This window comes from Canis lupus, chromosome 34 (assembly GCF_003254725.2).
Source record: "Canis lupus dingo isolate Sandy chromosome 34, ASM325472v2, whole genome shotgun sequence".
Taxonomy (NCBI): domain Eukaryota; kingdom Metazoa; phylum Chordata; class Mammalia; order Carnivora; family Canidae; genus Canis; species Canis lupus.
Genome location: NC_064276.1, coordinates 7,783,187 through 7,927,365, shown reverse-complemented (window position 1 = coordinate 7,927,365; position 144,179 = coordinate 7,783,187). Strand labels below are relative to the sequence as shown.

Below are 144,179 nucleotides of genomic sequence, written 5' to 3'. Positions count from 1 at the left end.
AACTAAGTGAGGGAGGGACAGACAGACACAAAGCCCAGCCCTTGGGATTGCCTCTGCACCTGGCACGAGGACGGGAGGAACAGTGCCCTGTGCCCACACACCCTGTGCCCTGTGATCTCACACCCTGCATGATGTGTTTGCAGGTCTAGCAATCCTTCATCCATCATCCTTCAGGACTGTTTTCCCATCAGAACATTGAGCATAAAGGTGCAGAGACACAATCAGGCCCACCTGCGCCCTGTGCCCCGTCCTGGATCTCCACTGTCGGGACAGAGGGCCCCTGGACAGAGGCCGATGCCGCACCTGAGCATCCTTTTGCTGCTTGCTTCTCTTACTATCTCCTGTTCCTTCCTCTGGCCTCCCCCTTCTTCGAGTCCCTGCCTTTCAGCTGCCGTGAGGGCAGCTGCGTGCATAGTTGCTGGGGTGCCCACCCCAGCAGTGCGATGGGAGGGTCATTCTGCCCCCTGAAATGTTCTGGACACTTGCCAGGGCCCCAGAGCAGGGTGCACACTGGGCCAGAAGCTGGCTCAGGATGGAGCAAGCCGAGATCCTGCTTCTTTGCCCTGAGCTGACCCTGGAGCTGGTTTAGCTTGACCTTGGCTCTCATATCTCCTGGGGTGAAGGGGTGAGAGCCTCAGCCAGCTCTCTGCTGAATCACAGCTCAGGCCTTCTCCCACAGACGACAGACAATCTGTGACTCTTCATCCATCATTCATTTCTCCAGGAGCTTCAGAACCTTCCAGGATTATGGAGCCCACGGCCTTGCACGGAGACCTGAGGCCTGTGTGAGGACCCATGGGGGCTCCCCAGCGCTGAACTCTGAGACACTGTTCTCCAGCAAGGCGGCTGCAGGTCCCTGCTTCGTTAGGAAACAAGCTGCATCCTGTCAGGAATAGATATGCAAATGTACCGGTGAGCTCCACCCAGGGACCTTGGTCTTCTCCGGAATATTTATTCCAGGCTGCCAATCTAATGTTTCCTGATTACGGGGAAATTTAATTCTAGATCTTGTGCACATACATCTTTGTGATGGTCATGAAAAGCGAGTATCTGGGGGGTTTTATATCGGGTGAATTGTCAGCTCTCCCATGGAACACATTCGGTGCTGGGTCCCTACCTAGCCACAGGGGAGCAGTGACAACTCAGCCGAGGCTGCCCCTGAAGGATGGATGGAGCCTACATTTTCTGAAAGAAAACATGAGTCTGCATCACCCAGCCCACTGCACACCTCCTAGGAGCCATTGACACCCACGTTGTTGGGGTGAGGGCCGGTGCCACAGGAATCCCTGCTTGAGCACACCAGTCAGAATGATCTAGGGCCTCGTCCCAGACCTTCCCGAGACCCCAGAAGCACCGGTGAATTCAGACCTGGAAGAGAAGGAGGGAGCAAGGGGGAAATCAGGCAGTGTCCACGGCTGCCCTTGGCACTAGGTGCGGGTGGTGGCTGGGGGTTGGCTTTGCCTTGTCGCGGTGGCAGCGATGATGTATTCCATGCAGTTGCAGCTCAGGCCCCATCAGCATCTGGCAGCCTGGGCATCGGGGAGACCAGAGGAGCCGAATAAAGGGGACCCGAGGCCCGTGGGAGCAGCACCCGGGCTCCGGGGCTTGGAACCTGCCCGCTGAGCCGTGTTCTATGCCTCACGTGTTCGTGGAGCTTTGGGGGGTTACCTAATGGAGCTCAACCCTCTCTGGGAGGCGCAGGGTAACCATAACCCAGAGAAGAGCTTTCCAGACCATCAGAAACAGGACCCCTTGCGTGTCCTCACTCTGAGCAATGACACTGGACCTTCTATCACGTGAACCCTCTGAGCTCTGTAAACGTACCTTCTGGACAACTGGCTCTTCTGGTTGGGGCGGCCTGAGCCCTGGGCTGCCTTTGGCCCTGCAGCCTTTTAACACTGCTTTGTTGTGAAAGGGGTGGCTGACTGTGCCTGCCCAGGAGATGGCCCGTGCCCCCCGCCACCAGCCTGGGCCTTGTGCTCAGGGGGCAGAGAGGGCAGGCCCTGCCCTCCTCCACTCCCCCCCCCACTTGGGGGTGGAGGGGGGCTCAGCAGGGAGGCAGGTGTCTATGATGCCCAGGGGTGGTGCAGGGAGGGGGCAAGCCTGCACTTCCCAGAGTGCAGGGGAGGGATCTGGAATGTCCTGACTTCCAGCCACTGGGACTGACTAACGTCCCTCAGCAGCCTCTGTGTCTGTGTGTGTGCGTGCTGAGTGTGTGCAGTAGGCGTGTGTCCCTACACATGTGATGCAGCAGGGCAGCTGTGTGTGTATGAAGCCACGTGTGTGTCCGTACGTCCATGTTTATGAGCTCACAGGTAGGGTTCTGTCGTGGTGTATATACATGCATCTGTGTGTACACGTATGTGGGCCTGTGTATGCACATGTAATGTGTTTGTGCACAAGCATGTGTGTAGGGACGAGTATATTGAGACCTTGGCTTGATTCCTAGGCTGCCTGGACACATCGATCTTCCTGGGCCTCCCTTCTGTAACAGATCATAATGGATTCGGTGTTTATGTCCGGAGCAGATCTCAGCGGAAGGGGCGCCCTCATTCACATCTGTAAAAGCAGGAAGGCACTTGGGTGAGGACCAGAACTTGCTGCCCTTGCAAAGCTCTCTGCCGCGCCCACCCCTGGCTCCTACGGGCCCCATGGGTTACACCCCAGTGTGAGAAGGCCAGTGCTCAGTTCCTTCTCAGGATTGAGGAAACTCTATTAATTAATCTGACATGATCTGTTAATTTTGGGGCCAGACCTCCACTTGGGGTACATGCTTGCAAGGGAACGTGAGAGCTCATCAGGATGCCGGCTGTGAGGCCAAACTGGCACAGCTGGTGCTTGTTCTGATGTGGCTCTAACGCCTGTGGGGGAGGGTCCCTCACGCTTAGCCAGGCAGGTGTTTCAGTGGCCTCGCTGTTCCCGTCCCAGGATCCCTACCCTTCACTGAAATCTCTGCGTCATCCTTGTGCACAACCCTCTTCCTAAATTAGTCCCAGGCTGTTTCTAACGAGAGGAGACCCGAGGAGTCTGGGTGCCCTTGAGCGTCTGCGCTCGACAAGGACACGCGTGTAGGGCAGTGCTTGAGACCTGCCCGCTTCACGATGTCCTCTCTCTGAGCGAATGTGGCCCGGGTGGACCGCGTGGGGCTGTCTTCAGATCCCCTCTGTCCTCAGAGACACGTCCTCTGAGCTCTCCGCGGGGACTGCATGTGTGCCTGCCAGACTGACGGCTGCTTGCCCTACCGTGCCACCCTGAATACACAGGCTTCAAAAGAAGATACGGTGAACCAGGTCCTAAGTTGTGATGGTTATACTTTCTGTATTTTGTCTTTATTTGTGACATCTGCTCACTGTGATTTTATGAACACTGAAGATTACGTTTTTTCCTTTCTTTTCCCTTTCAAGGACTTTGAGGTCAAAGGATTCTTGACCTCTCTCTCTCTCTCTCTCTCTTTTAAGCTCATCTCCAAATGTGGGTGCCCTGACCTCTATCTTGCCTTCACTGGCAACAGTACAGACTTCTATATTCTCTTCAGTTGTATTTTCTTTCTTGGCCAGCCCTTCAGACTCATGGCTTCATCAACACCTGGTCTCTAGCTGCCATGCTCATAACAGATGGCAGGAGAGAAGGAGCCAGGAGAGATGCCTAGCAGTGGCCCGCATGCTGGAGGGCTAGTGGGACACGGTGGTGGGAGGGCCGGGAGGGAGGGGTCATGGTGCAAACCGCCCCCAATACAGGCAATTTAGCAATTCTGGGTGATCCGAAACCCTAAAGAGAGAAGTTTCAATCAAGCGATGGTGACAGGGCCATCCAGCTTTATGCCACTGGAGGAATGAGGATCAGAGGAGACAAAGATTGCCTTTACTCCCCGTCGGGGCATGTGGGCAGCACTTCTCTGGACCCAAACCTAATTTCCTAGCAATAGAGACACAGTGGAGAGCCTGTGCTGATAGCGCCACATACCCTCCCCAGAACAGCTGCCCCACAGCCGGTAGGGATGGTCGAAGGAGGACATCCTTATGGTGACATCTGGGATACCACGTTCTGGCAAGGATGGACTCCCCCCTCGTTGGATGCTCTTCGAATTAGAGACGCATGCATGGCACTGTCTCACACATGGCCGAAGCCCTGGCCCTGGGCATCAAGGGGTGACCTGGGGGAGTGAGTCCCCTCACTATGGCCATCGTTAGCTGCTCTCAGGATGTCCGTCTCCTGCCCCTGCACCCTTTCCTCTGCTGGTTTGGAGTCCTGCACCCCAAGTGTTCCTGCAACTGGAAGTCGAGATTGAGGCTGGCATTTGGGGTCCTCAGACCCCGAACCATGGTGGAGATGAGAGAATGTTTTTTGACTTAAAGGATGTGAAGACTCGAGTGTGTTTGCAAAGTGAGGTAGCCTATTTTTTATTAAGAGAGGGAATGAAATACTAAGGGGAGAGGACGATTGGATGGATGGAGTCCTCAAGGATGAAGTTGGCCTGCAAAGAGGGGAGCAAATGGGAGAAGAGAAGGGAGGATGTTCACAGGTGAAGAGGAGCCACTTCTGAGACGTGGCCGTGCGGATAGTGTTGGGAGGATGAGGACTGGGCGATGTGTGCAGCAACCCATGGGAACAGTGTTCTAGAAACTCAGCGTGGGGCATATGGGGTAGATTCAAGGTTGGTGAGCAGCACCAGGCCTGGGGGGCGCTGTGTGTGTGCATGTGCTGTGGAGGGAGCCAGAGTGACAGGATGATGCGGGACCCTGACCCACCCAGGGAGGGGACTGGGGTGCCCCACACATCTTCTCCTCAACCTGGTCCTGAGTCAAGGGCCCGCCAGCCGTGTCTCTCAGCTGCACACGACACTTACTTTGATTTCGGTGGGTTCCACTGTGCCCTGAGAAGCCGTGAAGGACACTTCTGGGGTAGCTCCCATCTCCCCAGTAACGGGCCATAGAGGTGTCCTGAGTTTTGTAGGAACGTTTGTGTTTCATGATGCTCAGGGGGCGGGGCAGGGGGGACCAGGGAGCTTTGTTTCACGGTGAAGAAAGTTGAAAATCAGAGACACTTGGGACATGTGTGTCTAAGTGGAACTCGTCTCCTAAATTAAACCCAGACACATTTTCGACTTACATTATAATTTTGTCACGCTGTATTTTTAAACTCCCATTATTCTGTTTCCCTCCACCCGCCTCTGCCACCCGCCTCTGTCATTTATATGAGCAAACCAGTCGTGTAAGAAGGGAGTGCACCTTGACACATCAGCGGATGGATCAAAGGGGAATGGAAGAGATCGCCCCACATGTCTCACCTGAACCTTAGATTCAGGCTTGTGTCTGGATTTTTCTGAACCGTGACACCTGTTCAGACCTGTTCAGACCCACCTTTGGCCATGGATCTTTCTCTGTGCCTAGCCATACGGACACATGACAAGACGGCTTTCTCACTCTTGATGACGGGATTGAAAGCTGTAGTTGGACTACTGGAAGGATCCACTGGAGATGAATCCCAGTGAGCAGTGTCCGCCTCCCGGATCACATCTTTGGGGACCCGGGGCCTCACGGGGTGCCCAGAGCCACACGGCGAGGGCATCGGGAGGATCTCCCTCCTGCCCCCATGACGGCAGAGGCCGTGAGTCTGAGTCTGTCTTACTGTTTTTGCAGAAGATTTGCAAGGCCTCCCCTCACATGGGTTCCCGGCTCCTTTTTACTAGGCCTGTGTGTCTCGGGGCCCAGCGGCTCCGTCTGTGTATGTGCTTTGCTTGCTAGTCATTTATTCAAAGTTTCACACAGTAAGGCAGGGAGCGGGGCATGTGTACTGTAATACAGTATCCAGACTGTGTGTGTGAGAGAGAGTGAGAGAGAGCACCTTGGAGCATCCCTCGAAAGCCCCGCAGTGATGAGACACCCACACATCCCTCCCCAACCGCAGGGGCAGCAGCAGGGCCCTGCACCCTCAGGGAGGTAAGAGGCAGATCCTGGTGGTCCAGGCTGTTCCGACCATCCTCTGGGTGCCCTGCTGCCCTGCCCCGTGCTCCCTCCCTCGGCGTGCAGCACACACAGGCACACACGGGCTCACACGGGCTCACACTGCCAAAACAAAGACCCACAGCCGCCACAGGAATGCACAGCATATGCTTCATGTGGGAGTTTATTTAGCAGCATATAGGACTTGGCTCTGTGCCTCCCGGGAGAGGGCTACAAAACAGCAAAGTTTTCTTTTTCTTTTTTTAAGTGGCTGGCAGAAAGGATTGAGAGACAGGGTGTATGGCCACAGACTGGAAGCAGAATGGAAAGCCCTCCTTTCTCCTGGCTTTCCAGGTGACCGTGAGGTGGGGGGTCCTGACCCGACCTCCTGGGCCTGGTGGCTCTCTCACTGCAGAGCCTGGGGTGGGGGTTTGGGCGGGTGGCTCAGGCCCCCCGGCTTCCTAGGATGCCAGCCCAATGCCTTTGGGGATCTCTACCTGTCAGACACTCGACAAGTGCTCAAAAATCCTTGAAGGAGGATAGGTCATGGAAGAAAGGGTGTTCAGAAACCAAATCAACCTTTTCCCAGCAGCAGTCTGAGCCCCAAGGGGGACACAGAGATAAGAGCACAAAAAATACCAAGTGAGGCTCCCAGCTGGACCTCAGCTCAGGGGCCCGGAGTGTCCGTGTTCCTGGTGTGCCACTCAAGGCCACCTCTGTGGGGCTGGAGGCAGAGAAGTCCACTTAACTGTCATGATGCTCAGGGAAAAGTGCTGGTTAACATCCTACAGTGCACAGAACAGCTGCCACGACAGAGTTCTCCAACCCCAAATGTCAGTACCATCAATGTTGGTCCGATGAGCAAATGAGGTGTGTGTGTCTGTGTGTGTGTGCATGTGAAGAGGATGTATTTCAAGCATAGGCATGTCTTAGAAGTTTGGGAACTTATTCCTGATTTAGGAAAGAAAACCAAGAAGATAAAACTTTTTCACATCAAAAACATAAATGTCTTTCAGTGCACGTTCAGAAAGAGCCTCGTGCATTCTGGACACACACGGAGGATGCCAAAATCTCAACCAAATATATCACCTGCTTCAAAAATAATGTGTGGTTCATTGGAAGAAGAAATCGCTTTGTGTTCCATTTCAAGACTCTTCCACTTAGCCCACCTGGTTTTAATCTAGTTTTATTTTCTTACCGAACCATATCATTATTGGAAAAGAAAAATGAAATTCAAAAACATGTGATGTGAACTATTCCCTTTCTCCCCCTGGTCCTCCTTGTCTTTCTATCATTCTGTAACTAGATTTGGTAATAATTAAGCTTTATCCAGATGGAGGGGTCGGTATCTACTAACAGAATTACCCACAGATGCTACATAAAATCCATCTGGCCAAAAGAAACACAAAGCTTAGTTGTTGCTTAGGTGAGATGTGCTCTGCCGTGGATACAAAGAAATTCCTTTTTCTGAAGAGTGCTTAGGTTCAATAAATGAAAATGCTCATTTTTACTCCATTTACTCCTTCATTCTTACTCCATTTTAGCAGGCACCACACTTAGGACAGAGGTCAGCTAAGAATGGTAGCCGGGCCTACTAGCACCCTGAGTGCAGCCCCAGAGCAATGTGAGCAATGCGGAAGCCCACGTGAACCAGCCTCTCCCTTCCTCCCTCCCTCCCTTCCCCCCCCCTTTCCTCCTTCTCTCTCTCCCGCCCTCACTCCCCCTCTCACATTTTTGTTTTTTATTTATTTTTCATGTTTACCCCTGTCACATTTTTAGGAATAACAATGGTTGCTGGGAAAAATCCAAGGAAATAGATAGCAATTTTGTGCTGTGCCTCCATCCATGTCCCCACCCAAAGAGCGTTTGGACATAATTGGGCACTGGTCTGTTCTTAGAACCTACCTTAATCTCAGCCTAATCCATGAGAGGCTAACCCTTTGCTCATTACAGAAAATATCCAAGACCCAATCAGCCTTTCTAGTGCTTTCTGGATTTATTTCAGTTTTTTGGTTTTTTTTTTTTTTTAGATTTTTATTATTTATTTGACAGAGAGGGCTCGAGCACAAGCAGGGGGAGAGGCAGGCAGAGGGAGAGGAAGAAGCAGGAAGGACCCTCCACTGAGCAGGGAGCACAATGGGGGGCTCGATCCCAGAACCCCAAGATCATGACCTGAGTTGAAAGGAGACACGTTATTGATGGAGCCACCGAGGCACCACTCTGGATTTATTCCTACTCAGTCCTTCCATCAGTACTTTTTGAATGCCCACAGTGCGCCAACTGTGCCATCCCAGCTGACCACACTCACACCTAACATGTCAATAATGCATTGAACCTCTCCATGTTCCATTTCAGGACATTACTCATTGTGTAATGTGCACATCCCTCCTACTACACACCCCATGTCTCTGGGTGCTAGTGCCTTTCAGGGACCTCCCTTAGGCTTATCCTGACAGTCTGGAAAATGTATCCCTTGTAGACAAGTCTAGTCTCTGCACTGTTTTCTTGGGCTCTTTCCACTGCTGTTGGCGTCCAGGTGAGCTCAGCCATGCTGACGATGACTCCCTGGGTGTGTGAGGGTCTGGCGGTCTTGACTGCTGCTACATATTTTACATAATCATCCCAGAATTTGATTCAAAACTTCTTGGCATTCTAAAAATAGTCTATCCCTTTGCTTATTTTTATACCCTTAACATGGCTGCCAAGTTTTTGCTTCAAGTGAAATATGAGTTAAAACTAATATACCGGAATGGTATTAATTATAGAGCCCTGAATAGTAACAAAAAGCAGCATTACGAAAATTACTAGTTAACCACATACAAATAGTGCTTACTGTCAGCTTTTTATAGCTGAAATTGGGACTAAGTTGGGCCTAATTTGTCTTGAACGGCGTCAATGTTCAGAGCTATTATCTTCTCCAGGAACCAATGTGCCAGTATGTTAATCTAAAGATTCAAAGATCGAGGACTATGAGTGCAGGTCCCCTGGATTTGGGGTCAGGCTTTTTGTCCTCCCTGGGACACACTGTCCTTATGTGTATTTGAAGGATCAAGAGGAAAATACACCTTACAATGCTTCTGGGAGGAGTAATTCATTAAAATATTCAGAGCATGTTGAGCTTTTTGCACTATAAATAACTAACTCTGCTGTTTTTTTGATTCTATCACCAAGCTATAACAATAGCTGCAATACAATTAAGTCAAGTTTAAATTTTCCCAGTGATGTAGAATTTTGACCCCCCTCCTTTTTTTTATTTTTTAAAGTTACTTTGTAAAAAGAAATTGAATCAAATCCCAAAGAGAAATGATGATTTCTTGCTAGGAACAAAGGAAAGACCAAAGGTGACATTATAATGTAATCAAAGATAATTTGAGTTGAATCAAAATTATCTCTGGAACTTAGGAAATTTCAGTTCTACAATGAAAACTTTCTGTATAACCTAAGAGGTATGTAAAATTTAATTTCCCAGTATGAGAATGAACAAACAGAGGTCCACAAGCTATTTCACAAGCTTGTTCAAATACTGTGGGCATAATTCCTTGATCTCTCTTTAGAAGACCTTGCTTGATTTGGCAAAGTGCACTTCACATCACAAAAGCTTGAGAGATTTTCATCAACTGCTAATGAAGATACCTTTTGTAATTTTTTTTTTCCCAGAGAGTAGCGGTGCATTTAAAGGGCTATTGGTTTTATTAGTCGTCCCCAAATTGCTAAGCTATTCATTTCCTGTCTAGTGGGAAAGGCCCTGTCTTAGACAATGCTTTGTGATCTCCAACGGATGAGTTAAATTAGCACACTCACCAGTGGAAATGTGTTGAGGGACAGCAACACTGCCTTGGTAATAATTGGCTTCTGGTCAAGAGCAAGGAGCTTGGGAAGCTGAACCACCTGGTTGACCAACACAGTTTTTACTTCTGTGGAATAAGAAAGGAAGGCACGAAATCATTCATTTCTTCTCCAAGGAAGAGGATTTTTTACTCATGAGGTGTTTCCCTCCCAGGATGACCAATCCATTTTGTTTCTTCTGGCACTTCCTACCTGCACACCAACATGTTTGGTCACTACTAATTTGAAGCTTAATAACAGTCTCAGAGGGTTATGAAAGGGACCTTCTTTTGCAAAGAAAATGAGTTGATAAGAAGAGACAACTATCATGTCCTCCTTGGGTGTTCTCTCTGCAGCTGCAGAGGGAATCTCTTGTGTCCTGTGTCTCAGGGACATTCTTGGCTTCAGGACATACCTCGTTAATCAAGAAAATTTGACTGGACCGGATACTGACTCTGTTCCAATCTGCAGTCTCTGATCTAGTAATTTGACTCCTATTGTTTACTGTGCCTCTGCCCACCTGTTTCAGGCATCATACCTGGGTTCTGGGTGAGTGCCTCTGACCCATTGTTCTAACCTTTGAAAGAGATGATATGTTGTGAAATGATTGATAAAGCACCTGCTTGTGTTCCTTGATAACCAGTTGTTTGCACAGTTATGCTCCTGAATGTTAGATCCTGTTTGATGTTCTCAGCCTTCTTGCCTATTTGGTGCCCTGGGTCCTGCTGTAATGACATTATCTTGGCATGAATCTCATCCAGTGGGGATCTTCCTTTCCTGATGATGGGCCTATGAGGTACATCTGTATCACTGTTTTTAGAAAGGCGGTCCCAGGGCTGCCTGAGTCAGAATCGTGTGGGATGCTTATTAGAAATTCAGACATTCTCAGCCCCCACAACAGCCTCCTTGAATCATAATCTCTAGAGATACAGTCCAAGAATTAGCATTTAAACGAGCTGTTCAGTGAATTGAGATTAGAATGCACACCAGAGTGTGAGCTATGGATTATATATAGAAAGTGGCATCTGAGGAAAGGGCACACAGACATAGGCTGTAGACCACTGACTTGCCCTGGAACCGAGAGTTCTGAGGGAGTAGGATGGGTATTCTTTTGAGATCAAAACATAATGGCAATCATAATAATGAAAACAGCAACAGATTATAAAAGGAATATTTGCCCATAAACAAGTTTGGATATTTTTATTTGATATAACTCCCAACAACCAATTTGAGTGTCTGGTTGAAGAGAGACCATAGAATGTTGATGGTCATTGAAATCCAAACTGTCCACACACTTTCAAATAGAACAATACGATTCCACAAGAAAATCAGACCACACCACTCATAACACACACCTATAGTATATACTTAGGATATAGGAATATTACAAATCTCAAGTAAACAGCCAGATTCAGGACATGAACTCTAGAGTTTATCCTGAGGCTCTGTAGGAAGTGATGAGGGGAGAGGAAGTATAGGGGAGAAAGCCCAACCAAGTGGGCAAATACAGAAAATGGCTCCCAGAGAGGAGAGGGAGCAGAAGGTGATACAAGGATGTGCAGAAACACAAGAGGGGCACAGAAACATGAGATATACCAACACCTTCTCCCAAGGAGAGGGGGTGAAGGAAGGCAGGCTTTCAACAGGAACACTCGAAGCCAGAAGACATGGAAATCCATCTGCATCTTGAAATGCTGAAACAAAAGAACTGCTAACCTCAAATCATCTACCAAGGGATCACACCCTTTAAAAATCAGGCAAAACAGGGACGCCTGGATGGCTCAGCAATTGAGCGGTTGCCTTTGGCTCAGGTCATGATCCTGGGTCTGGAGCTTGAGTCCCACATCGGGCTCCCTGTGAGGAGCCTGCTTCTCTCTCTGTCTATATCTCTGCCTCTGTGTCTCTCATGAATAAATAAGTAAAATCTTTTAAAAATGAGGCAAAATAAATATATGTTCAGTCCAACAAAACGAAGAGAAGTAATTACTGGCAGGTCTTCACTAAATGAAATTCTAAAGGTAGTTCTTCTAAGAGAAGGAAACTCATCATAGATGGAAGCCTGGCAGGACAGAAAGAAATGCAGGAGAATAGTAATGGGTGAATTATGAGAATAATGAATATATAGATGAGTACTGATGGTATAAACAATAATCATGCTATCTGGTGGGATTTAAAACAAATATGTAATGGAAATGCTGGACAACAATAACTCTGAATGTCAGGAAAGTGGATGGAGAATTGAATTCTTAGCTCTGAATTCCCTTATCAGGGAAGTAGTAAAAAAAAAAAAAAGTGATTTTTTTGTGTAAGTCAGGCATGCATATTTTGATTTGGGTTACTGCTAAAAGAGTAATAAAAGAATATATAATGAAGAAGACAATAGAGGATGGTGCCTGGGTGGCTCAGTCAGTTAAGCATCTGTCTTCGGCTCAGGTCATGATCCCAGGGTCCTGGGATCAAGCCCCACATTGGGCTCTCTCTACTCAGTGGGGAGCCTGCTTCTTCTTTTGCCCCTGCCCCTACTCATATGCTCTTTCTCTCACTCTCTCTTAAATAAATAAATAAGTCTTTAAAAAAAGAGAAAATGCTAGAGGAAAACATAATAAAGTATTTACTTAATCAAAAATAAGGCAAAAAAAGAAAGGAAAAAGGAAAATAACTTACCTACAGTCAAACTTTAGGAAACACTCTGCTGCCTTACACAGAATACTTTCGTTTTTATCTCTCCTGGAGTTTGAGCTGTCTTTGCATAGATTTTACTTCTACATAATGTTATAACCCCTACAATACACAGTAGCTACTTTAAGTAATTGGTTATCTCGTTGAGAGATAGAACTAATAAATAAAATAATCTTTATATTTAGTCATGTCATTAACATTCCTGATACTCTTCTTTTTTTTTTTTAGGTAAAGGGTTTTTTTTTAATAATAAATTTATTTTTTATTGGTGTTCAATTTGCCAACATACAGAATAACATCCAGTGCTCATCCCGTCAAGTGCCCACCTCAGTGCCCATCACCCAGTCACCCCCACCCCCCTTCCACCTCCCCTTCCACCACCCCTAGTTCGTTTCCCAGAGTTAGGAGTCTTCCATGTTCTGTCTCCCTTTCTGGTATTTCCCACTTATTTTTCCTCCTTTCCTCTTTATTCCCTTTCACTATTATTTATATTCCCCAAATGAATGAGACCATATAATGTTTGTCCTTCTCCAATTGACTTATTTCACTCAGCATAATACCCTCCAGTTCCATCCACGTTGAAGCAAATGGTGGGTATTTGTCGTTTCTAATGGCTGAGGAATATCCCATTGTATACATAGACCACATCTTCTTTATCCATTCATCTTCCGATGGACACCGAGGCTCCTTCCACAGTTTGGCTATTGTGGACATTGCTGCTATAAACCTCGGGGTGCAGGTGTCCCTGCGTTTCATTGCATCTGTATCTTTGGGGTAAATCCCCAACAGTGCAATTGCTGGGTCCTGATACTCTTCATGCCTGAGTGTAGACCTAGGTTCCCACCTGATAGCATTTTTCTTTGCTTGAAGGACATCTTTTCAACATTTCTTGTAGTGTGAGTTTTCTGGTGATGATTTCTTTCAGGTTTTGTATGTCTGAAAAAAGTCCTTATTTCTCCACAATTTTTGAAAGGTATTTTCAGGAAATAAAGAATTCTAAGTTGACAATTTTCTTTTAGTACTTTAGAGATGCTTCTCTTCTGCTTTATAGTTTACAGTTTCTGATAGGAAATCTACTGTCAGCCTTTTCTTTGTTCCTCTGTATATAAAGTGCCTTTTCCCCTCTGGCTGCTTTTAAGATTTGCTCCTTGGATCTGTCGGTTTGCAGTTTTCATCAAATTTGGAACATTTTTGGCCACTAATACTTTAAATCATTTTTCTGCTCTCCACCCCCACTTCCCACATCCTTTGGAGAGACTCCAGTTAGAGGTATATTTGGCTATTTAAGGCTGTCTCACCATATATTTGTTTAAAAATTCTCCTTTCTTGGGCAGCCCCGGTGGCTCAGGGATTTAACACCGCCTTCAGTCCAGGGCGGGATCCTGGAGACCCAGGATCGAGTCCCATGTCAGGCTCCCTGCATGGAGCTTGCTTCTCCCTCTGCCTGTGTCTCTGCCTCTCTCTCTCTCTCTCTCATGAATAAATAAATAAAATCTTTTAAAAAAAATTTCCTTTCTCCTTGGGTTTCATTTGTTAGAATTTTTTTATCTTTAGATTCTCTATTTATTTCTTCTTCAATGTCTAATCTTTTATTAATAACACTCTTTGTATTTTGAATATAATACCTAGCACTTTTAATCTCTAGAGGTTTGATTGGGCTGCCTTCCATAACTTCCTTGTCTCTCCTCAACATTCTCAATCATTCCCTTAGTTCTGGACATATGGTGCACAGTCACACAACCACTCCCACTATCTGTGTCTGCTGACTCTATTATCTGTGCCTTTCTGACTGACTGAGTTTTCCTCCTTGCAATTTGTATTTTCCTACTTCTTTGCTGGCTTGGTGGTTTTTGCTTGGATGCCAGATGTGAATTTTACCTTGGGTGCTGAATACTTTTGCATTCTTGTAAGTACTGTTGATTTGTGTTCTTGGAGACAATAAAGACAGTGTGGTTCTTTTTAGAGCTTCCTGTTAGCTGACTTCAGGAAAACCAGCACAACACTGAGTCTAGGGTCAGCTTCCCCTCCCCTGTGCTTAGCAGGACTGTTCCCATAGTTGATGAGATTTTCCCCTCTGGCTGGTACCTGGTCTGTGAGAGACCCAGGGGTGTTCTCCTCAGCCCTACAGATCCTTTGCCCTTTCTTTCTGGTAGTATTCTCACACACATGTGCTGATCATCACTCAATTTACGGAGCCCACCCTCTGCACACCTCCACGTCCTCTCCTCTGTGGTGCTTTGCCCAAGAACTCCAGTGGTCCTGACTTCCTTGAGTCCCTCTGACATCTGGGTGCTTCTCTGGGCAGAAACTGAGTGATCACAGGGTTCACCCCATTTGCATTCTGTCTCATAGATATCCCTGGCCTGGGCTGCCTCAAGGCCAGTGTTTGAAAACAATTTTTAATATATGTGACTGGCCCTCTTCCTCTGAGAGGAGTAACACACCCTGAAGAGTAAACCCAGGGTGTGTTACTCCATCCAGACTGGAAGTAGAAGCCTCACCAGAAATAAATCAGAAAATATGCCAAAAAACAAAACAAAACAAAACAAAAAACAAACTAGGGGAAGCATTTGCAGTGTATCACGGGTCAGAGGAATAGGGTTAATTTTCTTCTTATTAGAAGTGTTTTTAAGACTCATGAAGACATATTTAGCCACACACACAAAAAGAGACAAAAACATAGGTGACATTTAGAAATGGTCTTTTTGGACAAGTTGAAATCTGGATGGCCATAGGGCAAACAAAAAAATTTTCACCTCAATAACAAGTCCATACAGTTTTAAAATGAATGAAATCTCATTTTTTTAAATCTCAATTTGGCAGTGGCTATGGTGATAATCCCTTGTTGATGAACTTGTGATAAAAGAGGGAATCTTATAGAATGCTCAGGAGAGTATAACGTGGCTCCCTTTACTTTATATATATATATATTTTTTTATTTGTATGTTTTATTTAATGTATATATATGTTTTGTTATATGTATATATATTTCAAGTTTAAAAATGTGGCTTCCCATCAGTCTAATTATTCTCATTAGAATTTTTCTTAATGAAAAGAAAACGAAGTTCACATTACAAGGATGTACGTTAAAACTTTGTTTACAAATGCCAATACTAAATAAAAACCTCTTGTCCAAAAGTGGCACATTCAACAAATAAGATGTGATATATCCATAAAATGAGATAACATTAAAAAAATAAAATATATAGTAAAACTATATATGTATATATGTATACACACATTTATAAAATGGAAATTTTTCATTATATAAGAATAGGCTAAAGATTGACTATAAACAAGATTATGACATGATCTCATTTGTAAATATGCCTGAGTATGTATGTGTGTGTATATGTGTGAATGTGTATGTGTGTGTCATGTATGAGTATGTTTGTGCGTGTGATAGTGCACAGGTGTGTGTCTAAGTGGGCATGAGTGTGTGTGTGTGTGTGGGGAGTGTGAGTGTGTGTATGTGAATATGAGACTGTACATATGTTAATGTGTGTGAATTTTATTACCTTTAAACTTTGTGTACATTTTCCAAAATGTTTTTACAATGAGCATGTATAAAGTTCTTCTCAAGGAAAATATTAATATTAATAAACACAGAACACCATACTCCTAAGGAGGCCTAACCTCAGTGATCTAGTGAAAATACAACCTTGGAGAGTGTTGGTGAGTCTTGAGACCTAATTATAGGAGGAAGTGGTTGATGTAAGTCAGAGACGTAAGGTACAAACAAAGTCAAGGGAGAAACTTGGACAGAGAACAAAACTGATCAAGGAGGAAGGCTGCAGTTCCTAATCTCAGAGGGAGCAAACAACATCAACTGAGTCCTCCTCCCTGTCAGTCTAAAGGCAATCTGGAAGAGTTTATTTGGTTTTTAGAATCACATGGGTCCAATTCAAACACATTTTATGGCACTTGTGAGCCATGCGTCTTTGGGTCAGGGTGTCCAGGAAGCATGCATGAGACAGTGTGCATTGAGTACTTAGCATGGCACCTGACCTCCAGAAAGTCCTCGGTACCATCACCACTAGATAGAGCATATGATCAGAGAGGGATCACTGCAGACTCACTGTCCCCAGAGATTTGTATGGTTTGTGTCAGTGGGACCTGCTGACTTGTAAATTAGAATTTTTGTGGGTGGAGGTATGAGCATGTGCTCTACTTGGAAAACTTGGGGCTAGGAGTTCATATATGCCTCTTCCTAGAGCTTCTTGTTCTCCTTCCCCCAAAGGTGTGAGAACTCGTGATATTAGGAGCATAGAGAACAGAATTCACATGGCACATGGCCCCACACACCACACATGCAGCATGACCCAGCTTGATTCTGGACTCTCCTGTACAAGGAGGACTCCCGGACTCCTTTATGCTCCCCAGCTTCTGACCTATTTCACCTCCTTTTCCTTTCCTACTGACAGGGCTTTGTAGAAATGTCATCATTTATTTTTCTCCCGGCCCCCAAACATCTGGATAGCCCAATAGTTGATAAATCAATAGAGCAAAAGTCAATAATTGTTCCCATTGGTGGCTCCCTATTCTCTGTAAAATAGAGACTTGTCCTGGTGGAAAGGTAGGAGAGGGGACAGGGGACTCTCTTTCTCTCTCTTTTTAAGATTTATATATTGAGAGAGAGAACACATATGGGAGGGGTAGAGGGAGAAGGAGAGAATCTGAAGCTGACACTGCACTAAGCGTGGATCCCAATGTAGGACTTGATCTCATGACCCAGGGATCACAACCTGAGCCAGAACAAAGAGTCGGATGCTCAACCCACTGCACCACACAGGTGCTCCCGGGAATAAAAGACTCTTTTCACAATTGTGAGTGCATTGTTTTAACCCAAGTTCTGTGTTTGTCAGATTGCCTGCCTGCACTAACCAGATTGAATGGGGCTAAAGCCCTCTGTCTCTTTTTCTGATGCCCTTACTCTGACGCACAGTAGGGGACAAGCACAGTGCAGGGAGACCAAAGCAGACCAGCACTTTTCAGAACACAAACTCGGACTGTTGAAAGGCCCGTCTGAAGAAGGCTTATTTGGTGCATATTGGTACTGATTCTGTCCAGCAGAACTGACTGATTTCGTGCAAATAGCTTCTCCTCAAGATGCAGAAAGACAGGTGAGTACTCCCTTAGGTCCCCAGAGATTAGTGCAATGTGCATCCATTAGGGCCACAACACAGAGGGAGCACAGCATGAATCTGACCTGGGAAATGTTTGGCAGCAGTGTCCAGCTCTGCTGTTTTAGGTAGCACAGCCCTGAGCCACAAAGAGCCGTTAACAGAAACACCGTCTTGTTCATTCTTCCCATATCCTCGTGAGGAGTGTGGGTGGCAACTACTGTCATCTCCACCATTCCAGATGGGAGGCATGATGTCAGCCACCTGGTGCGTTTTATATCTCAGGTCACAATGCTTTTTTAGGGGTACAGCCTTGGCCTCATGTGCCCAAGGACAGCCCAGTGCTTCTCTGCGGCACTCAGTGCTGTTTCCCACTCTCCTGCCACCTACACCTCTGGATGAGAAGTTTCCAGCCTTATCCCTTTAAAATCAGGCACAAAGTGAGAGGCAACATGAACTCTGTTCTCAGCCACACGGGGATTGATTTTCCAAAGATTACCTATGAAGATAATCTATAGAGAGTGAGTGATTAGAGTAAAAAATGGTCAATCGAGAACCACCGCCAACTCTTCTAATATTTGACTTTGGGGAGAGCACTTGCCCCTGGAATAGCGATGAAAACATTTATGTTTATCCTCCTGCTGCAACTTCTATCGTTGGGCATCTGCTAGACAGCCTTCCTTCCCCTGTTAGTTTATCCTTGTGAGCAATAAATGTAATGTGATTATGTAAATGCCTTTATTGGACGACCAAACTTTCAGAGAAGGATACAGAAGAGGCATTGTCTATGTACTCTTCATGTTGTCATTTATTTCTCCTATTTTATAAATAAATTACACCAGATCGTGATTATTGTAAAATCATTCCAGGCAAAAGGTAAAACGAGGTGCAGAGGTCATGGGATTGTGACTCCTTGGCTCCACAGAGTAAGGGGACCACGGTCAAGTTCTTACCTGCAAACACTTCATATGCAAAAGTCCTTCAACTTAGGGCTGAGCAAGGCAGCCAGGCCATGTTAGTTATGATCTGTCCGGTCCTGGAGGAGGGCTTTCTGCAGGTAGGGGGACATGAGGGCAAAGGCTAGAGAGTTTTTTCCGTCTTGCACACAGCTAGAAGAGAAGAAGGTAGTGGTCCCCAGGTGACCCCCATGCCCTGCTCAGACAATAGCCAGTCTAAGTCCCATGTCCAAGTGCAGTCATCACTTGGGCCTGCCCAGAGGGCCTCCCTGTGGGCTCTGGGATGCCCTGTGGGAAAAGGATCCTCACTGAAAATCCCACAGCCCTAACACCTCACTCAGGGGTGGATGGGGGATAGGGCCCAGCAGCAGGGGGAGCAGAGTCTCCCCGGGACCTGTCAGTGCTACAGGGAGTGCTGCTGATGGTCAGGGGACAGGAAGGCCAGGGGCATCCTCCTGGGTGTGCACGTCCTCTGTCCTGCCCCACTGCAGGCTGCGTGACATGGTGGTGAGCAGGGCCAGGCTAAGAAAGGGCAAGGGAAGATTTGCAAGTGTTCTTTTTGTGTGGAGGACTCCTTGTGCTAGGGTGGGTGGTGAGGCCAGAGATCACCCTACATAGAAGGATCAGGAAGGCTGTGGCAGGGCTATTGACACCACCGAGTCCTGGAGGACCCTCGGGGGATGGTGCCAGGGTGATTCACGCAGACAGACAGGGCCGGGGCCTGCGTGTTTTGGTGTCAGGGCTCTTCCCTGACCAGCCGTGTGCCCCTGGGCAGGTGGCTTATTCCTGCGTGAGTCCAGGCCCGCATCTGGAACGTGGTCGCCTGCCTGTTGTGAGCGATGCAGTGATCTGTGCGGGCTCCAGACAGGGCCTGGCTTCCAGGGAGCACTCTGGGGGTGCTTGCTATCATCGCTGCAGTCGCTAGATTACCTGCTTGTCAGAGCACGTCTCCCAGCCCTGCTCTGTCCTTCCTGGGTGACCGTGGTCAGGGGACCCCCTCTGTGCCTCGTCCTCTGTAGGATGGCAGCTCGAGACTTTAGTCTGCGAGGACGTGGTCATGGAGGCCTGTTTTTCCCGCTGCCCTGTGAGCCGGACGGCAGGGACAGTGCAAGCTCTCCAGGTAGCCTCTGTCTCGGGCTTCCGTCACACACGAGCCCCCGGCTGTGGGCAGCCACCCCTTCAGGTCCAGGCATCGAAAGGGGATGAACGTGGACAGCGGTGGGGCCAGAGGGGGCACCTCAGGACGCCGGCCCGGACACCGAGAGCCTTGCCAGCAGGAGGAGCTGGGCCTCTCCAGCACACCGGAGCCTCGAAGCTTCTCTGTGTGACATCCCTGGTTCCGCTGGCTCAGAGCTCCCGACCTCTGCTGACTGTCCTGGCTCAGCCCAGGGGACCCTGAGTAATCCCGCCCGTGGCCATGTGTGCTTTCAGGTGTGGGGCGGGGTCCCGGGAGAGTCCACTGGGCTCTGGGGGCTGACGTCACCTCTGCCCCAACCTTCACGTCCACTTAGCCACCCCGGTTTCCTGGGTGCTCTCAACCTTGGGCTCAGTGTCCCCCCATCCCACTTTCTGTTTCTCTCCTCAGGACCCTGCTGTCGTAGGCAGGTGCCGCAGTGGATTAACTTCACTAACCCCGACATCGCTTCCCCTCCGGCCGGACGTTACCCCCTCCTCGATGCTTCCCACCCCGCGGCAGTGGCAGGTCCGCGCGCAGCGAGGGATCGGGGAGCAGTGACCCGCTATCTCTAAGCACAAAGTAATGTCGGCAGACCACAGACCAGAAGCCTGGAAAGAGCGGGAGGCTCGGGCAAACGGCAGCTCATGGAGCTGGCCTTGCACCCCCTGGACGGGAGCAGCAGGTGGAGATGCGACCGGCACCCCGGGGCCTGGGGCCAGGACTCTGCTCCGCGTCCTGTCCGTGACGCCCAGGTTCTGTCCGCCCACCGCGGGTGGCGCCCTCCGTGTCCCTGTGGATTGCCTGGGGCGGGGGCTCACCTGTGTGGTCACCGGCCGCGGCTCCTGCTGCCTTCCGCCCCTCAAAACTGACTCCACACCTTTTGATAGAAGTGAAGGGTTTTATTTTGACCAGACAATGCACATGGGGAACCAGAGTCTCATGACTGGGGCTCCTTTGCCAATCCCGAAGTGTGGCTCGTGGCAATGATGAGGCTTTGGGGTGGCCGGGTGGAAGGAGAACTCGCATGACACTCACTCTCCAGTGAGGGGTCCCGTGGGTTCACAGCCGGAGCTCACAGGGCCTTCCTGAGGTGTGACAGGGAAGCTGATGTCACCGTGAGCACCATGGCTTGGATCCTGCCCAGGCGAGGGTTCATAGATGATGCTGTGGTGACAAGTGATAAATGCTAATCTGTAATTCTCAGAGGTTTATTTATATCCTGTTCATTTGCTTACCGAGCCAAGGATACCATGCATCTTTTGGACAACATGGGGTATTAACTGAAGACTCTTCTGATTTTAAATTTGAGAGCCCTTCCCGCAGAAATGACCAAGTTTTGCTGCCAATACTGTACTGTGGCAATACTTACGGGTTCTAGTTGTGTTTGAGATGAAAGCTGTGGCTCTTAAAATAATATCTGCAATGTACAAATTTATTCAGTTTGGTGGAAATTTAGAAATTGCTAGAGGGTATCTTTAGAGTATTACACGGGAGCGCCACACTCGGCAAACCCTAATAGGGTACTGTTGACTTATTAAAAACGTGATGCACTCATTTCCATGCTAAGTAATTCCTTCTGTGTGTACGCTTCCGTATGTGATATGCATCAGGCAGTGTGCTAATCCTGAAAAGGCACGAGTGTATAAGGAATGGATACTGTGGCCAAGTTCCCGCATCCAGGCCAGGAGGGAGACGGTCCCACACACTCGTTCCCAGGACGCGGGAGAAGTCTGGAGGGGAAACTGACTGTATATTGCTAAGTCTAAGGGGTGGGGTGCGGCAAAAGAATCTGACTTAGCATGATAGATAACACTTATATAAAACGTATCTATGTCACATATATGGCATGTGAGGTATATTTATGATTTCTCAGCTTACTGTTTAAATTTTTAATTTTTAAAATTAGATTAAAAAGAAAAAAAAAACATGGTGTAAAAACATTACAGGGGCACCCAGGTGGCTCAATCGGTTGGGCATCTGACTCTTGGTTTCGGCTCAGGTCATGATCTCAGGGCTGTGAGATCGAGCCCCGCTTTGGACTCCGCACTTAGCAGGGAGTCTGCTTGGGATTCTCTCCCTCTTCTGCTTCTCTCCCCACCTCTCAACCATGGTCTCACTCTCTTAGGGAAAACAAAACAAAACAAAACATTACAGATATCAACAAAGTAGAATGGGAAAGTTTCCCTTCTCACCTTCCCTGAAGCTCCTCATTGCTGTTTCCCATGGTAACCAGTTTTTGCAAGACTGGTTTGCATACACATAAATGTATTTAAGCGGGTGTATGAATGTCTGTACATCTACCACACATGGGGCAGGTTTTTCATCAATGGGATCATACTGTCTAGTTGGCTTAACCTTGCCCTTCAACACAGCCTGTGCATTTCTACATATTTGTACATCGAGTATCCTCTGATTTTTTCTTTTCCAAATGGCCAGTCTTTTTTTTTTTAAGATTTTATTTATTTATTCATGACAGGCACAGACTGAGAGAGAGAGAGAGAGAGAGAGAGGCAGAGACACAGGCAGAGGGAGAAGCAGGCTCCATGCACAGAGTCTGACAGGGGACTCGATCCTGGGTCTCCAGGATCAGGCCTTGGGCTGAAGGCGGTATTAAACCGCTGGGCCACTGGGACTGCACCAAATGGCCAGTCTTTAATGCAATCAGGAGCCTATTATGATGAGTGTGTGGGTGTGTGCTCTAGGTGCAATCCACAGAATGTAAAATGAGCCATCTTATGGTGAACAATCGAGTGGCATTTAGTAATTCACTCATTGTACAACCCCCTAGTCCATCTAGTTTCAAAGCATTTTCATCATCCCAATGGAAATCCTCAAACTCACTAAGTAGTGACTCTCCATTCTCTCCTCTCCAAAGCCCATGGTTGGCATCCACCAGTTTTTTATCTCCATGGATTTACCAATTCTGTATGTCCATTTGGAGTCATACCGTGGCTGAGCTTCTGTGTCTGGCTTCTTTCACTGAGCACCATGTTGTTGAGGCTCATCCATACCATAGCAGATAGGAAGAACTTCATTCCTTTTTTTTTTTTTTATTCCTTTTTTTGGCTGGATAATATTCTACTCTATATGTACAGTTTTTGGTTCTTTGGGATCTATACCTCGGTGTGGAATGGTGACTCGTGCTGACTCTGTGTTTAACCATTTAAGGAATGGTCAAACTGTGTCTTCACAGCAGCCATACCATCCTACCTTTCCAGCAGTAAGGTACGAGAGGGTTCTATGTTCTCCACATCCTTGCTAACATTTACTATGTTTCATTTCTTTTTTTAAAATTATAGGCATCCTGGTGGGTGTGAAGTAGTATCTTACTATAATTTTAATGTGCTAGTATATTTTAATAGCCGATTACTGGTGAATTTGCAGCTTATTTCTAGACTCTTGCTATTACCGCATTGGTGTGATGGAATCTTTGTGCATTTATATTTGGGAAAATACATGAATATTGTTTTAAGATAGAATCCTAGACTGCAATTGTGGAAAGAAAATATATCTTTATGGAAACATTTATTTTTGCTGTGACAGTTTGTTTTTATTTTTTTATAATATATAAAATATTTTTCTAGTAATCTACATGAGCAAATAATGCATTCTCATGGTTCCCAAGTCCCCAAAATTAAAAAACATCAAAGAATATCTCAAATTAACCAAAAAAATATTTTAACAATGTATATTTCAAAAAAAAGTATTTGAAAGTAAAAATTTCAGCCTTTTGATAGTCTGGCTTTCAATGTGTTAAAACTATTGTCAATAATAATACAATATTTGTAAATTCTCTCTCTCCCTCTCTCACTTCCTCCCTGACTCCCGTCACTCTGTCTCTCTCAGTCTCTCTATAGCTCTGCAAACAGAGCACAATCTAGAGAATAGTATCTAGAAGTTCAACATAATATTTAAAAAAATCTCCTGTGAAATAAAAATAAACATTTAATTAACGTATAACCAAAATTGATAATGTTTTGGTAAAAAAGAAAACAACTCTAATTTTCATTTGATCACCTCTGACTAATTTGACTGAACATAATTTTATGTTTTATTTTCCCATTGTATTCTCTCCCCTGTGAGCTACTTAGTTATATTCATATTTTCTTTTAGATCATGTCTTTCTATAGACTTGGATGGAGCCTTAAATTATAGGTATTAACACTTCCTTTTCCCATCAGATGTGAACATTTTCCCTCATGTTTTTCTTAAACATGCCAAATTCCTTCTAGTCTTGGGGTTTTGCATTACTCTTTCTTCTGTCTAGAAGGTGTAGGATGATGGATTCCTATTTTACCCAATGGGCTTCAGTGTAACTACTAGTATTCGTGCTGGTGAACACTTACTATGGTCCCTAGACTGGCCAGCTTAACACCCCCCCCTTTTAACTGGAGCAGTCCCCTTGCTTTGGAAGAACCAGTAGTTCAACAGTAGATATACTAGTTGAAATGCCTATGAGGACATAGAGTTTGTCTCTCCTGTTTCCCCAGCCTGAGCACTTAGAGCAGTGCCTGGCTCATGTAGTCTCTCAACGAGTGCTTTTGAGTGGATGATGGATAAATGAGTGAACACATGTGTTAACTCCCTGCCTACATTGTGTCTTCTTTACCCACCAGCTCGTCCTTCTGGAGAGAATTGCTGGTCCCCTAAGCAGACCAGGCTTGCTCTTCTGAGCCCCATTGGCATTGAACATGCTTCTCTTACAGCATAGTATTCAGTCTGGGCATGTGCTTGTGCTTCCCTACGTGCTCTGAACATGAGGCCATGGCTGTCTTATTCATGTCTGCATCACAAGCAAATGTTATAGTATCTGCCATTGTCAACCTCTGACGTGATCCATTATAATTAGAAGACTCAAGAGCCGAGCAGGAATATAGTGAAACCAGACCATGCCTTGCTCTACGCAGGGGGCTCTGTGACCTAGATCATGGCATGGATGGCCAGCCTATAAGTTTCTGATGGCCCTGGCTGCAAAGAGGGCTAGCAAGGATTTGGGGAAGGATACCTTGTCCTCTAGTGAAAAGCTTGTGGGAAGGCCTTGGCAGGAGGTCAACTACCCTGGTGCAGCAGTAGTCATCGGGATCCATCATTCTGAGAATGCCACACTGTCCATCGCTTGGTGCATCCTCAGCCAATGCACCTTGTTTGAGCCTGTGCTGACATGGTCAAGGTAAAAGGAGAAATGCAAAGGTCTGATTGCATCATTAGGCATTTGACTTTGAGCCAGAAAGTCAAGTTAGCAAACTTAGATTTTGTCTAGTAAAACAAACTGAAGAAAAAATTCAGATAGAGACATGCTCCTTCTTATTATTACTTTCCTTTCCTGTTTCATTATCATTCTTGATAAATGTAATCAACAGCGATTTGGAATACTTTCGCTTTAAAATTTTTTTTTAAGTTTTTTTAAAATTTATTTAAGCAATCTCCACACCCAGTGTGGGGCTTAAGTTCACAACCTCAAGTTCAAGAGTCATATGTTCTTGCAACTGAGTCAACCAGGTGCTCCCTGGAATCTTTCAGCTTTTAATTTCTCCCTCTGTCAATGATCTCAAAACATTTGAGAAGAAAACACTTAAAGGAGCCCTGTTCTCCTTTCATAAGATGATGACTCCTTTATTATCAAGGGCAAATCCACCCTTAAGTTGTATTTTGGAAAGTCAAGTACTAATACCCAGAATTCTGTTTGAAATGTAAATGCTCCTCTGTCCCAGCAGGGAGAAGTGCAGCTCTACAGAAAGATCTTCTCTCTCTGATGACTGTTTAGATGTTCTAGCCAGCTAGCTGAGGGTAGCCCTGAAAGAGGATGCACAATCCCTCCTCCCTAAAGAACACCCTGCAGCTTCAGCTCTGGAAGCTTCCAGAAATCAGAGAAGGTGCCAGGTGGGAGCAGAATAGCCCTACCCAAGTGGCCAGCAGAAAAAAAGACCAAGTGAGGGCTTCAGAAGGGAGGTAGGAGGGATGCGGTACCTGGGTGATGGGCACCCAGGAGGATATGTGATGGGATGAGCACTGGGTGTTACATGTAAGCGATGAATTATTGGACTCTCCACCTGAAATTAATGATGTGCTGTATGTTGGCTGATTGAATTTATATTTTTTAAAAAAGACTGAAGCTTAACAAGAGAATAAGAGAAAATCCACAGAGGGGGCATCGATGGCTTTGTCTTATTGACCAGTCTTGGTTCTGAACAGAGAGGTGACACGCCCACCAGAGACCTCTGACATACTAGAAGGGCCTGAGACTCTTGCCAGCATCTCTGAACTGCAGTGACCCCCGGGAAGGTGGCTGCCCAGAAGCACAGGAAGGCTGGCCCACCAGCGACTGGATTACTTCCTCGAACCCCCGCTGTAAGTGTAATTTCTCTTTGTATTTTACCTTGTAACTGGTTATTATTCGTAAAAACAGAAGTACAACTGGTGTTTGCATGCTTACATTTGTATAGCAATTTTGCTGATCTGATTCTTTGCAGACAGAGAAAAATGTGTTTGGTGAATAAAGATTTTGGGTCTCCTCATATGGTAGCTACACCTTCCGATTCTCGTACTCGCTATGTTTGACGTTTACCCTATATATATAGTGTGTGTATACACGTCAACGAGTTATTCGTTATTCAGCCCTCCCTCCAAATGCTATATGGACCTTAGTTACTTCCGTTAACTACCATGGATGCCTCCATGCATGTTTTTTTTTTTATTTAAAGATTTTATTTATTCATAGAGACACACAGAGAGAGGCAGAGACACAGGCAGAGGGAGAAGCAGGCTCCATGCAGGGAACCCGATGTGGGACTCGATCCCGGGTCTCCAGGATCACACCTCGGGCTGCAGGCGGCGCTAAATCTCTGCGCCACCGGGGCTGCCTCCATGCATGGTTTTAATGCATTTTGGAGTTTTATTTTTAACTTTCCAACTCCCAAATTTGTTCTTAATATATTAACACTGATACCTTTATCTTTGCATCTTGCAGTAGCTCTTTGAAATATGACTGGAAGAGGGGAGGCCTTGCTGCTATGTGGCTCCCAGTGGAGTCCACATGAGTCCAGCTCAATATATGAGGCTCCTGGAATTTGGGACAAGGTGGGAGGTTGGCTTTGTGGCGTCTGCTCCTTTACTATGGCTGGAAATGATTTCAGGAGGAATGTGATCCTCAGCCTGGGACTCGCTGCTGCTGGCCTCTGGCCAACGAGGAATTTGAATGACCTTGACTTATTGAAACCTCAGCCTGGGTGGAGGGGGGTGTGCCGCGGGGAGGCAGCCACACAGACACACGGTCTCTGTCCTCCTGCCTGTCGGGCCGCTGATGCCTGAGAGGTGTGTCTCCTCCACTCCACAGGAGCTGACTGTCAGCAGCTGCATTCCGCTTCTGGAATGAACCCCCTGCTCCAGCCCCCATCGCTGCACTGTGTTTGTATCCCTCGGAGATTTTTACGTCATATTTGAGTCCAAAGTGTCTTTTCCAGTTTTCTCCTTCCGTGTTTCATCCACGGTCCTCTGGGTGCAGAGCCAAAGGTGAGTGTGCAGAGAGAATCGGGGTAAGAAGCCTTTCCCATCATCGCTCAAGGAAGAAAATGTAGGTTATCACATCACTGTGGCTGTTCCTAACCTGTTGCTTGAAGGAGTATAAAGGCTTTTAGAGAAAGCTCCTTTCTCGAAATAAATTTAAATTTAAAATGCCTTATTGAGGAGTTACACTCTTCTAAGGAAGAAGAAGAATGTAGCAGCTGAGGTTTATTACTATATAAAATCTGCAGCCTACCCTTGGTGTACATGAAAACTGGGAACTTTGAGGCCATTAGAAAAATGACAGGTTTATCGGGCAGCTCAAAGCTGCGGCAGGAGGGGGAGGGCGCTGGGGGAGCAGCACCCCGAATCCTGCAAACACCTGGAGACTTTTCTTTCTTTCCTCTCAAACGCTCTTTCTCCAACATGCATAGTTTGTCCTTCCACTGAGGTCAAATCTTTGTCCAAGTCAGTTTTCCCGATTCTAACACCTCTGACACTCACTCGCACCCCTGCCAGCCTTCTTTGTCCCTTCTCCATAGAGCTTACCTCCATCAGATGTTCTACATGTTTTATTGATTTTCTGTTTCATTGGCTGCTTTTCCCGCAATTTTGAGCAGGACCTGGAGAAAAAACAGGCCGCCCAGCCCACCCACCCCGTTCCCTGCTGAGGGTCCTCCTGCACCTGCACGGAATAAGCCCCCCCAACCCAATGTTGTGAGTGGTGAGTGGGCAGAGAGGTGCCGCTCTGTGAAGCCCCCTGCTTCGATCCCTGGGGTTTGGGGTCAGGGCCATGCCCCCTTCTGCTGGCATCCTCCACCTGGGAAGCAGCTTCTGCGCTGCTGCTGGGACACCATGCGCCTGGGGGGGCACTGGCCCTCCTGACTGGGAGTTGCCGCAGCTCCTAAACCACACAGTTGGATGTTCCCGGTGACAGCCCATGGTGAGTGGCTCAGGAGAACATGCTGTTCCTGTGATTCAGGAGAGGAGTGGGACTCTCTTGAGTGGTGGCCTGGGGCTTCTCCCTATACCCTGGGGCAGGAGGGCAGAGCGCAGAGCCTTCTGCTGCATAGGGACTGTCCTTACAGGTGTGGTTGAGGCAGAGGTCACCCTGCAGGGACCTGTGATTCCATCCACTCTAGCTGCTGGCTGAGTCGAGGGGTGACGCTGGCAGAGGTGGACAGCAGGGCACTGGGGTGCAGGTCAGGGGCGGGTCTGGGACACAGGATGGCACGGCGCCCCCAGGACTGGTTCTGAGCTCCTTGGTGCCCACCGTGGAGCCCCTGTGTCCCAGAGACAGAGAAACGATGAGATGTAATTATCTGCTTTATACTGGACATCGCTTTGATCAAGCTATTCTAAATCAACCACAGAAACACTGGAGGAGTTTTAATAAACCTTGTCCCAACTCCTATAATACTTGTTTCTATATTAAATCTAACAGAACCTCAGAAACACGTGGAAAAAAAGGTGAATCACTATGTATTGTTACCTTAGGAAAATGGGTGATTTTCCCAACATATGGAGAAAATCACTCAGTTTTGTCCTTTAATCTGTTAATGTCGTCAGTAATATTCATAAACTTTGTCCCATCAAACCCTGCTTCAATTCCTGCAGTAAGTGCCCTGTATACATATGGATTATCATTTTATATATACTGTCAGATTCCGTTTGCTAATATTTTATTTAAGGGATATTGAAACAGGGCTTGGGAGTGAGTTTGGCTTGTGATTTTTTTTTCCTTTTGTGTTTGCTTTTTTTTTTTTTTTTTTTAATGCACTGCTCCTGTTTTAACTTCAGTGTCGAGACACACGGTCTCCTAGAATACTTGGGAAATATATTATTTTTTCCTATGCTCTGGGAGAATTTGCATAAGATTTTAAGTTTGGTAGGAGTTTCCTGTAACACTGTGTGAGTCTGGTATTTTCTCTGCAGGAACACTTTTAACCACTACTCCAGATTACTTGGTAATCCTGGTGCTTTCAGAGTTTCCTCTAGATTCAGTTTTGCCAAGTTACGCTTTTCTGTAATTTCTCCATTTCAAGTTTCCAAATTTGTTGGTGCATAGTTATGTATGTTTTATTTCAATATGCATTAGAAGTGTAGGTTTGTCCACTTTCATTCCTAATACAGCTTATTTTTGCCTTCTCTCTTATCTTCTTCTTCTTCTTCTTTTTTCTTTTGAGTATGAAAGCCTTAGAATAATTTGGCTTTTAATGAAGAGGAACAAAATGCAAGTGGTTTAAATGCATTGAGTTGAACGGTATTATATACTTAGTTTATTAACTCATTGTTATGTGCTATTTACATCTTTTTTTCCTGAACACAGTACATTTTCTTTTTTTTTATTGGTGTTTCTCTCTTATCTTCTTAATTAGCTTTACTTATATTTGTCTATTTTATTAACCTCCCGCCAAACCAACATTTGACTCTCTTTTCTCTATTCACTATTTATTTAACTGATTTCTGTTGCCCCGTTATTGTCTCTTCACATCTGCTCTATTTGGGTCTGTTCAATGAGTGGCCTTTCTAACTTTTAAATCTGGATGCTTTACTTGTTAATACTTAGAGTCTTTTCTTTCTCTTTCTTTCTTTCTTTCTTTCTTCTTTCTTTCTTTTGTTAAAATTTTTATTTATTTATTTATTTATTCATGAGAGACACAGAAGGAGAGGCAGAGACACAGGCAGAGGGAGAAGCAGGCTCCCTTCAGGGAACCCGATGCGGGACTAGATCCCAGGACCCCAGGATCATGACCTGAGCCAAAGGCAGATGCTCAACCACTGAGCCACTCAGGCATCCCTCATGGAATATTTTCTTGGTCATTCATTTCTCCATGTTTCTAAATTCAATTTCCTCTTTGACCCACAAATCATTTAAAATCATGTTTTGTTTTGTTTCTTGTATTTTTTTTTATTGGAGTTCGATTTGCCAACATATAGTATAACACCCAGTGCTCATCCCGTCAAGTGCCTCCCTCAATGCCTATCACCCCGTCCCCCTTCCACCTCCCCTTTTTATGTACTTAGAGGCCTTTTTTCTTTATCTTGTTGACTTCTTGCTCAGTTGCATCATGCAACATGATCTGCCAGACATAAATTGTTTGAGCTCGGTGGAGAGTGGAGACTTGTTTTGTGCTCTGTGCATGGCCAATTTTTGTAAATGTTTCATGTGAGTTTGAGGTTAATGTGATTCTTTAATTGTAGGGTGCAGAATTCTGCACAGTCCATTAAAACATGCTGGTTCATTGTTACATTAGTCAGAATTTTTCAGAAAAACAGAACCAATAGGGGATATATTTATATATACAAAGGGAGAAACTCACATGGTTATAGAGATTGAGAAGTCCCTGGGTCTGTTGTCTGCAAACTGGAGATGCAGGAAAGCCAGTGGTGGAGCTTAGTCTGAGTCCTCCAGACCTGAGAACAGGGACGCTGTTGGTATGAGCCCCCAAGTCGAAAAGGCCAAGACCCAAAAGTTCTGATGTTCAAGGGCAGGAGAAGATGGACGTGCCAGATGCAGAGAATTCACCCTCCCTCTGCTTCCTGCTCTGGCAGGGCCCTCACTGCGTTGGATGCTGTGCGCGCATGGTGCTGAGGGCAGGTGTTGGCCCAGTCTGCTGCATTAGTGAGAATCTTCTCCAGAATCTTTCACAGACACACCTAGAGATAATGTACTAGCTCTCTGGGCACCCCTTCATCCAGGTAAGTTGACATAAAATTACCCATCATGATTGTGTTGTTCAACTCTTCCATACTTTTGGGGCTTTCTCCCCATTGGACCTAACGATGTTTGAAAACAATGTGGAAAGACCACATTGTATGGGGTAGATTTTTCATTTCCTCCCTGTATATATGTCTATACCTTCAAAAAGTTGTTTAGGGGCATTTTACAAGCTTCATAGAGGTTAAAATTGTTAAATGCTCTTATTGAACTGATTTTTAAAAATTATTTAGTAGTGATTCTCTCTAGGCCTAAAATACTTTTGCCTTAAAGCTTTAACAGCTGTTGCTGCAGTGAGCTCAGCCTTCTTTTGATTAGCATTTGCCTACTTACATTTTGCTGTCATTTTACTTCCACCTTTTCCCATGTCTTTAGGTTCAGATGTGTCCCTTATATATAGCATGTAGTTGAATTTAAAAATCCAGCCTAGCAGTCACCAACTGTCGTGTTGGGTTCCATCCATTTGCTTTTACTCTATTTGTTTATCTCCTTGGATATGTCTTTGTGCTGTCTTGAAATTCTAAGATATTTTGAACGAGGGGCCCTGCATCTTTATTTTGCACTGAGCTTCACTAATTCAGCTGATCCAGCTGAGGAAGAGTCTGGATGCACACAATGGCCAGTGCCAACTGGTGAATGTGAGCCAGCTCAGTTGAGCTTGCTGATGGACTTCTGGGACATTCTCTTTCCTGCTTATGATCTGATTCTCTTTCTGTTGCTTTATTTTCATTAACAGCTAAATTAACTGAATCTTTGTTGTGGACCTGGCATTGTGCAAATCAAAAGGCATTTCATCCTCACAATAACATTACAAGCAGGGTTATTATTATCTCCAACAAATGGAAGGTCAGAAGCTATGTAACTCGTAGAAAGTCAACACCTATAAATGGCAGGACTCAGGTCCAATCCAGAACTGTGACGCCTTCCTGTCCTTTCCAACCAACCGGGATTTGGCAAAATACTTATTCCGAGATGAGTTTTCCGATGATCCCATTCTTCCCTCAGCTGCCTGTTTGCTGTGAATACTTCTCCAAAAGTCCCTCCTACCTCTGGTTTTGGTTTCGGGTCTGCCAACATCCAAAACTGGTGGCTCCTGTGGCTGTGTCCAGCTGGCCAGACTCGACCCCCTTTGCCATAAGGATTTCTGGAGCCACCTTTGCCTGTGTGCTTCTACCTGCATGTCACACATGGCTCCTCCACTTACCAAATCCCTACAAGTTTCTCCAAGGTGCCCTTGCTCCCTTCCAGGAGGACCCTGGCTCCTGGCTCCTGGCTCTGCCCCAACTTCCTTGTTCTACTCAAGAATGTTTAACTGGACTGACTCATAGACCAAACCCAGATATTTTTGCCCAGATAGAAAGACCTGCTGCCCTGGAGAATGTTAGTTTATTCTCAAGATTATTCTTGCCACTGATCCCCTCCCATTGTTTCATAGTTTCATGATAAGACTCTTTCCTCAAGTCTTGCCTGGCTATATAGAGTATCCCTCACGTTGACATATATCAAAGAATGGAGCCCTATGAGTCTTTTTTGGAATTCCAGTACACGATTCCTTCTTATCTCATGCTGCTGTCTTCTTGGAGTCTGGAAGCAGGTCAAGTGTTTCAAGGCACCCTTGCCCAGTAACACAACCCCCAGAAGACAGACAGTCCACGCACACACGCACACTGCACATGAGCCATTCCTTCCTTCTACTGAACCCCAGTGTTGTCGCTCAAGATGAGTTTCCCACTGCACCCTTGCCGGGGTCTGTTGACCCATCTGGTAGGGGAACTGGCTTTACATCCGTGTGAGCAAACCAGCACAACCTTCTCCCACAGGGCCTTCCATAAGCCATGTGATGATGACACCTCTGATGTTGCTCTCTGCTGGCTACTCTCAGGTAGATCATGAACTCTGGAAACTACGCTCTCACATCCTTTGGAATCACTGTAGAACCTGGCATAGTACTGTCACTTAGTAAATACTTATAGGGGTGGATCTTAGCAGCTGCTCAGAGCCTTCCACTAGAAAATCTTAAAAAGGCTGGTGCTGGAAAAAAAAAAAAAAGAAAAATAAATAAAGCCAGTGCTGTCTCAGCAACATAAAGGAACAGTGATTCTGCATAATTATAAGCTAAGCGTCGGAGCCACTTGGCAGTATTGAAGTGTAGACAGTGTTGTTATAGTCTGTATATTATATATGGTTTAAGTCAATCTGTGATCACCGGGTAGGCATTTCATACATCGTTGTTCTTAGTCTATGTGCTTAACCATTTGTTGATATTTCATTCAGTGTATGTCAAGTACAACTGACCAGTTATTATGATCCCGTTCTAGCGTGCCACTTTCTCAGGAACGCATACTTTGAATGAGACTCAGAGCAGTGTCATAACGAAAATATGTTAATGCCCTTCTTGATATGCATTTAGCAACTCAATGTTTGAAAGCTCTTGATTTTCTCTTTGAAATGAAATTCTCCTGGTAATACATGAAGATCTAGAGTTTTCCTATTTTTATTTCTTTTTCTTCCCTCCTCCTTGTGCTCTGTCTGACTTCCTTCGTCCTTTTCCTGCGATATGACAAGTTTCAACCTCTGCTTCTAATCGAGCATGTTAATTATTCCTAATGATATGTACCACCCTGAGAATGGTAATATGCATGAGATGGGCAGTATTTAGTCTCCTTTTCTCATTTACACCTTTTAAATATTTTTTGATGGTTGTCTGTGCTCCACCTACATCCTGCCTCTGAAGTAGATAGGGTTTACTATCATGTTTGCTGGAGGGGACACATTTGTTCTCACCACGAAGATGCTATGTGTTTTAAGCATTTGGATAACAGGCACCTCTAAAAGAGAGCATCAGGTTTAAATGTAGTGGCAGGCTTAGCCCGTATGCTTGCAAGGGTTGGCCTCAGGTTACTCTCTTTGTGTTGCTTTATGACACAACTTTATTTGTCATCCTTCTTGGGGTTCCATTTTGGCTTTTTTTTTCCCTTAAAGCAGGCTCCATGCCCAGTATGCAGCTCAGTGTGGGATCTAAACTCATGACCCTGAGATCAAGGCCTGAGCTGAGATCAAGAGTCAGGATGCTTAACTGACTGAGCCACCCATGTGCCTCCTTGTCTTTGCTTTTTTAAATGTAGTTATGCTGATCTACATTTTTGAAAATACAAGTTGGAGACCAAATATGAGTTAAGAGCTACTTCATGTTGTTATCTGAGGCTTTTTTGGTGAGAACTAGAACTACAGAAAGTGTAAACAGTTTCATATAGAATAAAGAAAATAAACTTTATTCAATAAGAGGTCACGGATAATTAACATTTGATCCTTGGTTTCATGGCATATCAGTAAAGGGAAGAGAGCAAAGGGCTACTTAAGGATTTGTAGACAAGGGCAGGATAGGATGGGCACCAGGCTAGGACTCTGGACACTGAAGGTAGAGAGGCTGAGGTGGCCAAAGGACTGGAGTGGACACTGGCTGAGGCAGTAGAGACAGTGCTGACCCAGGGCTCAGGCGATGGGGGAGAGGAAGCTTCAGGAAGACGAGCTCCACTATAGACATAGCGGATGCAGCTGGGGATTCACCGCCAGGGGCCAGCGAGGCTCAGGGATGGGACAGTTCATAGAGGGGACATCCAGGCCGGGGCTTCTAAAGCTGCTGGACGGGACTCTTGCCAAAGGCCAGCTGAGGACACAGCCCCTAAGGTGTTGCTGAGGGACCTGATCAGGTGTCAAGGCTGGAGATTCTTGCTCAACAACTTAGTGGGATTCTGTCTACAGGTGGAGGAAGCAGGTGGAGGCCCAGGGATGAGCCTTCAGTGAAAAGAGAGCTCAGGGCAGCCTGTCTGAAGTTTGGTCAAGGACAGTCTTTGTTCTTGAGGTGAATGGAAGGGGGGCTGTGAGTGGGGCTCAGGGTGGTGTTCTGCATCCCCTCACCCCCAGCAGGCATCTCCTCCACCTTGACCTTGCTCTAGCTCTCCTCGTGCTCTTTAACCCCACTGAGCAAGCAAACTGTCTCCACTGCTTTTGTGGGAATTCTTGTCAGAGTGACTTTATGAGCGCCACACTGTCCACTAGAGCTTTCTGCAATCACGGTGAGGTCTTACTCTGCTCCAGTCAATCTGGCTCGTGGCTGAGAATTTGCAGTGAGCAGAGTAGTGACCTCCCCAACAATGCACCTGTCCTGATGGCTGGCGAAGCTGTGAGCTTATGTGGCCAAGAGGGTTGAGGAAGCTGATGGAGTGAAATTTGCTACTGGACTGACCTTTATCATGGAAGCTGGTCCTGGATTCTCCAGGTGGACCCAATGCAAACACAAGGGTCCTGCAGTGTGCAAGCAGGCCAGGGGCCGGGGGAAAGGGCCTCCACTGGTCACCATGGGCCCTGGAGATCCCGAGGTCACAAGCCCAGGAATGCAGATACCTCCGGAAGCTGAAGGGGCCGAGAAGGAATTCTCTCCAAGAACTTCCAGAAAGCCACACAGCCCCACTGGTGATTTTAACCCAGGGAGATCTGGGCTGGGCCTCTGACCTCCAGAACTGCACATCATACATTTGTGTTGTTTTGTCCACTAAGTTTGGGATAATTTGTTACAGCAGCAAAGGAAAACTACACTTTAAATTGTATTTAGTTTTCTTAAATATAAATGCAAGAAGCCCCAGGTGGCTAGTGGTTCTTTTGCTGTTTAGCACAGTGGGGACTGCAGTGCCCTGGTGCCGTCAAGGCACAGACCTTGTGGTCTGGGAGTGATCTTTCCCAGGTCCAGAAGTCCGCCCCATAGTGTTCTTGCCACCTTACTATATGGTATCTCTTTTCCAGCTCCTCCTGCCCTTTGACAGGATGGAGAGGACTGCAGGCTGGCTCAATGTGGAGAGCAGACCGCCTCTGTGCAAGGTCCTGGGGCTCTGGGTTACTGCCAGCCTGTGTCCCCCGCAGGCTCTCAGAGGAACAGACATGGGCTAGGGGCATCGTCCTCCAGAGGCAGGGACCTTCCAAGGGCAGCAGACAGAGCATGAAGTGCAAGAGAAGAACCTTGTGGGGGCAAACGAGACTCAGGAAACCACAGGCGATGGCTGGCCGTCTCTAAGACCCTTTGGAATCAGAAATGAAAGTGAAGAGAACTAAGCAAGGCACTGACAAGGAAGGGTGGCCGTGCCCCGCACACTTTATCATACAAGTGGACGGGCGGGCGAACTCTTCGAGGTGCTCAGAGCACCGATTCCATCTGAGAGGTCGAAACCTGAACCACCCTCGGCCAAGAGTCAAACTTTGCACAGAAATCACATGGTTTCTGTACTTACCACCTGGACTTTGGGCCAGCGTGTTTGTGTTTACTATTAAAATATGATTAAGTCAGAGGAGAGATGGGAAGAGGTGGATGACATAGGGAAGGGGGTCAAGAGGACATTCATGTGATGAGCACTGAGAAATGTGTGCAATTGTTGGATCACTATTTTGTGACCCTAAAATAACTGTAACACTGTATATTAATTATATTTCAATAAAAACATTAAAAAGTGATTAAGTTAAAAATGCCTTATATTCCCCCTAAGTAGGTCATATTAACTCTTTTTAAAAAATGTTTTCTTTACATGAAAGTAATTACTACAAAGTTCATGGTAGAAAATGAGGAAAATATACAGGAAATATAATCAATCACTACATGAAAAATATCACGAGTAATGCTTTCTTATAAAAGTTATTCCTAGTCAGAAGAGATATTTGGAAGAATATCCAAATATATTCAGCTTGTCTTGCCCTGTAGCTGGATTGGGGGACTATGCCAGCCATGTTGGAGGGTTTCTTTTCTTTTCTTTTTTTCCCCTATTTCTATTTATTTATTTATTTATTTATTTATTTATTTATTTTATTATTATTTTTTATTTTTTTTAGATTTTATTTATTTATTCATGAGACACAGAGAAAGAGAGAGAGGCAGAGTCACAGGCAGAGGGAGAAGCAGGTTCCCTGCAGGGAGCCGATGGGGGACTCGATCCCAGGACCCCAGGATCACACCCTGAGCTGAAGGTAGATGCCCAACCACTGAGCCACCCAGGTGTCCTCCTTTATTTTTTATTTATTTTATCAGATTTAACATCAGAGACTCTGTTCTGTTTAGACAATGGGGAGTGTTGAAGATGCAGCAGGGCAGTGGGTAACTAGATACAGCATGGATCCGAAGGGAGAAATGGTGTCAGAGATCCCACAGGAACCTGGGAAGGGATTAGGATGGGAAACTTTAAGGCAGCCATGAGTAGAGAGAGTAGCAGATAAGAGCCGTATAAGGGACACAATCTCCAGGATTTAGTAATTTGCCGAATGTATTGGCGTGGAGGACAAGAGATGCCCCCATCTCTTTCGTGTTATAAATGACACTGGGAAGAGGCATTCTTGAATAGGCATTTCCAAACTTGGCTCTTCCTGTCTCCCTAAGACAGCTCCTCAAAGTAGAACCATTGAGTCCAGAAAGATGGTGGATCTCTGGGTGGGTTCTAAGCCCCTCACCTCTGCTTTTCTGCTTGAGTTCAGAGCTAAGTGGCAGGAGAGCTGAAGGGAGAGTCAGAAAGTGACCCCGGTGCCAGCTTTATTCCTCACGTGCATGCAGCAGCAAGGTCTCCCCAGCAATGGGCCTGGACATAGGAGGACCTCCTCCCTTGTAGGCCTGCTGATGGCTTGGGCCTGGGAGTGGAGAAGCATGCATGATCCTCTGTCCACCCCACTTCCAAGGGAAGGTGAAGAAGGGCCAAGGTAAGCAGACTTTAGCCTTGGCTATGTCTCACCTACCAGGGGTGAGAGTCCTTGAGGGGTGGGCAGTAGTGAGGACAATTTAGGATCCTCATGGATACCAGAGCAGGGGCAGAACTACATCCTTGCAAAGGCAAGGAGTTTGATGGCTGCCATCGATTTGCATTTTTCTAGGCAATGGAAAGCCTGCTGGACAAGGTCTTGGACTGAGAGGTATATCATGTCTTAGGAATGGAGTCTGGAAGGGGAAAATCATGACTTCCATGGAGAAACTGGCTGAAACCACTTGACCAAGTAATGAGGATTGACATGACTGTTGGTGTTGTGTGGAGGTCACTCACCTATGGTGTGTGCTGATGAGGTGGTCATTTCACCCTGTCCTTCCCCCAAATCCATCACCTCTGTCTAACGAGGAAACATCAGGAAGCCCATACAGGATGCTCTACAGGATCCTTGACCTATTCCCCCAGACTGTCTGGTCACAAACCACGAGGAGGCAACAGGACGCTGGAGAGACATAGCAGGTCAGTGGGAGGCTGGATGGGGGCCTGGAACAGAAAGGGACAGAATCTAGAACTCCCAATAAAATCTGAAGTTTAGTTAATAATAATTTCCCAATGCTCATTTTGTTTTTTTCCATGGTGTCTTAGCATATAAGGTACAATGGGGACATTGGGTGAGGGCTGTACCCACAGCATCCTTCACAACTTTCCAGTGATTCTAAAATTACCCTAAAATAAAAGGCTCATTTAATTTAAAAAGCATTGTTTAATTGAAGAGTTGGAGAGGAATGCCAGGGGCCCATGAAGGGTTCCTTGGGCCATCCCCATGTATGAGCACTTCATTCTGAAGAAGGCAAAGGGGATTGTCTGGGGAGTCTTGAGAGCAGCTTATATTGTGGGAAGCTAACTCTGGTGGAAGAGCATGGGAGTGGGGGTCGGGGATCAGTTTGAGGCCCGTGTGGTAATGAAAGCGATATGTTAGGAGCACCTGACCCAAGGCTGGGGCGAGGAGGCTGGGACAGCAGAGAGGAGATGTAGGGCAGCCAATGTGCAAGGAGAACTAGTGGGCTTGGTAACCGACCCCCTGTGGGAAAAGAGGAGGCAAGGGTGCCGCAAGAGCTCAGCCACCTGCATCTGGTTGGACGTGGGGCCACTGAGCTGTGGGCCACGTAGTGGCAGAGACTGACCTTGGTATCTGTGATGTCTGGGGAATATTCCCACAGGAGCCTCAAGTCCAGAGCTGCCGCGAAGGAAAGCTCTGAGGGCATAGGAATGAGTGCTCCTTATCAGGGTGTGAACAGAGAAGGTGGTCGAGTTGAGGTTAAGTTGAGGAAGATGACACTGGAGCGTGGAGAGAGGAAAAAGGAGAACATGAGGTTGAGAATGTGAGAGCAGTGCTGGGGAAGCCAAGGGAGGAGACGGTGCCCAGAGCAGCTCCTCCTGCAAATACCCTCTGCTCCCGGGCTGACTCAGCAGCTCCTGAGTTGTTTCTAACTCGAGGCTCATCCAATGGCATTTTAATTGACAAGCAGTTTTATTTGTGAATCACTTCCCAGATGAAAGATCCAGGATGGATCCCCTAAGCCTTTCACCAACAGACCAGAAAATACTCTTCCCACCAGACTGATTTCCTCTAGTGACTTATCGTTAATCTGGCAACAGAGGCAAAGCAGGGCTTGCTGTTCCCAAAGTTGCATTTACACATGTCCCTGGATGTCCTAGGGTTACATCCCTCCCTCTGGGTACAATTACTGCCAGGTTCCCATGGGCATCAGGGGCAAAGCTCTTTAGTCCTCAGCAGGGCCAGTGGAGGGAGCAGCCTGGGATGGCAGAGCTGGGTGCATGGCCTGGAGGTGGCCTCTGCAGCAGATACCAGGGAGATGGAAGGCACAGATAAGGCAGGAATGATGATGAGGGTTTGCTGGCCGGTCCCAGCAGGTCCAGCCCAGAAGCGAGGGCTGCAGTGAAAAACTACATGCTGCCAGGGTCCAACTTAGCAATCAGGCCGGGCTGGTGGAAATACTTCATCTGCCCGTAGACTCTGGGGAAATGTTCCAGTTCTAGGGCTTCCAGGCGGCTCCGGGGTGCAGAGAGGCAGGCCCTTTAAATGCTGATCCCTAAATCTCTAGGACCAGAATACTAGGTTGGAGCTGGGAAACCAGGCAAAACTTAAGGGAAGAGGGAGTTGCCACTCTTTTGTCACTCCTGTGATAAATTTCACGTGCAGATAATCAAATCAGAGCTCTGTGGGGTCTGAAGGGAAACTGAGGAAAGGCTGCAGATGTATTTTCTCCCCCAGGCAGGACTGACTAGGGGTTTAAGCTGTGGCCAGCCAAGGGACCCAGGGACTGACACGGATCAACTTCCCAGCGGTGGGTAACGGTGGACGACACCTAATGTGGGGTCTGCTTTGGCTCGGTCGTTGTGGTCACTGGGACAGCCACGCTGGGCTGGGTGTTGTAGCCAGTGGTGACCGAGAAGCTGACCAGGTCAAGTACTGGAGGTCTGGGCATCGACCATCAGCCAATGGGCTCCAGCTCAGACCTGAGCAGTTCAAGCTGAGCACAATAAACAGGGTCCCTAGGAAGTCACTGGGAGCCAAGAGAGGGGACCTAAGGGCAGCATTGGCCTACTTCACCCCGTTCAAGTGTGTCTGGGAGTCAGGAAGTTTGCTATACTTAAATTACCCACTACCACTTTCTTTTTGTCTTTTCAGACATTAGGTCTTTCTTATGCTGTCTCCGTGTTTCCTCTCAAATCAGGTCCTGTTGTAATTACGTGGCTCATACAATGGGAACCTCCTGTAGAGCTGCAAGGAATTTCTGTATATCTTGTCAAGTGTAAATTAAGGAAAACCTGATTCTGGGCTATTACAGTTGTATAAGTATCCAGTTTAATTCACCTTCAATAAAAGATTCAGATAAAGTTGTTAAATGAGTTCAACCAGAGCGGAATGATCCAAAAAGAAAAAAAAAATCACACATCTTTTTTTTTTCTTTTTTTCAAAAAGAAAAAAAAATCACAGCCCTTTTGAGTGCTCAATACAAAGGCTAAGCATGCAGCTTGAAAGGAAGGGGCAAAGTGGGCTTGAGTTCTTCTGCCTAATTGCACACAGCATCCTGCGTCTATATCCATGTGGGACTGCAGGCAACGAGAAATGTAGATCCTTGCACCAACATCAGAGGAGTGACTATTCCTCAGAGAGAAGATCTACATACACCGCTAGCAGAGCATCTGTATCTGGAGGCTGCCCTCCGAAGACATCCTGAGCGTCGGCGGGAGAAAATGCTGAAGTCCTGCTTCCTCCTTCCTCTGTTTACTGCAAAGCAGCAAGTGGGTGCTCCCTGGCTACGAAGACACAGCCTTGACAGATGGTCTTCCTGTCTGGTGTGTTGACTCCCCCAAAGACATCCTCGATTGCCCTTAAGGCTGGGAGCACCTGCCTTGAACCCCTGCAGGATCCCTCCCTAGATCACCACTCAACTTTGCTCCCCATTCCATGTCAGTAGAATCTGAGCAGGGCCTTAGGTCACCCTGGGGTTAGCTTTGGACAATTGCTTTCATTTTACCCCATAAAGGATCTTCTGGGCCTCACACTCAGTGCTCCGTGCCTTCTATCACAGGCCATCAGCTGCAGGGATCAGGTGTAAATCAGAATGCATAGCTTGCACAAATAGGCCCTGAAATAAATTCTGCTCATTGCTTGGACTACTCAGCAGCACCCATGCACACAAGACCAAAGCTGTGTGCAGCCCAGGTTCTGGTGAATATGTTCCCGAAGAGTAGAGGAGGTTGGTGAAGACCCTTGGATCACTGGGGATTCTGATGGGCAACCTTGTTTGGACAAGGGCAGGTAGCCAAGGAGGCCAGGTCACTAGGAGGACCTGTTGTGTATACCGCGACCTGCAGGAGGGCCTCCTGAGGTACCCTCCTCTCAGCCTTTTCTGATGGCACTCACAGCATCTTCTAGAAGGACAGAGCAATGGCAACCACTGGAATGTTATACCTGGGTTACTTGCCCTTCTGTATCCTGCATCTCCTTCCCTCCCCCTGCCTCCCTTGGCAGATTAAACAAAGGCACTGAATTAAGGATGCATGTGGCTCTTCAGGGAGGAGAGATCATGAGACTTCTCTCCCTCCTCCTCGAGGCAGGGCCTCCACTTGGGGAGAATCTGAGTGTCCAGCCAGGTGAAGTCAGGTTTGAGGGGCCAAGCTTAGCAGAAACAGCCAGAGTTAATTAGTATCTCAGCCTGAGGCCTTGACGCTAATTTATTTGTGTGTCCCACCACTGTCTCAGAGCACGCTCCCTAACAATCCATTATCGCTTCCTCCCAGTCCTGAGAAAATCACAGTCGACTCAAGGAACTGAAGACACCTTCCCTGTCCGCTAGTCAGGAGATGGTGTTAATGAGGCCACACTAGCAGTGTGAGCCTTTTATGGGTTTTACGGCAATTAAAAAAAAATAACAATAAGAGCAACAACTAGATATTGAAATTAATTCTTGGGTTTCGGGTCTATGATAAGCAGCTCTTTAAAAATAATAGCTTTTTCTAACATATGATCTTGATTTTCACTAAGCAGTGAAATGATCCTAAATCAATTATTTTCTTTTTTTTAAATATTTTATTTATGTATTCATGAAAGACACAGAGAGAGAGGCAGAGACACAGGCGAGGGAGAAGCAGGCTCCCTGTGGGGAGCTCGATGTGGGACTCAATCCCAGGACCCTAGGATCATGACCTGAGTCAAAGACAGACGCTTAACCACTGAGCCACTCAGGTGTCCCTTATTTTATTTTTCTAAAAATGAATTTTTGTATTTTTCCTGGACATATGTGATCCCGAAAATATAAAAAAGGATGGCATGCATTGATTTTTAACAAGGAAAAGGACAAATTCTGTCAAAAATAACCCCCCCGCCCCGGAAATTTGGTACCATGGACAAAAAAAAAAAAAAAAAAAAGGTATAAAAGGCCTACTATCTATTTAACTAAGAAATTACTTTTTTTCCTAAACATGGAGAAAATTAAGTATTGTGCTAGAAAATAATTAGAAATGTTCCAAATTATATACATAAAGATGTTTGTTACAGTGTTTTTAAAAACAGAAATTAGACCTAACTTCTAGATCTAATAAAACACTGGCTTAATAAGTAGCAGTCCATTATGAACTCATTAAAAACTGCATTGTAGGAGATTTAATGATATAGCGAAATGCTTAGCTTAGTTTATTAAGTTAGAAGAGTAGATTACATAACAGCCTCTGCTTTATAATCTGAAAGTTGCAGGAAAAATGTATATACAGGGGCACCTGGGTGACCCCATCAGGTAAGTGTCTGACTTTGGCTCAGGTCATGATCTCGAGGTCCTGGGATCAAATCCCGCATCGGGCTCCTCATGGGGAGTCTGCTTCTCCCTCTACCCCTCCTCTCTGCTAATATTCTCTCTCTCTCTCTCTCTCAAAATAAGATAATCTTTTAAAAATGTATATACAACCAAAGAAAAGAAAGTATATAGAATTTTTAAAAGGTGATTATTTTGGAATGGTTTAGTGATGGATTATTTTCATTTTCTTCCTTGCACTTTCTTTTTCCCAAATCTACAATAAAGACACATTAAATTTGGTCAGCAAAGAATTATAGATATTACACAAAAGTTAAATCTTTACAAATAGTATTTATTTATGTTTAACAGCATTACAAGTCATTGTCAACGTTCATTATACTGCATGTACTTAAAGTGCACAATTTGATAAAGTTCTGATGTATGAATACACTTGTCAAGCTGAGACCACGATCCAGAAATGAACATATCTATCATTACTGGATTCCTCATGCCCCTTGGCAATCCCTCCCTCTCAACCTTTCCAGCCTCTGTCCTACGTCTCTGTTTTCTGCCACCTTGTCACTTTAGATCAGTTTGCATTTTCTACAATTTTATATACATGGAGTCATAAATAATATGCATGCTTCTTTTGTCTGGGTTCTTTCACTCAGGATAGACAATTTGAGATTATTCCAAGTTGTGTATTAGTAGGGCCATTCTTTTCATTGCTTAGTAGTATATTGTTATAAAGATGTACCAGTTTGTTTATCCATTCATCTGTTGATGGGCGTTTGAGCTGTTTCCAATTTTTGTTAATTTTTTAAAAAGTAAGGATTAGAATTTGTGTACAGGCTTTGTAGGAGTGTATGCTTTCAACTTTCTTGGGTAAATATATACAGGAGTAGAATGGCTGGATCATATGCTAGTTGTATTACACCTTACAAGAATTGGTCACATTTGTTTCCAAAGTGGTTGTGACATTTTACATTTTTAATAGCAGTAAATGAGAGTTTTATTTGCTCTGTGTCCTTGCCAAAATTTTGGTATGGCTGATTTTATTTTTCAAATTTTAGCTTTTCTAATCTAAGTGTACTGACATTTCATCTGGGTTTTAATGTGTTAGCATTTTCCTAATGACTAATGATGTTGAGCATCTTTTCACATGCTCATTGACCCTCCATGTATCATTTGGGAAACTGTCCATCAAATATTTTAAGAAGAGAATATTTCTCAGCTCATTGTATGATGCCAGCATTATCTTGATATCAAAACCACACAGACATATTACAAGAAGAGACAGCTATAGATAAATATCACTAATGAGCATAGATACAAATATTTTAGACAATAGTCTAGCAAATCTAGTAGAACAATATTAAAAATAGTGATGTATCATAATCAAGCAGTGCTTATTCCAGGATGCAAGGTTTGTTTAACATAAGTCATGTTGACCAACTAAGAAAGAAAGACTACATGATAATCTCAAAAGATACAGGAAAATTATTTAGCAAAATCTAACATCTACTCTTGATAAAAACTTTCAGCAAACTATGAATAGAGAGAAGTTGCTCAACTTGATAAAGATGTACCTATGAAGAAACATCATCCTCAGTAGGGAGGGCCTGGATGCTTTCCTCCTAAGTTGAGGAGCAAGAAGGATGCCCTCTCTGCCACTTCTATTCAACATTGCTCTGGAGGTGTAACTAGTGCAACAATGCACAGAAGAGAAATAAAGTACAGTATGATCAGAGAGGAAGAAACTGTATATTCCTGAATTACAAGATTGTCTATGTTGAAGATCTTGTGTAGTCTACCAGAAAACTTCTAGAACTAACAAATGAGTTTAATAAGGTTGCAGGGTTAAAAGATCAGTATATAAAAGACCATTATTATTTCCATATTCTAACATTGAACAGTTGGATTTTGAAATTTAAAAAATACTATTCACAATAGCATTGGAAATGTGGAACTTTTAGGGAAAGATCTTAGGAAAGATGTGAGAGATCTGAAAACTAAACATGATTCATAAGAATTCTAAGAGCCCTACATAAATAGATAGGCAGACCATGTTCATGGATCAGAAATTATCTCCCAAATTGCTCTACAAGTTTCACTTAATTCCAATAAAAATCTAAGCATCCTTTCAGTTTGTAGAAATTGACAAACTGTTTCTCAATTTTACATGGAACTTCAAAGGATCTAGTGTAGCAAATATGAAAAAAAGCAGAATAGCAAATATGTAACAGCTTTGTATGGTGGCAGATGGTAACTGTATTTATCATGGTGATCATTTCCTGGTATGTGTAGATGCTGAATCACTATGTTGTATGCCTAGAGCTAATATAATGTATGTATGTCAACTACACTTCAATAAGAAAATGAATACAAATAAAAAATGCTCAAAAAATAGAATAGCAAGTAAAATCTTTAAAAAGAAGAACAAAGTTGGAGAACTAGACTATCTTATTTCAAGACTCATTATAAAGCTACAATAATCAAGACAGTGTGGTGTTAGTGTAAAGACAAATAAACAGATCAATGGAATGAGGTAGATTCCAGAAATAGACCTACACATACATGGACAACTGAATTCCAACAATGATGCAATGTTGGTTCAATGGAGAAAAGATACTCTTAAACAAATAGTAATACACATAGATAAAAAAGAAAAAAGAAGGAAAAATACCCTCTTTTTAAAATATCTTGTACCATATCCAAATATGAATTCAAAATGGATCATAAATGTAAGTGTAAATCTAAACCAATAAATCCCCTAGGAGAAAACCCTGGAGAAAGCCTTTGTGATCATTGGATTAAGCAAGATTCATTAGACAACAAAAAGACAAATTAATAAACTGTATTTTATAAAATGAAAACGTTTTGCTTTTTCAAAAGCACTCTTTAGAAAACAAGAATAAAAAACACAGACAAGGAGAAATTATTTGCAAATCACCTATCTGATAAAAGACTCATGTCCAGAATTTATAAAGAACTCTAAAAACTTAGCCATAAGAAAACAAACAGTCCATGTAAAAATGTTCTTTTTTTTAAAGATTTTATTCATTTATTCATGAGAGACACAGAAAGAAAGGCAGATACATAGGCAGAGGGAGAGACGCCTCCCTCCAGGGAGCCTGATGTGGGACTCAACCTTGGGACCCCAGGATCACAATCTGAGCTGAAGGCAGATGTTCAACCACTGAGCCACCCAGGCACCCAAAATGTTCTGTGTCTATGCTTAAAACTATAGTTAATAATTTGATATATGTCAAGGCATTGTTGTCAAAAGTTAGCAACTGAGTAGTAACTAAAGGCCTACAGGTAGTTTTCATGCTTCAAATAACTGGCACCCGAACACATCCTACTGAAAATTCCCTTCTTCCCTTAAAATTATCAGTGGAAATAACAGAATATGAATCAGGTATTCCAAGTCTGTTTTGTGACTCACCAATTACTTCTCTTAGCTCAAGAATATAAGACATTATTGGAACTAAATATGTTTTAATCCCCTTGGGCAATTTTTGTGCAGCCTTTATTTTGATCAGGGCTCTCTGTGGAATGGAGGCCAAGGGACAGGAAGGATGAGAAGGATGACATGATTCGCCAGTGTGGTTCAGATCACAGCAAACCAGTATGATTGTGGGGCCTTGGTGGTCCATCCCATAACATACCAGGGGCACTAAAGTGAGTTATGATGTCCATATACCCAGACCCTTGTGCCAATGATTTCTATAAACTATTTATAAATGGTTGAGTGGCTTTCGATGGTCTGGTAAATGAGGTAGTAAATCTAATAGAAGATCATTCTTAAGTTTTGTTAAGATGGCTGGCAAGTTGCACTAACTGTTGATTTTTGTCCCAACCAGCTGCATATGCTGACATATGAACTTCCTTTGAAGCAAGTTCACCGAATCCTGACGTGTTACTGCTAATTACCCAAGAGGATGGAAATGCACTCTCTTTACCTGGGGTCTGGTGGGTCCTTAGCCAAGGGGGCATTACTGCAGATTCTTTTGGCCAGGCTGAAGTTTAAGATAAAAGCTGATAGCAATAATCTCATTGTACAGGCAGCTAACACACAATGAGGTTGGTAAGAGCAGATGTATGGATTCAATAAAATGCTGCTTTTTTTTCAAATTAAAACATTTTGTGGAGTTTGTGGTTTGCAGTAAGAGTGAAGGGTTCTGGGAAAGCAGCCATGCTCGCTTAGGTGAGATCCCAAAGTGATGACCCATGGGAAACTCAGAGGTGGGCGAGTGATGGGTCTTTTGCCTGTTCTGGATGGTCTTCCTTCTTGAACCAGACAGTGTCCCGGCTTGGTAGTCATTGTACAGCTGAGGAAACTGGACCCGGGAGGAGTCAACTGTGTTCAAGGGAGTAACAGAGGGAAAGATAGTGCCGGGTCCTCAGAGAAGCTGGGCAGCTTTAAAGCCCATGCACCTGGCTTTCTGATGGTGCTGTTGAGTCTCTGACATTTGCATAGTAACATTTCAAGACACAGCAGTTTCCAAAAACAGCAGAATCCCTCGGGATGCCAGGTATTGCCTTCACTGGGTGGTTTGTTGGTACCTCTGGAGGGCAGAGTACTGCCCTGGAGCAGCCTCTAGCACGGAGCTCACCCTGGGCTCACTCTACTCCTTGCTCATTTGTGGAGCTTGCATGCTTAGGAGCAGCTCCTAACATGACTTTTTCTGGACCTTGATTTCTTGACGGGAATGTCTGTGAGTCGGGAAGGGCCCTTTGGAAAGAGGACAGCAACTGATGCTCCTTGCAGGCTCACCACCCATGTCAATAACAGTTCTTTTATCCTTTTTACAACACAGAGAGGTGGGTTGTATTAGCTCATATTATAGATGAGGACACTGAAACTCAGAGAGCTGGGTTGAGGGAGGAATCTAAGTTCACAGAAGCCATAAGTAGAAAATACTAGAGCCAAACTCAGGTCTGGGGTATTCTAAAGCCAGTTTTCTTCTTAGATTTATTCATCAAAACAAATCTTGGTTGAACATTTACTACACATCAAGGGCTGTTCAAGGTGCTAGAAATAGAACAGATAAGTGTTTCTGCTCACATGGAGCTTTCATTCTAGTGGGTTGAGATAGTCAATAAACAAGACAAACAGAATATGATATGTTACTATAACAGATGCAAAGGAAGAAATAATGCAGGGAAGGGTGACAAGAAGCAATAGGATGAGGGCTGGAATTTTATTTATTTTTTATTTTTATTTTTTAAGATTTTATTTACTTATGAGAGAGAGAGAGAGAGAACACACAAGTGGGGCAGGGGCAGAGGGGAAAGTCCTGAGCAGACTCCACATTGATCACAGAGCTCGACACAAGGTTCAATCCCATGACTCACAAGATCATGGCCCGATCTGAAGGCAGACACTTAACTGACTGAGCCACCCAGGTGCCCCAAGGGCTGACATTTTAGATAGGGTGACTGATGATGGCTTCCCTAGAAGGAGAGAGAACACACATGTGGCTCTCTGGGTCAAGAGCCTTCCAATCAGAGGACACAGCAAGTGCAAAGTCCCTGAGGTTAACCTGTGTTGGGGGAGTGTGTCTGCTGTTTAAGAAACAGCTTCAAGGGTATTAGCACCAAAAGAAACTTTCACACGCGTGGGGTTGTCTCAAGGATTTTTTTTTCTTATATAAAATACAACAGGATAAAACTATATTGAAATATATTACAGTTTTGTGTTTAGGTATACAGATACAAACTTTTGAAAAATATTTTACTTATTTATTTGAGAGAGAGAGAGGATGTGTGCACGGGCCAGAGGAAGCGGTAGAGGGAGAGGCAGACTCCATGCTGAGTGGAGAGCCCATCATGGGGCTCGATCTCAGGACCTCAAGATCATGACCTAAGCCAAAGTCAGATACTTAACTGACTAAGTAACCCAAGTGCCTCCAGATATGAATGTTTAAATCACTATTATTCTGGTGCCTGAAGGATAAACTTTCTGTTTCCATCATGTGTTCAGCCAAGTTACATTAGTAATGCCCTCAGGGGCTGTTTGTATATTATGTTTGCAATTTTGGTTTGTTTCACACTTGCTTGAGATAATAGGCTGATATTAAGACCTAGACCCTAGACTGTAGTCTAACTCGGACACTTCGCTGCCACGAGATCCTGCTTCCCTAACTGGGGCACGCTCTCCATTCTCAGCACCAATCTTCGCCCTGCAGCCTTTCTTCTGCTCAGTGGCCTTTCTTGAGTTACTGATCAGGCCTCCTGTGACCCAAGCCACCTCGCCCCTAGGCCAGGTGTCCTTCCCTCTGTAGACTGGGGTGTCCCTTCATTGCAACACTGATTGCTTATGCTTGGCTCTTCCTTCTCTGCTCCTGCTTTGTGGATGGCTCGCTCCCCTCTCCTGCATTCCATCTTCTCCTCCATGCCTGCTGCATACGGAATTGAATTCATTTAGCTGTGTAGCATAGAACACAGCTCTCTTACAAGTACAAGTATCGCTGAGTAGGAAACAATGCTGAGCCACACAGGAAATTGTAAGGTAAAGCTGGAATTACTGGAGTCAAAAAAAAAAAAAAAAAAACAGAGGAGCAAAGTAATGATAACCTCCTTACATTGTTGGACCCCTTAGAACTCAGCTGCTGGAAGAACACGGTCAACTCTTGGCTTATGAGTCAAACACAATCAGTCATTTCATGATTTTTACAATATTTCTGAGTACATGATTAAATCCTACAAAGTATTCCCCAAAGAGAAGGAGATATATTTAGGCAGGTGAAAGGAAGGAAGGAAGGAAGGGAGGAAGGAAGGAAGGAAGGAAGGAAGGAAGGAAGAAGGAAGAAAGAAGGAAGGAAGGAAAAGAAAGAGGAAGGAAGGAGAAAGAAGAAGGAGAAGGAGGAGGAGAAGAAGAAGAAGAAGAAGAAGAAGAAGAAGAAGAAGAAGAAGAAGAAGAAGAAGAAGAAGAAGAAGAAGAAGAAGAAGAAAGGGAGGGAGGGAGGGAGGAACGAAGGCGAAGGAAGGAAAGAAGGATAAGGAGAGAGAGAGAGAGAGAGAGAGACACTGGATAAATTCTTAGTACAGTTTACTGAGGACTAGGATTTAGAGTAGTGCAGATCAAGATTTAATGAAAAAAGAGTGAATCCTTACACTTTAAGGATGAGGGCCAGAGTAAATGCAACTTTTTTTTTGCAGCCTGGGACTCTTGAAACTAGCTGGCAGATGTTTTGGCCAGGAAGGGACTGGCCAAGACGTCAGTGTGTGGCGGAGCAGTCTGGTCTACCTGGCCTGGCTCAGTCCAGGGTCTGGGCTGTGGATTTTATTTCCGGCGGTAAGGTCTGGGATGACTCCCTCCTGAGTACATTCATGGTAAATTAAGATTGACCTGAGAGCCTCTAACTGCTCAGTTGCCATGTTTTGCAGCCAGACAGAATTTCAGAGAAAATAAGAGAGGGAATGGATAAGGACCCCAGCGGCAAAGGATGTCAGGGGGTTCCTCATGCTCCGCTGCATTTTGTCTCATGCAATGTATCCCTGCAATGCCAGGGGAGGAGCTCAGCCCACTTCCCTGCCAGCTTGCCAAGGATTTTAGTTCCAAATGGGCTTTTCATTTAGCCAAGAAATAAAGTGTTGGGATGGTAACCTCTTAAAACACTTATTTTTATATGGATTTTCAAAGATGAATCTCAAGCAAATGAATCTCGAGCAAAACCTCAATTGATGTTGGCTTCAATGAATACCCTATCATCCTGAAAGACACATAATAGATTTAAGTTTTAGTTAGCATTATGGGATGATGAGGCATTCAGTTGATTATTATAAAGATAATAGTTCTTCGGCCTTATTAAAGAGATAAACCATACGTCTGTGCACTGAGGGAATGAGAGAGATTCACAAGTAGATGGAATGGACTTTTAACAGGATTTTGAAGTCAAATTAAATTAAGATTATCAAGGAAATAAGAATGCCTAAGGATTTCACATATGAAATGGTTTAAGTCACCTTCACAGTTGAGAGCCCTTTAGACTGAAAGTGGATTATTTCTCCTCCACTGTTCACCCCATAGTGAATTCCAAAATGCTTTCTATTTTTCTCAATTACGCCATTCTTTTAAAAGATGTTAAAATAAGTGGGTCAGAATGGCTTTCTAAGTAGCTCAAAAGACCTTTCCTGATTTGGACCAGGATCTAGAGCCCCTGCGACTCCAGTGTGAATGGCTGCTAATGGCTAATAGGTAAAACGCGTCTTGGAAAAATCACATTACAATGCAACCCATGTAAATACTCACTGTTTTCCCAGGGATCTCTGACATTATGAACAATATTCTCCAAGCAGATAAAATAATTGAAAACTCACATTACAATACAACCCATGTAAATAGTCACTGTTTTCCCAGGGATCTCTGACATTATGAACAATATTTTCCAAACAGATAAAATAATTGTTCTAAATATCTAGTGATCTTCCGTTTTAGAAGAAAGCTTTCCATAAAGAAAGCTTGTGTCAAAATACCACTTGTTCACTGTTCTTGGCAGCTGCAGGCTTAAGCCCAGCCTGATGGCATCTGTACCAGCAAATGAGCCATGATCCCGCTGAACAGGCCTCACTTCCCTCTCCCACATGGATTCTGGAGACACCTGTAAGTAAGATGCGGGGTCTCACAACGTGTGACACAGTTCCCAGGCTCTGTCGGGCCAATGTTAGGGGGAGACATCCCACTAGACTCAATCAACACCGTCATGGACTAGTAGTTGAACATATTTGTCATAGGTTTGTTTATTATGTATCTTTCCCTGACAAAATTGTGAACTCCATGAGAATAAAGATGTAGTCTGACTTCTCTAATCTGGTCGTCTTATTATAATCTGGAGGAATACCCAGCCCATAGTTGATATAATTGTATCTCAGTAAACACTTCTTGAGTAAGATAAATAACCTTGTGAAAAGACAGAAAAAATAGTTTTTATATCTTCATGTTTCAAGTTCTGACATTCAGAATGTCTAGGCCACCAAAGTATGCAGACACTTAAATTCTTAATTATTGAGAGATTGCTTGAATACATATTTAAGTAGTAATCTTTTCAAGATCCCTTATTTGGTTCAACATATTGAAGTATAGCAGTGGAACACCATCTGAAGGTGGCTCAATTAAAGATGCTTTCTCTTTGAGCTTGAGGCCAATTTCTCTCATTACAGGATCCTAAAACAGTGATGCCAGCTCTATTTGGCAGGTCAGGCTTCCCAGGAAAAACACATCTTTTTTTATTTGCATGGAAGATGAAAGATCACACAGTCTCCCCCTGGGTAATTATGCTGCTGATTACTAGACCCAACAGCAGAATGAGAGAAGAAAGAAAGGTCACGTAACTCATGCTGTCACGCTAGGTGGAATGGTGAGGCCACATCGGTGCCACCTCAAAAACAGGGGTGGGTATCACAAGCTTCTGAGTCGAGGTGGAAAGTCATCTTTACCTACAGAGATAAACACATACTTACCTCCTCCCTGACAGACACATAGAAGTTTTGTTGTCCAGTAAATATCGTCCAAAGTCTGTTTGCCCAACTGCGACTCTCTGTTGATACCTTCCAGTAAATGCTGACTTCTGTTTTCCAGAGAATTCCATGTCACGGTCTGACTTTGAGTTGTAGAGCATCCTGCTCTCAGAAACCATTAATAATGAACGAGACATTTGAGGCTTCTTTAGTATTTCCCTTCAGAGCTCTCTCTGATGTGCGCTGACCTAAGATTTTGAAGGTTATTATTTTTTTTTCTGAGAAGCTCTGTTTTAATACAAGCCTTATGTGCAATCCACAGAGATTACATCAGTTTCTTTTATGTGCGAGCTTCTCTCTTATTGAATAAAACTGTCTTTGTTTGGCAGTTCTGATTGTCTAGATGGGTAACGAGAGCCCATCAGGGATTGGGGGATTGTCTGGTTATTTTGCTAATTGGTATCATATGGTAAAGATCTCACACTCCCTCCAGGGGTGTCAATGTGTCCCATTTCACAGGCAGCTTTGGCGGAAGGAAGCAGAACACAAGAGGAGGCATCACACAGGAGAGAGGAAATCCGTGGCCTCATGGAAAGTGAACTGTGCTGGGCTTTCAGGGATGGGGATCTGGAATGGTTGTGTTAAGCAGCAGGAGGCCCCTTGGGATTATGAGTCTGGACCCTACATCCCTCCCCACGGGCCTCTCTCCAGGCTTCCTGCACTCCCACCTGGAGAACAGACCTGCCTCTGTCTACACAGCATTTCCTTTCTCAGCCCTCCTGACACCCTCCCCACCTGAGCTCTCTCTGGGTCACGGTTTCAGATGTTTTTCCCATCCCCATCTTTTGCCTAGACCATGGTGAGCTGATTTGGGATAACAGTACCTGGATCCCACGGTTTGGAGGATTCAGTGAAGTGATACAGTGAAAGTGCCCTGTTGTTGGCCAAGTGCAAATGAAGTGGATAAACGACCTCCCCTCCCAATGACGTGTCTCAATTTCCTGTGTTGTTCTGAGACCTAACACGTACTGACTGCTTACAGTATTTCATGCATTTCTCTTCCCATTTCAAGAGTATATTTTTGAAGGAATGAACAAATTAAGTGAATTAACCCCTATAACATTGTGAAGTAGATGGCCTAACCTTGTTTATTTTACAGTAAATATGTTGTGGTTCTGGTAGGTTTGAATAACTTCGCATGCTCACCCAGCCAGGAAGGAAAGCTGGGTTTGAGTCACTTGTGTTCTGCTCTAAACAGTTATGCTCATTTACTTATGACAACGACACCACTGTATCAGTCACATAGGCTGCTGGCCTCAGGGTCATCTCCGAGACCCCCTTTTCTTTGACCCAGACATCATAATAACAGTCCTAAATTCTCCTTCAGGCCCCGATAACATTGCTTCTTCCCTACTCCCAAAACATCACCTGACTTGGATCCCATGACTGTTTGTTGCCTGCCTCTCTATTAACCTCTGACCTGGCCACTGATATTATTCTTTCTCCGTTCCATCTGTTTTGTGTACAGAACAGTTCAGTCATCTCTTTCTTCTTAAAATTTTCATTAAGTATGAATTAACAAACCTAAGTCTCTTCTTTTCTTCATTGAACACACTCCACAACCTTGTGTAGATCACCAACTACCCATCATGGCTTCTGGGGTGATTCACTTCTAAGGGACATGCAGCCTGACTCTCCAGACAAATCCCAATTTCTCTCCCTTCCCTAGACACTCTGGTGCTTTAGCATTTCTGCCCCGTCGTCCTCCATCATGGATATCTTCCAGGTTGATTTCTCCCACAAAGCCTCTACTACCTCTTCCACAAAGCCTTCCTAGATTTGCTCAGGCAGAAGCAAATCAGAAATCCTCAAGGCTAGGGCAGTCTGGTGGCTCAGTGGTTTAGCGCCACCTTCAGCCTGGGGCCTGATCCTGGAAACCTGGGATCAAGTCCCACGTCAGGCTCCCTGCATGGAGCCTGCTTCTCCCTCTGCCTGTGTCTCTGCCTCTCTGTCTCTGTGTGTCTCTCATGAATAAATAAATAAAATCTAAAAAAAAAAAAATCCTCAAGGCTAAATGGCCAATGAGCACATGAAAAGTCTTCAGCATCCCTTATCATCAGGGAAATCAAAAATTAAAACTACAGTGAGACCACGACATACTTCCTAGGATGGCAAAAATTTAAGAAGACTCAAAACGGCAAATATTGGTGAGGACCTGGGGAAAAAAAAATCAGAATTCTCACACATTACTTATGGGAAAACAAAATGGTATAACCACTTTAGAATCGTTTTAGAAAAGCTCTGGAAGCTTTCTTACAACACTAAACCCTCCCAGCCATTTCTTAACTAGGCATTTACCCAAGGGACATGGGGATATGTGTTTACAAAAACATTTGCACAGGGAGACCTGGGTGGTGCAGTCGGTTAAGTGTCTGACTCTTGGTTTCGGCTCAGGTCGTGACCTCAGGGTCATGGGATGGAGCCTCACATTGGGCTCCACACTCAGCATGGAGTCTGCTTAGGACTCTTTCTCCCTCTCCCTCTGCCCCTACCCCATCCTTCCTCAAATAAATAAATAAATCTTAAATATTTACACCCCAATGTTCATAGCAGCTTAATTTGAAATAGACAAAAACTGGAAATAGTGACAATAACTATCAGTAGAAGAAGGAAAACACAAATTCTGGGACACGCATGCAATAAAATTATATTCAACCATAAACAAAAGCAAAGTATTGATGCATGCAGTAACATGGAGTGGTAGCAAACAACATTGTATAGGGTGAAAGAAGTCCCACAAAAGACTACGGACTGTATGAGGTCCTGTGGCAGGCAAAACTGATCTATGGTAGAAAACATCGGAATCTGACCTGTGGGGAGGAAGGTGGGGTTGACTGAGAAGCAACCTTGAGGCTTTCTGGGTATGGTAATGCTCTGTATCCTGACAGGGGCTTGGGTAACAGCGGTGCATGTGTTTATCAGAACGCAGTGAATGTGCACTTAAGACTAGAACATCTTGGGCAGCCCCGGTGGCTCAGCGGTTTTGCGCTGCCTTCGGCCCGGGGTGTGATCCTGGAGTCCCAGAATCGAGTCCCACATCAGGCTCCCTGTAGGGAGCCTGCTTCTCCCCCTGCCTGTGTCTCTGCCGCTCTCTCTCTCTCTCTCTCTCTCTCTGTGTGTCTCTCATGAATGAATAAATAAAATCTTAAAAAAAGACTAGAACATTTCATGATAGATAAAAATTATGTTGGAAGAAAAGAACATGCACACAAATACCGAGTCTCATTAATTGTATAGATATGGAGTTTTTAGCAGGAACTGCCGATGCATGCAATATATTTTAAAATACATGAAAGAGAAACAGTTTGATGGATGGAGGAAGGGATGGGTTGATGGCTATGTACGTAAAAAAGTAGGCATAGTAAAATAGTCATGGAAGAACCTAGGTGGTAGGTATATGGGCACTCATGAAAAAATCCAGACAACCTCACTGTTTGAGACTTTATGTCATAAAGCAGCAAGAAAACATGAAATCCCACAGCAATTGTCTTTCATTGTTTTTGGGATTTGTGGTGTCTCTCCGTAATGTTCTTCAATTCCCCATGAGCAGTGCCCAAAATATGGCAACGATCAATAAATGTGCAGTTGTCCAAGTGTGGCCGGGGAATCCACCCTGAATACTTTCCAAGGATCTACGAGGTCAAACCTCTTCCCTAAGAATACTGAGACATGAGATGTCATTTGCTTTTTAAAGACTCATTTTTTTTTATAAGTGCACCATGAAAATGTGTAAAGGCTACATGATTGTGGTATTGCAAGTAGATTAAGTGCCGAGCAGCTTGAGAATCCAGCTGTCTTCCATGATACTGGACAATTGAGAAATTTGTAAAAATGTAAAATGATTCAATTTCCTGATGAATTTTTGGTGTTTTGAAAAATATAGCCATTTTTTACAGCAGTATGTTACATATATCAACATGTGATAGTTTTACTGTGCAGTTTCCAAATGTATCAATGCATATTTTTAAAGGTCACAATTTTAATTACTACTATAATAAGAAGCAATACATTGTAGTAATAGTAGCTAAAATATAGATTGATTTTCACCATGAACATTTTCTTTTTTTTTTCTTAAGATTTTATTTATTTATTCATGAGAGGCACAGAGAAAAAGGCAGAGACAAAGGCAGAGGGAGAAGCAGGCTCCATGCAGGGAGCCCAACGTGGGACTCGATCCCAGGACCCCGGGATCATGCTCTTAGCTGAAGGCAGACGCTTAACCACTGAGCCACCCAGGTGTCCCCCATGTACATTTTCTTGACAAAATTTAAATTAGTTTATTTGCACAGCTGAAGTCAGGGAGTCCTTGGCTCCTGTGAACAAAGCAAGAGGTCCTGAGAGCTCAAAGTCTGAACACATCTGCAATGGTTGTGTGCTGCATGAAGACAGGCGGCGTCGTTTGAAGGCTCAGGGCACCTGTGTTGGATACCCTGCTCCCTGTCAGCACTCACATTTCTTAAACTCTGTGGCCTCAGGTACCTTATGTTGGAAATGAAGACACTGCCATTACCCAGCAAACCTGGATTGGGCGAGGATCTGAAGAATTCATACATAAGAAGGCCTCGGAGATAGTATTAGCTAAGTATTTGCAAAAAATAAGGCAAAGCTCATATTCTAGCTATTTCTGCATAGAGATTTATTTCTCTTTCCTTATAGATTATGACCACCTTAAAGACAGTAGATATAGTCTCATACTTGCATCTCTGCATCCTCACTGGAGCCTTTACATGTTCACACTGAATTACTGTAAGTCAGATAAAGGCAAAGGAAATAAGTATTTTCCTTACCATGTGTCTCCCGGTGCCTGGCACTGTCCTGTGTACAGAGTTGGTCCTCAACACATGTTTACGCAATGATTTGAGGTATATTCGTTAAATGACCCCGGTTTTATCTAGATGGAAGTAGAATTAGGCAACATTCTCAAGAAAACTTATTTTGTTAATTTCACATGTGCAGATATTAAACAAAGCCATGCTTGAAACAATTTATCTAAAAGGCATTCATAGGGAAATTTCTTAATAAAGAAACAAGAGTGACTTCTAATTAGTATCCAAATGTTTATGAGTAAATAGATGGTTTTAGACACTTGACATTGCTCAAAAAACAGTGTTCATCTAAGCACTTTGAGTATTTGCTTGACATATTATTTCCATTACAAGTTTGTTTAATAGATGCTCTTCAAATGAAGTACAAAATTAACTTGAATTCTAGTTCTGCCTCAATCATGAAATTCAGAGAAATAGATTCTTACAGTGGAAAAGAAATACTTTGAGAATCACAAAGTCCCCATGTATACACCATGCATGGAGATAATTTGTCCACTTGGCCGAGAGCACTCCTGAAAAGGCGACAATTGTCAATTAGCATTGCATATTGAAAAGAAAAAGCTCTGGTCCTTGGAGCTCTCTCATCCAGTATCAGACCTGCTTGCCTCACCGCCGTTCACAGGTGGACAGCGGAAAAGATTTTGGGGTACATCTCATGTCCCTCATTTCAGCCGCGCAAATAACACTAAGCTAAACTTTGCAGCAAAAGGTTGACTATTGAATAGATCTGGTTTCCAATCACTACCATTTGGAATTGCCAGTTACATGCTCATGCTATGATGGCAAATTTGCTAAGAACATTTAATTCTAGAAAGAGCTGACAAAAATAAATTATGGACGGAACATGCATTAATACAAATTGCTTTCATTTACTACAGATTAATTTCAGAATGGACATCTAAGAAAGCAAAACATTTTCAGGTCTATCTCCCGATGCAATTATTTGGGCCCGCTTTGATGGAACTGTGGTAATGAATGCTAAGCCAGCGCTGAAACGGTCCTATTAAAAAGCTCATAAGCACTAACCCGTAAATATTGCTGACCTGGATTTCTACTTCAGAGACTTTTTTGGCTTATTTTATTCAGGGAGATTCTTAGGTACCTGAAATCTGTCGCATTTTACCTTTTGCTAAATTAGTTGAAACTTAATGCCCAAATGTTTAATGGAAATAGGATATTTTACAGTATTCATTTTAAGTCTGGCCTAAGAACTCTGTAGTTTGCTTCTTGCTTCCTGTTTTAGTGAAATGACTTTTTGTTGCTTCCATTCAAATACATTTAGATATCTTTCTGCTTACCTTGGACTTGTGTGTGCGTGTGTGTGTGTGTGTGTGTGTGTATAATGGAGATCTTTATTGTCCTAAAAAGCGTCAACATGGGGTGGTTCGGACTCTTCCACTGAAGCCGGGGAGGTGATTTGCACGGGGCATTCTCTGCTCAGCCACCTCATCCCCAGCCCCACTGTCCTGTCCCTTGCCACCCCATCTTCCACAGATGTGGTGCCTGATCCAAACCTGTCACTTCTCTACGTTCCCAGGTGTCTGCTCACTCCCTTTTATCAGGGGCAAGGTTCATCTTGCAAAAACGAATCCCTCCTCCTAGGAGACAGGCCGGAGGGCGTTCCCCAAGCTGCCAGTCCTGGTTCTCCTGCCTTTCTGATCTCCACGGAGCTCCCAAGCATTCCCTGATGTTCTAGACCTTGGGCCTTCTCCTGTGGTTCCCAGATCTTTCTTTCCACTCACTCTTTGGCTGATTCTTGCCCTGATCCTGATCAGCCCTGCATGTTTTCTACCTAACCTGACTTCTTCCTTTTTGCCAGTTTTCACTAAATATCCCTGATCCCTACTCCTCATTGGACACTTCGCCTTATGGCTCTAATGTCGCCCACTCTTGCCTCATTTCATTCCCTTAGAAATACATCACCATGAATGAGACAGCTTTGTCCTTCTCCTGAATTGCTTTAATATTACTGTAGGAAATAGGTTTTTAGAACATACGTCAAGTATATGCATATGGATATTGTGTGAAATTCTCCCGCCACATTTTCAAGAGTTCACAAAAACCTGAATTTCCACATTTCCAAGTTACAGTTCAGTCCCTGGAGGAGAGAAGAGTGGGGAAGCAGAGCTGGGCACTGGCCTTTGAGGAAGTGCATGGGAAGTGGCATGGTGATTGCAGAGCATTTTGTAAAATAACTTAAAAAATAATAAATATACACTGTTAGTATTGAGTCTTTAAAAGTAGACTATAACCGATGGTTTTTTCATTCAGTTTATGTTTTTGTAATTTATTGTGGCGAACACAAAACATTATTAAGTCTTGCTACCCATTTTCCCCATGAGGTCTTCAATTCCTGAATCCCTTCTATTTCTCTTAATTAAATTCACTTCGATCAATATTGATTAATTATCCATTCTGTTGTTCTTACTACAGCCGAAACACTGCAATGGATAAGACACGGTGCCTGCCCTTTAGACATCTAAGGACCAGAGGGGATTTGGAAGCTCAGGCAGTTGGCATTTGCCATGAAGGCGTACCATGCACAGGGCGAGGGGAGCTGCTGACAGAATGTGGGCCAGGGTGGCCCAGAGGTGACAGGGACTGAGCCAGAATAGACCTTCCCAACTCTGCCCTCCATCCAGCTGATTTGGAAGGGAGCCACTCTGATGTGCTACCTCCGTGAAATTTTAAGAAAAGCTTTATTTCTTGTCGATTCTCTCATGTGTACAGTGTCACTGCAGTGCTACATAAAAATGCCACTAATTTTACCCGACCAGCCTGGGATGTCCTGCCACGCACTTTGCAGTGTAATATAGACCTAAATCACAGTTTTTTTGGAGAAATTTACAAAGCTATACTTAATAATATACTCTGGGCACACTTATATTAGTTTTCTATTGCTGCTGTAACACATTAGCACAAAATTGTGGTTGAGAACAATACACTTTTCTTATCTTACAGTTCCAGAGGTCAGAGATTGCACTGGGCTAGAACAAAGGGCTGTATTCCTTCTGGAGGCGATGGAGAAAACCTGCTCCTTTGCTTCTTCTGGCTTCTAGAAGCTGCTGCGTCCCTTGGCCCATGACCCTCTTTCTCCACCTGTAAAGCCAGCCTTAGCATCTTCAGGTGTTTCTGTCACTTGGACTTCTCTTCATTTCCTTCTTGTACTTACAGGGGCCCTGTTGATTATATTGGATCCACTGGATAATTCAGGTTAATCTTCCTGTCCTCAGATCAACTGATTATCAACTTTAATTCTATACATTAACTTAATTCCTCTTTGCCATTAATATAACAGGTTCTTGGGGTTAGAATGTGGATAACTTGGGGGCAGCACTGTTCTGCCTTCTATGACATTCATGATTCTTCTTTTCTTTGGATGCTCTAGCATCTCAAATGCATGTCTGGTTTAAAAGCCTATATAGGTTCTGCTTCTGATGATGATATAACAAACTCTTTAAGATCAACCCACAACTGAAAACAACTAGAAAATCCTGAGAAAAACCACTCAGATTTGCTTAAGTGCATCAGAGAACTCCTTAGGCAGCCAGAAATTACAATAGGATATCCCTAAGGAACTCCCTGAGAGGAGCCCAGCATTATGTGATACTTCACTCTTTCTTTTTTTTTTTTTAAATCTATTTATTAGAGAGAGAGAGAGAATGAGTCTAGGGTGGAGAGAGGGAGGGAAAGGTAGAGAGAGAATCTTAAGCAAACTCTGTTCTGTGCTCCATCACACAACATGGAGACCATAACCTGAGCTGAAACCAAGAGTTGGAAGCTTAACCAATAGAGCTCTTCAGGCATCTGGTGACATTTTACTTTTCAAGATGTTTGTTAATTCATTAGCATCACAGGACCCAGAGATAAATATCTGAGCAAAAATCAGCTCACATATCTGAGCCAATGTTGGCTGCTGGTTCAAAACATGGACTTTAGAGTTACTAAGGCATCACAGATTAAAGGGGTCAAATCATGGAGAGGAGGGAAATGCATTCAGGTGAGCATGATCATCTATTTCCTGCAGACATTTGCTGATCTTTAGGCAGCTCCAGGCAGAGAGACGTGGGGAGGGGAGAACCTAGTGTTCAAGGGCCTTCAAAAGAGGAGAAGCCCTTGTGGCTTGCCAGATTCTCAGAAAGAACCCCTGAACCAGAAAACAAGGACCCAGTGATTTCCAGCTTAATCCAAGTCAGACTGAAATGACCCGTTCATCATATGAATGCCTCCGACGTAAAGAGAAGCACATCTTCATTCAGGACAATGACCATTGCAAGAGACTCAGATACTTCCATGGATTCTCATTCTTGGTGTCTAGCATTCAGCAGTCAGTTCCCAGGCCCACCAGGAGGCAGAAATAAGTGACTAAGAACCAAGAGGCACAAGAGAAAATAGAAACATATCCAGGGAAATCATGCTTGCTTGGCTTGCTTGCTCTGGCGGATGGCCGGTCACAAGGACACTCAAGTAGCTTCATGGAGAGACCTGCCCAGAGAGGAACCACTAATTTTAATGCCAATTAAAGTTGATAATCAGTTGATCTGAGGACAGGAAGATTAACCTGAATTATCCAGTGGATCCAATATAATCAACAGGGCCCCTGTAAGTACAAGAAGGAAATGAAGAGAAGTCCAAGTGACAGAAACACCTGAAGATGCTAAGGCTGGCTTTACAGGTGGAGAAAGAGGGTCATGGGCCAAGGGACGCAGCAGCTTCTAGAAGCCAGCCAGTTTTCCCAGCAACAGTGACAGCCTGTTCACTAGTTGTGGGTCATGACCTCTGACGCCTGCAGACCCTGCTGACACCTGACTGCAACCAAGGGTAAAAACTGCCCTCCCAAAACTCTCAGCCCATCAAAATGAGAGATAACAAGTGATTTTGTTCAGCACACTAAGTTTTGGGGAGATTTGTCATATGGCATCAGAGAAGTAACACAATGCCCGACAGTGAGCCCACATATGTACACCAAAGACCTGTATGGAATGTTCATAGCGACATTATCTGCAATGGTCCCAAGCAGGAAAAAGCAACAGTGGGATGGGTACAGAAATTGTGTTATGTTTATGTTTATATCAAGAAATACTACAAAGCGGTGGAAATTGATAACATGCTACATGCAACAATGTGGAAGGATCTCACACATATAACACCGAGCAAAGAAGCCACATTGGGCAAAGACTCCATGCCCAATGACTCCATTTATATGAAGATTAAGAACCGGAAAAGCTAATCTGTGGTGATGGAATTCAGGATAGTGGCAATCTTCCAGAAGGACAGTCTGTAGCCATTGAGAGGGACATTTGGAGTATTTCCAGGGTGCTTATTGGATTCCATTTCTTTCTCAGGTAGTGGCTAATTTTGTGACAATTTACCAGGCTCTGTGGTATCATAGTATTCTTATATTCTTATAACAATGCTAATTGAAAAATACACAGAAGCAAATAAATCTCAGAATATTTTGCAGAAGCAGTCACTCTTCTAGAAATTTCCCCATTTAAAAATAGAGTTGGCTTGCCCTGAAGATGTAGACCTGCTGTTTGATCAGAGAGCCCGGGGAACAAAAAGAGAACCATTTTTCTATTATTTGCCAGGCTCCTGTGCTTGCAGCCAGCGCGGGGGGTGAGGAGGTGGCTGCACCTACTTCTGTGCACTGCTTGCAGAGCCTGACAATGCCCCCGGCTACTTGAGTTTGCAAACTGAGTACCAGTGATGCCCTAAGGCATAAATATCTTCTGGCCCCAGAATTGCTGATAATTGCTCCACTCTGATTTGCTCTGATTCCTGTCCTGGCCTAGCCGCCAGCGGCCACGGGCAAGAGGAGCTGGGCCTCACCTGCTGAGGAGCAGGACGTCAGGTCCACGGGGCCCTTCAGGTTGTGGGCAGACTCCTCAGGTGAAGACCACCCAGAGTAGTGGGTGTTTTAGAAGATGCATCTGTGAAAAAAATGTTTTTAGTCTGGCAGCAGAGAGCCATCAGACAGCTCTCAGCAAATTCAGTTCTGCCCTGGATCAGAATCAAGCTTTTGCCTGGGTTCTGGGTTTCTGAAATGCATAATCAGATCCCGTGGCTTTCACCCTGAAAATCATAAAACAACAGCTCCAACACTTGGCTGATTGTGGAAAACAAACCTTAAAATTACTTTATCTGCTTTAGGGATAAATGAGGTTGTTTGAGACTCATTATGTTCTGTTTCCCCAAATTAGATTGCTCTTAGATTCTCTTCTGCTCTTAAAAGTTAGGCAAAAGGCAGTGCTTTGTCCTCCCCGAGGTTAATGTGATTTTGCTAATGAAGAGGGAGCTGTGGAAGCCAGGGTGGTAGCCTCTGCCGGGGGTAGCCTCTCTCTGGGTAACCTCTGAAGCATTGCCATCCGGTAGCTAACAGCCATTTCTGCTGAAAAAAAATAAAAAAATAAAAAAAAATTAAAAATAAAATAAAGGGCTTTAGGGGAAATTGATTTTGATCAACCCAAGTACAGTGTTTCTTTTCAGCGCTGTATGAAAACATCAAGAAATAGCAATTAGAACTGTTTTTCTTTTGTGCATGTGTATGTGTTGCTGTTGCAGCATCCATCATTTTTATAGAAATGGGGAAAAATCTGTTTTGGTTTCTTATTTTTATTTTCTTCCCCATGTGAAGAAGTGCTTCGGAGATAGAATTTGTGTCTGATGGATTTGCGTTTCACAACTGAAGGCAATAGCTGCTTTTATTCTTAAACCTTGAACTGCAGTGACCATCACAGCCCTCAACTAGTTATACAACATAAAAGAAGAAATATTTGAAATACTGAATGTCTTTTTTTTCCCCTTTCTGCCTCTAACTCTAGTTCACGGTTGAAACTGAATTTTAAAATAGGGCTTTGTAGCCTGACTAAAAAAAAAATCATAAAAAGTTTCCATTCAGTTGACCACATATTGAATGAGCATCTACGGTGGCCAGAAAATGCCCTACTTACACACAGTCACATCAACACGGATGAGGCTGCCCTGTCTCCGGGCAAAGAGACACTTCATACATAACTAGAGCCTCTTGTCTTACTAAAAAGCATTTAATCAAAGATGTGGACATTCTGAAGCTTTCTTTGGTTGAGGGTCTTCACACACTCATATACACACACACACACTTCATCTTATAAGTAAAAAGGTAATTTAGTTCTGTTTGCCATTGAAGAGAGAAATAGAATAATCCTACTTACTGGGTTTTCAATTAGTAGTAGGGGACAGCAATTTCCAATGTAATGAGTTCTGTAGGCTAAAATTTAGTTCAGTTACATACGGTCTAAGACATGGAAGATTCCAGAAAGGAGGGATGTGTTGATGGCATGCAAAACACAGACTAGAAGAAAGAAAGCACGGGTTCAAAGGTGGCACAGGTGACAGCCTCAGCATGATAGCCTGTGGTGTGCCAGGTGTCAGTAGGCACTAGGGCACACAGAAGGGACTGCACCCTGTTTTCTGGCATTTTAGAATAAAGGTATAAAGTCTTGCAGTTATTACATATCCTTCAGGTCAGCCCTACAGCCCACCCCTCCCACAAATCCGTTTAGAAGCAAACAGCAACATTTGGAGTAGAGAAATTATGAGTGAAATGTACCCACAGCAAAGCTGAGTGTAAGGCATCTTTGTTTACACACACTGAGATGGAGCTTCTGGGAACCTGAGATTTGATAGAATCTGGACTCGTTCCAGGCTCATGAAGGGGTGGATCCAGCAAGATAAGCCTTCCCATCGCCTCTCTGCCAGAGGTTCCAAACCCCACTGAGACTTTTAGTAAGAGCCAGGGCCATGGATTGTGAAGATGAGCCCACAAGCCATCCAAAGCACCTGCCAGGTTGTTTTGGCAAGCTACTTGGAGGTTTTGAGTGTTCTTTATCAAAAATCGTCTTTGTTTTTTTCAGGATAAGTAAGTCTCCTTTTATGGCTTCCAAAGTGAAGATATATCCCTGCTATTTAGAAGACATATCCCTGCTACACACACACACAGACACCCACAAGCACATGTGTGAACATTCACAGGCACTCATGGGTGTATCTCAAGCATAAAGAATGAGAACATATCCAGGTAACCAAGAATAAGAAAGCAACTTATGTTAGGGAGTGACACGTCATTTTGCATAACATGACCCACTCTGCTTTGTTTTTTTTTTTTTTTTTCTGTATCTGTATAGCTCTTCCAGAGCAAGTGCATTGAATGGGAAAGTTTTGCTTATCAAAACCAAAGTCCAGTGTACTTACTTGTGCTAATACGTGCATATGAAGGTGCCATAAATATGGATGCACCTAAAAGGTATTAAGCTAAATAAAATAAGTCAGACAGAGAAAGGCAAATACTGCATGATTTTACTTATAGGCGCAATCTAAAAACAAAAACAAAAACAAAAAAACAAGTGAACAAACAGAAACAGACTCATAAATACAGAGACTAACCTGGTGGTTGCCCGAGGAGAGGAAGTGAGGGGATGGGCAAAATGGGAGAAGGGGCTTTAGAGATACAAACTTCCAGTTATAAAATAAATAAGTCATGGGGATGAAAAGTACAACAGAGGGAATATAGTCATTGACTCTGCTATAATGTTGCATGGAGACAGAGGGTGACTACTCCTGCAGGGGTGAGCACTGAGTAATGTGTAAAATTGTAACATCGCTCTGTGGTACATCTGAAACCAAGATAACATTGTACGTCAACTCTATTTCAACTATAAAAGTGGCATAACTCTAAGTGTCTTTATCTTTAGTTCTAAAATATCAATTCCTCTACATGTTCCCAGGAGTATCACTCCTCTCTAAATATTCCTGAAGGGAAGGAAGGAAGGTAGGTAGGAAGGAAGGAGGAAGGAAGGAAGGAAGGAAGGAAGGAAGGAAGGAAGGAAGGAAGGAAGGAAGGAAGGAAGGGACTCTCTTTAGTCCTCCTTCCCAGACAATGATCTCCACGAAGGATGGGAACGATTGACATCCCTGATGCCACATCAAAGCTGGTCCTTGCTTCTCCAGATGAGTCTGGGTGAGGATTTTTAGGGACAAGATCAGCAGGCATTTTGGGTGGAGATGAGAATTGTTACAGCTTTTGGGGATATATCCCTGAAAATGTTATAGACATATACCCTTGGCTCCAGCACCCCCATTTTAAAGAATCTATCCCATTATGAGAAAAGGACTAGGATATCAAATGATCTGTTCAAGAATATTTTTGAAACACTTTTAGAGTATCAAACAAACCTTGTAAAAAAAAAAAGTCTGAATGTCCAGCTAAGATTTGATAAATGAATCATCTTACCTTCACACTATGGAATATTATGTTGTTACTTGTTTTACCTGATGCCAAATTTTCCTTTATTTCTGAGAATATTAATTGTGCAATTTTGAAAAATGTTTCTGCTTTCTGCACTCTGTTTCTTCCTCATTTCTTCCTTTCTTCACATCCAGTAGGGGCTTTCTCAGGATGTCCTGTTTTCACCCTGCACCCCAAGAACAGGTGCAGAGGAGGGGTACCGGGGTAGAAGGGAGCTTCCAGGTGTGGGCTGGGCTGGGCAGCCGGGAGTCTCGTTTTGGAGCCACACTCAAAGGATGTCCTTTCCTCCCCTGCCCTCGATCCATGTTTAGGGGAGGGCCTATCACATTCAGCTCCCCAGTTCCCGGTCAGTGTGGGGTCTGTGGCACAGAGTGACTTGCTGTGCTGGCTTAGGGCTCGGGGCTCCCCTGCTCTGGGTTGCCAAGCTGCTTTCGTTCAGCCTTCTGCTGCTCAGCTTCCAGAATGATGTGCTCTCCCCTGTTTCCATACTGTTGTTCCTGATAGTTAATGCATTTTAGCTTCTTTACTTTTGTCTGGAGGGCGACGGGAGGGATGAAGGGGAACAAGCGTGCTCAGTCTGCCATCTATAACTGCAGGCCCTTGTCCTGGTTGGCCGGGGCTGCCACGACAAAGTCCTACAGACTGGGGACTTAACGACAGCTACTTCTCCCAGTTCTGGAGGCTAGGAGTTCCGGATCAAGGTCCAGTGGGGTTGGTTTCTTCTGAGGCCTCTGTCCTTGGCTGACAGATGGCCGTGCCATCTTCTCCCTGTGCCCATGCATCACCTTTCTTCTGTGCCTGTGTGTCCCTGGTGTCCCTTCCTTTTCCTGTGAAGACACCAGTCCTAGGGGGTTAGTGCCCCACCTTTGCAACCTCATATTGTCACTACTCTAAATGGCCTTCTAGAAACACATCCGGGGATCCCTGGGTGGCGCAGCGGTTTGGCGCCTGCCTTTGGCCCAGGGCGCGATCCCGGAGACCCGGGATCGAATCCCACGTCGGGTTCCCGGTGCATGGAGCCTGCTTCTCCCTCTGCCTGTGTCTCTGCCTCTCTCTCTCTCTCTCTGTGACTATCATAAATAAATAAAAATTAAAAAAAAAAAAAGAAACACATCCAGATCCTCAGGAACTGGGGCTTAGTGCTTCAACATAGGAGTGGTTCCATGATGCGTAAAACTGTGTTTCAGCATTGTGTGTCTGTGTGTGTGTGTGAACGTGCACTAGATTGAAATGAACCCTGTATTCTTCACATGGGACTTGCAGCCAATGAAAGTTTAAAAGCCACTGTCCTAGACAATTGCTCTCTATTGCATTATAAGTCAGGTGCACCTGTGACTACCTCCTATGCTAGCATGCTTCCAGATGCCCCACACAGAAAAGAAATCAGTCCTCTGATGAAAGAAATAGTCTAGTTATGGCTTTCACTGATTCATTCCTTCTTACTTAAAAAAATTATATGTAAATATATTTATTTATTTATTTATTTTAATATTTATTTATATTTAATTTTAATATATATTTCTTTTAATTAGTTTTCTCATCAAAGGACAATTTGATAGTGAAAATATTTATTTTTATACTTATTTATATTTAATTTTAATATATATATTTCTTTTAATTAGTTTTCTCATCAAAGAACAATTTGATAATGAAAATGCAATTAGAATATTTTAGATTAAATGATAGGAGGTATTTTTTAAGACGGGAGTAAAAATATGGTTTCGAGGTAAGATCTAAACACGTGGCAGTATTAGATAAGAGATGGGGACCTGCTATGTGATTTGTGGGGCCCCAGCGTATGGAGGTGCAGAGCTCTTGTTCATAATACTAAGAATTGGGCAGATGGCCACCGCAGAGCCTCAACCCAACACCGGACTGCTCGAGCAGGGCTGTACGTGACCATGCGGGTCCCACATCATCGAGCCAGCTGTATCTCCACCACCTGCAGATGCCCCGGGAGTTTCTAGACTTCTCCAGAGTGGATGGCATGGTTTTCCTCCAAGCTGCTCTGAGGATGGAACTGCATCTCCTTGCATCCTGCCCACCAGGACTTTCCCGGCTCGGAGTTGTCATGGTCCCCAGAGACAGGGGCACAGAGATGGCACAGCTGGGACCCAGCGCCACCCGCCCGCTGCCCCACCACGCCTGGGTGCCGTCTCCCACCCGCTCGAGGGCTGGCACTGCCACTCGTGCCCATCTGTGAGGTAAGCTTGGGAGTGAAGTGCCTCTAAAGTGCTTTCTTCTTTGGAGTAAAGAGGAAAACAAAACTTGCTCTGATTGTCTTTGAAAGATAGTTTCTTTTTATGTCGAAGTGGGATATTTTGCTGTTGCTGTTTTGACTTCTGAAAACTGCCGTTAGTATGGAAAGGACAGGCAGGGAAGGAGCCGGGAAGCACTCGGAGTTGTCATAATTAGGCACCTGCTGCTGGAATGCATTGGGGTTTCCTGTCACTGTCTTTGCATTAAGTGCAACTTAATGGATAATGTTTATTCCAGCAACGGGAGCTTTATTCTTATTTCTGTTTCTTTCATTTTGCTCCAAATTGGACTCTTTCTCAAGGCTTCTGTTCTTACCACATCCCCTGGGGGTTCTGAGGCATTGGGTGCATACAGGAGGCAAACACATAAATAAATAAAATTAGTTTCCAGAGTGATTCAGGTTGTTGGGGGAGCAGGCGATACGTTTCTCACTGAGCCGGGGCTCCAAGGTTCCTGCTACAGGTGAAGACAGTGGGGCCATTTGACAGCAAACTCACTTTCTCAAGAGCACACGAGGCCACGGAGGCAGGGAGGGAAAGATAGGACAAATCTACTCACTTCACAAGCAAAAGGACATTTCATCTCAATTTCATTACTTGTCTGGTTCCATGTATATTCCATTTATATTGAAAATGAAGAACATGATCACTTGGATGATCATTTCTGTGCCAACTTTCCCCCCAGATTGTGCACCTAATATCTTCTCAGGCTTACTTATACCTGGAAGTCTAACAGAATAAAAACATTCAGGAGAGAAGATAATAAACACATAAACATATTTCCAAGAAACCAAAGGTGTGGAAGAAAAACCTGGCAAAGTCCTCCGTGTTGCTGAGCAAACATGTCGAATTTATCACGTTTCCTTCCAAGAGATGAAATAAGGATTCTTTCCCGGAGTTCGGCCTTTTGGGTTTTCACATGAAGATTTTCACCTGTTGGTTTTCATCCAAATATGCAATCGGGGACCAATTTAGGCACCCATTGGAAGTGATGGCATTTCTTTTTGAAATATTTGAACCAAATCCGAAGAACGTCCACCACATGATCCCGCGGTACATTGGATGCGACATTTCCCGGTAACTTGTGCACAGGGTTGGGTGTGGCCTGAGTGGGAAGAGGTTAAGGGGATGTGTTGTACTGAGTGCGAATGGGAATCCTGTGTTTCCGAAGACACTTGCTTGGGTTCAGAACCTTTGTAACAAATTTGCCGATTTTTGTTATGATGCTAGTGTAACTTCTTTAGTAAATTCTGTAGTTATTGTCACATCTTTCTTAAATTAAAAACTCATCCTCTGGTCAGTCCTGGTGGCTTAGTGGTTTAGCGCTGCCTTCAGCCCGGGGTGTGATCCTGGAGACCTGGGATCGAGTCCCACGTAGGGCTCCTTGCATGGAGCCTGCTTCTCCTCTGCTGTGTCTCTGCCTCTCTCTCTCTCTCTCTGTGTCTCTCATGAATAAATAAATAAATCTTAAGAAAAAAAAAACTCATCCTCTGATCAAAATGTGTGCAAGTCACCATCATAGACACCTGAGACAGGAGGGGAGGGAATATTGAAGCAGCTGCCAGAGGGCCAAGGGCCTTCCTGAGCCCCTCCCACTTGTCCCTCGTGTGGTGGTGACCCATCCTGGAGTGGCCCCTCCCCTGTCTTTCCCTTCGCTCTTCACTACACCTATTAGGACCACACATTTGTTTGCTGATAAACCTGTCTTTTCTCATGCCAGGAGCCTACTTAAAATGCTGTCAGCTTGTTCCTGGCATCTTATTACAGAGAGTCCAACTCCCCAGGCTTGTCTGGAGGGTCCCTCAAGTTCTCCTCCACTCATGCCACCCTTGCTGCTCGTTATTGTCCTGGTTAATCTGGGTGCCTCGGAAACATAATCACACAGCTCATAGTAAAAGGGCAGCCCAAGGGTCAGGGTGGGAGGGCAGGCGATGCACAGTGAGGCCAAGATTCGAGCGGAGCCACCGAGGGCCAAGAAGCCCCTAGGAGCAGCCGAGGCCGCGGTTACATTCTCCCCTGGAGCCAGCTCTGCCCACACCCTGACCTCAGCACCTGAAGACTCATATGGGACTTCTGGCTTCCATAACGGTGAGATAACTGGGAGATGTGAGCAGCTGTAGGAAACAAATGCATGACTCAAAGGGAGGAATTCTTAACTCAAAGATGAGCATCCTCGCTGATGGCACAGCTGCTCGGGAGCCGTTGCTGTCCTCTGGAGGCTCGCAGATAGTTCTGCTGCAGAGCTGGGTCCGCCCTCCACACCTCCAGGCTGCCTGTGTCTCATCTCTTAGAATATTTGCTCCTGCAAAACCATCTTATTCATCTTTCTGGTCACGCTCAAATTTGCTTGTCTCCTCCTTCAATAAGACTTCTGTACATTAACCAACATCTACTCCTGCTTCTAACCTAGCAATTGGATAAAACCTCTCTTTGCTCTTCTTTCAATGACATAGTACTTGTATCTGCAACACACAATATGAGTCCTGCACGTTGCAGTTCTCCACAGCAGCTTTGCCCTCCCCAGCCGGCCTACCAGCTCCTGTGAGGCAAGATCCTGGTGATAAAAAGAGCAATATCAGTAGCTTGGGAGGCAAGATTTCTCCCCATCCATGCACCCTCCCCTGCGGAGCATCACACTACTGCTCTGCACCAGGTTCCTTCAGTAGCACATCTTGCATGATCTTGCTGGTCAGACACTTTGTAGAAGGTTCCCTGACTTGGGTTTGCCTGGTATCTTCTCATGGCTAGACTGAGGCTCTGCATTTTTGGCAAGAATAGCACAGAAGCAATGAGTCTCTTGACCCTTTTCACCTTCAAGGAGACTCAGGTGTGTGTGCAGTAGGGAAAGATGTTCTTCCCAAGAGAGGAAGCCTGTGCCTGTCCTATTCTACGGCACATGGGAAGGAAGAGAGGAACGTGATCTGGAATGTGGAGGTGGCTGCAGCCCCAAAGACCTTGTCCAATCACACGGCTCAGGGAATTCTTCATTGGGGGCAGGAATCTTATATCTTTTCAAGAGTGGTATCTAAAATATCCTTGTTTTTATAGAAATTGCTATATTCTAGTTTCTCTTAAGCCACCTGATCTTGTTTTTTCTGGAGTCCTTTCTGATTGAAGCCTCTTGGTTTTTTTTTTTTTTTTTTTTTTTTCCCCATCAGATCTCAAGCTTTTCTCAGCTTTACTTTCAACTCCTAATTCCCATTACCTTTCCCAGTGGTCAGGGAAACAAGAAAGACATTAGCTCCTTTATTTGATTAGAAGATGCAGCCTTGACCTGTTTTGGTCCTATAAGCATGCAGACTCCACACACAGAGCAATCAATGTTGTCATTGACATCATACTTGCTTTCTCCATCTCACTGGATTCACAGTTCATTGCAGAGCATGAGGCATTCATCTCTTCCTTGACACTCAATGTCCTTACCCAACTATAGTTAGGCATGAAAAATGCATCAAGGATCTTCTTTTTATTAAATTTCTTTTTATTGGAGTTCAATTTGCCAACATATAGCATAACACCCAGTGCTCATCCCATCAAGTGCCCCTCTCAGTGCCTGACACCCAGTCACCCCCATCCCCCGCCCACCTCCCTTTCTACCACCCCTAGTTCGTTTCCCAGAGTTAGGAGTCTCTCATGTCCTGTTTCCCTTTCTGATATTTCCCACTCATTTTCTCTCCTTTCCCCTTCATTCCCTTTCACTATTATTTATATTCCCCAAATGAATGAGAACATATAATGTTTGTCCTTCTCCGATTGACTTATTTCACTCAGCATAATACCCTCCAGTTACATCCACGTTGAAGCAAATGGTGGGTATTTGTCATTTCTAACGGCTAATATTCCATTGTATACATAGACCACATCTTCTTTATCCATTCATCTTTTGATGGACACCGAGGTTCCTTCCACAGTTTGGCTATTGTGGACATTGCTGCTATAAGCATCGGGGTTCAGGTGTCCCGGCGTTTCATTGCATCTGTATCTTTGGGGTAAATCCCCAGCAGTGCAATTGCTGGGTCATAGGGCAGGTCTGTTTTTAACTCTTTGAGGAACCTCCACACACAGAGTGGCTGCACCAGTTCCCATTCCCACCAACAGTGCAAGAGGGTTCCCCTTTCTCCGCATCCTCTCCAACATTTGTTGTTTCCTGCCTTGTTAATTTTCCCCATTCTCACTGGTGTAAGGTGGTATCTCATTGTGGTTTTGATTAGTATTTCCCTGATGGCAAGTGATGCAGAGCATTTTCTCATGTGCATGTTGGCCATGTCCATGTCTTCCTCTGTGAGATTTCTGTTCATGTCTTTTGCCCATTTCATGATTGGATTGTTTGTTTCTTTGGTGTTGAGTTTAATAAGTTCTTTACAGATCTTGGAAACTAGCCCTTTATCTGATAGGTCATTTGCAAATATCTTCTCCCATTCTGTAGGTTGTCTTTTAGTTTTGTTGACTGTTTCTTTTGCTGTGCAAAAGCTTCTTATCTTGATGAAGTCCCAATAATTCATTTTCGCTTTTGTTTCTCTTGCCTTCATGAATGTATCTTGCAAGAAGTTACTGTGGCCAAGTTCAAAAAGGGTGTTGCCTGTGTTCTCCTCTAGGATTTTGATGGAAGTTTGTCTCACATTTAGATCGTTCATCCATTTTGAGCTTATCTTTGTGTATGGTGAAAGAGAGTGGTCTAGTTTCATTCTTCTGCATGTGGATGCCCAATTTTCCCAGAATCATTTGTTGAAGAGACTGTCTTTTTACCAGTGGATAGTCTTTCCTGCTTTGTCAAATATTAGTTGACCATAAAGTTGAGGGTCCACTTCTGGGTTCTCTATTCTGTTCCATTGATCTATGTGTCTGTTTTTGTGCCAGTACCACACTGTCTTGATGACCACAGCTTTGTAGTACAACCTGAAATCTGGCATTGTGATGCCCTCAGCTATGGTTTTCTTTTTTAATATTCCCCTGGCTATTCAGGGTCTTTTCTGATTCCACACAAATCTTAAGATTATTTGTTCCAACTCTCTGAAGAAAATCTATGGTATTTGGATACGGATTGCATTAAATGTGTAGATTGCCCTGGGTAGCATTGACATTTTCACAATATTAATTCTTCCAATCCATGAGCATGGAATATTTTTCCATCTCTTTGTGTCTTCCTCAATTTCTTTCAGAAGTGTTCTGTAGTTTTTGGGTATAGATCCATCAAGGATCTTCTGAACCGAAACACCAATCAAAAGTTTTACCTTCATACTGTGAAGGACTTTTTCCATCATGCTGCTCATGATGAACTTTATGAATAAACAGTCACCAATTAGGAAAATGATGGTGTCGAGAAGAGAATGGGCAGCCTTATCAGTCACCAAAAGTCAAGTATCAGTGAAAGCCTTCTCTCTAGGGGAACCTGGGTGGCTCAGTGGTTAAGCAAATAAATGCCTTTGGCTCAGGTCGTGGTCCCCGGGGTCCTGGGATTGAATCCCTCATTGGGCTCCCCGCAGGGAGCCTGCTTCTCCCTCTGCCTGTGTCTCTGTCTCTCTCTGTGTCTCTCATAAATAAATAATAAAATCTTAAAAAAAAACAAACAAAAATGCTGAAGTGGGTCCTATGAACATGTGTTGCAATAAACACACTCTATTGAAAACAATTCACCGGCTAAGACCTGTGTCACATTTCTGCCCTCCAGAATTTCAAAATGATAAAAATGTATTGTCTTAAGTCACTAGTTTTGTGGCTAAACAGCTCAGTGGCCCACCAGAAAGCACCATGTGTGTGAGAACCATACACAGTAAAGAGAAACAAAGGAAAGGACTACTAATTTCATGTGCAATTTTACAATGTGAGATGGTTCTAAAAGTTCCAATTCATGGGCATTATCCTAGCTCTTTGCTAAACACAGAATAGACACTGCTGAAAATCAAGACTTCGGGTAAATGGTGCTGCCACAGCTAACTGACCATCCACTAAGAAACAGCATCCTCTTGGGCCAGGAATTAATAGCTTGTCTGCTTCCTTGTCTTCTTTTATTATTTCCCTATTTAACTGTTACTTTTTTTCAATAAACATGCTGTTTTAGAATCACAACATAACAATTGTTAGAGCCCTGTCTTGTATTTTGCAGCCGTAACTGGAAATCTGAAAACCATTTTTCTTTCTCTTTTTCAGTGACAGGTTTCTAAATTGGTAAATTGCTACAATTTTTCAGACCCAGCGGGACTTCCAGGCCTTCTTAAGTGTCTGCCATGAGCTTCTGATTTCCTGCGTAACCTTCCCACCAGCCTGCACATTTCTATTCCCTTTGCCTGTTGTCTAGCGCAGAGCAAGGTGACTTATTCCGCAGAGACCTGTATTTTTCTGGCCACAGAAAGCAATTATTCTCAGAGATAACCCAGGAAAGCTTTGGAAGGTTCCATAAGGAGGTACATCAGGATAGATTTTGATCCTGTAGGACCAGACTGCACAGTGTGTTGCTCATCCCCTGCCTGCACTCTTGGGATCTGTCCTTGTTTGGGGGTCCCTTCTTTCTGACATCCAACTCCCTCTTGCTGCTCCTAGTCTTCACCTTGTGTCTCTGGAGGAGGCCTGCCACCTTTCACCTTGAACCCCAACCGCACACTCTAAGTATGTATGGCATTTGAAAACAGTTGGCTTTCAATCCTAATAAATCCCCTTTGTCCTATATAAGGATGACCAGTGTACCCAAGACCACAACAGCCTTGGGAGACTATGGCATTGCTATGCCTACATTAACTTGGATTTCCCTAGCTTCTCTGCACTTGATAATGAAGAGTCTTGGTTTCACGCAGTGTCCTCTCCAAGTGTTTTGGAGCATCCCCTTGGTGCATCTCATGCTTCATGATCATGTTTGCTGTTGCGGACACTCATTTCTACCAGGTACTGGCTGTGGTCTATCCCCACTCAAACACTGCAGTCCTCGAACTAGTACAGGATTCAGAGCTAACTCGTGTTTGCCATACCTAAGAAGGGATCATCTATGTCAGAGCCACTTCAGCCTATGCCAGATTCCTCAGGAAATGAACCACACTTTATAAATAACAACTCTTAGCAGCATGCTAGTATTCTCAAAGGAGATTGGGAAATGAATTTGTCTAAATCCGAGGAGCACTGAAAGGAAGAAACAAGCTTAGAATTTTTAGCTTAAAGAAGTGAGGAGTGCCTCTGGACACAATCGTAAAATGGGCATAGAGATCTTGGGGCTGTTGACAGGCCGCATCATTCATGTTGATCCATTAGAGGTGTTGGAGTGCACCTGTCAGCCCGAGTCCTCACTCAGTGCAGCATGTATTCAGTGTAACTTGGGTTCTGGACTTTTGAAAACTGCTGTTATAAAGAAAAAAAAATTGTTTTGGAGACCAGATGACTGAGATTGACCCAAAGAAAGAATGAAGATATTTCATGCAATTATAAAACTATAAATTTCACAAAGTAAAAATTTGATGCTCTATGGCTTTAAATGTTTTAAAAACATTGAAAGAGCTTTGCAGTTATCTTTAAATATCAGTGGTTGAGGGAGGGTTTTTTTTTTTTTTTTCGGCAAACGTGTGTGAAGGTGTAAATTCAGATCTTAAGTTCACTTTAAAAAATTAAATTGATAGAGTCCTAATAAAGCAGGAGGTAAGCAGTCACCCAGTTTCATAGTCTTCACTGAACACATCACCATTGTGACTGATGGAGTAATACGTTAAATATCTCTGATAGTTCCATTGAGGATTCTATCAAATACAGGGGAAAAAAACACATTTTAAACATAATCACGTGTGCAGAAAATAGGGATGACCCTGCACCATCAAGATGGCATATTGACAGCACACTATGCTTTTGAATTATGAGGTACATCTGCAGGACACCAGATGGTGCCCATCGCTATAAACCTATCCATCTTGTTTATTTCAGAGATTGAACAACATAAAGAAAAAGAATTTGTGTGTCATGAGAGCTACCTCTGGTTGCCAGGATTCCAAACCAAGACTTGTAAGGGCATGGGCCCATCAGACAGAAGTGGTCCATACTGGCCCGACAGCCTGCTTGCGCCCTGAGTTAGTTGTCTTGTCTACACTGCCCGGTGTGATTCATGTAATTCTTGTGAGCCCTCAGCTATGAGAGATCAGGTGCTAAGAAATCCACACCTGCATCTTCCAATGTTCCATTTTTTAAGACCTCAAGGATCGCTGATATCAATTATTGTTCAACGAGGATTGTATTTTTCTGAGATGGAAGCAGTGCCTGGTTTTGCTGACATAGCCACCCATCATTCCCGAGACAGACACTAAAATTACACTTGACACCAGAGGTTGAGTGCTACAATCTACCCGCCTAATTCTGTCATCACCCGTAACTTTATTTCCTGCTCCTTCCTTGGGAGTGTAGGTATGTCACATGCTATTCAGTCTTTGAGAAAGTTTCCCCCAATGAAAGGAGAGAGGAACTACCTATATTTAGATGAATTTACTTAGGAAAAAAAGGCAATTATTGTTTCAGAACATATTTGTAAGATGGCTGCTCAGAACAGCATTTCCTTAGATAGATTGTCATTTGTTGGTAAGTTTTCAGCTTGCAGAGCTCCCTGGACATTATGATGGGGTGCAATGAAGACTGAGGGGTGCCCTTGGACTGGATCCTGGATCCCTGACTTCAGGGATCCAGTTCCTGGGTTCCTGTTTGCTCCCACTTGGCCTCTGTAAGCCTGAAACCGTTTATCTATATTGGAGTTCCTTTTTCTCCAGAAACATTTTTATTTTCTTTAGAAAGTCAGAGTCCAATATAGCAGCTAAAAATCTCCTTCCAGGCCACCCCCTTTCTAGGTGATTCTCTGGAAGTCAAGGCAATTAATCTCCTCTGTGAACTTGAACCCTGACTTTTTCTGCTGTGGATCATCTCTTCACTGCTGAGGTGACATAACGCATCCTGTGGTGTTTGGTCAGACTTGGGCTCCTCACAGTCCGGTGTTTTCAGTTTATTATTTTTTTCCTCCTCAGACTTAGCCACGGCCACGCAGAGGCCATGTTCATTTTTCTGCACTTGTTTGGTGGGCCACAGTCAGCCTCAGAATGAACTGACTTCAGTCCTAGGACTCGCCAGGTGTGCTAGAGGAACATTCCCTATCTGGGAGAGTGGATTTCTCCTGAGGAACCAAATCCATGGGGGGTAGTTGAGAAAGCAGAAACCATGGGAGCTATTTCAAACAAAGGGGACACGAATGACTGTTCACACAGATGTTGAACATCTGAACAGGTAAAAAGGGGTAACCCAGGTATTAGTAAATCTCAGAAGCACCTAACATCTCTAGAGTTTGGGTTACCCATTTATTAGTAAGTGGAGGAAGCTGCTAACACCTCCATAGTTTGGAGAAAAAGAAGGGAAAAGTGGGATTATCAGCTTTGAAGGTCAGAAGAGGGACCCCCACAAAGCTGGTGCTCACACCTCAGAACTAAAGGACAGCTTTGCTTAGATCTGAGAATGAGTCACCCTGTAGTAGACCCTGAAACACCAGGAGTATGGGATGCAGCTGGTCCCGGAAGTTAGTGCCCCAGGGAGAGCCTTGAGCCATAGCTGCCCTATGCTGGGAGTGAGTGGGGAGCTTGAACCAGGAAGGATAGGTCTTTCCCCTCCTCTTGCCTTCCAGTCCCTGTCCAGTGTCTCTACCCATCGTGCATAAGAGGAAATAGGTGAGAAGGTATGAGAAGTGGTTTCCGAGTTGCAGTCTCAGGACTTCATGGTTTCAGAGCAGAGACACAATAGTAACTAATCTCTTGGGCTACTTGGCATCCATGTCCACCCTTCTGGCTATGTTTCCCATCCTAGCGTCTGCCATCTTCTGGTTTAGAAAATGCAGCTATGCCCCATAAAAATGAAGATGGTCTCACCTACGAAGAGGGAGACGCAACACCTCAAAAGTCACTAAACCTACATTGCGATCTTGTTGGTTTCTCTGCTAGTTCAGTCACAACCCATATGAGCATTCTGCAGACTTAGAATCATTTACTCTAGCAAATGAAGAGCCTTGGGACACAAAGATGGCCACAGTCCCAACTCTGATTCAGTGGAACCATTGTTGTGTGGCCTGGGGAAATCACTCCTCTCTTGGGAACTATGACAGTTTTATGTGTCAGGTTGACTGGGCCATGGGGCCCTCAGATTTTGAGCCAAGCATTATTCTGGGTGTGTCTGTGAGGGTGTTTCTGGGTGAGTTTAATATTTGAATTGGTAGACTGAGTAGTGCAACTTGCCCTCTCTAACTTAGATGGATCTCTTCCAATGAATTGAATGACCTGAATAGAACAAAAAAGACAGACAGTCCTGTGAGTAAGGGGGAAGTCTATGTACCTTAAACTGAGACATTGGTCTTTTTCCAGCTGACTCAAGGTCTCCAGTCTATCAGCTTTCAGACTGAAATTACAGCATCAGCTCCTCTGGGGCCCCAGCTTGTCAACTGCAGATCTTGGGACTTCTGAGTCCAGGATTATGTGTGCCAAATCCTTATAATAAATAAATTAAATGAATAAATAAATAAACAAATTAAAAAACTATTGATTTGTTTCCCTGAAGAATCCCAATATAAGAACCCAGGATTGGAATTAGGGGAGGAAAGTGAAGCATTTGCCTCAAGCACAAAATTTTAGGGGCACCAAATATGTATAAATAATATTTTAATGCAATGTCTTAAAAATCAAAATCAATGCAAAAAATCCAGGATGAACAAAATTAGCAAAATTCTTTTTTTTTTGAAGATTTTATTTATTTATTCATGATAGTCACACACAGAGAGAGAGAGAGAGAGAGAGAGGCAGAGACACAGGCAGAGGGAGAAGCAGGCTCCATGCAGGGAGCCCGATGTGGGATTCGATCCTGGGTCTCCAGGATTGCGCCCTGGGCCAAAGGCAGGCGCCAAACCGCTGCGCCACCCAGGGATCCCCAAAATTCTAAATAAAGGCAAGATCTGATGTTAGCAAAGGATTATTAGAGCCTGAAGCAAAAGAAAATGTGTGGGCCCTTATGTACATGATTTTATGTATTTTGTTTTGGAGGTTAGTTTTTTCTGTATTAAAATATTTTTAAAATTATCAAAAAATTGAAAGTAGCTGTGTTGAAATGTCTAGCACAAAATTTAAATGTTTTATTTATTATCAAAAGCAGAATTCACTATAACATTACTTTTCAGGCTTTAATAGAAAAAACTCATCAGTGATATTCCCAATGTCATCTTTTTCACTTACCTCATTTCAACTGAGAGAATTGTCATGTTTAACACTTTTGCTTCACCAAATGACAGTCTTAAATAAAGCTGAATTAACTTCAGATTACTAATCCTTTCCTTATTTAAATTTCCGGTATTTTGTTCAACACAGATTTTTTTAATTTTTAATTTTTTAAAACTATTACATGAAGACATAATTTATCTTGATGACCGAGTTTTTGGTGCCCTTTAAATTTTACATTTGAGGCAAACCTGTCTTACTTGTTTCACTATGAACCTGGCCCTACCCCAATAGAGAGCCCAGGAGGAAAACATTGCACAAGCATGTTGCGGTGTGTAATAGTGAGATGGGATTGTCGGAGAGCAGCTCAGTTTTCACCCTTTCGGTTTCCAGATCTGTTCATACTGCCCATGAAGAAATAGCATATGTCCATTGGATTAAAAAATATATATATATTGCTTCCTCTAAGACAGCTCCCCAGATTTTTAGGTTATTATTTCTTAACTGGAACCACAATTAAAGATATAGATAGGTTCACTATTCTATCTGCTTATCTGCTTTTCAATGATAGGTTATATATTAAGACCAGAAAATTCCACGGACACAAGTCCATTACCGTGTGTCTTTTGCTGTGACTTTTGTTGTTCTATTAGGAGCAGTGATGGTGAGGTACCACAGCGGTGAATTGGGCATCCACAGATATTGGTGCTGGCAGTAGCATTTCAGGTCAGAAAGTCAAATCCATATCCAAAGTTCTTGTCTATTCTGGAAGGACAAATTATCATGCCTTCCATGATGGAAAGCATCTCATCCAACTAATTTGGCACAAGGCACTTGGATGTTCTCCTCAAGGAATGATAGTTGCTGTGTCAGGGCACAGTGCTGTCAGCAGGGTAGGAACTCAAGAGAAACAAGAGCCAGGGTAGCTTTGGTGAGAGGATTCTATGTTGTTGACCCCATATGTTGCTTCATAGCAAATTTCATGATATTTTGTTTCACACCAGTGTGGCTGGGGAAAGAGGACACCTGTCAGAGCAGGTCATCTTGTCTACCTGGTTTTGCCAGCCTCCTCTGCAAGGATGCCCTCTGATAGGCACTCACATTGTTTGCAAACATCCTCACAGCCTGTGCTTATTCTGCAAAATCCTTCCATATACCTACTCTGTAGGCTTTCAACCCTGTGCATTCCAAGTCTCTGACCATCAGCCAATCCATTGGCCAAAGTGTGTAAACCAGTGGAGAGTGCTTTCTCTGCTGCGTTTCAGTCTAGAAAAAAAATGGGCCATATTTATTTTGCTTAAAGTTCTGGGCATGGAGAGAATTTATCTTCAACTCTTGTCACTGATGGATATTCCTATGTGATGCCACAATGTTATAGCCATTGACCATGGATTGAGGCCACTATATCACAAAATATTTATGATAACAAAGAAGGAAAATAATAAAGTATGTTATTTATACAATTACATCGTGGTTCCATTATTTGATCCACTATTTGATTCCATTATTTGATCAAGCCCTGGTCTCTTACCTGCCTTTTCCACCAGATGATGGATTTTCTGCATTCACTCTCAATCTGACAGCTTGGCAACCAAGAGGATCCCATACCAAGTGGGGAAATATGTCTTAAAAGCAGAACGTTTTTGAATTTTTGTTTCAGAAACCTAAAATCTGCACTGTGACTCATCTGTTTGGATGGGATGTATCATAGTCTCCATGCAGCATCCCTACTGGTCATCGGTGCTTTAAGCAATTACTGGCTCATCAGACTCCTGTGGGAGAGCATTTAGCCATGAGGGGACAAAAATCATGTGTCACAGAGTAACTGAAGCTTTCCTCTTTTTTAGTCAAACACACTTGACACATTTTTAACTGTCCTGCATTGATTTCTCTACAATATTAATAATTTAAAATACCAGTTACCTAGTTATTTAGCATTTAATAAGCTCATTAGATTGTGCATTTGTTTGCAGTATGCAGTGATTCCATATAGACTCAGATGCAAATTATATTTTCCTCACATGCTGAAATGAACATACAACGTAACATAAATGAGTAATGAAATTATATGTTAAACATACATAATTAATGCACAAAAGGCTTGCAAAACAAAATTTATAAACAAAGCAATATTAAAGCAAGGGTTTCTTAATGAATAAAAAGTTTGCTTGAGTAAAGTTTGGGGTGAAAGGGGTAGGATGGAGTATCTAGTCACATGCTGCTTGAGGGGAGGCTAAATGGACAGGAACAGGCAACCCGTGTCTGAACCGGAAATGGTAGGCAGTCTCCCTTCCTCATATATGAGCCCCCAGAAGTGAATAGATAGGAGCACAGACAAAGCAATGCTTAAAAAAGGAAAATAAAGAAAAATGTGTGTGCATGAGTTGGCTAGGGCAGTGCTAACAAAGTACCACAAACTTATTGACTGAATCATCACAAGTTTATTGTCCCTCAGTTCTGGGGCCCCAAAGTCCCAAATCAAGGCAGAGCTGGTTCCTTCTGAGGCTATGAGCGAGACCCTGAGCCAGGCCCCTCTCCACTTTCCTGGAGGCTTGCCTGAAGGCTTTGATGTCCCTCGGTTGGGGCAGAGGGACTCCAATCTTTCCATGGTGTCTCCCTGTGTGGAGTGTGTGTGTCTGGGTCCCAATCTCCCCTTCTCACATCAGTCCTACTGGATCGGGGCCACCACAATGACCTCATCTCCACATGATCACCTGCAAAGGCTCTTTCCGGATAAGCCAAGCTCCCAGGTACTAGAGATGAGGACTTCAACATCTTTTGGAAAACACACTTCAACCCATGACAGTGAATTTCATACTCTTCGCTTGAGACGGTGCTGTGCCCGAGAGCATGGCATGCTTGGAACAGTGTCTTTAATGTGATGCTCTGCTCAAGTCTCAGTCAGAGCCCATCATCTCTCTGCCTTTAACATTTCATGTCGGCATCTGTCTTGAAGTATTTGGGACTCTCTGCTTCCCTTCTTTCCCTGTGCCACAGAAATTGGCATCATGTCGAGTGAGTTTCCCAATAAATGCCTTGCTCGGGATGCTAACAGTGCTTCTGTGTTTTCACTTCTCATTCCTCTCAATTCAGCCTCCCCAGCAGAACCTAAAAACATTTGCTTCGCTTCTGTCACTTTAACTTGCAAAGTGTCAACAAAATGGGACATGCACCTCGTGATTGCTTCATTGTTGTTTAATAGGCTTGCTATTCTAGAAAAGTTTCAGATTTCCAGAAGAATGTTGTGAGCACAGTTCAGAGAGTTCTTATGACTCCACACCCAATTTCCCCTCTTGCTCACATTGTGCATTAGTGCAGGACATTTGTCACGGTCAATAAACCACTACTGATACGGGATTATTAACCCAAATCTTCACCTTAGTCATGTATCTTGATGTCTGTTTTCTCTCCCAAGGTCCCCTCCAGGATGTCACATCACATTCAGTTGTCCAGTGCCTTCAAGGTCTTTCTGGCTATGACAGTTTCTCAGACTTTCCTTGTTTTTTTGTGACCTTGACAATTTTGGAGAGTATGGGTTAGGTAGTTTGTAGACTCCTCCAAAAGAGACTCATTAGATGCCCTTGTATGGTTGGCCTGTAGTCATGGCTTTTAGCAGGAAGACCACAAGGGTGAAAGGTGGTTCTTGTCACATCTTATCAAGGTTACATGCTACCCGCACAACTTATCAGTGGTGATGTTGCCCTTGACTACTTGGCTGAGGGAACGTTGGTCAGATTTCCTCACTGTGCATATAATTTTTCCTGTCTACACTGTACTCTATAGAAAGAAGTCATTCTAGATAGCCTGTCCTGAGGTGGGGACACCTAGGTCCACCTGTGAGGGAGGAGTATCTATATACATGAGTTAAAACTATTTTGCTCAGATTTATCTCTTTTCTTCCCCTTATATATTTATTCAATTCTTTCTTTATATCACTGTGGACTCATGAATATTGATTCCATAAACCAATACCAGGTACTTACTGTGTTACTCAAGCTGTTCTTGCATTGGGCCCTGGGAGTTCTTTCAGTTGGAACCTGTATTTGACAAGTTCCCATGAATGTGTGTGTGTGTGTGTGTGTATGTGTGTGTGAGAGAGGGAGAGACAGAGACAGACAGAGCGAGGACCTTACTGTAGGACAGTGTAAGATGCTCTAGCTTCATCTTGCATTTTTCTGCTCAGTCCTGGAATCAGCCATGTATCTTGGAGCCCTTGTTACTTTATTGGAGGGTAGTGTTGGAAACCATGGTCTGGGTGATTGGTGTGTCCTTGGCTCCCAGTATTTTTGTTTCTAGGCCCAGTCTGCCGACAGATCAAGGAAATATACGTATATGTGTGTGCCCTAATATGTACATGTGCATATCTATAAATATTTCTACACATAGCCATACCTCTATATTAAGCTAGGTTTGAGATTATGTTCATGTCTCCAGCTGCCATCCTTTAACACATGGATCATTCCACCCCTTGCTTGTCACAAGCCACCTACTCCAACAGAGAGAAACCAAACATATATCACATGCTTCAAGTGCTTCCATAAATCTTAACTCCCTACGTGTCAATGGAGAAGCAAAAGACCACTTGTGTATTTACATAAAAAGACTAACACTAGCAGGATATCTGGGGGCACTGCTGGGCTAGAGAAAAAATGAGGTCAGTGACCTATAGTCTGAGAGTAGCTGGGCTGTTCAGCAGCCCCTATCATGGTGCCTCGGTTGGCACCTGGGCTACAGAATCAAGGTGGCCTACAGCCTTCAGGGAGTTCCTATGAAACAGCTCCTTGTTATCACTTCTGGGAGTCAGAAATCTCTGAGAGTGTGGAGAGAGGAAAGTAACCTTTTTCGAAATATGGGAAATGGGTATATGGTAGGCTCTCTACTCAGTACATTGTGAATATATCCAGACCCTTGAAAGCTTGCTAGTCTACCTCAAAGCTGTGCTTCTAATGCCTTAAATGTGGCAAGAAGGTGTGCTTAGCTTCACATGTGAGTGTAAACATGACAGAGTAGTCTTATTTTCTAAATCTTCAGACTTTGAAATGTTTGGATTTCACCTATTCCCTCTAATTCTGCTTAAAACTAGATGGTTCTTTTCTGAGATCGAATCTTTCCTCTAGGACTTTATCAAGTAGAATAATAACAATGAACTTACCCTAACAGTTTCACCAACCAATGTCTGCCCAAAGCCACTAGTTCACTTCATCAGGTTATTACCTGCCTTCAAGTTATTGAAGATGATGGTCTGACAAAATGTTCCGTTACCACATAACATGCATAACCACCTTCCAGCGTCTTAATTTAGTAATCTCATCTCCTGCCTGCAGCTTTACAGCCAAGGCCATGTAGTTTTCTTGTTTTTTAGGGAAACACCGCAACTCCCCAACCTAATGTTCTCAGAACTCGATTCTTGGGCCGGCCAATGATAGAAATGAGGCTGGACCCAAAAGTCAAAGACACAGGCAAGGCTTTACTGGGGCCACAGCTCGAGCTGAGGGGAGACACAGCACCAAGAGAACAGTGAGGTTGGCCTCTCTGAGCAAAGGCGAAGCTCTGCTTACACAGAGGACGCTCCTGCTCAGATTCCCGGTTCTGGTCCAACTTGCTAATGAGGGAACGGGAAAAATGCACTTGGTCTTGATTGGTTGGAAGGACCTCATCCTAGTTGGTTGATTCTGGCAGGCAACTCAGGCCTCTCCTTGGTGCTTTTTGGAACCGAGGTCCCCTGTTTTAATTACTTACTTACTTAATTAATAATTTAAATTAAATTTGCCAACATACAGTGGTCCTCTTTTTTTATTTTTAAGATTTTTATTTATTTATTCATGAGACACACACACACACACACACACACACACACACACACACAGAGGCAGAGACACAGGCAGAGGAAGAAGCAGGCTCCATGCAGGGAGCCCGACATGGGACTCGATCTGGGGTCTCCAGGATCAAGCCCTGGGCGGAAGGCCGCGTTAAACCGCTGAGCCCCCGGGCAGCCCAGTGATGCTCTGTTTTAAGCCCGATTTGCATATGGGGCCACATCCTGCTGCATCTGTTTCTGTTCTGCAAGAGAAGCAGTTGAACCATAGCAGCCGATAGAAAGTGGCCCTGGGAGGATCCCTGGGTGGCTCAGCAGTTTAGTGCCACCTTCAGCTCAGGGCATGATCCTGGAGTCCCAGGATCAAGTCCCGCGTCAGGCTCCTGCCACGGAGCCTGCTTCTCCCTCTGCCTGTGTCTCTGTCTCTTATGAATAAATAAATAAAATCTTAAAAATAAAAAAGTGGCCCTGGTACCCAGTGTTTTTTACTGGGGCCCGTTTCCATGGTTGCCGACTGCCTCTTGGGGTTCCAGTTTCTGTGTTAGTAAAGCTTTGCTGTGATGATTGTGCACGAACTTTCCCCGAGTCTCAGTAAAACACAGGTTTCTCATTCACGGCTCCGTGAGTTGCCGGGGCAGTTTTTCTCAGGCTGCAGATCAGATTCAGGTTGGCTCCAATTTCTACCATTTGGTTACAAGTATTAGCAATTTTCTGATGCCTGGTATATTTCAGGTCTTTAAGGACACCTTACCGTGGGTTTACAAAATAATTCCTGTTTCATGTGGCAGAAGGCAATATTACAGTTTCCTAATGGACTCTGAACTGAGATTGCACGTGACACTTGATATCTCAAGTGTGGGACTGGAATCAAAGCCAGCACGGGAAGTTCCTCTGGTTTGAAGGTGGTGACTTTCACTGAAGTCATGTCCTCAGCCTTCCAAGGGCTCTGGTGTGTCATTTCCCCGCAGGATCATGACATTACAAAGACATGACCTTGAGCTGTTGGCAGACGGAGAAGAAGCAGTGAGAACCGGTTTTTAGGTGAGTTGGCCATGGTCACGAAGCTTGCAGGCAGGACAGTGAGAACTTGCACCAGCCAAAGGCCTGACCCTGCATCTTTGCTCTCTCCACCCCCACCCTTCTTTCCCCTGGAGGGCAGCTCGTCACCAAGGTGGTAGTGGAAGGACAGGCAGCGGTCGGAGATGCATCACCTGACATTCACAACACAGAAGAGTGGCATTCCCTAAGCACCTGGGTCTGAATAGAGTCCCTTGTAGCCAAGAGAAGACGATAATGTGATTGTGCTGGGCTGTTGTCGTGCTCTCCACTCGGCAGTCTGCCTCTGCAATCCTGTGGTTGAAATATTTATGGATAAGGGGAGGTGTCATCTACCCACACCAGCTCATGTTGATGGGGTTATCAGAGAAACTCAAAGGAGCAAAGTATTTCCCACAAGTACTTCGCGTGATAGCCTTAGGTTTCCAAGTTAAATTATTTCAGCAAAGTTTATGCATGGATTCCAGGAATTATTTATAAGGTGTTTTCTATGGCAGGAAGTAGTGAACATCCTAATATAGGTCTGATCATAGTTTAATTCAAATTACTCACAAAAGATGAATCTAAGGGAAAAGTTGTTGCCAAAATACCTTACTTGCTTCATAGTCTGGGATCTGGGACATAAGCCAATCTATTGGGAATGTAATATTTGTAACCCTTGAAGCAGTTGAAGCCAAAATGTTGAACTCAGCATTTTTTGAGATCTAACTGGATTGACTTATTAAGATCTATATTGCTTGTTTAAAACTTTTATAAGGGTTCATCATATAAGTAGACCACATTTTAAATCCATTTATTTAGTTTATTGTTTATTTTAGTTAATTAATTAGTCAATTAATTAATGTTAGAAACTCTGCAAAATATTGTGGGTTTTGTGAACATACCTCATTCAATACTTTCTCATTATTTTTGACTAAAAGAATGACAATGAATGTTTTTCCCATATTTTGAAATACAGTGAGATTAGGAAGACTCTAAGGGGCCTGAACTTGAGAGACGACCTGCCTTTGGGACTGAGGGAGGCCACAAGCAGTGTCCACTGCTGGATATACTGGGGGAAGCCATATCCGGCCACATGAATGGGCCCCCTTGATGCAATGAATGCTTATTGAGTGAATGAATGAATGAATGAATGAATGAATGAATGAACAGCATGGAGTAACTATGGGAGATAGCCCAGGTGGATGTGCTGGGGCTCCAAGATCAGCAACTTTGCTTTTCTCACAGGTCAAGCCAGTTATATGTGAGCAGAGGAGAGGCTGGCTGTGAGCTAGAAGTCTCAGCACAGGACTTTTATCCTGGGGGAAATTTCACAAAAGAAAGCTTAGACCCAGTGACAGGTCCCTGACTCAATGTTCACACCAACAGGCAATTCCTGGGCACCAGCAGGGTGGTGTGGGGCAGGCTGTTCGCGGCTGTAAATCAGAGGATTCTCCAACCCACTTCTTGGGTTGAACATGCTACCATGGCTGGAAGAATGCACAGAAACATTTTACTCACCAGGTGACTGTTTTCTTACAAGAGGATGTGACTCAGGAAGAGACAGATGAAAGAGATGCACAGGGCAAGGTCTGGGGAAAGGACACAGAGCTTCCATGCCCTTGCCAGGGGCTGTTCTCCCTAAATCTGCAATGTTCACCAACCCAGAAGCTCCCAAACTCCTTCTTTGGGGTTTTTATACAGGCATGATTGACAAAATCCTTGGCCTTTGGTGACTGATTCAACCTCTAGCCCCTCACCCCTCCCAGAAGATCATGGGGGTTGGGTTAGAAGGTTCCAACCTTCCAATCACATGACTAGTTGTCCTGGTAACCAGCCCCCTCACCCTTAGGTGGGGGTCCAAAATTAATCTCTTTTTTTTTCCTTTTTAAAGATTTTATTTATTTATTCATGAGACACACACAGAGAGAGAGAGAGAGAGAGGCAGAGACACAGGCAGAGGGAGAAGCAGGCTCCATGCAGGGAGCCCCACCTGGGACTCGATCCAGAGTCTCCAGGATCACGATCTGGGCTAAAGGCGATGCTAAACCACTGAGCCACCCAGGCAGCCCAAAAGTCCTCTTTAACATAATAAAAGGCACCTTTATTGCTCTCCTCACTTAAGGGATTGAAGAAGTTTTATGAGCTCTGTGCCAGGTGATGAAGGTCAAATAAATATTTCTTACTGTAAATCTCAAGATCACACTCAGGGCTTGGGTTATAGAGATTAGGGTGCATGATGTCAGATGGACCTAGGGAAGAGAGCTTTTGCTTCAAGGGGCTCTTTTAGGAAGGGGCGGAATCTGTGGTGATTGGGAGACCATTCTAACCCTGAGATCTGCGAGTCTCAGAAGCCAGGCAGGAAGGAGTTGTCTTTACAGAGAGGAGAGGACAGGGCTACAGAGAACGAGGTGAGGGAGTGGGTGGCCTGTTGGACAACTGATCAAGGAAGGCCCTTTCTTGCAGGTCACAATTCTTAGGAAGGGTTGGTTGTCTGCTGGCTCAGTCATGGCAGGTCCAAGGTCAGAGGCCTACAGGAAGGAGACATGTGCACAAATCAAGTATTTTGTTCAGATTGGTCAATGGGCACAGGAGTCCAGGGAGTCATTTAGGAGGAGGCAATGGGACCTGGGGAGACACTGAGTCTTACCTAAGCCATCTGGAGCAGACTGGGCCTGTGCTGAAGCTGGTTCCTGATTGCTGGCCCGCAGGACTTCCTGCCTCCCTACTGGAGGCTGCCTAATTTTGTACACGAGGCTGGGGTGCTCCAGTTCTAGGGTGCAGAGGATCAACATGCAGGCCAAGAACAGGTAGGCCTGGTGCGAGAGAATGAGGCTGAGGGGCCCAAAGCCCCTACAACACTGGGCACGTCCTAGAGCTTTCTGTAGACGAGAGTTTCCTTTATTATCGCACAACAAACTATTAACTCAGAAAGCAAAAACCCTGTTGTGATGAAGAACCTCTTAGGACCCATATCTAACTCTTCCCTGCATTTTCTGAAAGCAGGGGCTATTCTACATGGATGGAGTGTAAGGTATATGGTGGTTGCTGGCCAACCAGCACGCCTGCCCCAACTCCCTCTAATGGCACCGCAACACATTTCAACTGGTACATAAAAATCTCCTGATGATGTGTGCCTATTATAAAATAGTTTTAAAATAATTTACAAAATTATTTAACATGTAATGAACTATTAGAGGATTTTCTTGCAGAACAATACTGATGCAATTATGTCTGATACACTCTTCAGCTACAAATCACATCTTTGCTCTACTCTGAAGAAACAGCACTGTGTGCCATGCAAATAAATCATGAACTCGTGTGTAAATACTCTACAGTGGAAGTGGAAAAGCAACTAATACCAGGTCCTCCTGCTGACTGAAGAGCTTCCCTGACTGGGGCTTGGAGCAGAAGATGGAGGTGGAGGCTCTGAGGTCACAGGTGTCTGGTGCTGGGTCACCAGGAGCAGAAGGGGACATGTGTGAGGGCTGCTCATGTGCAAATCCAAACTTTGCAGACTGTGGTAGTGTAGACAGAGGACAAGGGGGACGGAAATGGGTCACTCCATTGTGAGGATGTGTGGTTCCCAGTAACACCAGGCTGTGCTTGGCACCGCCGTGTTTCTGGATGTGACCGTTCCACTCAGATTGCCAGTAACCACCTTGCCTGCAGAGACTCAGTCCTCAAGGAGGTGAACTCAATTTTCTAACTGATTTTTCTAGATACTGCTTACTTTTCACAATTTGCTTCAGAGCTTATCCATCTTTTGTGGGTTAGTTTTTTTTCTCTTTCCTGGAAGCATTTATAAGTTTCTTTCTACTCTTGTGTTTTCCACCCTGATATTCTTCAGTTTCATAATGGTGACCAGATACAGATTTTTAAAAAATCCACCTGCTGAGCACTGATGGAGAACTTTCGATGTGTGCTCCAGCTCCTGGGTGATGCTTGTCCTTCTGACGTCAGGGGTTTTCTAAACCCTGTCACCTGCAGGGCTGCACACTCCCCATTCTGCACAGCAACTCCTCCCGGGGATGCTGAAGTGTCTCAGTTCCTCTTTAATCATTTTTAGGATCGGTTTCCCATTTTCTCTTTTTCTATCTCAGCATTCAGGGTTGGGACTTCACGACTGCCTTTTAATTCTGTAATGAGTTTTTTCTACTTTCCAGTATTTGTCCTGTTGAAATTTTATTTTTTATACTTCTAATTGGCTTCTTAAAAATCTCTCTCTGCCTGTTTTTTAAAAAGATTTTATCTATTTCACAGAGAGAGAAAGAGAGAGAGAGAGAGCACAGCAGGGGCAGCAGTAGGCAGAGGGAGAAGCAGACTCCCTCTGAGCAGGGAGCCTGATGCAGGGCTCCAGCCCAGGACCCTGGGATCATGACCTGAGCTGAACAAAGGCAGATGCTTCACTGACTGAGCCACCCAGACACCCCTCTCTTTGCTTGTTTTACATCCGCCGTTTCTTTTAATTTATTTTTTTAGGATTTTTAAAATTTATTTATTTATGAGACAGAGAGAGAGAGAGGCAGAAACACAGGCAGAGGGAGAAGCAGGTTCCATGCAGGAAGGATCACACCCAGGATCACGCCCTGAGTCAAAGGCAGATGCCTATCTGCTGAGCCACCCAGGCATCCCAGTATATCAGCCTTTTCTAAAAAATAATTCCTATGATGGCTTTTTCGATGTCATTCCTCATTTGGAGAACCGTTCTGTCTCTGGAATGGCTACTTCCTTTAGAAAGTGGAGCTCAAACTTCCATTGCAATTCTTCTCCTCATGTGCTCGTCTCAAGTAATCAGATGTGTGTTGTGCATGGTGTATGTGGTACGTGGTATGTGGTGTGTGCTGTGTGTGGTGCATGTGGTCGTGTGTGTGATGTGTGTGTTATGGTTGGTACATGGTGTGTGTAGTGTGTAATGTGTGTGATGTGTGTGGTGAGTGTGATGTCTGTGTGTGCAGTGTATATGTATGGTGTGTGTGTGATGTGTGTGGTTTGCATGGTGTACAGTCTGTGTGGTGTGGTGTGTGATATGTGCAGTGTGTTCTGGGGGTGGCATGCATGGTGTATGATGTACATGTGTGTGCATGTGTGTGCTGTGTGTGTAATGCATGTGGCATGTGGTATATGGTGTATGGTGTTTGTGGGGTGTGAACGGTGTGTGTGTTGTGTGTAAGTCCTCTCTCTGTGCTGCACACAGAGGCCGCCACTGCATTGGTGCCCTCGGGGCATCTGGATCAGACCTCAGCCGTGTGGGCAACGGCCCGGCCTGCAGGCTTCCCAGGCGAGTAAGCCTCAGTTTCCCCCCAGGGCCGGCTCCCCATGCTGCCCCGCGAGAATGCTCTCCTGTCTGATTCTTGGCCAACTCTTGGCTGGTCTTGGTCCATTTCTGTGCCTTGTCCTGTGTGAGGATGTACTTTGGCTCTAATTCTAAGTGGAGCAGGAGAGAGCGGAGGGTGGAAGTCCCCTGAGCAGCTGAGGTGTCTTCTGCCCAGATGCCTCCTTCTTGCGGTGCTTGCAGGACGTGCTTTGGGCCAGGAAGCCCAGCCAACCCTTCAGAGGTCGCTGTCCCCATGCCGATCGGAGACAGCTAGCTGGCATTTGCCAGGGGACCAACTTAGAAACGGAGCCCAACAGGGACAGCCCTGCAGGGTCCTGCCAAGTGCAGGACTTCAATCATAATCAGATTGTTAATGTGGCTGTTCACTGAATCGTTGATAAAAGCAAGGCTGACTCTGTCTGGGAGACTCGGCCCTCCGGGTTGTGCCAGGAAAGCTTGCCGTCGCCATGAGAAGACCGCTTATCTTGCAGAATGGATGCCTGTTGGAACACTGAAAGGACTTGAAGGTATTTATGGAAACATGCATTCACCTGAGACGTGAAAATGAGCATGGAATAGATGTATTTTCCACTTAGTTTATAAATAGAGTATGGTCCTGTGGAGATTTCCCTCTGCTGGTACAGCACTTGTCTGTCACTCAGATGCTAACTGGCTGGCCTGTCAGGATCAGTGGCCTGAGAGGTACGTGACCCCTGGCTTTTCCTTATGTGCCTGTCTTATGTCATCAGGTACAGAGTTGAAATAAAAACAAATGCCCTGGCTTTTTGGTGACCTCAGGCTTTGTCCTGGGCCACCTCCCTCTTGTTTTTACTACTTAGGAAACATAGAATTTTAAATACACTTGATCCTTGAATAATGAGGCAGTTGGGATGCTAACTCCCATGCCGTAGAAAATTCATGTATATCTTTTGACTCCCCCAAATCCTCACTACTAACTGCTACTAGTGGCCTACCATTGACTGGAAGCCTGACCAATAACATACACAGTCAAATAACACATATTTTGTATGTGGTGTGTATTATGTACTGAGTTCTTACAATAAAGTAAGCTAAGAAAGAGGATGTTATCAAGAAAATCATAAGGAAGAGAAAATACTTTCACAGTCCTATCCTGTGGTTATTGAAAAAAAAAAAAAATCCAAGTCCAAGTGGACCCATGCTGCTGACACCATGTTGTTCTAGAGTCAGCTGTATTTTAAGCTTAATCTTCAGAAAGCCTGTGTTGTTCACTGCATGTCGTTTGGCAAACCCTGTAGACAGTCAAAATTCACACTGGTTTCCACTTCACCTCACTTTTTTAGAAAGAACGGTGATGACAATATTTGAGATAAGAACCTTTTTATTTTTTTTAAAGATTTATTTATGAGAGAGAGAGAGAAAAAAAGAGAGAGAGAATGAGGAAAGGGGCAGAAGAAGAGGAGATAAAGTCTCAAGCAGACTCCCTACAGAGCACAGAGCCTGACACGGGGCTGGATCCCACCACCATGAGATCACGACCTGAGCCAAAATCAAGAGTGGGTCACTCAAATGGCTGAGCCACCCAGGCACCCCTGAGATAAGAGCTATTTTAAAGTAAATGTTCACTGGTCATTTTAGATGATGCTGAGGTGTGTACTATGTAAACAAGTCCTAGAGGTGACAACAGACTCTGGCCTAAAATAAAACAAAACTGTATTCATGTGCCATGGACGTTGTTGGCAGAGGCTCTGAGGAGAGGAATCCATGCATCTCACCATCAGGGCCCAGGGGTGGATCTGGATGTGGGGACCAGGGAGGAGGGATGCTTTTCTGGGAGTTGACCCACAGGTCAGCAGACCTTGAGACCCCAGTGTTCTTTTTCAGACATTGTTATGTGATTATTTTTCAAGACACGCATATGAGTTGATGTAATTAGAGTCGAGAGGGCATGTGGCACCCTGTCTCACCTTCAGTGTTAAACCTGAAGTGTTGTTTCCTTCCTCATTTTTATCCTTGGCCCTGTTTCTACCTTTGGGATCTTCACTCTCCTAACAATTAAAGCCTGGCTGTGCTTATAAAAATCCATGCCTTACTTGGCTGATTATTGCAGTTCAAATATTTACAGATCATTTCATGCACCTGTAGCATCTTTGGTTATTGCTCTTTCTGTTTTTGTTTGATTGGCTGATTAGTGAGATTGGCTTGATTTTGTTATTCTTGGGCATTATACAGAATACCTCTGGTTTCTCCAAGACTGATATCATCACAATGGTGAAAGAGAAGCTTTCTATGATCTCCCCCATAAAGAACCCTGATCTTGACAATCACAGTAGATGGGAATGATTCTGTGGAATTCCAGCAGAGATGTTTCATCCCTACATTGAGGAAAACACACAAACACAAAACAAAGCAAAATAAAATGCAAAGATAAACCCCAAGAATGGACACATTGAAGGGGATAAGGACACTTTCACTTTATCCCTATCAGCCCTCCCTCAAGGCAGCACAGCTCAAGGCCAACAAACTTTCTCAGCCCATGATTTCTCCTTATGGTGGAAAATGAGTGCATGAGTAAGCACCTGTGTTGGACTGTGCCCATCCAGATTACTGAGCTGTGCTGTGCCACTGGGTCACGGGGAGCAAGGTGGAGAACAGCAGCTCAGGCTCAGAGGGCATCAAAGGGATGTGGAGCCTACTAATTGCTTTGCAGGTTCCATCAGGAAGCCTGCACGTGAGCTGCTGGGGTAGTTCAAATGCAGGTCCCCCAAACTGCTCTGCATGCCACACATACCTCCATCCCATGTATGCATCCCTGGTGATGGAAATAGCGAGCTTTGCAGGATAGCAGTCCAACTGTATGGGACTGGGAGAAAACACATAAAATTAACCATTTAACACCATCTTAGAGAAAACAAACAGGAGACTGACAACACCCAGCCTGCTCTGTAGAGTTGAGAGAAAGCATACAATCTTAAGAAATCTCCCCAAGAGGCACCTGGGTGGTTCAGTCAGTTAAGCATCTGCCTTTGGCTCCAGTCATGATCCCAGGGTCTTGGGGCTGAGCCTCGCATAGTGACCCCCACTCAGTGGGAAGCCTTTTTCTCTCTCTCCTCCTATTCATGCTCTCTATTTCTCTCTCTCTTGCTTGCTCACTCTCTCAAATAAAGAAAGAAAATTGGGCAGCCTGGGTGGCTCAGCAGTTTACTGCCACCTTCAGCTCAGGTAATGATCCTGGGGTCCCGGGATCGAGTCCCGCGTCAGGCTCCCTGCATGGAACCTGCTTCTCCCTCTGCCTGTGTCTCTGCCTCTCTCTCTCTGTCTCTCATGAATAAATAAGTAAAATCTTAAAAAAAAAAAGAAAGAAAATCTTTTTTTAAAAAAAGAAATTTCCTCAAGAGGGAAAAAAGAAATGTACAGCAGATATACCACCCCCCCCACACACACAAATGAGAAAGCCCTAGAATCACTAACAGAACTGACAGAAATTATCTCTTTCCTGAGCCAGTCAGTAAGACAGGAAGATATGGCTATTTCTTTAGATGTGAAGACAGCAACTCAAGACTTTCAAGAACATGAAGAATCAAGGAAACATGATGCCACAAAAGGGACATGATAACTTTCCTGTAACAGACCCCAAGGAAGCAGAGACTTCCTTGATGCCAAAGCCAGCAAAGGACGCTTCAAAAAAAGAAACCACAGGCCAAATGTAGACATAAAATTCTCAAAAAAATATAGCAAACCAAATTCAATAGCATATTATGAGACTCATACACCATGATTAAGTAGAATTTATCCCTAGGATGCAAGAATGGTTCCCAATTATGCACATAAACAAATAATGTGACATATTCATAGAATAAAAGATAAAAATCATAAGTAAGTTCTGTAGATACAGAAAAAGCCTTTGACAAAATTTAACATCACATATATTTTTAAAAGATTTTATTTATTTATTCATGAAAGACACACACACACAGAGAGGCAGAGACATAGGCAGAGGGAGAAACAGGCTCCCTGCAGGGAGCCCGATGTTTGATCCTGGAACTCAAGGATTATGCCCTGAGCTGAAGGCAGATGCTCAACCACTGAGCCACCCTGGTGTCCCTTTAACATCCTTTATGATAAAACTCTTAACATATAGGAGATGGAAGGACCATATATCAACACAATAAAGGCCATGTACAAGAAGCCCACAGATAATATCATACTTAACAAAAAGTTTGAAAGTTTTCACTCTAAGATCAGGAACAAGACAGGGATATCTTCTCTTACCACTTGTGTTCAACAAAGTACTGGAAGTCCTAGCCAGAGCAATTAGGCAAAAAAAAAAAAAAAAAAAAAAAAAAAAAAAAAAAAAAAAAAAGAAATAAAGGCATCTAAATCAGAAAAAAAAGAAGTAGGGGTACCTGAGTGGCTCAGTTCATTAAGCACCTGCCTTTGGCTCAGGTCATGATCCCAGAGTGCTGGGATCAAGCCCCGTGTTGGGCTCCGTGTTGGGCTCCCTCTCCCTCCATCTACTGCTTCCCCTGCTTATGTGTGCGTGCATTCTCTCTCTCTCTCTCTCTCTCTCTGTCAAATAAGTACATAGAATCTTAAAAAAAAAAGAAAAAAAAGAAGTAAAATTGTCTCTTTGCAGATGATATGATCTTATACAGAGATAATGTTAAATATTCCACCAAAAAAAAGCCTATTAGAACTAATACAGAAATCAGTAAAGTTTCAGGATATGTATAAAAGCAACATACAAGAATCAGCTTTGTTTCTCTACACTGTCAACAAACTATCTGAAAAAGAAATAAAAAATTCCATTTATGATACTTGAAAATTATAAACTATATAGGAATAAATTTTAGCAGACAGATGAAAGATCTATATGTTGAAAACTAGAGGACGTTGGTGAAAGAAATAGAAGAAGACACAAATAAATGGAAAGATATCTTGTGTTCATGGATTAGAAGTATCAACATTGTTAATATGTTCCTACTACCCCAAGCCATCCATGAATTCAGTGCAATCCCTATCAAAATTCCAATGGAAATTCTTCATAGAAATAGAACAAACAATCCTAAAGTCCATATGGAACAAAAAAGGATCTAAATAACAAAGCAATGCTGAGAAAGAAGAGCAAAGCTAAAGGCATCATATTATCTGATTTCAACTGTATAACAAAGCTGTAGTAATCAAAAAGGTAGGGTACTGTAACAAAAACAGATACACAGAAAAAAGGAACAGAAGTGAGAGCCTAGAAATAAACCCACACATATATGGTCAACTAATATTTGACTAGGAAACCAAGAATATTCGATGGGAAAAAGAATCTCTTCGATAAATGGTGTTGAGAAAACTGGATAGTCATATGTTTAAAAAAAGAGATTGGACCATTATACCACTCACAAAAATATACTTCAAATGGATTAAAGAACAAATATAATAACTGAAACCTTGAAACTGATGGAAATATAAGGAAAGAGCTCCTTGGCATTGGTCTTGGCAATGAACTTTTGGATGTGAGTCCAAAAGCACAAACAACAAAAGCAAAAATAAACAAGCAGACTACATCACATAAAAAGTGTCTGCACAGCAAAGGAAGTAATCAACACAATGAAGAGGCAACCTATGGAATAGGAGAAATATTTGTAATCCATATATCTGATAGAAGATTAACATCCCAAATATATAAGTAATTCACATAACTCAATAGCCAAAAAAAGCAAATAATCCAATTTAAAAAGGGACAAATGACTTGAGCAGAAACTTTTCTAAAGAGGGCATACAATTGGCCAACAAGTGTATCAAAAAGTGCTTAATGCCGTTAATAATCAGGGAAATGTGTATCAAAACCATAAGCAGATATCACTTCCCACCTGTTAGAATGGCTATTATCAAAGAGCTAAGAGACAGCAGTTGTTGGTGAGGATGTGGAGAAAGGGGAACCCTCAGGCACAGTTGGTGGGAATGCAGACTGGTGCAGCCACTCTGGAGAACAATATGAAGTTCTTCAAGAAGTTAAAAATAGAACTACTGTGTGATCCAGCAACCCACACTTCTGGGTATATAGCCAAAGGAAGTGAAGTCACTATTTCTTTTTTTTTTTTGAAGTCACTATTTCAAAGAGATGTCTGCACCCCCATGTTCATTGCAGCATCATTCACAAACACAACATGAAAATTACCTAAGTGTCTGTTGATGGATGAATAGATAAAAGTGTTATAGTAACACACTGGAATATTATTCAGCCATTAAAAAAGGAAATCCTGCCATTTGTGTATAACATGGATGAACCTCAAGGGCATCATGTTGAGTGAAATAAGTCACACAGAGAAAGACAAATATCGTATGATCTTGTTCATATGTGAATCTAAAAAAGCCAGTTGCAGAAACAGAGAGTAGGTTGGGGGTTGCCAGGGCTGGGGCCAGGAGATGGGCCAAGTGAGAAGAGGCTGATCAAAGGGTAGAAACTTCTAATTATATAAGTTGGATCTAACACACAGCCTGGTGACCATAGTTAAAAATGATACTGTATTGTGTAGTTGAAATTTGCTAAGGGAGTAGGTCTTAAATGTTCTTATCACACACAGATAAAAAAAAAGATTATTACATTAGGGGATGTAACTAACGATCTGTCAGACAGGATGATGCATTAACTCCCGTTACAGTGGTGATCATTTCACAATATAAACATGTGTGAAATCATTACACTGTACACCTTAAACGTACACAATGTTATATGCCTATTGTATCTCAATAAAACTGGAAAACTTGTACCTCAGCCCTGAGAGTACAGCTCTGTGCCCCCGCAGGTGGCCTTTCCTGAGCGAGGAGGATCCCTGTCTTTTTCAAGGTAGGCTCTTCACTCAGACTTGGGAGCTTTAAATAAAGATCAGCTTCTGGATTAGGAACCTATCTCCACAAACTGGTTTATCCTCCTCCAGAAAGGATGAGCCGAGTGTCTTTAGGCTTAAAGTAGCTTAAAATAGCTTCATGCCTCTGGCATTTGGGACTTTGGGTTTTGTTTATCATTTGGAGATTATCAGGATGCTGCATTAAACGAGCATCTGCAAGAAGTGGCTCAGGCATTAGCAACTGAAGTCTCATGGCCCTGTTCTCGCCCCATCGTGGTGACTCCCTTGATGTGAGCCGGACTCAGCATATCTGAAACCAATGCTAAGTGCAGCTACAAGGATGTATCCAGTATCATGTTCCATGTTTTGCCCACACAGAACCAAAATAGCTCTACAGATGGCATTAATGTATCATGCCAATCTCACCAATTTGTGTTGGCTTCAGTTTGACTTGCATTCCACCCGACTGGCAAGACTGCACTGGGTTGTGCTATTCTCCTTGTGGGGTAGGGTCCTACAAAGCACCTCATGACAGAAAGTTCTTGCCATGATGGTCTCACCATCTACATGTCTATGGCTCCCCCAAAAGTGGACTGTGGCCATGTCAGTACTGATGGCTTACTTTTCCCCCAGTGGTTCTTAAATGAGGCAAAAACACATGGCACAACTAATCATCCTGAACCCTAACCCACTGATGTGTCCTGATCATGTGTGCAAGGATCAGCCCGCCTCAACTCAAGTGGAAAAAAAATAAGTAGTGCAAGCAGCAAACCAACCGTATCATTGGTTTTAGCCTCTCCTGGGTTATTTTCAAATTTGATTTTGGAATACTTGTTGAAAAAGTGCAAGTGGTTTAGACTGTTTTCATGGCTAGCATCCTCCTCTCCAGTCTGCAAAATATCCTTCTCTCTATGTTGCAAAATCCATGGTTTTATCAGATTATATACTTGCAAATAAATTGAACTAAAAATGGAGAGGTCACTCTAAACTTGCAGACTATGTAACGTAGGGCAAGTCGCATCTTCTATGTAAGCCTTGAATTCCTCACTTATAAAATGAGGACATGAACAGTATCTCTGTGCACATTTGTGAGGATTGAATGAGACTGTGCCCAGTGGCTGCCCCAAGCAAAACACTCAAGTGTTTAAAGAAAATGTATGATTCAGGTGATGACTTTTTTAGCTAAAAATATTTCAGTTGTAAATGATTATGGCTTGCCTTCAGAATTGTGCTTATGTATAGAATTTTTTACCACCATCCATTAGATGAAAAAAAAGAACTCATGGTGGTCAATTCTATGAATGAAATGGATTATCTATAGAAGTACAATTTGGGGGGCATATGTGGTTGTTTTATTCCATTTGTGTTGTTTCTACCCTAAAATTTTAAAAATCCAAATATATATATATATATTTGTATATATAAGTATATACCCGTATGTATGTGTGTATATATATGTATATACATATACATATATATACACACACACACATATACACATACATATGGGTGTATGTATGTATAAACCGAATATATATATCAAACATCATGTATATGTATATAGATCATGTATAGATCTCTCGCATCCTGTTTCTCTTTTTCTGTCTCTACATACACACACACACACACAAATATACATATGATAAGAAAAAAACCTGTGAATTTTGTGTTAGATAATCCCAAGACTAAAATAATAAAATGAAACCTAATAAGACACAAAGCAAAATTGCCCTGTTTTTATTTCCCTGTGGCGGTCTTAACTAGTTTCTCAGAGAAATGGTCCTGTGTATTTGGAAATAACAACCTCTCCCTCCCTGAGAGTTCTCAAATATAGGAAGTTTGAAAATAAACTGGAAGTACATTTTCGATTTTATAAATCAGAGCTTTCAAAGCCTTGCCTAGTTAAATCTTTGAAAGTTAAAGTGTGTTTAAATTATTCTAGTGGAATGTTTAAAAGAATAATTTGTGGAAAGCAAATAATGCTGTTAGTACGTAATCAGAGAAGTAGACTTTAAGTCCTGGCTCTGTCCCCTACTGATGGCCACAGGGGGCTACACACAGAATTTCAAGAACGGGCTTCGGGGAGCAGAGTTGACTGACAGCCCCGGGTCCCACCCCCCTGGATTCGCTCTGGGCTGCCCCTGCAGTCATTGAGCAAGGCTGGGATGCAGGAATGAGTTCATCCTTGTCCATGGGGGGCTCCTCCACCATTATAACTACGTGGAACATTTGTAGCACCTGTCGTAATATGCTGCATCAGGTGTGTGTGTGTGTGTGTGTGTCTTCATGCATGCATGTGTATATGCGTGATACCAGCCTCTCTACAGGATTCATTTTTAATTAATATGCTTCCCCCAAAAGCCTCTGGTACAGACATTCCTTACCCTCAAAAAATGTATGGAAGTGAATCCTACACAACAGGGGGTGGTGTTTATTTGCATGAGAGGGTTCTTTACTAGAGGGTCTCTAGAAGCCAGATTTTTTAAAAAAAAGATCCATTTACTTATTTATTTGAGAGAAATAGAGAGACCCTGAGTGGGGAGGGGGCGCAGAAGGAGAGGGAGAAGCAGACTCCGCGCTGAGCAGAAAGCCCAATGTGGGGCTCGGTCCCCGGACCCAGAGATCATGAGCTGAGCTGAAGGCAGACACTTTGATTGAGCCACCCAGGCACCCCTAGTAGCAGGACTTTTAAGGAGACCTTTCATCCCCTGAAGAAAAGGAGGTGCACCCTTAAGTAGGATGGGTCCTGTGGCTTGCTTCTTAACAACTGGATGTGGCAAGGTCACTTCTGGGATTACACGACATTAGCAGAGTGGCTCTAGAGAAGCTGTGACGAGGTAAGCAGCCATGGTGCAGGGAGGTGAGGGCAGCCTCTGGCAGCCAGTGAGAAGCCAGGGCTGCAGTCCGACATCTTCAAGGAGATAATTCTGTCAACACCGTCAGGGAGCAAGGAAGTGGATCCTTCCCCAGCTGAGCTCCAGAGAAGTCACGCCTGGCCAACACATTGAGGCCTGTGAGACCACGAGCGGGGCCCAAGTTCATGAGCTGTCTTCTGACTCCTGACCCACAGAAACTGTGGCTAGAATGCAGTTGCCTTCTTGTGTATTTTAAAACATGCTAAGAAGATTTCCCCCCCCCCACCATTAAATATCCTTATCTAATTTAAAGCACACGTACAAAAGAACACAAGAACATTTTTTGGAAGCGATGGATTTTTTTAACACTACTTGGTTGTGGTGACGGCATCACAAGTGTATGAAAAGCTCCAAAATCGTCAAGGTGTATACGTTAAAGGTGTGCACATTTTTATATGTCAGTTGTACTCAATAAAGCTAAGAAAATATAAAAATGAAAAATAAAATATTATCTTAAGCTGTTGAGATTGTGGCAGTTTGTCGCACAGAAGCAGGTTCTAATCTGCTTATGCAGATGAGGGAAGCAAATCCTATAAATGGTCTCTTCTCCTAAAAAAAAAAAAAAAATAAATGGTCTCTTCTTTCCTCCTATCAGGCAGCAGGCATCATTAGTAAGAGGATAGAAATATCAGATATTGCAGATAATTTTGTAGTTTTAGTGGGCATGCCATTGATATTCAGACAAGTTCACTGTACTTTGGTAGATATTAACTTAAACTAAGAGCTGGAAAAAAAATGGGATGCCTGGGTGGCTCAGTGGTTGAGTGTCTGCCTTTGGCTCAGGTCATGATCCTGGGGTCTGGGGATCAAATCCTACATCAGGCTCCCTGCAGGAAGCCTGCTTCTCCCTCTGCCTGTGTCTCTGCTTCTCTCTGTGTGTCTCTCTTATGAATAAATGAATAAAATCTTTTTTTAAAATTTTTATTTATTTATGATAGTCACAGAGAGAGAGAGGCGCAGAGAATATGAATAAAATGAATAAAATCTTAAAAAAAAACCCAAAAACCAAAACTAAGGTCTGGGCACTATGAACATGTGTTGCAATAAACACACCCTATTGAAACTATTCAAAGGCCACAGTTCCCATGGCTGCATCTGTGCCACCTCTCTTGGTCTTCACCTACGGAAAGGAAAGTGGAATATGACCAGGTAGGCTTGAGGTTAGGGACATGAGGAATACCAGTCTTGGACAGTTAGCTTGGATCTTTCTGTGATTCTAAATACACAGCTTTAAATAAGAGGTTAAGGAAGTTTTAAGACACTTATTGAATTAATAATTGTCCTAAATGGCTTTTCTGTATAAAGTTGTATTTCACCTATTTTATAGTCTATAACATTTTTATGTAATTTAGAAAAAATAGGCCCTATTATAATTAAACAGTAGTATATGTCTGATCTCAGGAACTTCAAAATGTACATTCTAGAATGAAATACACATTATTGCCTGATAAGTTATGGTTTGGGATTCTCTATGCTGATTTCCTTCTGTGTTCTTTAAAGAGAAGTAATAGAATATGTCGTTGGCTGTCCTAATATTTTAGCTGCAGCAGCACAATTTGCCCTAATGATAAGAGATATAAGAATGGTCCATGGATGACTCTTAGCATCTGAGGGGCATCTGGAACTTTTTTGACGTGTGAAGAATCAAGGAATATTTTGATCACCAATCTCCCATATTGCTGAATTTGATTTTCTTCTCTGAGAACAGAACTCAGCTACGACAATATGCGGAAATGAGAAAAATAGTATTTTCTTTGTCAAAATTTATCTTACAAGAAACTTCTCAAAATACTATTTTAAAGATGAGACGTACCGATCCTTGCCCAGGAGGAATCAGACAGCACTCCATTTCCAGAGCCAGGTGCTGCATGGTTTCCTGAGGGGCAGGGCCCGTTGAGTATGATGAATAAGAATATATGCTTTAATCACAGCATATTCTCAAACTTCAAAAGTTCTTTGAATTGAAGTATCGATGTGTGCTCAAAAAAATCACAGACTCTCTCTATTCAGTTCTTCATACTGGAAAGTTTAAATAGCATCCTTGCTATATAGCAAACCAGAAGGTTTGTGTTGTGCTTTGGTTTTTGTCTTTAAATAATCTTGCTGGCCGTTTGCCGTTTGCCCCAGAAGCCTGCCCTGCATGAACTTCCCTTTGCTCTCTGCCTGCCATATGTTTTCATCCAGTGAGGACAACTGGGTCAGAGGGAGCAGGGTTATCCCAGGCTCACTGCGACTCACCACAGAAGGTCTCAGCGCTTGTCATGGTCCTTCTCCTTGTGATTCTTTCTTTGGGTCTGGGATCCCAAAACCTCTGGTCCCTCCCCCCTTCAGAATAAAGCACTACCCCATGGGAGGGTCCTACATCTTGCCCTCACCTCTGTAAATAGTCTTTTTAAGAACCATCCCTGGGACTCCTGGGTGGCTCAGTGGTTGAGCATCTGCCTTTGGCTCAGGTCATGATCCTGGGGTCCTAGGATCAAAACCCTCATTGGGATCCTGGCAGGGAGCCTGCTTCTCCCTCTGCCTTTGTCTCTGCCTCTCATGAATCAATAAATAAAATCTAAAAAAAAAAAAAAAAAGAGCCATCCCTCAAACCACCCCACTGGAGTGTGCCGTCTATTTGTGCCAGCACCCTGACAGCTGTGTGACCTGCTATGTCACAGAAAACCTGTAAGAGGGGATGGCCAGTTGTGCTTGTCTCTGACATAGAATGAAGTAGAAGCACGGGGGCCACACCAGCTTACCCAAGATCCCAGAACTAGAAACAGGGAGGCTGGCTGGCCGTGGGGTCTCCTGCCGCCCAGGGCCCATCGCACACGGTGCTCGCGGCCACAGCTCTCTTCCCACCTGAAACCCGAGCTCCATGTTGGCGTCACCTAAAAAAATGGATGTCAAGAATGTTCGTACATTATGTACTTATGTTTATTCTCTTATTATGAAGCACCACAAACTCATTGACAAAGGGCACAGTATTCATTTAAAATTAATAGATAGCACCATGGGAATTGGAAGTCGGGCTTAGAACTGGTGTGATTAATTGTTCTAGTCATGACTAGAATAAAAGTGCATGCTAATAAGCCAGCCGTGCACACTCCTGGTCGCGTTACCATTGGATAACGGCGCTCTAAGAACACACCTACTCAGGGTGCTCCATCGTTTCCCGATTTCTCCCTTCAGAGGGTTGGAGATCTCAGGACAGCGCCAGAGAGGCTGAATCTGCGGATCCAGCTCCTGGGCCAGGTGACAGGTGAGCATCTGTGTTGGCTCCTCCATATATGTCTGGCTCTTCTCCCATACAAGCTGCTCTGAGAAATGGAAACAGTGTGAACTTCCACATCTGAAGTTGACTTTTAGGAGTCGGCCTTGTATTCAATTACTAGCGCAAATTAAAGAGATTTGCTGAATGTACTATATAAAATCATAATGCAATAGCAAAGCACAGGAACCAATAACACAGTTGTCAATCACGTACGACGCACCAGACTCTGGGCTGTGAAAAAGAGGAGGATTAAGATCTTTGTTCTCTCAAGTTGGGTCCCATGAGGGAGATGATCACAGGGGAACCTGCTGGATGGTCACTGCAATCCTCTAGCATTAAACCATAAACCCCCTATGTAAGGATTGGCTTTGGTTTTATACTAAATCTTACTTAATGTTCATTACCATCACTAAACACTCACATTGTTGGAAAGGTTTCACCTTCTCTTACCTGTCCTAGGGCACCTGAGTACCAGATACTTGTGATGGAGCCAATCCCCCCCCCCACCCGACTGCCTGTTTTTAGCCTGGTTGTTGCCAGCCTCTCACAACCTTGTATGTACTTATTGTCTCCATGCTTCCAACACCACGTCACCAGGAATCCACTAGGAGTCAAGAATTTGGGGATGAACAAAATTGGAAGCTCAGCAGTGAGGATGCTCTAGCTAAGGGTCCTGCGTGTAAATGCCCCAAGGCAGGAAGGGCTGTGGGTGAGTTGTGTGAAGATGTGCCCGCCAGGACGCGGTACACAGGTGAGAGAGACAATGCCTGAGAAGTGGTCAGGGCTAGCCTAGGGGGTGGCATATTTGGTTGAGATCTGCAGCTTTGTATTGTGCCGGCGTTGGAAGAATGTGGATGGGAGATGCCAAGAATGACTGCTGGGAGTCCAGACAATCGGTTAGGGAGGATTGGCAGGATCTGGGCAGGAGAAAACCAGCACTGGAGGATGCAGGCGAGGGGTGTCCTGGCCAGGACTCCAAATGCCAGCCAAGGTGCATTTTCTCTGGTTCTGTGGTGCATCCACCTGTTCAGTTGAGAGGTGGTGTCTGTTCCACCAATTGTGGTTTCCATAGCAACTCTTTGGCCTTTTCTCTTCCAGATCAGCAAGAAATGTGTACAGAAGGACCCTGGGCTCAGTGCCTCTTTCTTCATCAGGGAAAACCTTCCTGAGTCATCAAAATGAGGACTTGCATAATGAATTTGCACCATTCCTCGCCGCAGAATGCAGGGAGGGATTTGGAGATGCTCGATGAACTGGCGCCTGCAGACTCGCGTCCAAGTGATATCTCTGCGCCTCCCTGAGTCTGATGTGTGGGTGGCGAGGAGCTGGACGTCGTTGAGCATTTCAGGTCTCCCTCCTGCGAGCCTGGCACCCGCAAGCAGCAGTGCTGAGTGTTCCTTTACAAGGAATGTGTGGGTAACAGCCCGATACGGGTCTCCTTCACCCCCCAAAGCAGCGTGTGCTGTTCATCTGCATTTCAGTTGTATTTTCCACCTGCTAGCACCTTAGAGTCTGGGAGGCCACGCACTTCCATGTTGGTCTAATCCTAAGCTGCTGTTACGCCGCAGAGAAGGGCAGTTTTGTCCGTCGTTTTAACCCCTCACCATTTTCAATCACTCATGGTTTATCGTGATGCAAATTGTGAGTGGTTTAGAAGTACTTTAGAGGAAAATAAAAACACAAGCTGGGCACTGAGAGCAGCTGCACTGCCTGGGGAGAGCCTGGACCAGTCAGGAGGCGGAGGTGGGAGTTCAGGACACATGTGGCGTCAGAACTGGGCAGGGAAAGTGCAGTGAGGGTCCTTGGGCACCCCTGTTGGTGTTCGTGGAACTTGGACATGAGTGGGAGGTGGGGTTGGGGGAGAACTCTCACATAAGGACCAGGTCAGCTGAGTTGTGGTAGGAGGTGCAGCACAGAACGTGGGGGTGTCTCATGTATTGCACTGGGCTTTTGTCTCTCATCAGGGTGGTCTGGGGGGCTGCGGCTAAGCCCCAGTCCTACCCACAATTCTTGCCCTAACAACACCTGAACACCCAGCAGGCATCGCCATACTACTCCATCCAACACTGAAAAATGATGCCCAAGAACACGTAGGACAATTGTAAAGAAGGTGGCCAGGGCCTTCTGGGCACATCAGTAGGTTAAGCGTCCAGCTCTTGATTTCAGGCTCAGGTCATGATCTCAGGGTCATGAGATCAAGCCCTGTGTTGGGCTCTATACTGGGTAAAGAGCCTGTTTAAGATTCTGTCTCTCCCTATCCTCCTGCCCTTCCCCTCTTTAAAAAAAAAAAAAATTAAAAAATAAAGAAAAGAAGATGACCAGTGGAGGGAGCATAGGTTAGCTCCTGCCTAGCAGGAACCCCATTTATCCAGATTCCATGGTGTCAGGGTATAGCAGCCAGTGGAAGGGATCCCACCGCATCAGCATGTCCTGATTCTCATTAATACTACAAACTACACAAACTCAAATTCTTGTGTGTGTGTGGGGGGGGGGAGGTTCTTGCTCAGCAATGAAAGGAATTTTTTTCTCTGCCTTTCTGGCCCCCCCAACCTTGCAAATATTCATTACATTCTTTCCCAAGGTGACTTTATAGCGAGCAAAGAAAATAATTGATTCACATAAAGAGTAATCTTTTTCTACCAAAAGAAATTGTTTTTAATAGCTATATTTTATTAATGAAGCAATTTGAACTGCAGGAATAAAGATTTTTCTTCAGAAGGCAATAAACACCAAATGATGAAGATTTATTCATTCCTCCAAATGTTACTACCTTATATAGAGAGAGGGTAGAGGGTAGTGTGTGTATATATATATATATATCTCACCTAATACAGGGGAGCCTTTTAGCTCTCAGGCTTCTCAGACCTGCCCGGCCCCTGAGGGCCATACTGGTCCATCCCATCCCCCATAGTAATGGTCTTTCAGGGTCACAGGACAAGGGTTTTGTTGCCCATCAAGGGCCCTCTTCAAAGTTCAATTGTGCACAAAGAATAAGAGATAGAGTGAAGAATTCAATCAACCACCGTGCAAATTTTTCACATGGTTTTAAAAGTTTTACCATTTTCCCCTTAAAATTCCAACCTTTGACTTTCAAGTATTTGACAACATTTGCGTTAGGCTAAGCACAAAGGGGACTACAAATACAAATACAAAATACTCTTCGTGATTTATTTTTAAATGGTGAAAGCTATCTGTAAGCTCACACTCAAGGAGGAAGGGCCATAAAACCACAGCCAGTCACCCAAAGAACTGTCGTTTGTGGGGACTGACCCCGGGCTGGGGGCAGGAACTTTGTCCAGGATTGACACCACCACCCAGCACTCATGATCTGAATGCAGTCGCCTTCTCCTCCCCAGCTCTGCTCCCTGTTCTCCTGCTTCTATAAGTGAATGAAAACAGAAATAAAGACTTTTTGAAAGGCCTTTCCCAGCTCTGACAATCCTTGTCTTCATGAATTTTCTCTTCGTGATTCTTTTATAAATAATGAGGAAAATAGCTCAAAACCTCATCTTTGTTAAAAGTGAGAAATACATGATGCTGCCAAGCTGCCTGGCCTGGCCATCTCCCCAGTGCATGATTCTGACTTATATTTAGATCCATGCTCTTGCTTAGCCAGCACTTTTATTAGTGGGCAAACATCCAGGATGAAATAAAAAACATGGTTATGGGTTTTTCCCAAATTACCTCCCACAGTTGGCTCGATGATCACTGTCTCTAGCCAAAGAGGGGTCCCCCTCCCACAATATTACCAGGCCTCTTTCCTTGAGTACTGTCTGCCCTCAAGCTGAGGGGATGGTGATAGGAGTGCCTGCCTCTCCTCCCTATGTCCGGGGCCCGGACAACCTGAAGAATGAGAAGGTTCCATGGCCTAAAAGCAAAGCTGGGGGGAATCCCTGGGTGGCTTAGTGGTTTAGTGCCTGCCTTTGGCCCAGGGCATCGTCCTGGGGTCCCGGGATCGAGTCCCACGTCTGGCTCCCTGCATGGAGCCTGCTTCTCCCTCTGCCTGTGTCTCTGCCTTTCTCTGTGTCTCTCATGAATAAATGAATAAAAACTTAAAAAAAAATAAAAAATAAAAAAATAAAAGCAAAGTTGGGGCACCTGGGCGGCTCAGTGGTTGAGCATCTGCCTTCGGCTCAGGTCATGATCACAGGGTCCTGGGATCGAGTCTCACATCGGGGTCCCTGCAGGAAACCTGTTTCTCCCTCTGCCTGTGTCTCTGCTTCTCTCTCTCTCTGTGTCTCTCATGAATAAATAAATAAAATAAAAATAAAAGCAGAGATGGGTGAGATTGAGGAGCTCATCTGGCTTGTCACTTTCTAAGGAATACATTGAGAGAGCAAGGAAGGAAAATGAAAGTTTTGAGGATATGAAAAGTAATGTGGGTGAGAGATGTTTTTAAACCATGTGGTAGTGTGTCCTAAATCTTCGGGGAAGGAAGCTTCGGAAGGCTGGCCTGGGCATGGGGAGCTTGAGGGAGGCCAAGCTTCCTTAGCAAGGGATGGGAGCCTCCTGGAAGGCAAAGGCATCATTTGGGCCTTGGTCCCAGGCCACCTGATGAAATGCTCCAGGAAACCAGTCTGAGAGGTTGGGATGGTGGTTTCCCACCTTGGGGAGAGCTTCCAATGTGACACACCAGGATCGAGGGCAGGAAGGCAAGTCCCCCACCACTAATGAAGTCAGTGCTTCTCTCCACTAAGCTCCTAAGCATCAAAAAGGGTGGTTTTGTTCAGGAGCATGTTGTGGTGTTGCACGAACAAGTAGCAGAATATTGTGGAAGTCAGCTCGGGTGGGGTTTGATGTTTGGACATAGACTCTCCTGAGTGTCACGATTCAAAGAATCCTACCAATATGTTTGTTACGTTACAACTGGAAGCCTCTGCATCTGAAGCTGAGGAGGCAGGAGGTGACACAGGAGGATGGTGTTTTTGGAGATAGAGGCCCTCAGTAGCGTCTGTGGGTCAGGCCGCCTGCAGAGGCTCCCGCGGGGGCAAGCACACACCGGCTGTAAGAGTTCATCACTGGGGAATGAGCTGAAGACCTTTGCCTTCCAGGTGAGCTTGGCACTCCAGGGAGGTGGTCTTTGGTGAGTCCCCTCATGGCACCCTGCCCCTTTAGTGCCCTCGGTCCACGCAGGGCACCTTACTCACCACGCAGCGGCCCGCTGGGCAGGGAAGGTGCCCCACACTTGTTCAGGGAGTGAGGATCTCCGTGGTCTCGTGGCCTGTCTCTGTGAAATCGCCTTCAGATCTCAGGCATGTCCAGCAATGCCCAGCGGCCTCAGAAGGGTGAGGAAGGCATCTGGTCGGGGTGGTCCAGGCCGGCGGGGCACACTCTGTCTGGGCTCAGCAGTGGGAGAGAATCGGAGGTGACAACAGGGGTGTTGAGCGGGGCTCCAGGAGCAGAGCTGGCCTGCCCCAGTGATGACAGGGTGGCTCCGTCTGTGTGCCCTGGCTCTGCGCTGGGACTGAGGATTTTAGGAATGTCAGTGATGGCAACCTAGGACACTGGGACTCCAGGGAGAGGAAGACGGGGTGCAGACCAATGCACTAGGTCAGGGGTGCAGCTCCCAGCAGCAAAAGAGGAATCTCTGCTTTATATCCTGAAACTCAGCAGTGCATGGGAAATTCTGCTTTATTATGCTGGTGGCGGACATCCGAGAGCTGGTACATTTGGGAGGTGAGCCCTGGGGTCCGGCGGCCCGCACATCTGAACGTGCCGAGGCAGCTGTCAGCGGTGCAGGAGGCCACAGCTCACGCTCAAGGTTCCTAATCCTGAAGAATTGCACTTTCCTGAGAAAACCCAGGAGAGCAAACCTCACAAAAATGAAAGTGAGAGCCAGACGCATGGGGATGAGGAAACGTTGCCTGAAGACTGAGGTGACTGCCTGGAAGTCTTCCTTCCTCATTTTGCAAAGGCCATCGAGATAATGAAATAACACGGTGTCAGTAAGTCTCCACTCCCGCTGCCTCTGCCTGGCACCGCAGTGCACGTGCTGCCGCTGCTGGCTTCATAATGAATGTCATCATGGATCTAAACCTCCAATTGCACCACCTCTGGAAAAAAGCAACCGAGGAGAAAGGCAATAAATAAAAACCAAGCCAGGATAAGGGAGGGACACCAACGCAGCCTCACGACAGCACAGACATTAATATGACAAATAAAGGAGACTTGAAAACCACTCAGTTCACCCATGCTCAGAGACGCCTGGTGTTTTATTACTCATATGTATGTGTGTGAATGTGACTGTGTGCGCATGTGAACGTGTGTGTGAACATGTGCATTAGCATGTGCAAGTGAACATGTGTGTGCATGAATGTGTGCGTGAGCATGAGCATGTGTACATGAACATGTGTGCATGTGAATATGTGCATGAACATGTGTCCATGTGAGTAAGTGCATGAGCATGTGTGTGAGCATGTGTGTGTGAGCATGTGCATGAACATGAGTGCATGTGAACATGTGCATGAGCATGTGTGTGTGCCTCAGGATTTGGGGGCATGTTTCTACAGGTAGGTTCTCCTACATTCTTCGTTCTGTGTGGACACTGATGTTGTGTTTACTTGTTACAACCCGTGGACAGGTAGAAAGGTGACTTTGGGTATGTCTACGCTGAAGACAAAGTGAGCTCTGTTTTGCATAGTGTGGAAGAAGGAAAGAAGAAGGGCTTATGTTGAACTACTGGGAGGACGAGAACATGTGGAAGCCAGCGGCCGTGCGTGTGAAAGCAGAGTGGAGTTGGGGTAGAGAAGCCCTCCGTCCCACCGCATCTGCTCGTGGCTGGAAGAACTGGAGAGATGCCCCCTCTTGGGTGGAGCACACATGCTCACGTGTGAGTCTGCTCAAGGTTGTGGGTGGAAAGCAGGAGGGTGGTCAATTGACAAACTGTGGGGAGGCCAGTGGGCTTTCCAGAGGGGTCAGGCCCAGCTGGTGCACCTGCTATAATGAATAACAGAAACTGTGCCAGGAGGAGGAGGGTCTAGGCCAAGGGTCGGGGCAGGGGCTCCACGACATGGAATTGCCTACTGCCAACCCGGAGACCAGGCTGACTCACCACAAAGTGTGTCTCAGCACCTCATCCCGAGAAGAGAAGAGCAAGAGAAATCAGCCTCCCTTGGCCAAAAGTGGGATGCCCTCTCCCACGTTTCCCCCAGGGGAGGCGGTGGTGGCCTTGACTCAGCGGGGGGCAGGTGGTACTGCAGGCTATTTGCACATGGCAGTGGCAACTGAGGAATCCCCGTAGGTGGCTCACCCCCGACCTCAGCTCCCCAGGACAGCCAAGGGGGACTGTGCCCACAGCAGCACATGGGCTGTCTCCCGGGACACTTGACACACATACGTCTCCCTGCCCTTCTTCCCTCTTAAAAGTCAACAGTGTTCACAGTCTGAAGAGATGGTTAAAAGAGCCCTTGAACCCTAGGCTTTATGCCAGGGTAGGTCATGAGTGTTGGGGCAGACAAAGCTGCTTTGATCGAGACTCTGTCACTTAATAGCTGTTATTAGGGGTGAGATAATGACCTTCTCTGAGAGACAGTGTGATGATCTGCAAGAGTAGGTATGACAATCCTTACCTTTCAAGGTTATTAAAAGGTGGGGTGATGTATTAATAGAATTAATTACATTAGCATATTCAGATAGAAAATTTATGTACATATGATTATCTCAGTTGCTGAAATAGCCTGGGATAGAATCCCCCACTGCTTTTTCAAAAAGACCCAGCAAAGAGGGAACAGAGGAGAGTGCCTGACACGGACACAGGCTGTCTGCTAGGATCCCACAGGAACGGTCCCAGTGAATCAGAAGAGACACACTCCTATTAACACGGATTCCAAGGATTTCTGCTCTTTGTGCCATGGTCACCACTGACTTGGACCTTCTAACCACTACAATGAGTGTAAAAATAAATAAGTCACAGAAAATTGGCATTTGCCAATGTATAATTAGAGGCCTGGGAAATCCGGGAGGTCAAGAGAAAGCTCTCTGCAAACTGAGCGAATCAGCCAGTGGTTAGAACTATAAACAGTGACTTGTCTCCATACCAGATTAAGACAGTAAAATAGTTTATATCAAAAATGTCATTAATGCACTGAAATAAAATTAAGGAAATAATCCCCTCATAGCTGAGAAATGCATGCAGAATCTCTAACGATAGAGAAGGGGAGTGTGAATCAGTGGAGAGGTGTGCTGTGGCCCAGGAGTGAGCACTTGGCCGGTGCACAAAGCAAGGAAAATATGGACTTTGTCTCAGATCTTTTAGAAAAATGGACTATCAATTTGGGGAAAATTAAGTTTGAATCCTTCCTACTCTTTATCATACACAAAATGACAACCGTGTAGATTAGCATAATACAAAAAGAACCTGATGAGACTGTCAGAAGAGAAAAATAAAATAATGTATTTTTATAACTTATGCCTTTCTATGCAAGGTAGAAAGCACAGAGATCTAAAAGAAATAATTGACAGATTAAACAGTTAGAAGTGAAGATCTTCTGTCTAAAGTCTCCATCAACAAAATTAAAAGAAGCAACAGTCTAGAAGATGTTTGCAACATGTACACTCAACAAGAGGTCAATGGTCATAATGTAGAAAGTGCTCCTAAAATCCCCTTAAAAAGGCAACTCACACTCACACAGATATACTCAACTGATCTGTGAGAAAGGAGCAGAGACAACACAGTGGTGCAAACACAGTCTCATCAACACATGGTGCAGAACAACTGGACATCCACGTGCAAAGAAGGTGAATCTAGACATGGGCCTTTGACAAAAGCTCAATCAAAATGGATCATAGATCAAGGTGTAAAACCCCAAACTATAAAATTCCAGGAAGACTGCATAGGGAAAATCCAGATGGACTTGGGCCTGGAGTACAATCCATGAAAAGAATAATTGACAAGCTGGACTTCATTAAAATTAAAACCTTCCACCCCAAGAAAGTCATTGTAAGGGGAATCGAAAGCCACCCACAGAGCGGGAGAAAATATTTGCAAAAGATATGACAAAAGACTTTTATCCAAAATATACAAAGAACTCTTAAAATTAAACAATGTGAAAATAAGCCACCTATTTTAAAAATGGGCAAAACGTCTTGAACAGAGATGTCACTAAAGAACCAATGCAAATGGAAATGACCATATGAGGAGATGATCCACATCTGCCCTCACGAGGGAATTGCAATTTAAAACAACCATGAGCTACCACTACGTACCCAATAGTTTGGTCAAAATGTGAAACATTGACAACACGAAATGCTGACGAGGACATGGAGCAGCAGAATCTCTAAGACATAGCTGCTGAGAACACAACATGGTGCAGCCACTGTGGAAGACAGTTTGGTGGTTTCTTACAAAACTAAACATAGTCATACCGTATGATCTAGCAATCATCCTCCTTGGTGTTTACACAAATGAACAGATGAGTTGAAAACTTATGTCTACACACACAACCTGCAAAAAACCTGCACCCATGATTATAGCAGCTTTATTCACAATTGCCAAACTCCGAAGAAACCAAGATGTCCTTCAGTAAGTGGATAAATAAACTGTCAGATCCAGACTATGGAGTATTATGAGGCATGAAAAAGAAATGAGCTAGCAAGACAGAAAAATCATACAGGAAACGTAAATGCATTACGAGTGAGAGAAGCCAATCTGGAAAGGTTACATTCTGTGTGTTTCCAACTCTATGACATTCTGGAAAAGGCAAAACTACAGAGACAGTAGAAAGATAGTGGTTGCCAGGGGTTGGGAGGAGTGAGGGATGAGTAGCAGATCGCAGAGGATTTTTAGGGCAGTGCAAATACTCTGTGTGACACAGTAATGACAGATACATGGACCCATACCAGGTCCAGGAGTGCCACAGTGAGCCCCAAAGCAGCCTATGGTTTCTGGGTGATTATGGCCTATCCGTGTAGGTTCATTGATAGTAACAAATGTATTGGGGCAGGGAGTGCTGATAGTGGAGGGGTGTACCTGCGGGGGGAGGGGCAGGGAAATAGGGGAACTCTCTGTGCCTCCCTCTCAATTTTATTGTGAACCTAAACTTCTCTAAAAAATGGTCTCTTGGGCAGCCTGGGTGGCTCAGTGGTTTAGCGCTGCCTTCAGCCCAGGGCGTGATCCTGGGGACCCTGGATGGAGTCCCACGTTGGGCTCCCAGCATGGAGCCTGCTTCTCCCTTTGCCTATGTCTGTGCCTCTTTCTCCCCACCCCCCCATGAATAAATAAAATCTTTTAAAAAATAGTCTTTTAAAAAGTTAGAAAGCAGGGGAGGAGGGAAAGGGAGAGAGGAATACAAGACGTAATATTAGCTACCACTTAGTGAGGACTGATTCACGAAAGATGTTGAAGCCAACGGCCAAGAAATAATTCTTGAGACATCTTTGGTGCAAAAAGATGCTTTTATTAGAGCACAGGGACAGGACTCGTGGGCAGAAAAAGCTAGGTCCTGGGTAGTGGCCCATTGTACACCTTCAAGTTGGGAGGGGATTAGGGACAGGGTCAATCTCTCGGGGATTTTAGAAGCAAGATTTCCAGTACCTTGAGGGGTTAGCTTTTGTTGGGAGAAAGGTCAGTTATTACCATCTAATAAAACCTGAGTCATGAGACCCTTCAGATGTGTGTCGGTGGGTCATATGCTTGGGGGTTGATGGCCAATACTTATCTTAAGGGATAGAGAGATAAAGGAACAATCTAACTTTCTAAAAATTCTGTTCTAAAGGAATTTTTATATGTTAAAGTGGACTCACAGGATCCTGGGGATCGGGCTAAGATTACCTTTTGTCCTCAACAAAGTATTAACTTCGAGGCAGTTGAGTCCCTAGAGAAAGGCAGGTCACTCTGCCTGTTTCAAGTACTTGTCAATGGGCTGTAAGTGGTATGGAAATGTAATACTTTCTCTTCTGCCTTTGTTTCCCAGGCTCTATGCAGTCTTTAACTGTGACCTTGGTCAAGTAATTCCGCCTCCTTGTACCTTAGTGTGTGCATCTGCAAAATGGGGAGGTGAGGCTTATTCTACTCCATTGGGTCATTTGGGGGATCCAGTGAAGTACTGTGTAAAGTCCTCGACAGTGTGACTGGGCCATCGTAAGTGTCCAGAAGATAGTTTTTACTGCTCTTTTTATGAAAAATGTGTGAAAAAGACACCACAAGTAGAAGAGTAGAACATATAGACAGCAATAGCAGAAGAGATCCCAGTGGGCAATGTACAGGAGGAAGGATATCCAGTCCACTGATCACAATGGCCATAGGATGAAAGTAACAAAATAGTTTTCACACATCACACTGATAGCAATCTAAAGACTGACCAAGTCCAATATGGCTTGGATGTGGGAAAAGGGCACCTCCTGAGGGTGTTGGTGGGAGAGCATGTGGGTGAGTGTTCTGGCGGATGCTATGGTAGTAGCAGCACCCCCACCCACCATGAGCACTCCTGCACGCCTGTGCCCGGGGTGCTGTAGAGAGAGCTACTCAGTGTCTGGACATTTAATATGTTCTTCTCCAAGGAGAAGGCACTGTCATCTCCTCTGTATTCAGGGACACTTGAACCAGGGCAGCCAGCAGGCTGGGAGAAATAAACATGAAAGAATTTCTGAGGCTCAGCTTTTCCTTGGCTGCCTTCTAAGCTTTGCTTTTTTGGAAAGTAAAATATTTGTTTCAGTGTTGTTAATAAGAGTGATTTTTTTCCATTATTTCGATGTATTCAGTTTGTCCCCAAAGTAATAAAAGTTACTTAATTGTCTTCATTCTTACATACTTTTTATTATTTTTAGCCTCTTACACCAGAAGTGCATAGGACAATGGTGTGGCATAGTTTTTTCAGTATCAGGAGCGCCACATGGGTCCCTTCCACGTGGCTTGACAGCCTCAAGATCTACTGATGGTTAAACCAATGGAACGTGGGAGAATGAGGCTGTATGATGAAAATGTGCTCTGGGCTTCATTTTGATAAAGACATTACTTTTCAGATGAGCTCACCTACACATTTAGGGTTCTACATTGTAAGTTTTCAGGACTATGCAACGGACTTACCTCACCGCTTTTAAACCAGGAACCACAGTGGGAACGTGAAGAGGTATACAGAGAAATAGGAGGTCTTTAATGAGGCATACAGCAGGTGATTAACATACAAATGGCACACAGTTCCTCTTCCTGAGCCTTTGAATCCACACCCATGGCTCCAGTGGCTCACAGGCTCCCATCCACGCTGCATTCCTGTGTTTCAGAGCTTGATACGCACCTGCTGCTCACACAGGAAATACTTACAGTAGTGATGTGAACACACACACACACATATACAAAGCGCCAACTTATGGAAACTCCAGTTTCAAAATATAAATATCTCTCCGTGTACATATATACACATGTATGTCTGTGTGTATGTATATTTTTTTCATAGAAAGTCACCTAGAAGAAATGCGCCAAATCGTCAAATCATTACCAATGGCTTATCAAGATAGAGATGTGGGTAAATTCATTTTTCTTTCTTTTACTTACAAATTCCATGTGGTAACTTTATAATAATCAAGGAAAAATGAATTTTTCCTGTAATGTTCAGAAATAGCACCAGTGAATGATGGTCCATGCAGACGGGTGTTTGCACACTGGGCTACAGCTTCATCCCCCTAGCACCCTTGGCTTTCACAGAACTTGTCCAGTCAAGTCTCATCCAGGGCACTTTAGTAAACAAGTGTCTCCGTCTCTCTGCACAACAGTAGAATGACATCTGATGAGATAGGCATGGTGTCATTCTCAACCTACTTCCTTCGTAATTGCCATGTACATCATAACTGCATGGTCATCACAAGGGCTCAGTAAAAAACAGTACTGTGCTTTGAATGTTTAAACAGAAGTCTGAGTTGTTTTCCTTAATTGCTCCTGAATTTAAAATGAAATTTGGGTTAACAATTCACTTAAATGTCAGCCTTTAAGTCCTAGTTGATTCGGAAGTTATAATTTGACCAGGCTAAAGCTTTTCTTTACTGAATAGATTCCTTATTCAATCAAATGCCATGGTTTCCTTTTTTTTTTTTAATTTTTATTTATTTATGATAGTCACACAGAGAGAGAGGCAGAGACACAGGCAGAGGGAGAAGTAGGCTCCATGCACCGGGAGCCTGACGTGGGATTTGATCCCGGGTCTCCAGGATCACGCCCTGGGCCAAAGGCAGGCGCCAAACCGCTGCGCCACCCAGGGATCCCAATGCCATGGTTTCAATGTAGGAGCTTAACTTCAACGAGATTCAAAGAGTAAATGTTTTAAATACTTGGGAAAAAAACATTCAAAATAATTTTAAAAAGACGGCAAACACTATAAAAGTAGTCATGGAGTTGGAGTTGCACACACATATCTATACACATATACATGTATATTTAATGTATAATGTAATACATAGGAAATTACACATATAAAATAGTCATAATATAATATTTGATTACATGTATTTTAAGATTATTTTAGAGAGAGCGAGCACGAGCTTGGGGAGGGGCAGACAGAGAGGGAGAGAAGCAGACTCTCTGATGATCGTGGAGCTCCGACGTGGGGCTTGATCCCACAACCCTGAGATCATGACCTGAGCTAAAGTCAAGAGCCAGATACTTAACCAATGGAGCCACCCAGGTGTCCCTGGTTATATATATCATAATTTGGATTAGGTATCATCCCAAATAGTTTTCTTGAATCACATAATATTACAATTAGAAAGGACTTTGGAAAAAGCTAGTTTGGCACTCAGGTGCATTCTTTCTTTCTTTCTTCTTTCCTTTCTTTCTTTCTTTCTTTCTTTCTCTTTCTTTCTTTCTTCTTTCTCCTTCCTTCCTTCCTTCCATTCCTTCCTTCCCTTCCTTCCTTCCTTCCTTTCTTCTTTCCTTCTTCCTTCCTCCTGTCCTTCCTTCCTTCTCCTTCCTTCCTTCTTCCTTCCTTCCTTCACTTCCTCCTTCCTTCCTTCCTTCCTTCCTTCCTTCCTTTCTTTCTTTCTTTCTTTTTCTTTCTTTCTTTCTTTCTTTCTTTCTTTCTTTCTTTCTTTCTTTCTTTCTTTCTCTTTCTTCTTTCTTTCTCTTTTTTCTTCTTTTTAATTTACTCAAATTAAGGTCCAAATATAATGGTACTACTCACATCTGCTGGATGGTCATCACTTTCATTGTCCTGTAGGTTTATCTTGTCATGACAAACGTGTTGTCTAGTGAGCAGAAATAGGAGCTTACAATGGAAGACATAACCATGAAGAAATGTATTTACGTGGAAAGGTTTGCTCCAAACCCCCAGAGCTTGCTCTTACCAGGAGGTTTTCTGGAAGGGTAAAAGACATGGTGCCACCAGGATGAGGAGGCAGTGAAGGGAGCATGGGCCCCTGGCTCCTACTCTCCCAGGTGGCAATCTGCGCTGCAGTGCCACCTTCGCGAGGATGAAGCTTTTCCCCAAACACATGAAGAGAAAAGGGGAGGGACTCTCATTTCTTATGTTTTATGAACATGAAGTTTACTTAAGACAAAGATTCTGCTGAACCCCTTAGAGCTTTCTCCCCTCTGGTTCCAAATCTGATATTCCATTACATAACTGTATGCTAAATCTGTTTTTTTTTTCCCTCCTGTAATACATTTTTCAGTTTCATCCTTTCAGAAAGGGAAAATACAAAGACTTGCCCTGGAAGCTTCCAAGGCATGCAAGAAGCCTCCTGGGAGTGTTTATCAAAGGACAAGGAGGGTTTGCAGGGCATACTTCTCTAAGCCTCGGGCTGAAGGCAGAGATACTGGGTTTATTATTCTGAATTTGCGCAAGGAGATGCAAGATTGAAAACAAATGCTCCCATTCAGTGTGGGTGATAAAAAAGAAAATTTTCTTATAAAGGGATTATTAAAATTCAGAGACACCAGATGCCTCCAGCAAGTTCCATCAGGGGAGTTCTGGTGAGAGGGCTTCCATTTTCAGAGTTTTCAAAACAGTAATTTCCATTCTCAACTTTAGTAGAAAAGTATAGAACCCCTTTCTCAATATGAAAAGATGGTACTTAAGAAGGTTTATGCATATACAAAATTTAAAAGTATGTATTCATTGATTTCAGTGTTCTGTTCCAAAAGTTATATAATTATGATTAGCTGTCCCAGTAATACTTTTTAATAAAAAGGAAAAATAAAGACCTCATTTCATGTTTTTTCATCAGACCCCAAGGAAATAAAATAGTATTTTCTATTAGAGAAATACGGTTTGATGAACTCAACCTGAGATCTTGAAACTCTTCATTATAAAGTTCCCCAAGGAAAAGCCACACCGATATATGAAGAATAAATACATAAATATCAAGATCTGGAAAGCAGAATGTGATAGTGGTTATCCTTTTATCTTGGTGGATATATTAATAGGTTTGAGGGAGAATATGCACACACATTTTCCCACAAGTAATTACTTGTTTGGACTTTACTCCGTTTCCACCAAAATCATCATCATCATCATCTTAATTAAAGTCTAGGGGACAAAAATTCTGTTTGATGCAAAACTCATGATTTCTTGTCCCAGGAGGAAAATCTTGGTCCCCTAACAATGCCCCAGCCGATTATATGGCTTATGAAGAATTCCAGGAGTGGCACTGAAATTGCTAAGTTAGATTTGAAGGTAGAGGTTTGGGTCTCTTCTGCTCCCTAGCAGCTAGGTGGTTCAGGCTCTTTGTCTGAATTTCTTCCTTTGTGAAAGTGGTGGAATAATGAGCATCATATGAGAAACAAGTTAAGTAATACATGTGAAAAACTCTGTCAAATTCATTTCCAGCTAGAAGACAGGGAATGCTTGAATCCCAGGACGTGAAGATTGGGATGATGAGCATGAATCAGGGTCTAGTTCCAGGTGACATGGAGTAGACACACTCCACCTGGCCTGTCCCCATGATTCAGCCATGAGACTGACAGACATAGGGGCCATCTGTCTGAGAACTCCAGAAGGTAAATAGTACCAGGTGGACTGGTGAGGAAGACCAGAATTCGGAATCCCATTTAAAATGATAGAAAGCTCACTACTTCTCATGGCCAGAAACCCAGCATAGGCATCAGGGTGGACAGAGAGACCTCCACGAGAAGCTCTCCAGATCTAGTTCAAGGAACAGAAAAGATGTCTCCGGGGGCAACAAGAGTGGTGAGCCCACAGGGACCTAATATATGAAGAAGAAGCTCTTCAGAGGAGTTTTGACCTTGGGAAGTGGCATGAATATCTTTGTTTCCTTGTTTTATGCCCTTGCATCACTTGGGCTTACTGGTGGGTACCATCTTGAGAAGGACACAGCACAATAGGATAAATGAACTCTAGGTTTTCAGGAATCCAAGGGGGAATGTTAAGGAACTAGAGAGGATGGAGAAGATCATGGGAGGAGAAGACCTTGGAAAGGCAGCCCCAGGAGTGATTCAATTTCTCCAGGGTTCAGCCCCAAGGCACACACGCACGGGTCTTACCTAACACACCACATGAGAGACTATAAGAACTGAACTGAGGGATAGGCCCCTGAGTAGGTCCTAAACTCAGTGTCACTCACACAAACGGCTTCAGATCCTAACAGCGCTATACAGGCTGAGAATGGAACAAACATTCAAACGGGGGCCACAGAAGACTGGACCAACAATCACTGGACATGAGCAATAGCCTAGATGATGACTGCCTGCTAGAGCAGGGTTGAAAGAAATTTCTAGACCTCAGATGGACCCACTCCTGTCCAGGGTTCCATGTCAGCAAACCAACACTTAGGTAACTTTAGTGTCCTCGTACATGCTCCACTTGGCCAGAAATACAGTATATCCACTTAGCCAGTCCCCAGTTGCCAAGACAACTCTAGGCTCTGCACTGACCTCCTTGTTCCTTGTTTTTTATCCTATAAAAGCTTTCTGCCTGTCGCCTTCTTTTGCAGTTCTCTGAATTGAGACCACCCACTCCATGAAGTGTTGCATGAAGTTTGTTTGTGTGACTGAATTGTCCTCTTTAATAATTTTTTTTTTAGTAACAGAGAATATCAGTATTCTCCAAAGCCTTTAAAAAAGACTCAAAAGTTTAATAACACAATATTCAAGATGCTCAGAACATAATTCAAAGCTACTTAGCATATGAAGAACCAGGAAGGCATCAACTACATGGCAAGAGGGGTTCAATAGACATCAATGCCAAAATGGCACCCATGTTAAAAATATCATCAATAACCAACTTTAAAGCAGCTTATAGGGGCACCTGGGTGGCTCATTGGCTCAGGTCATGATCTTGGAGTCCTGGGATTGAGTCCTGCATCAGGCTCCCTGCAGGAAGTCTGCTTCTCCCTCTGCCTGTGTGTCTGCCTATCTCTGTGTGTCTCTCATGAATAGATAAATAAAATCTTTATTTATTTTTTTTGATAAGTAAAATCTTTAAAAAAAAATAAGGTAGCTTTAATAAAATGCTCCAAGAATGGCAGGCATTGTTAAAACAAATGGAAAGATGAAAAATCTTAGCAGAGAAGTGGGAGACAGAAAAAGAAACAAATGAACAAGAAACAGTAGGTGATCTGTAAAAGGTTCCTTACTGACCTGATGGAATTTTCTCAAAGCACTCTTATGTGAGAGAAGCAAGAAACAAAGGAGGCTGTGTATAAGTTCACAAATGAAGCACACTTAGCCTGCCACCAGTATTAGTGACTGCGGTGTGTGGGGGTATCCTGCATATAAGGATACATGACAAGATTTTATTGGAACACATAGACTGTAACTTGGGGTGCCTGGGTGGCTCAGTGGTTGAGCATCTGCCTTCGGCTCAGGGTGTGATCCTGGGGTCCTGGGATCGAGTCCCTCATTGAGGTCCTTGCATGGAGCCTGCCTCTCCCTCTGCCTATGTCTCTGCCTCTCTCTCTGTACCTCATGAATACATAAATAAAATCTTTTAAAAAAAGAATATAACATTTCTAAGATATTGTAAATATACAAAAATGGAATATGAATATAGGCAAAGACGGTACATGTGGACAAATGAAAACATTGATCTGCTCTTTTTAAATGTCTTTTAATTCCATAGAATATCTCTAATAAAGTATTTTTTTCCTTCTCTTAGCATTGGGCATGGTTGCATCATCAATAAGATGGTGATGCCCACCTCAGAGAATTATTACAAGAACACAATCTGTTCTTGGGTATGAACATGCTTGGTAAATTCTAGGATGGCACACAGAGATTGAGACTGCCCCGTTCACATCACATGTTCTTTGGATCCTCAAAAATGCCAATACCAGTTTAATGCTGCATATCTTGTAACTCATATAAGTGAAATCAGTCTTCAATCAAACTGGGTGCCTATCACGATCTCGTGCACTTTGAGAAGTGCTCTGTGGTTGGCAATACAATGGTGCCTAAAGATGTCCACATTCTAATCCTAAGAACCTGTGGTCATTTACACAGCAAAAGGGACCATGCAGAGATGCTTATGGCAACAAATGTGGGCATCTCTAGAAGCGGGAAAAGATGAGGAACGGATTCTGCCCCTGGAGACTCCAGAGGGAACACAGCTCCACCAACACCCTGATTCTACCCAGTGAGACTTCTGACCTCCAGAAATTATGAGATAATAAACATATGTTTAGATTTGTGGTAATTTGTCACAGTAACCATAGGAAGTCAATATGGTCCTGTTGGGAATTCTTGGCAACCTTCCTCAGTCCTCTCCGAAGCCCCAATGTCTCTCACCTGTCCTCACATACCTGATGCTTCTGCTTCCTCTCGTTCTCAGCCTCTGCTCCACATTGGACAAGTTCTCTCTCCTGTCATTGTCCCAAAGAACTGGCAACATAAAATAATATGTGTAGAAATTGTACAGGCCCTTTAGGGCCAGCAGAGGACTTTGCTGGAAAGAAAACCATTTTGTTTGCATGCAGGGATGAACGGAGTTACATCTAGTGCAGCCTGAGATTTGGTCCTTGAAAATGACTGGTGGTAGTGAGTTCTTTCCCTGATGGTGTCTCTTGGGTGGGTTCGGGCTCCTCTCTCTCCCCCGCCCTCTGAACCCTTTCCTCTCATGTCCACACCTCTCTGCTCATTGATCCTGGAAACTCAAAGTTACTGTTCCCTTATCATCACACTAAAGGGTCTGGCCTTCAGTTCATCCTCCAGATCGTGCTCTACATTTCTGAATGAGACTCGAAGAGATCATTCATTGACTTCCTCCCACTTGAAGTGGGGTTATGCTGTGGGACTGCAGCTATTAATTTTTATCTTCCGTAGATTTTTTATTTCAACATTTTTGCTGTAACATGGCACACTTCCTTTTATTTCTTTTACTCTGTTTCTTCTTTCCTTTTCTGGGTCCTAAGTAAGTTGTAAAGAAATCCCCAGGGAGAGAGGCTAAGGCAATGATTGGAACAGTGTGGTACCCCAATTATACCCATGTTCGACTCCAATAATTTCTTTAAAGTATCAGTGAAATCACTTCTAGATGTCCTTCAGGTTCAGGGGGGAGATGAGTTAGATACTCAGCCCTGCCCATATTGTTTCCTCAGCAGACAAATTCTGATAATGTTTAACACAGCTTCTGAGAGCTGAGAAAATCTATCTCTTAGGTGGCAAAGACATAGCAGATAACACCGTGCACAGATTTCTTCCTATTTCCGCATTTGAAGAGATGATGTTCAGATGGGGCCCATGGAGATAGGGGGGCAAAAAGAAGGGGTTGTCTCAGAAGAGGAGCAGGTTAGTGTTTTCTAATGATGCCTGCCACTGAGGTGGTCCAAGCACGATTACATACAGAACCTTCCATTTTCACTCAGAAGTGGCTGCTAATTCAATGTCATAGGATTTTTCCTGTGTCCCACCCTGCTCCTCTGGGAGGGAGGCCTGGCAGGGGTAGAGGGAGGGTGGCATGGCCCAGCCTGTGATGTGGCACTTTCACGGGAGGTGTCACCCCAATATACCACACTCAATGCCCAGAACCCTGATGTGGAGGTTGAGTACAAACACCTGTGGGCTGTCTGAGGACCGAGGTGGATATACTGGAGGGACAGTGAGTTGGGAGCATGCCTGGCACAGACTAGATCAGACTGACTTTCACCTGTGACAGCTGGGCAGATGGAAACATTAATGCAATCAATATTACTAAGTTAATGCAATCAATATTACTAAAACATGTGGACCTAGGAGAAATCCTACCATAAAATAAGGGGATCCCTGTCTATTCCCTGGTGCCTTCCTCTGGCTGTGTGCTGTGTGGATAACAAATACTCAAGTCCCACAGTCACTCATTGTTGGGAGCAAGGCCTCTAATGGTGAGAACTGTGGCTTGTTTGTTCCACAAGACGTGGAGCTTACACCTCTGCACACTCTCCGTAGACGTTTCTCAAATAGACCTAAATGCAATAAATATGCATCTACCAGTAACCTGCCCCATTGACGGTATTGTCCTAGTTTGGTCTGTGTGCCCAGGAACACACATTCCAGGAGTGATGGTACCTTAGCCAGCTCCAGCTGCTGTGACAGAAAGCACAGGCTGGTGGCTTAAACAACAAACATTTGTGTTCTCATCATCCTAGAGGCTGGAAATCCAAGATCAAGGTGTGAATAGGGTTGGTTCCTGGTGACAGCTCTCTTCCTGGCTTGCAGATGGCTGATTCTTCCTCTGTCCTCTTCTGTCCTCTCTGTCCTCTTCATGGCTTCTCTGTGTACTTGAAGAAAGAGAAGGAGAGAGTGAGAGAGAGAGAGAGAGAGAGAGAGAGCAAGCAATCTCTGGTATCTTTCTCTTTTCATAAGGACATCAGTCTTATTGGCTTAGGGTCCCACCCTGATGACCTCATTTAACCTTAATTATCTCTCTAAGGACCCAAATACAGTCACATTGGGGGTTAAGACTTCAACATGAGAATTTAGGGGGAACAAAATCAGTCCATACCAGATGGGAACCAAAAGGAAAAAAAAGTATCAATTATTACTTTGTTACCATGATTCGATATAAAATTAAGGAATAGGCTGAAATGAACCTAGCTTATTAAAGCTCCCAGTATGCTCAAAAAATGTCCCTATTATGAACATGTCAAATAAGCTGTCTAAAATGAAGAGAATTATAATTTGAAACGTAAATCATCACAATCATAACCATTAAGAGTTTCCTTGGCATTCCCCCTTGGGATATCTCAAAGATGATGAAATATCAAATTAAGCAGAGCTTATTAAGACCAACCATTTTTATCATATGACCTTTTCATTTCAAAATGTAGATGCACAGAATAAATAAGTTTTCCAGCGTCTATGAGTGCTCCGAGGTTTCTTCTACTCTGAAAGAAACCAAGCTAATTAGACGTGAAATATCAACTGGTGAGCAATTACAGCCCGACCAAAAAATACCCCAGTGACTCTGTGCATTGGATAAATTTATGATTTAGGCAAATCTCAAGGTTGTGTCTATGTCATTAATTCAGAAACAGCAGTAAAACCTGGTCATCACAGACATTAAATCTACTGCTATCTACTTTTATTTGGTTCGTAATATGTACACTGGAATATTTTTCATCTGTTAGATTTTTCCTCATATTTCTTTCTAATTTTTCTATTACCTCTCCTCCCCAGCTTTGGAAAGGAAAAGCTTAAGGAAAAGCATGATTTCTTCTGTGTAATGACCTGACAGAGCTTTATTCCGAAATAAATAAATAAATAAAAATCGGAATGTCTAAATTTTGGAAGGTTAATAAACCAAAGACCTAAAATCAAATGCTGGCTGTTTGCCTTTTATGTGCATAATATTTCGGCAATTCGTACCCAGCTGTAGGAGCAGATGGGAATTTTGACTATCTTCTTCTTTGGGGTTCATCCTAGAGCAGAACCTGTGGTTTGCACACAGGTGGTTTGCTTACAGTGGTGAGATGGAAGGAGGAGGACTATCTGTGTGTGGCTGGACATTCACCGCTGCAGGATGGGGTGCAGACATGCTGCAGACACCCAAGGTTGGTGTGAACATGCCTTAGAATTGTCCCTCTGGAGGAGAGGACGCCTCAGCAGGTTTTCACTAACTTGTTCCCTTTGGGTTCCAGGTTCCCCCCGCAGAAGAATTTCCCCCCAACATTTCCAGGCTGTCTTGCTCACACTGAAAAAAATCACACTGCCATACTAAAACAAAAAACAAGAGAGTAAAATCTAATGTCACCAAGTAAAACACACACACATACACACACACATGACTGAGGCAAAGAGGTGAAGCAGGCTCCTGCGGTGGGACCCTGACAGCTCATATGGAAACTTTCCATCCGCTGCACCTAGAATCCACTCAGGGACAGGACAATGTGACATGGGCACTCAGAGCTCCATCCTCACTGACACCACTGGCAACTACTCATGGTCACATTAAATCCTCTGTCTTCATCTTTACGGTGGTGGCTGGCCATAGAATATTAAAAACATATGCAATGACCCATATATTCCACTTCTGAGTATATACCCAAGAGAAATGAGGGCAGGATATCAAAGAGACCTTTATACGCCCATATTCTTGGCAGCATGAGTCATAGTATCTAAAAGGTGAAGCAACCAAGGATGGATGAATGGATGAGCGAAGTGTGACATATGCAAACAGTGGAATATTCTTAAGCTTAAAAAAGAAGGAAATTCTGTTACATATTACAACATGGATGAGCCTTGAGGACATTATATTCAGTGAAATAAGCCAGTCACACAAAGACAGATACTATCTGATTCTACATCAGTGAGGTACCTACAGTAGTCAAAATCATAGATAACACAGAGTAGAATGGTGGTTTCCAAAGACTGAGGGGACAGGACATTTAATGGACTTGGAGTTTCAGTAGATAAGAGTTCTGAAGGAGGATGGTGGCGGTGGCCACATAATAATGTGGACTTGCTGAAAACTACTGAACTGTACCCCGAAAACAGAAATGGTAACTTTTATGTTATGTGTATGCTACCACAAGGGAAAACAAAGAAGGACAATTGTGGGAAAAGCTACAATCTCTGCTGCCATGAGTGGTTTCAGGCAGTAGAAATTTGTCAGCTCCCTTCTCCACCATCCAGTCTAGACTTCTACAATTTTGGATCCACATCTCCTGTCTTGAGGGGTGTGATCCTTGATTGCATTTCTCTTCCTAGCTGTGGTTGCTGCAATTTGCCCATCCACTGTCACCAGGGGGTGCAGAGGCAGTAAGAGGCATCTTGGTGATTCCCTGATCTCGGATATTCTCCCTGAAGTTTTCTAGCTCATTGTGATGATAAAGGTCACCTGCCTTTGCCAATATGGTAGTAACTTTCTTTATTTACTGGTTCGTTAATCTTTAAATTCCTTCCAGGATGATGCCAGCTAATCATCTTAAGTCAAATGTTTGTGTTTTCTGGTCTCACCAAATAAAGGTCTGATTGGTAATGATCAGGAAAGGCTATGTGCCCAATAAATCTGAATTCTTCAGTCTCCCTCTCCATACAGATACACAGACAAGGTGTATAGTTCATGAATTAGGAAGTACTGAAATCTATTTCACATGGAAGTTGCAATTTTGTGGACATTAAGATCATCTGAATGGGGCAGCCCTGGTGGCACAGCGGTTTAGCGCCGCCTGCAGCCAAGGGCGTGATCCTGGAGACCCTGGATCGAGTCCCACGTCAGGCTTTCTGCGTGGAGCCTGCTTCTCCCTCTGCCTGTGTCTCTGCCTCTCTCTCTCTCTCTGCATCTCTATGAATAAATAAAATAAAATCTTTAAAAAAAAAGATCATCTGAATGGTTCAGGAAAAGGAGGAGCTGGGGAAAGAAAGAAGGTGCACAAATAGGAAAGTAAAAGAGTTTTAAATTTCACTCATTTTTCGTTGAATGTGAATCATTTTGGGAGCAATTCTAGAGCAGAATTTGCATCTGGTTCATAGGATGCTTGAGATTTTGTTTCTAAGTTCTGTTCTAGTTTTCTCTTAAACAAACAAAGCTGTTCATGTCAAATGTTCCCCAAAGTGGGCACTATAATTCCAATTTGTATTTCATGATATAAGCCATCTAGAGAGATATGTGCATGTGTTAATCAAATAACATAAGCACATGAAACACATGATATCTACTATAGGCTGAGGTATAAACGTAGACAGCTTGCAAGGACCTCATGCAGCACCAGTCAGGGAAAATGATGCATCTGCAACCATGTGTATCTAGAATTTGCCCAAAGAACAGTCATCACCAGCTGAGGCTTTCCAAACCACAGCTTCAGGCGAATGCAGCTAAGCAAAGCAGCTCTCTACACAGAGACAAGATGGGAGGAACATTCTTATAAGATTTGGAAAGACAAACCATATTGAGGTTTCTGTTTTTTTTTTTTTTAATTTTTATTTATTTATGATAGTCACAGAGAGAGAGAGAGAGAGAGGCAGAGACATAGGCAGAGGGAGAAGCAGGCTCCATGCACCGGGAGCCTGATGTGGGATTCGATCCCGGGTCTCCAGGATCGCGCCCTGGGCCAAAGGCAGGCGCCAAACCGCTGCGCCACCCAGGGATCCCGACAAACCATATTGAAATGTCTTCCCACATGCTGGTTTGAGAAGACTTCCAAACACACCCTTCCCAGAGCCAGGCTCAAGTGGTAGAAATATTGGGTCCATGTTCTCATCAATATACTAGAAGCTAGCCAAGTAGGTCACTAGAGTGCCCCGTGTTGGGAGGTTAGAAGTCTAGGGACCAAAATAAGCTCCAAACTGAAGGGATCAAGGGAGGATTCAGAGTTCAAATTTAGGATGACACTGACTTCATCACCACAAGCAAGGTGGCCCTGAGCCTGTGGCAATTCAAGGGTTCTCAAATGTCCCATGGTTACCAAGTCAAGAGCTCTGATCTACAGCAGCAAGGATCCTAGCCAAATCTCAGTGGACCCCCCTTGTTAAAGCCCATGGGCCAATGACCACAGGGTACACACCTACAGCTATGGAGCTTGCTGGCATCAGTAAGAAGGAGCTGGGAGGGACATATAGGGTTTGGGCTTGCTCTGAGTGGTTCTGAGGAGGGTTTAGGAAAGTGGTATGGAGTTCTGAATTTAATATTGTCAACAAGTGGAGATAACTTGGCGATTGGCTATCTTAAGTTTTATCTAAGAGAAGGGAGACCAGAGCTTTCACAGGTAAGAATCACTCATGCTGAGAGAGGAGGTGTAGAGAGCTTTTAAGTAGGACAGAACATTTGTCTCTGTCTTGTTCCCTATGTGGTCTTGGAGTGGCCTTGTCCACACATTATTTATGTTCTCGGACCATTGTCTACGCTCATTTAGGAACATCGTGGCTCAGCTGCCAACAAGGCTGTTTTTCACTTTCTTGGGACCTATACTATATTTTATTATTTTTTATTTTTTAGAAAAAAGAGAAGTTTATTTTTTTTTAAGATTTTACTTATTTATACATGAGAGCCACACACAGAGAGAGGCAGAGACACAGGCAGAGGGACAAGCAGGCTCCCTGCGGAAAGCCTGATGCTGGACTTGATCCCAGGACCCCAGGATCGCAACCTGAGCCAAAGGCACGTGCTCAGCCACTGAGCCAGCCAGATGTCCCAAGAAGTTGATTCCTTATGTTACTCATGCCAACAGAATTCTCCCTCAAATAGTCTTGGGAATTTTTATCCTTTGTATAATTAACAGTTATCATTGATGGGGTGCATCTAAGTCCAGAGCAAATGTCAAAACACTATTGCACAAATTCACATTGAGGAGATTTTTGTAAAACACTAGGGATTAAAGATATGTTTAATTATAAGGAGAGGGAACTGTGAACATGAGCATTTCATTCATCACAGGTACGCAGAGAGACCAAGTTCTCACAGCTAAAATGCCCCTGACAAAGATGATGGAGGAACGTGCCTTGGCCTGGATGATTCAGAAATGTTCTTGATTCTTTTAACTACAGTCCCTGGACCTGATTCAAGGAGTGATGACTCTGAGACTTTTCCAAATTCTGTAATTCACTGGATAAGTGCAGCACTTTCTCTTCACCTTCCTGTAGAGCATCTTGGATTATAACTTCCCATCAAACTCCTTCACGTGGTTTCTCTAAATCAGATTTCCCTAATCACGACCCTTGGACTCCACACTTTAAACACCTGGGGTATCTGTTAAAAATACACATACTTGGGCCCTTTCCCAACCCTGTCATGTGATAATCTCTAGGGATAGAGTTTTGAAATGTTTTAAAGCTCCTCCAAGTAATTATAAGATACACTGAAATTTAGGAATCTTAACTTTATATGCTTCAATGCCAATGGAATGTTTGACAGTCTTAGACAAGGCTGGACCCAGATCAAATTGGAAATTTAATTTTTGATCTCTTTTTATGAAAGACTTTCTCTACATCTCTTGTTGGGGTCCCATCTTGTCCCCAGATCCCTGGAGCCTCCTTATATTTTATTTACACCACTTTCTCCTGAGCACCCCCAAAATTTTCCACCCTAGTTATATCTCCATTGAAAGCCATCATTTTTTGTGTGCACAACTTCCAGGAACTGATGGCGGTTTTTACCAGCGGACAACTCCTCTTCACCTAAGAATGGCCCTTTTGGATAAAAACAGGCAAGGAAACAGATGTTGCATTGAGTTGAACCAATTTCCAACCCAGAGAATTTTTCAGAACTTTGAATTGCACGCTAAGGGGAACAAGTAAATTGCCTAAAGGGGGCATCAGCTGTGTCTTCAAGTTCACAGCACACAATGCCTTGCCCGTGAGTGGCTATTTCATAGGGCAGGATCTAGTAGCAGTGGCTCTGCTATTTGCCAAGATCCTCCTGGACCCCCCATCATCCCAGGGATTTCTCCTGGTCCCTGTGCCCGCTCTCCTGCTGAGCTTTACTGCTGAGCATCATCTGCGGGGACTCATTAGTGAAAGGGACACACTGATGCGCGTGACTTCCTTGTGCTGCTCTGGGAACTTCTCACTTGATAGACAGAGGCATGTGCAGCTCTCAGAGGAAGCACGTCTCAATTTTTCTGCAGATAGGGTGTAGATCTCCCCGTTTATCTCCTTATAGAAAGTACAGACGAGATGAAGGCACCAGGCTAGGGGAAGTGGCTTCTGCTCAGCAGGAGATAACTCACAGGTGTCTGTATGCAAAGCTCAGACCTATTTACCAGAGTCACTTCTGATCTGTTCCCGGGAACCTGTGTGGGTCTTAAGGAGCATGATTATGCAGACATTCACGATCAAAACTTGCCTGTGATTTTGTCTGACACGGGGACACATCCTCTTTCATGATCGAGATGAACTTTCTAAAATACTATATTTTTTTCTTGTATATGTTATGTTGCTACATTGTCTACATTGTTATGACTAAGTATGTTTTCTCCACTTACCAAAGTCTTAGGGTTTCCTAACAGGTTGTTTTCCATTTCTCCAATTTCTGTTCTTCTTACCTATTTCCTTCCCTCACCACACATGCAGTCCACACACCTGTGGGTGTTTTCTCACTTGCCAAAAAAGAGCATATATTCTTATTGTACATTGATGTTGGTGTGTGTGGCTTTGCACTGCCTCCCACAGGGAGCAGAGAGATGACAGGCTGCCTTGGGATTTCCACAGTGGGTACGTTGTCATTGTTCTCAGTGACATGGACCCATCTTGATCCATTCTCAAGCATCAGGATACCTTCCTGCAGCTGGGCCTGGGAAGGGTTTGGGGGTGGATTCATTCTAAGGCTAACCCAGGTGTGGTAGCCAGCCTTCAAGACAGTCTGCAATGAGTCTCATCTCCTTGCTATCACATCCTTGTGAAATCCTCTCCCCTGTCATACTAGAGTTGGTCTATGTGGCCAGGAGCATATGTCACTTCCCAAGTTAGGTCATAAAATGATTTCAACGTTCATAGCAGCACACTCTCTCTCACTCTCCCTTAGCTTGCTCATTCTGGGGAATGCTGGCTGCCATGATGTGAACAAGCCTAGAAAGAGACCCAGGTGGTAAGCAAATAAGTCTCTGACCTGCCAACGATCATGTGAGTGGATTTGGAAGCAGCCTCACCTGAATTGTGAGAGGACTCCAGCCCCATCCATGGATAAAATGCAACTACACAAAGGAAACTTAGCCAAGACCGGTGGGTTAAACCAATCTTGGATTCCTGACCTACAGAAAGTGTGAGGTAGTACCTGTTTAAGCCTCTAAGTTTTGGAGTGATTTGTTATACAGTAGTGGATAACCAGTACACCAAGCCTCCAGCCTTGTTTCCTTGGGTCTCGGTGTGTTTGTACCATTTACTTTCAAGATGCCATTGACTGGCCATTCTGGCAGGATCTTGTTGCCACAACTTGTATTTATTACTCTATCTTGTTGCATATGCAATGCTTGTGTCAGAAAATTCAACACCAGAACAGCATCTCACAGGGGGACGTGCTGAATAAATATTTGCTGATCTAATGCTATAAGTAACATGGGTGTTATGTGTGGAAGCTCAAACTTCCAACTAGATCCAAGCAAACCAGTTCACCTGAAAGAATATTGACCAGAAAGTGCCATGAGTTAAATGATGAGCAGACAATGGATGTTCCATCCATAGAAAAGTTCACAAAACTTCATACAGCTTCTAAAGATCCTCTTCACTCTGGGTCCCACTGCTCCTGTGCGCTCTGATCCAAACTGCTGAGGACAGATCTCTGATAGGACAGTGCTCCTTGCCTGTGCCCGAAACTCTGAATGGATCTTCCCAAGGAAAGGGCTGCTTACACCTGTATCTGGGGTCTTTTCCTCTCCTGTTTCTCTTTCACCTCCTGAGGGCCCTCAGAGTGTGGCCTTCCTCCCTTCCTGTGGGACTCCATGTTCTACTCAAGTCCCTTGGTGTTGTCCTTCCTCGCAGGAAGCCATGGGTCCAGCTACTCTCTACTGGATGTTCTTGTCTCTCTTTGGGGCCAGTTTTGTGATTCACTTATCAACCACCATGCTCACAGTGTGACACCACTCATCACATTTGTCATTCAGCTTCAAGGAGATGACTCTGTAAGCAGAAGTGAGGACCATAAACTCTACCCAGCTCTGCCGTCCTCCCATCCTTTGCACAGAGGGTGGTGTCCTTATCCTAGGTGACCACTTCCTCTGTGTCCAGAGGTTGACATGGCATTCTGGTGACCCTTTAGGTCAGGGGTGACAAAGTCTGACCACTCACACCTGCGGCTTAACCATTGTCTTCATCTACTCTTGTCTACAACAGCAGAGCTGAGAGTATTTGCAACAGAGTCTGTACAGCCTGCCAACATGAAGCTATTTACTCTTTGGCCCTTTACAGGGAAAATTTACCAACCCCTGCTGTCTAGGCCAGAGGATGCCAGAAATTTGCATTTTACAGAACTATTACCAAAATGGAACTGGCAAGTACGGCCAGGATAATAATCACAGAACAACTAACATACCAATATTTTTAATATTGCAAGGTAAGAAAGTCATCTCCGTGTTTAAGGAAAAAAAAACTTAATGAATACATTTAATTAGCAATCCACCAGAGTCCTAAATTTTCTCATATTTAATGTTTCCAACCAAAAAAAAAAGTCACCCAAGTCCAACACTGGTGTGCCAAAAAAGACCATTAGTGTTTTAATTAAAGCATCAGAAAGTGAATCCCAACTCTTCCTCTTTCCATTGAGTGAGGTGAATAAGTCTATTGGTCTGTGTGATATCACATCCAGCTAGGAAGGGAAAAAAGAGGGAAGGAAGGAAGGGAGGGAGGGAGGGAGGGAGGGAGGGAGGAAAGAAGAAAGGTAAAGGAAAGAGAGTTAAGGGGTGGGAGGGGAGTAGAGTTCGGGTGGGGAGGGAAGGAAGCCAGCTCACAGGGATGGGCAGTGACCTTGTATCTGTCATGGTGCTATTTTACTTTTGCTGCAGCATCATTATAGATGAGGTAAGTAGGGCAGAAAGGATGAATCAGCCGCCCCGTCACACAGAGTTGGCTCAGCTGGGAAGACAAGGGAGCTTTGCCCACCCGAAGCCTGAGCTGAGCCATACCTCACAGAGCCATTTAGAGGAAAAATACACGGTAACGCTGGCAAGTCCAGGTAATTTGTGGGCACCTCAAGGGTAGCCTTTTACCTAAAATGAAGGAATCCCTTGGTCCACCCTGTCACATGAGCCATGAGGGAGCCCCCAGATGGTGATGGGCTTCGCTTGTGGTAATTCTGCTCTGCTTGGAAAGACTCGGTTCCCAGGTCTGTATAGGAGGTTTGATGATGAAGAGGGAAAGAGATTCTGTGTGTGGGTCTCTATTCCTGCCCGGAAAGAATGGGTGGGAGGCAGGGATGGGTGGTGTAGAATGAAAGGTATGAAAGACTCGTAAACCCCAATGATCATTCGAAACTCCCACACGCTGCTGGTGGGAATGTAGAGTGCAGCTGCTCTGGAACAGTCTGGCAGTTTCTGAAACAATTAAACATGGAGTTGTTGTATGACCCAACAATTCTGTGTCTAGGTGTATCCCCAAGAGGAATGAGACAATGTATCCATGCAGACTTGTACATGGGGCACCTGAGTGGCTCAGTGGTTGAGCATTCGCCTTTGGCTCAGGGCGTGACCCTGGAGTCCTGAGATCAAGTCCCATATTGGGCTCCCTGCATGGAGCCTGCTTCTCCCTCTGCCTGTGTCTCTGCCTCTCTCTCTCTCTGTGTCTCTCATGAATAAATAGAATCTTTTTAAAAAATGAACTTATACATTAATTCATGATACTTGAAAGGTGGAAACAACCCAAACTCCTATCAATGGACAGAAGGATAAACAAAACGTGGTACATCCACACAAAGGGATGTCATTGTGCCACAACAAGGGATGAAGTGAGGACCCGTGGCACAGTGTTGGTGGACCCTAAGAACATGCTGATGAGTGAAAGAGGCCAGTCATGAAGAACACATCCGAGATTATTCCCTTTATATGGAATGTCCAGAATAGGTGAATCTCTGGAAACATTAAGTAGGCTGGTGATTGGCAAGGGATGGCGGAGGGGTGTAACTGAAAGATATAGGTTTCTTTCTGGGATGACGGAAATGTCTTAAAATGGACTCTGGTGATGGTTGCACCTGTCTGTGAAATCACCAAGAATCACTGAATTTGCACCCTTTACGTGAGTGAATCGTGTGGTATGTGAATTATAGCTCAATAGAGCTGTTGTAGAATATTCGTGATCACGGCCATCCTTGTCTCTTAACCTGCCTTGTCCTCACGTCTCACACTGTTAGGTCTTAATGTGGACAGAACTTTGAGGATGTAGAGAAACTCTATGTCTGTCAGTTCTCACACACCACTCCGTCCCACACATAGGGAGCACGGGTACTTGGCCAAAAATAGTAGGGTCGGGCAAATAGTAGCTCCCAAACCTTAAAATAGGCATTTTCTTTGTGTCCTTTAATTGATACTTGTCAGCAACAGTGAAGGTGATGCTGAGAAATGGTCATTATAAAAAATCAGAGCAGCACAGGAACAATTGGAGGGACCCTCCCCCAGTCTCCCTTCCACCCCGGCTGGGAGATAATTAGGTTCGATGCTGTGCACTCGTTTGAAAGAAAAACCCCTGGGATTTCCTGCGAGCGGGTCTGTTCCAGGCTCCCCCTGCCGGGAAGCGGGCTTTCCAAGGAGGCTGAAGGTCATGTGTCTCTTTCATGGTCTCTCCACCTCAGACTAAATGTTCTGTAAATAATTAGACATTAAAGGCTTGCAAATAATAAAGCCTCCATCTTCCGTGGGTAAAGGACTAATTACCAGACCTTGGTCTTGCTGATCATCACATCCTTGCGTCTGAAATGCCCTAGCGGGGAGGGGAGAGGCTGGGAGTCTCGTCTGGTATTGGTATTTATGGTCCTTTGTCTTCCCGGGACTAGATGTCTTCCACTCTGTGAGCATAAATTCAAGGTCTTCTAATTTCACGTGTCCACCCACAAATTATCTAAGCGCCAGGGCTCCTTTGTAAACAGTGCTACCCTAAAAAAAAAAAAAAAAAATCAAAGGACTGAATAATGTCAGAGTTGAATTTAAAGCCCAGGAGCTGTTGACGGTGTTAGCACAAACGGGATGAGCTGCTCTGAGGGTGAGAGGTTGGACCTCATGAATATTCATGTCACACTGAAAGTGGGAAGGGAGCTGACACCAGCCAGGAGCGCTGACTGGGTGGACCCTGGTGTCCAGCAGCCCTGCAGGCGCAGCCCCAACCTGCTGGGTCCTCCCTTGATCAGAATATAAAGGTGAGCCTGTTGGCCTCCTGCTCCCCGAGGTTTTTGCGAAGATTGGTGAGACCAATACCTGGATTTTGCGGTGAGTCTCCTGATCCAAGGCCCGAGATTAATATTAGCGATTGTTATTTTAAAGACCCATTTCCCAACTGGTTTCTCGACGAGCCGTTCTAATGAATTCACGCTCAGCCTGCTGGGCCCACCTCCTGTAAGAGCGAATTAAAATCAATTTTAGTGAAAAATCTCTCTGGCAGTAATTGGACATCCCGGAGTACGGAAAAGCAGATGACAGGTTTCCCTGCTTAAAGGTAAAGCCTGGTGACATTCCCTTGACCTGGGCCTTCCGCAGGGTGAGACACGAGGGACAGGTGTCCCTGGCCCCCCCCATCCCCGTGCTTCTTGACCTGGACATGGGGACGCTTCTCCAAGGCTTGCTCCCCCCAAGGATCTGAGACGTGGGGCCCTGACACTGAATTCTGATTTATGGAGGGAGGAGGAGGGATTTTTGTATTTTTATGTTTGAGACACAAATGCTACGATTGCAGTATGTCACCGGGATTTGACAGAGATTTACGGTTGTTACCGTATTTTCATGGCATTGTTGCGCAGGAAAGTCACTAACAAATCATTTGGGGAAATAATTAGGGAATACTTAGGGAAATGTCATCTCTGTGTGAAGCAGGAGGAAGGGACTCCAAAAATATCTCCGAGTTTGTCAAAGCTACATACAAAAGGCAGAGCCAACCTGGAAGCCCGTCTCGGGCCCTGGTGCCTCCTCCCGGCCAGGTGAGCCCTCCAGGCTCTGAGCCGAGCACCTGCACCGTCCAGGCGGGATCGCAAGGCCTCTGACCAGTTGTTTCCCCATCAAGTGGCACCTCTGATAATCCTGTCACTCTGGAAATTCGGAGGGCCCAGCCAGAGAAGCTGGCTACCCCGGCATGTGTCATTGCCTGAAGGGACAACCTGGCCATCTTTCAGCATGCTAACCAGCTTCCAGAGAGGAAAGCATGGGGACGTTCATTTCTGTCATTTACAGCCTCAAGGCGCTGCTGCTGACGCGCATTGCAGTTGGCCCTGGATTTGAGGTTTACAACATTTCTTGTTTCCAAGAGACCCCAGCCCAGTAAGCCTCCTGGGGCCAGGGCCAGTCCCTGCGCTGCCACCGAGACAAGGTGTTCCTCATTCTCTCGGTGGGTCTGGAAGCCACTTCGGCCTGAGTGTTGCCTATTCTTGTTTGTCTCCTTTCTGCCTGCATGGTAAAATGAACCGGACCATTAATCCCCCACGGATGAATATTACTGCACGCTTTGGTGGGGACACACAGACAGGTCGGGCTCACTCTGCAAATTATCTTGCTCCTCATTTCATATTAAAATGCTGAGAAGCTTCCCAGGAGACCATGTCAAAGATGAAATTTATCCACTGCTCTGCATTTGCTAATTTGGTAAGAGTTCTGATCTCATTTGCAGGGCTTAATATAGAAATTCATTGAACCTGAACAGACACCTAGCCCAGAAATGTGGTATTTCTGTGATGTGTGTCAGAAAATATATACAGGCATATGGTCATCTCATATATGTGTATAGGATGGGTCCTGTGTATACGTATATACACAGCCACACACACACACACACACACACACACACACACACACTTATATACATGAGTCAGAAATTCTGAGACAAAAATGCACTTAGCTCCTAACAGCATCGTGCTATCCAGATCCCTCCTTATTATTTTCCCCCGATTTTTGACCAGAGAGCTACCATATTTAGAGGGTCAACATTTTATGTTGGAAAAATATATTATAATTCTACGTCCTAATCCTCATATCTCAAGCATATAAGGTGTGATGAAAACCCTAACTCTGGGAATGCACCATGAAGACCCAGCACCAATCATTGAACGTGTGTTGTTAGAGGAACAGAAAAACCGAGAAGGTTTGGTCATCTTCTAAAGGACCCAGTTGCACATGTTCTCAGGCAATTTTGGGAGGGCAGCCTTCAGAATGGCCTACCATGACAGTGTGACCCCGTCTCTCACATTGGGACTTTCCCAGGTCTGGAGTCCTGTGTCACCCTCCTATAGCTGTGCTTTATTTGCAGGCTCTTTTTTTTAAACCCTTAGAGCAGTGTTTATAAATGAGTGACTGTCTCTCTTAAAGGTGAATGGAACATGCGTCTCTTCCTGGTAGTTCAACACCAGCTCCACTAGTCTGCTCCACTACTCTGTTATTTCACATTGCATGTGTGTGTGGAATCAGAAAGGTGTCCATATGTATTGTCTGAATTTCTCCGATTTGGCTATGAAAAAGGAAAAATCACTCCGTTTGCTGCTATTGTTCAGCATGATTTTAGGGGTTGTAATGAAGGACAATGTGAAGGGGACTTATAGTTGAGTAGCTTAGTGTATCAATTCCAAGATGCTCCAAGAATAGTACACATTTATAGTCAGTTTTATGGTCTCAAAGCAGTGATCTTACGGAAACAACACAGTTGTATACACATTCACACCGACAGACAGCACAGGGGAACTTACAGCACTTTGTGGTGCCCTCTATTGCAATTTATTGAAGGGATCACTGGCAGTGACTTACATTACTCTGTCATATTTAAGAATAAATTGTCCTTGGTGCATGAAGAGAGCATAGGATAACTGTAATGTGAGTGGCTGTTAAGAAGGGAAACTTGATGACCTCAGCCTATGTGGTCTACTTTCCTATAGCTACTAGAGCAGATGACCACAAATGTAGTGACTTGAACAAAACACTTTTTTTTTTTTTTTTTTTACAGTTCTGGAATTTGAAGTACAAAATAGTTCTTCTTGGATGAAAGTCAAGGTTGTCAGGGTTGCACTCCTTCTGAAGACTGTAAAGGAGTGTCTGGAGTTGAATGGTATACCTTCAAAATTATGTCTGCTGGAACCTCAGAATGTGACCTTTTTGGAAATAGGATCTTTGTAGATGTAATTAGTGAAAATAAGATGATAGCACACTGGCTTAACGTGGGCCCTAATACAGGGTTTGATGACCTTATAAAAGCTAACAGGGAGATAGAGAGCCACACAGGGAGAACACTGTGGGAGGAAGGGATGCATTTATGCACCAGAAGATGTCAAGGATTGCCAGAGTCAGGGGGGGAAAATATCTCCTATGCCCTTTGAGAATCTTCTAGCTAGACTAAGAGTCAAATTGATATAAGACAGATTCACTGGAGAAAATAAAATTTAATTTTATACATATGGGGAGCCCATCTAGACAATTCCAGAGATAGGCAAAATGATGTGTATATGTCATCCTAAACTAAGGAGAAGAGGACAAGAGTTCTGGGACTTCAAAAGGAAGGAATGGAATTCACAGGAAGATGAAATAGAGTAATTAATAGTGGGCCCACAAATGTGTGCCAGGCAAGAGGTCTTTGATCAAATGGGCTTTGCTAGGTTCCTCCCAGGCCACCATACCTAGTTCATATGACATTATACCTGTCTATGGTGATGGTTCTCTGGAGCAGGTCCTCGATCTAAATTTTTTTAGTCAATTGTTGGGGGAAGGTCTAAGTTTCTTCCTGAGGGGCACCTGGGTGGCTTGATTGTTTGACTCTTTTTTTTTAAATTTTTAAAAAGATTTTATTTATTTATTCACAAGAGACACACACAGAGAGAGAGGCAGAGACACAGGTGGAAGGAGAAGCAGGCTCCATGCAGGGAGCTCGACATGGGACTCGATCGCCAGACCCCAGAATCACGCCCCAGGCTGAAAGCGGTGCTAAACCGCTGGGCCACTGGGGCTGCCCTAAGTGTTTGACTCTTGATTTTTATTTCAGCTCAGTTCATGATCCTAGGGTCATGAGATGGTGGGCTCTTCACTAGGCATGGAATCTGCTTAAGATTCTCTCTCCCTCTCCCTCCCTTGGCTCCTCCTCTCTCCCTCTGTTCATCTCCTCCCCACCCTCCCACCCCAGCTCACACGTGCTCTCCCTCTCTAAAACAAACAAACAAAACAAAACAAAACAAAACAAAAAAAACTTCCTGAGTCTTTTGGACTTTGTTTTCAGCTCCGCACAATCTGCATGTCAGAGTGACCTGTCTTCAGGGGGCCTGCCCTTGACTCCTGAAATAGCAATCACCAGCGCCTGGAAGAGGCAAGAGAGGATCCTCTCCCAGAACTGTTAAAGAAAGGATGGCCCTGCTGACACCTTGAATTTGAACTCTTTTCCTCTTCAACTGTGAGATAATAAGTTTCTATTATTTTAAGCCACTCACATTTATGGATATTTGTTATAATTATCCTGGGAAACTAATACAGGAAAATAGTGTTCCTCCCCTTTCCCATCTTCTAGAATCTGCCTGCATTCCTTGGTTCCTAGTTCCCTCCTTTATCTTCAAAATGAATGATGGGTCAAGTCCTTGTGTGGCATCTCCAACCTTCTGCTGTCACTGTGTCTATCCATGACCAGAGCTGGGAAAGGTTCTCTGACAGTGGATTGAGCCCAGTGGGATAATCCAAGATAATCCCCAATCTCAAGGCTGATAACCTTAATCACACAACCAAATTCCTGCTGCCATGGAAGGTGATATGTTCACAGATTCCAGGGATGAGGGAGGTATGGGGGCATGTTCTGGTAGAAAAGAATACCTTGTATGAAAAACAAAACCGTGAGCAATGTTACTTAAGCTAAAACAAGTCAACAACTATTGAGTGTATATTATTCAATTCTCATTCAAAGAAGAGTATTGGGTGGGACAAGAACAATAAAAGATGAAGAAAGCAAGTCTCTTTTTTAAGGAGTCATTTTATAATGGAGTAATAGGTATGATAAAGGAATTTTATCATAGCTATAGAGGCATTTTCTATTGAAAGCCCAGTAGACTGAAATGTCATGTGGCTCCTTCATTAGTGTCTGTAGAATAGAATTCCAGCCGCGAGACAGGACGCTGGGCCACGTGGAGCTCCGTGGTGAGGCAGGCAGAGGTCCACAGGGAGCAAGGTGGAGAAGAGATCATGCCGTGGACGGTCTTCCCAAGAAGAAGGCTGAACTGGATCTTCAATAACGTGTGGTTTAAGCAAGACAGAAAATGAGATTCCAAACAGCTAGAACAACAGGAGCAAGAAAACCGAGCCATGAAAGTTCAATAAACAATGGGAGGATCAAGTGGGATTTTCTGACAGTATCCAGCTTCAAAATAAGAGTGAATTTTAATTTGCTTTGCTTACCAGTGGCTGCAGAGCCCTGAAGATGCTGTTCTAGATGGATTTCTCTTTGCCTTTTAATTATTTACTAGTGAGAGCCACAAGCAATGGCAGGCTGCACTAAATTATTTTCCCAAACCAGATCTAGCATTCTTTGCACTTAAGATTGCTTTTCACATATTTAAAATAAAATTAGAGTTGTAAGCCGTGCAACGAAGTAACAACTTATGTACACCGATGAAGTTTAAAAAATACCTCTTTAGGTCGTGAGCAGACTGACAAGGAACGAGCACATGAGATGAGAGAGTTACCTTTAACACAGGCATAAAATAAAACTTTTATTCTGTATTTTTTAGGTAATTGTGAGAGGTTTGTGGGAGGTCTGCCTCTGAGCAGACACACATCCAAGCCTAAAAATGAGTGGAAAAGAAGGCACAGTGATGGTGAGGCAAACACAGAGCCCAATGCCACCCACCGATCCTGGATGCTGTTCCTCTCAGGCACTGCCCTGCCCCAAGCCTGGCCGGCCTCAGAGACCTTCCAGTGCCTCGGGCCTCACCCAGAGTTTTGGGAAACTCAGTCTAGGGTTGTCCTCTACCCGAGAAGTAATTCAGAAACATCAGTCTTAGATTTATCCAGATGGAATAAAATGGACAATCCAAGTCCACTCCAAGCAGGATTGTGGCAAATTGCCTTAAGGTTTTGAATCCACAAATACCTTTTAATCTGTTTTCTTCAGGTGCTTTGCTAACACTGAAATATCCTTTCAAAGTTTGTTGATCCCGAATGGTCTTAAAAAAAAAAAAAAGGATTTATTTATTTATTTGAGAGAGAAAGAGAGAGCAAGCAAGCCACAGGGGTGGGGGAGGGAGAAAGAATCTCAAGCAGACTCCCTGCTGAGCACAGAGCCCCACGTGGGCCTTGATCTCGCAACTCAGAGATCAAGACCTGAACTGAAATCAAGAGTCAGACACTCTGGGGATCCCTGGGTGGCGCAGCGGTTTGGCGCCTGCCTTTGGCTCAGGGCGCGATCCTGGAGACCCGGGATCGAATCCCACGTCGGGCTCCCGGTGCATGGAGCCTGCTTCTCTCTCTGCCTGTGTCTCTGCCTCTCTCTCTCTCTCTCTCTCTCTCTCTGTGTGTGTGTGACTATCATAAATAAAAAAAGAAAAAAAAACTTAAAAAAAAAAAAAGAGTCAGACACTCAATCTACTGAGCTACCCAGGAGCCCCCCTGAGCGGGGTTTAAATACTCTTAATTATTATATAAATTTGAACTGAATATGATAAATGTAACCAAATAAAACATCCCCTAGGCTATGGTTGTACCCACCTCTGGAAGATGTTGTCTGGGAATTTTAATTCTGGAACAAGAAAATCGCCTTCCATACCTGCTCCAAGTAAAGTCTTGTGCTCTTTCCCTGAGAGTGTGGCTGTTCTGACCACTGGTGTGCATTTTTATTTTGATGCCTATGCCCCAGAGGGCACGGATAGTGGCCTTATCAAGTGAACAGCCTGATGCATTCATAGGAATTAGAGAGGAAAACAATTTGACAGATGGGAACACAAAAGAATGCAACAACAAAACAAACATAGAGGGAATCAAAATATTAATTTAAAAAAAAGGGATGGGTCTGGGTGCCAGGCTAGG

General features: G+C 44.2%; 2 long non-coding RNA genes across 3 annotated transcripts; one reads left to right on the top strand and one right to left on the bottom strand.

Moving 5' to 3' along the window:
• The first annotated feature begins 26,961 nt into the window (after window positions 1–26,961).
• On the top strand, window positions 26,962–47,094 carry LOC118353278 (uncharacterized). Of its 2 annotated transcripts, XR_004811964.2 has the most exons (4): window positions 26,962–27,211; window positions 30,758–30,904; window positions 37,824–38,173; window positions 46,842–47,094. It is a non-coding gene; the product is annotated as an uncharacterized LOC118353278 (long non-coding RNA). The 2 variants fall into 2 exon arrangements; XR_004811965.2 differs by lacking the exon at window positions 37,824–38,173.
• A 28,835-nt stretch (window positions 47,095–75,929) lies between these two features.
• Window positions 75,930–88,683, bottom strand: LOC112662868 (uncharacterized). Its single transcript, XR_003138911.3, has 3 exons — window positions 88,440–88,683; window positions 79,197–79,348; window positions 75,930–76,193 (listed from the first exon to the last, which is right to left on the bottom strand). It is a non-coding gene; the product is annotated as an uncharacterized LOC112662868 (long non-coding RNA).
• Window positions 88,684–144,179: the final 55,496 nt, after the last annotated feature.